The sequence below is a fragment of the Coffea arabica genome, chromosome 4c (genome assembly GCF_036785885.1).
Source record: "Coffea arabica cultivar ET-39 chromosome 4c, Coffea Arabica ET-39 HiFi, whole genome shotgun sequence".
Classification (NCBI taxonomy): domain Eukaryota; kingdom Viridiplantae; phylum Streptophyta; class Magnoliopsida; order Gentianales; family Rubiaceae; genus Coffea; species Coffea arabica.
In genome coordinates this window covers 11975200-12097095 of record NC_092316.1, presented here as the reverse complement: position 1 = coordinate 12097095, position 121896 = coordinate 11975200, and the positions used below count along the sequence as shown (strand labels likewise).

The 121896-nt window shown below is 34.5% G+C and overlaps 7 protein-coding genes and 1 long non-coding RNA gene across 14 annotated transcripts; 4 read left to right on the top strand and 4 right to left on the bottom strand.

The window, feature by feature from the left end:
• The first annotated feature begins 1499 nt into the window (after positions 1 to 1499).
• Positions 1500 to 4533, top strand: LOC113740443 (protein neprosin-like). Its single transcript, XM_027268071.2, has 7 exons — positions 1500 to 1727; positions 1832 to 1918; positions 2105 to 2314; positions 2781 to 2954; positions 3086 to 3139; positions 3232 to 3378; positions 3812 to 4533. The coding sequence occupies exons 1-7, from the start codon at positions 1500 to 1502 to the stop codon at positions 4214 to 4216; spliced, it is 1305 nt and encodes a 434-aa protein (XP_027123872.1). The 3' UTR covers positions 4217 to 4533.
• A 2080-nt stretch (positions 4534 to 6613) lies between these two features.
• LOC113740259 (arginine-specific demethylase JMJ20) lies at positions 6614 to 12438 on the bottom strand. Of its 3 annotated transcripts, XM_072046037.1 has the most exons (10): positions 12073 to 12438; positions 11823 to 11990; positions 11266 to 11428; positions 11009 to 11126; positions 10007 to 10076; positions 9817 to 9897; positions 8883 to 8939; positions 8673 to 8784; positions 8264 to 8318; positions 6932 to 7153 (listed from the first exon to the last, which is right to left on the bottom strand). In XM_072046037.1, exons 1-10 carry the CDS (start codon positions 12280 to 12282, stop codon positions 7138 to 7140), a joined length of 1050 nt encoding a protein of 349 aa, XP_071902138.1. In that variant the 5' UTR covers positions 12283 to 12438; the 3' UTR covers positions 6932 to 7137. The 3 variants fall into 3 exon arrangements, with proteins under 3 accessions (XP_027123616.1, XP_027123617.1, XP_071902138.1); XM_027267815.2 differs by lacking the exon at positions 8264 to 8318 and having other exon boundaries at positions 6614 to 7153; XM_027267816.2 differs by lacking the exon at positions 8264 to 8318 and having other exon boundaries at positions 6768 to 7091.
• Positions 12439 to 13472: 1034 nt separating this feature from the next.
• LOC140004679 (uncharacterized) lies at positions 13473 to 15884 on the top strand. Its single transcript, XM_072044818.1, has one exon. The coding sequence runs from the start codon at positions 13473 to 13475 to the stop codon at positions 15882 to 15884; it is 2412 nt and encodes an 803-aa protein (XP_071900919.1).
• Positions 15885 to 27424: 11540 nt separating this feature from the next.
• On the top strand, positions 27425 to 32298 carry LOC113739957 (cell division cycle protein 48 homolog). Its single transcript, XM_027267401.2, has 9 exons — positions 27425 to 27648; positions 28706 to 28871; positions 28957 to 29185; positions 29313 to 30076; positions 30168 to 30389; positions 30607 to 30678; positions 30864 to 31145; positions 31271 to 31630; positions 31814 to 32298. The coding sequence occupies exons 1-9, from the start codon at positions 27596 to 27598 to the stop codon at positions 32108 to 32110; spliced, it is 2445 nt and encodes an 814-aa protein (XP_027123202.1). The 5' UTR covers positions 27425 to 27595; the 3' UTR covers positions 32111 to 32298.
• A 5321-nt stretch (positions 32299 to 37619) lies between these two features.
• On the bottom strand, positions 37620 to 42712 carry LOC113739883 (uncharacterized). The gene is made up of 2 exons (XM_027267281.2): positions 39654 to 42712; positions 37620 to 38264 (listed from the first exon to the last, which is right to left on the bottom strand). The coding sequence occupies exons 1-2, from the start codon at positions 42493 to 42495 to the stop codon at positions 37732 to 37734; spliced, it is 3375 nt and encodes a 1124-aa protein (XP_027123082.1). The 5' UTR covers positions 42496 to 42712; the 3' UTR covers positions 37620 to 37731.
• Positions 42713 to 53111: 10399 nt separating this feature from the next.
• On the top strand, positions 53112 to 57223 carry LOC113738646 (kinetochore protein SPC25 homolog). The gene is made up of 8 exons (XM_027265888.2): positions 53112 to 53433; positions 53626 to 53691; positions 54515 to 54661; positions 55276 to 55389; positions 55527 to 55616; positions 55728 to 55850; positions 56117 to 56349; positions 57179 to 57223. The coding sequence occupies exons 1-8, from the start codon at positions 53259 to 53261 to the stop codon at positions 57188 to 57190; spliced, it is 960 nt and encodes a 319-aa protein (XP_027121689.1). The 5' UTR covers positions 53112 to 53258; the 3' UTR covers positions 57191 to 57223.
• Positions 57224 to 59018: 1795 nt separating this feature from the next.
• LOC113739431 (short-chain dehydrogenase TIC 32 B, chloroplastic-like) lies at positions 59019 to 63796 on the bottom strand. 4 transcript variants are annotated; one of them, XM_072046035.1, is made up of 8 exons: positions 63448 to 63796; positions 62041 to 62272; positions 61854 to 61933; positions 61316 to 61451; positions 60025 to 60103; positions 59590 to 59680; positions 59402 to 59448; positions 59019 to 59305 (listed from the first exon to the last, which is right to left on the bottom strand). In XM_072046035.1, the coding sequence occupies exons 1-8, from the start codon at positions 63680 to 63682 to the stop codon at positions 59123 to 59125; spliced, it is 1083 nt and encodes a 360-aa protein (XP_071902136.1). In that variant the 5' UTR covers positions 63683 to 63796; the 3' UTR covers positions 59019 to 59122. The 4 variants fall into 4 exon arrangements, with proteins under 4 accessions (XP_071902136.1, XP_027122441.1, XP_027122443.1 ...); XM_027266640.2 differs by having other exon boundaries at positions 61316 to 61469; positions 63448 to 63794; XM_027266642.2 differs by having other exon boundaries at positions 59590 to 59677; positions 63448 to 63791.
• Positions 63797 to 74558: 10762 nt separating this feature from the next.
• LOC113740250 (uncharacterized) lies at positions 74559 to 77540 on the bottom strand. 2 transcript variants are annotated; one of them, XR_003460417.2, is made up of 3 exons: positions 77203 to 77501; positions 75518 to 75592; positions 74559 to 74734 (listed from the first exon to the last, which is right to left on the bottom strand). It is a non-coding gene; the product is annotated as an uncharacterized lncRNA (long non-coding RNA). The 2 variants fall into 2 exon arrangements; XR_011813075.1 differs by lacking the exon at positions 75518 to 75592 and having other exon boundaries at positions 77203 to 77540.
• Between the last annotated feature and the right edge of the window lie 44356 nt (positions 77541 to 121896).

Genomic DNA, 121896 nt, shown 5'->3' with positions numbered 1-121896 from the left:
CTACTTCCCCAACCATATTTTCTAACTTTTGTACCCCTTTCACACTGTACGTAATTGGGATGAGAAAAAACTTTCAAATCTCAATCCTTCCATGATTAAGACTTGTTCCTTTCTCTCAAAAATCACAACCTCAATCCATGAAACTTGAAAATGTTGGGTTTATCAGGCGGGAAGATTTGAATATGGATTCTTTGATGGATAGCTTTCAAGCTGTGAGTTCCAATTCTTTAAATCCGGTTTATCCTGTTGGCCTGTGGGCTGTGCTAGCTGTACTTTGTTGCAAAGCTTCTGTCAAAAATTGTTTCAAATTTTTATTATCCAAGTTGATTTAGTGGAACTTGCCCGAGTCTCGCTGATTATCTATATAGCTGAGTCAAATCCATGGATTATTGATCGACTAGATCGATCCAGCTTTGTTTAGATTGACATTTTCCTCAAAAAAAAATTTATATTTTTCATAAAAACATTTTTTTATTTATCTTTTTATTTTACATATATCAAAATCAAATTGCTATAATACACTGTTTTTTCAAAAACTCCAAAAAATAATAATCCAAACGGATTTCTAGTCAAGACATGAAAATGAGTTTTTGACGTTCTATTCTATTAAATGGCTTGCATGTGCCAGTGATGGGGGAATCAGAATACGAAACGCATCTGTCACAACCTAAGTTTTTGACATTCTATTCTATGAACCTTCCGAGCAAGACAATATCACATAATTCAAGACCTATTAAAAGCTCTCGCATAAACAAAAAATGCAAAAAAAATCAAACTGAATCTCATTTAGACCATCAAGAAAGATGCTTGTCTGCACATGACAGCAAGTACTGATATATATGGATTTCTTGCTAGAGTATTGGTTATATTTCTCTTAGATTGAAACCATGGAAATGGTAATCCCATAGATCCACTTATACACGAATCAAACAAATACAAACATAGCATTAACCATCTAAGTCATTAGTGAACTTAAGTAAATGTCCAATAAGTTGGACTTTGGAGTCGAAAAAATTTGTGCGTTTGGACACTGAGCTCTTAGGTAGAAAATAAAAAGAAAAGAAAAAGATAATCCTGAAGTTTAGGTAGATGAATTAGTGACACAAATCGAGAGTTGAATAATAAAATGACACTGATCTGACTGATAAAAACTCTTATAGTGAAGAGAATACATAGTGTGTAGAATCAGAGAGGAGCCAGAGAGATGACTAAAAAAGCTGAAAATGGTGAGGTAGTGAGTTGGTTTGACTTTGTCTTTCAATGATTTCATGTGTAATATAAGTTTCTTGGTGGACAAAGGTTCTACTAACTAATCCAAGGTTGACTTCTTTAATGGATTATTTCTTGAGGGTTACGTATTTCTTGATGGGCAAACTTTATTAAGTAAACCATGTATCTATTGATGAATATGTTATGGGATTAATAGAAATGCATGATATAAATAGAAACTGGGTTAACTATGGAACAGATATACAGACTCACAGACAGACTCAACAAGCATGGCTGCTTCTACAGCTCACACATTACTTCAAATCATCTTCATATTTGGTGTATTTATTGCTTTTTCCAGTACTCCTGTCTTGTCTGAGCCCAATGTTGTCTTCGGTTCCAGTGACAACCACCTGTTATCTAATCTAACTTTCCACGCGAGCCGAAAGTTTCAACAATTGACGGGGATTAGGAGTTATCTGAGGAGGATCAACAAGCCAGCAGTCAAGACAATTGAGGCAATTCTTGGTTTATCTTTTTAGTTGTGTTTCTGGCTAAATTTTGCATCGTCTTGTTGGTTTTCCGGTCTACTGATTTAGTGTTGCTTTACTACTTAATATAGAGTCCTGATGGTGATCTAATAGATTGTGTCTCATCACATCTCCAACCAGCTTTTGATCTCCCTCAGCTGAAAGGACAGAAGCCACAGGTAGTTTGTTTAATAACAATTCAGCCATCTTAAAGATAGATTTGCACATACCTAACAGAAGGCAGAGAAAATTGACCTATCCAGCATTACCCTGATACACTAGACTGACAGGAATTTGATTTCTTGAGAGTTTCTTTGGATAGTTTTCATTTGAGAGGCTGAAAAATATCAGTTTGTAAAATGCAGGATCCACCAGAGAGGCCAAATGGCTATGACTCCGGTGATATATTGGCAGAGAGCTTTCAACTATGGACTGATTCTGGTGAATCATGCCCGGAAGGTACTGTGCCTATCAGAAGAACTACAGAGAAAGATGTCCGGAGAGCTGGTTCACTGAGCAAATTTGGAAGAAAATTTTTCAGTGCACAGCTAACCAAGGTTAGCAGTGATCATGAGGTGAGTGTATGTAAGAAAATAAGAAAGAAACTACACAAGCATGGTTCAGTAGGTTGGTTAGAAACTAATTAAGGTCAGTTTCTCAGATTTATTTTGGCAAGTGATTGGAAGTTTGGGGAAAACTGTTCCATCATCTCATACTTTCTTCTTCCTACAATTGCAGTAGAAGGTCTGTTTCTCCTGTAAAGAGATTATTTCATTTTCCCTATTTCTCCTATCTTCAAGGAACATCCACAGAAATGAGAAATCTAACAAGAAAAATAACGTTTCTACATGAAAAGTGTTATTCTTTGCAGAGTTTAATTCTACTTAGAAAACTGATTGGAATTTGGCTGACTCAAGTCTTGAATCAAATTGCTCCTAATTTATCTTGGCTTTGTCTAAGCTTCATAAGACTCCAATCACAGCATCAAAGTCCATAGGTTTGGATTTTGATCCGAATATCTTTTCTTTCTTTTCAACGCAGAATGCTTTTGCCTTCGCTGGTGGAGATCGTTACTATGGTGCAAAGGTTAATTTAAATGTCTGGAAAGCTAATGAGACAGACCTATACGACTTCAGTGTGGCGCAAGCCTGGATCCTTTCTGGCATATTTAGCTTACCTGTTGATGATACTGATATCATTGAAGCCGGCTGGGAGGTATAGTAACTGAACAACTCATCGTTTGTTTCTTATCTTCTGGGAATGGAAGTGTTCCTCAATGTGCTTGCTATTAAGTCTTCTGAGGTAGAAGAAGATATCTAAGGATCTTCCATGTTTGATTTTTTCAGATCAACCCAAAGTTATATGGAGATGAATTCCCTAGATTCTTCACGCATTGGACGGTACCTATCAAGGATATGTCCTAGATTCTTCACGAATTCATTTGTACGTGTTCAGCATGAAAGTTTGACTCCTAGCTAACTTCAATCTGCAGAATGATCTATATCTCACAAGGGGATGCTACAACTTACTGTGTTCAGGCTTTGTGCAAACTAGCAACAGAATTTCTTTAGGGGCAGCAATCTCTCCAAGATTATCTCAAGGTGGCAGACAACTTGATTTTGGAATAATGATCTGGATGGTAAGTTTTATGCTGCCTTGTGTAAACTTCAGAATTCAATTGAAAATTCCTCCTCCTCCTCCCCCCCTTCTTTCCTCAAATCAAACCAAATTCACACATTAACAGTATCCAGTTCAGCATTTCCTGCTCAATTGGTCAGACAAGGAAACTAATTGTGTTCCATGAGATAAAAATTGTGTTGATTAACCAAGTCATCATCAATTCATTCATTTTTATTTCTCCATAGTAACGATGCATTACTATATTTATGAACATAGGTTTGAAAGTACACCATATGCTGCATCCCCTAGCCCAAAAGAAAATTTTTTTAAAAAAATGGAAAAGAAATAGATAATAAATTAACAAATTCATATATAAGTAGTTTGAAATTGATCATATCTCAGCTCATTTAGTAGGAAAATGGATTTGATAGGACGCTGTTTTCGCTTTGCAGGACATTAAGCATGGAAACTGGTGGCTTGAAGTCGGACCAGGTTTAGTTGTTGGATACTGGCCATCAACTCTGTTCACTCATCTTAAAAGCCATGTAGACATGGTGCAGTTTGGGGGAATGATAGTCAGAACCAAATCAATGGGAATGAATTCATCAGCCCTCATGGGAACTGATGATCTTTCAGATGATGAAGTTAGCAAAGCATCATACTTTCGAAACTTGCAAGTTGTTGACTACTTCAATAGCTTGATTCCTTTATCTAATTTTCAACTCCTGACAATTGATGATATAAGTTGTTATGATATAAAAGCTGGAAGAAATGATGCTTGGGGAAATTACTTTCACTATGGTGGTCCTGGAGGGAACCCACAGTGCCATGGAGAGAAAAACAGCACATCTGCGTAGAGGTAGTCCGGTCTGCAACTGTTGTCAATCACCATTCCATTTCTCTATTCAGGCAAAGATCAGTTCATGTATAATTTCAAGCAGTGCATGTGCAAAGTAAAGATTTTGTCCAGATTTCCTCCTAATGTTCCAAAAGTAGAATCATATGTTCCCTCTTCCCACTTGATCAATCAAAAATGTATCTTGAAGACTTCTCATTTCCTGACCTTATCCCGTATTCTAGGCTTTACATGGTGCAGGCTCTAGTGTTTAATGGATTCAGAGCCTTTCCATAGTTGCTAGTGACAATTGCACGGTGCAATATAAACAATCAAAAATATTTCTTGAAGACTTCTCATTTCCTGATCTTATCGTATAAACTAGGCTTTACATTAGGCCTGTCAACGGGTCGGGTCTAAACCCGGATCCGGATCGGATCCATGAAATTATTGTGAGTATGGGTAGGGATTTAATTCCGTTTCCCGGATCCGGATCCGTTTTGTCAAACAAAAAAATGGGTCGGATACGGAATATAGTATTCCGACCTGTATTAGACCCGAATCCGGATATAAATGAATTAATAATTTAAAAAATATATATTTATCAATATAATTTGATTAGGGTGATGTATTTTAATAAAGTTAATTTGATTTCTTTTCTTATTTGGTTTTTTCTTTGCATTAGTTAGAAATTAGTTTACAAATATATTTTTTTCTCATTTTTATTAGAAATTATAAATTTTGGTAAATTTGTTCGGGTAAACCCGGATCCGGATCCGGAACATAGAATAAAAGACCCGTCGAGGTAAACGGGTCGGATCCAGATCCGGTATAGTAATTCGGATCCGGGTCCGGAATAATGAATTCCGACCCGGACCCGGCCCGTTGACAGCCCTACTTTACATGGTGGTATATGTCGAGTGTTTAATGGATTCAAGGCCTCTACACAGTTGTTAGCGACAATTGCACGGTACAATATAGACATTGATAAAACTAAACAAACACTAAAACAACAAATATGGGCACTCAAACAACAAGTCATAACATGCAAAAACACCAACAAAAAAAAAAAAAAAAAAATTCACTTGTTGGCTACAATCCATACTATGATTGCAGAGTTTGGATCCGTGTCAAATTTTCTATAATGGTCTTGATGTATATGCCTCTTTTTAATATTTTTCCTCTATACATGAAAAGCTTGTGTGCGTGCAGACCTGAACATTAACCTAGTTTGAGTTAGAGCAGAAATGAGATCACCAACATGTGCTCAACAATCCCTAGTGAAAATATTACCTTAAATTGAATGTGTTTTCATGACAAAGAAAACACTTTACTCAACACTTGGGGAAGAGTAAATTTCAATTTAGGAAGAAATTTGCATGTGCCAAGCTTGGGAAAGCTAAGCATGAAAGCACTCTGGCATAACCTTGATCATGCACCATCCAACTATTTTACAAAACATCACAGGCTAACTGCTTATTACACATTTAAAAAAAGCGGACATGACAAATTGCATCCCAGTTAGGCTCTTACAGAGTCAACAAGACCCAAGCATTCAACATATCGGAAAAACACAAGCTTATCTGCCAAGAACATGTTTTATCAAGAAACTGGTATAAGGTATAAATATACAAATTATTCTCTTTTGCCACTAACAAGACTTCAATTCATGCCGTAATCAAGGTGTCATTTGCCCCACAATGAAATCAAGGTCATGTTCACCAACTATTAGATGCCATATGTTAAGGTTTTAAACAGGAGAAAATTCAAAATTTGAAGACACAAGTCTTAAGCAAAGAATATATGCCTGATGCAATCAAAGTACTAAACAGTGAACAGAACTGTCAAATAGTGCAAAAAGAAAGTTCCATATCCCCTGGTTTCATTAAAGTGTCGTTCACGAGAATGAGAAAAGGATAGAAAAGCAAATAAGCATGGAAAAACAATCAAAGCATTATTTGCAAGGACAAGATCTAGGAAGGATGGAGCATAGGACTTGAATGATAGATTCTTTTATTCTACATTGACAAATCTAGTATTAAGTTTCCAGATATGACCAAACAACGTTTCATGACACACTTTATCTAATTTGACCTCGATCAAGGACAAGATAGTCTTGTAAAAGTACAAGATTGGTCATTACAAGCATGGGAATCATATCGAAAGAACTGATAGTACTTGAAAATTTAGAGATAATAACCAAATACACGCTGCAGTGGATTGTTTCCCTAATGTTATTGCAGAAAAAGGATGCATATGCATTTCAAAAAGTTAGATGCTCGTGTCAGAACTTCCTATGAAGCTGACATTTCCATGAGTTCTGTATCTGAACATATCTTAGTATCTTATCAGGTTAAAATCTATAGGCAATGACAAAACATCCAAAAAAAAAATATGAAAATCTTGAACTCCTACAAAAGAATGAGCAACATTTAAACATAATGAATAACTTTAATTCAATCCCTGCACATGAGTTGCTCCTCCGGGTTATATCTAGTTTTCTGGGAGGGTAGACTTTTACTGGCAACAAAACCAAGTTTTTCAAAAGCAAAGTCTATCAACTGAACAAGATCTTCAGAACTTCCAATACTAGGATTGGTGAAATCACAGAAGATTGCATTCATATCACTGCATAAACCCATCTTTTCTTCGTAAACAATTTCAAATGGGCCATGCATCATACCATAATTTTTTTTTAGAGTAGTGAACAGTTCCATAAAGGAATGATCTTCCAAAATTTTACTGGGCTTCAATGAGAAGGCATGATGCGTACATACTCCAACAGATTTCATCTTTAGAGCTATACTTTGTATAGATTGAAGATTGAAAACTATATGTTGAGCTATTTGAGATGACCAGAAGGGGGGATTTTTGCCAGATCTTCCAAGATGGTGAAACTGAAACAAGTTGGCAAAAGCAAAACGCATCATAAAGACCAAGAAATCACGAAAATTCATGCCTGCCACCAGGAAAAGAAAGAAAATTGCCATGTTAGATTTGTATCCTGAGAGCACCTATATAGATTATATAAATGATTAATGATCAAAAAAATATGAAATATCTAAAGAGGATTGAGCACCATTTGGGTGCTTTTGGATGCCCTGTTCTGAAGAAACGAATTTTGTCTAAAACACACATCTACAATAACCCTTGGCAAAACACTCAGAAAAACTCTAAAAACAACCAAAAAAATACACATAAACCCCCAAAAATTACCCAAAACAGCCACACATCTAATACACCTTTCGCCATCAATCACCACCCCACCTCCCATGTGAACCTTCCCCACCCCGTCACCCCCAATCAGCCCGTTCCCCTACCCTTCCCTCCTACTCTTCCTGCCATCCCCTCCATCCCTTGATCTGGTCAAGCTGGACAAGATGTGGTCATGTGAAAGCAGGGGAGGAGATAGGGGAGAAGAAGAGGGGTAGTGGGAGCCAGAGAGGGGACAGGGAGGGAGCACAGGAGAAGGGAGGGAAGAATGGGGGAGGGGGTCACACGGGTGGTGGCTGGGAGTAGAGAGGGGGAAGACAGCTAGGGGGAAGGGCAGGATGGCAGGGTTGGTGGTGGAGGTTGGTGAGGAACAATAAAGTAATTTCACTACCTTCTTAAAACATCTCAATAACATATTGAAAACATCCTTAAAACATCACATCAGATGTTTTATGAATACACACATCTACAATTCAAGATTTACAAAAAGACCCCTAAAAATTAACTTTAAAAAAAATCATGTCATTTTGATGCCAAAAAATGAATATCTAAACAAGAATTTCATTTAATTTTCCATCTTAGTTGCTGGCCATTATATATTGAATCAATGGTTCCAACCTTAGAAATAAAAGTCCAGGAACTTGATCTATCTGCTTGAATGACACAACATCTCATAAAAGATCCATTACTGAGTCGTTATCATGAAAGATGGACCCGGTGTTTTACCAAAGCTTCACAATCTAAAAACCAAAATCACACATGTATAGTCCTTGGTAGTTATTCACAGCCCACATGCAGAGGTCAGATGCAATTCTAAAGCAAAACCTAGCCTATATAGACCAGCTCAGAATCTGACCATTCCATCCCATGAAAAGATTCATATAGGCACCTTCCAACACGAGTTCCTAAACCTGTGCAAGTCAAAGTTTTAAAGTTAAGCAAGCTGCTAAACTTGTCTGCAGGAAAAGCAATCTAGCACTATGGAGCCACCCATCATTATCTCCTGAAACAACTGTTGGTCTAAGGCGAACAACCATTCACACATGATACCATCAGTCAAAGTGGACTATTGATCAACTACTACCCAATAAACTCAAGCTGGAGTCCAATAAGTGAAATGAACAATCAAAACATTGTAAAGTTCCTGAAAATTCATGGACATAATCTACTTGAAAGATCAAAGTATCTAGCCAAAGTGAAACAAACTATAAATGGATATTATTAAATGCTCCAAATGCTGCTACCGTCTGTGTGCTGAAACAAACCTGTATTAGCTGCAAGATTCCTCTGACAAAGCCCCTCAAAATCATCGCAAATTTCCTTAATGTCTTCTAGTAAATCCCTTGCTTGCTTATAGTCTGTCAAAAGTATATCCCACTGATAAAACATGAAACACATTATTCAGAAAGTTTACCTTCTCCACTTTAAAGATAAAGCACTTGTTCTAGGTACAAATAAAGTTTGCTTAAACTTACCACCCAAGAGAGGTTATAGGCATTGAACCAGTTGTGATTGATTGATATTGTATCTTCCTGAAAATTACAATGCAACCATGATGTTAATGTTATTCATACACTGAAAGCCAATAGCATATACAAATGTCAAAGTAAAAGAAAAAGAAATAGACACACTTTCTTGGCCAATTGAGCAGTAGTTTCTGACATTCCCAATAATTTTATACCTCCTGGGAAAGACAAGAGAAATTCTTTTTTTTATCTTTTTTTTTTTGGCTCAACATGCTCAGAGTCCTGTTTTCCTGCTCTCTTTTCAATGATTGATTTTTGTAGAACAACTGGAACCCCTAAAAAGTCTATAAACAATAAATCATCTACAAGCAGAATGAGTTTTAGTAAACATGCACTAACAGTCTAAGACCACTAAGATTTTTAAGGACCCAGACCGTTCAGCCTTGAATGGTATAATAAGTTCACCCAAACTGCAACATTACCACAAAAAACATGTCTTCTGTTTCATGCAAACAGATAGGTCTTGGTATCAGACCAGTATCAGCCTACTCACATGTGCTTACCTTCGTACCAAGTTTTAACTCTTAACCTCAAATAAAAAGAATAAACAGATAGTATTGATATAAAATTAAAATGTGGATATACAGAAAATTTGCACCACCGGGACTCCAACAAAATGCCTCTGTAATCTTAGATGAAAAGACAGCAATGGCAGTAATTGACCCATCCATACAACAAGACACAATGACATTGCTAGTAGATATAAGTATCCAAACTTGTAGCAGATAAACACACAATCAGTTATTCAACTCTTCACACCTATTATGATTGCTCCCCAAAAGTGGGTGCAGAACTAAACTGGTAAGAATTTCACAGTAAATAGAATATGCACAACAGCTGGAATTTTCGCTTTTGACAACACAAGTGACCCATGGAATGATACCTGGTTATGAACTTGATGGTACCATCCACTAGGGACAAAGATTATCTCATTCTGTTCCTGAGTGCACTCCCACCAGATAGCCTGCATTTGGATGTTGAACAAGATAAAGGAAAAATGAAAACTCAGAAAACTGAACCTTCATAGACAAAAGTTAAAGGAAACAACAATACATATAAAGCTCATAAATTACCTCTTTAAAACCGGGGAACTTTGTTTCACTAACATCCTCAAAGATATCATAAACAGCATTTGTCATGTACCTGAAAGAACAGAATAAACTTGTAAGTTATGCCATAAGAGCCAAACATAAAAGAATTTCATGGTGCATCCATCAGCAACAAAATTATTTATCATTTACCTCATTTTGTCAATTTAGAATTCAGAGACTTTCTTTCTTTGGTAAATAAGTGTGAACAATAGCTGATGTTCATAGAGGAATTCCTTCCATTCCCTTTTATTGGGCCCTTGACAGGGCACATGGAAGCCTACTCACCTACCCTTTACTAGTTACTTATCAAAATATACCAAAAATGCCCTTCTATTAGACAGCTCAGATTGGAAAGTCCTAGAAAATAAGCATATAATGAAATCACAAAAGAAGAGTAGTGCAGAGAAATAGCTAGCCAATGATCCTTAACTTGTGTAGCGGACAACTACCAAAGCAAATATTTTGGCGTAAAAAGATGCGATGGAAGAAATTGCAACCACATAAATAGCAAAAAGAACCAACTTCAAAATTACTATCTGTTGGCAACAAGCATTCAATCTTATTAGATCCACCTTGAACATGAACATCTTCATGGAACTCCGAGCAGGTGGTCTGGTAGTTGAAGAGATGAAGGTACCTTTTAAAATATTTTCTTCAAGTAATTACCAAGAATGATCCCTTCTTAGTGGGACTTTGATTACATGTAAGCCGGTATTCCATCTCAAATACTCTTTCTAGATGAGCTGCAGAGATTCTCTTCTAGAGAAGAGGTCAATGCAGCATCATCATTCATAAGCTTAAGGGTTCTTGTAATGCACCAGACACTGAATACAAACTATATTTCCTACTTCACCTATTCTTCTCTTTCAAGAAGAGGGTATAAACTATAAGTGTTGAAATTCTCTTACAATGTTTATGAGCAAATTTTAGTAACAAGAAAAATGTATCTAGCAGTTCATGCAAATGCAAAATGACAAAAGCTACCTGTCAAATACAAGATGATGTTGACTTGGTGAGAGAAAAAACCATTGCTTCTTGCCACAAACGTTGGCCGACCAACTATATGACCTGAAAACATCCGCATGAAGAGGGGTCCAAGTACCTGGGGTTGAGAATAACAACTTATCATACTTGAGTTTCTATATGAGCAAATGAAAACCAGAAGAAAGGCCAAGCTTTAAACCGAAAAACAGTGCAATCTTTGCCTTACAAGAAAGAGATCAAGGCATCTAGTCTCCAACCTTTTGGTCCCATGTACACAAAACGATAATCAGAGCAACTTATTTCATTTTTCTTCTGGTAACTATCAGGATCAGTATGCATATCGTATTTGTCAAGATACATGTTCAGCCAATCATCACAGAAGAAAAATGGAGTTCTATATGCACAATATTCCGGGTACTCCTGAAAACAAGGAACACTAATTCAGACAACAAATACACCACCAAAAAACACATGAATTCGATGAATGTAACAAAGTGGAGTTTCTACATTGGAACGAGTTCTGTTTAAATGACAACCATAGCTATGTGTCTGTGCCTATCCAGTCACAACTTCAGTCCACACAAATATTCATAGTAGGCTTGAATCTCCGTCCCACAATACATAAATCAAAAACAAGCATAACTACAATATTGAACAGACTTTAGCAAACGCTCTCAACAGCTCTATCCAATAAAAGTTTGCCATTCATCTACCAACACACAGGGCTCCTGGTACTGGAAAAGAAACTCCTTTACTTCTATTAATCAAACAAACAAAAGTCAAGGAAGAGAAACGAGAGAAATCAAAAGGATACCTTAACAAAATGCCAATCTTTCAAGTACAGTAAAGACTTGTCATCAGAAACCTCACTACAAATACTCTCTCTGGAAGAACTAAGCTGAACCCATTTCTCGATAAACTCTGAAACAGACATTTCCAATCTCTTTTGCTCCATACATTCTCGAGCCCCACAATCTGCAACCTGCCAAAAAAAAAATCAAAATCAAAATTTTCAGTTGAATAGTGAAGGAAACGAAATCCTGAATTTAAAATAAATAAAATACCTGGACTTTGGAATTCCCAAAATGAGTAGAGAAAAACTGGAGATTGGGTTTTCCATCTTCAAGAATCCAATCTTTACAGGCCCTCCAATCTTCCATCAATCCAGTGAGAATAACGGGTTGATTCTGAACTAGGTATTGTTCTACGAATTGGGTGTAACTCAAGTCTTTTCCATTCACTCTCTCCACTCTTCTTTCGATTTTCAGACCCATCTTTTCGTCTTCCCTTTTTCTTTGCTTTCTGAGTTGTAAAATTTCCACTCCACTTCCCTCGTTTCCTTCTTCTGGTGGGCGCAAGGTTTCAGAGTTGAGGCGAATGCCCGCAAAAGACCTCAATTTCTTTGCTAAAAGACGCTAATAATTTCCGACCATCCGTCTGGTACAACTACCAATGAGTGTTTGAATAAAGTATTATTTGAAATAATTACTGTAATAATTTTTATGATGCGGTGTATATGAGATAAAAAAATAATTAAAAATAATAAAAGTTGAATTGAAAAATATATTTATAATGCAAGTGAAATATTATATAAAATAATTCAGCATAAAGTCCTTGCTATCTGAGGATGCACAGTAATTTTATCGCCAATTATCCTAAAAGACCCAAGTATTCGGCTGAACAAGCTTGATTCAAAAGTAGGGGTTCCAAATGAATGGAACCTGAGGGTGCTCACCTCGGCCACCCCGCGTGTCCGAGGTGAAGTCACCCCGTCCCTTTTCGGAGTCCATCTGTCTTGAGCACAATCCCAGAGCTCGGCTTCGTCCCTAGTCCACCGTGTAGGTGACCTCGGCACATCCACCTCGGCTGCACGCTGATGATGCCAACCCACCTGACATCATCCAGGACCAGCACTTTATCTGAAAAGCACTGGAGGCACTTAATGGCGCCTGCACCATATCCTCCGTCATCACTCCCAGGCGACTACAGTGTCAGAGTCAGACCCCCTGACAGGAGACAGAGCCGTAATGCCAGAGAGTGGGTCCCGCTAGCATGAGCCTTCCGTCTTGACCACCTCTCTTCTATAAATACCTCACTCACACTCCCAACAAGTAAGCGGACACTGTTCATCAACTCATTCTCATTATTCTCGTTCTCATACTAACTTGATCGTCGGAGTGATACCAGGGGAGAAGCCCCGCCACTCACTTCGGACACAGGAGTTCACCTCACTTCACCTCAGAGAGGACTGATCCAGGTCGGTCTAGTTACCAACCAAAAATCACCTCTTCAATTGGCGCCGTCTGTGGGAACGAGATCACTAAAAATGAGATCCACGCGTTCCAGAAGCGGAAGAGTTCCCTCAAACGGGGCTGGGCAGACCTCCGGAGCCCAGCAAGACCGCATCTCTGAAGAACCAGGGTCCCAAAGGACCCAGTCAAACAACGATGATGCCATCGCCAAGATGGCCGAGTTCGTATCGCACAACCCTACCATTTTTGAGGAGCTAGGAAGGTACCTCAAAAGACAGGGGAAAGAAAAGGCCGAGTCTTCCAAGAGAAGGCCGATGAAGTCCCCTGAGGCACCTTCAGATGAAGACTCCGATGAGGGGCGTCTCTCTCGGAGTACCTCCAGGCGTGCCTCCTCCAAGGCGACCTCTAAAATTGCCTCCATCTCCCGAACGTTTTCTCTAGGACTCCTAGGGAAACGGGCCGAGGACCCACCTCGGCGCCCCGGGGGCCTAGCTTCGGACTACATGAGGGCCCCGCCCTTTACGGATGACATCAATGGGGAAAGGGTGCCCCCGAACTTCAAGCTTTCAAACTTGCACACCTATGACGGCCGAGGTGACCCCGAGGATCACCTCCGCGCCTTCATCTCCGCATTCCAACTCTACTGCGTCCCCGACGCCGTGATTTGTCGGGATTTCCCCATTTTCCTACATGGGACTGCCCGGAAGTGGTTCTGGAGTTTGGAACCGGGGAGCATCTCCTCCCTGGATGAACTGATAGACCGGTTCATCCACCGCTTCGTGTCGTCGCGACCAATCACGAAGACTTCAGCTTATCTCTTGAACCTTCAACAGGGTCAGGGCGAGTCTCTTCGCTCGTATGCTCAAAGGTTCAACGAGGAGAATGTGCAGATACCTGATCAGAATGAGCAGATAACTCTCGCGGCCTTTACCAACGGGTTGGTGGCCGGACTCTTCAACACCGAAATCCATCGGGATTACCCCCGTACACTTCACGAACTCTGGGAAAGAGTGGATCAGGGAATCCGAAGTGAAGATGTGAATCGCATGAAGCGAGAAGCCCAAGCCTCTCGTACGGGACAAGATACCCGGAGAAGGAAAGACATCGGCCGAGGTGAACCCGGCCCAAGTGGCATCTCAAACCCACCTCGGGACCGCCGGAGTGTCTTTGATCGAATAGTGAAAGGGAGATCGTCCACCTCGGACGCCGAGCTGACCCCGCTCAATTCTAGTCGGTCTCACGTCTTGGCGGTAATGAGACAAAATCACCTCGGTCGAACACCTCCTGAGATCCCTGGGAGGAGAGATAAGAGGAACTCCAACCTCTACTGCGCCTACCACCGAGATGTTGGGCACGAGACTGAAGATTGCAATGATCTGAAACGAGAGATCGAAAACCTGATCCGACAAGGATATCTGAAGCAGTTCGTCCGCAAAGACGGGAGCTTCAACCGAAATACCTCCCACCGGGAGAGCCGAGGTCCTCGCCGAGAGGACAGGCGGGACACCAAGCTTAATTGCCGAGGTCCTGAGGACCACAAGGGGGATCAGAGGCCTCCACGTGACGGATCACCGGGCTATGGCCCAAACATAGCCGGGGTGATCAACACCATCTCAGGTGGCCCCACGGGAGGAGACAGCCAGAACTCCCGAAAGCGGACCTACCGCCAAACCGGCATGGATGTGGCCGAGCCGAGCTCGAGGCTGTCCGAGGTGATAACCTATGGTCCCCGTGACCCTGTCCCCGCTGCCTCCAGCAATCACGAGACCCTCGTGATTGAGGTCCTCACAAACAATTATATAGTCAAAAAGGTCTACGTTGACCCCGGAAGCTCGGTAGACGTCCTGTACTACCGAACTTTCGAGAATTTGAAGTTGACTCGGGAGCAACTCACTCCGGTCAGAACTCCCCTTGTTGGCTTCGGGGGACACGTCGTCCACCCGGAAGGCATGGTGAATTTAATGGTGACTATTGGGCGTCATCCCCGTTGCCGAACTGTGCCTGTCAGTTTTGCGGTGGTCAAAGCGGACTCTCCTTACAACATGCTGATAGGCCGGCCCACGCTCAATGCCTTGAGAGCCGTATATTCTACCTACCACCTGAACTTTAAGTTTCCAACGCCAGAGGGTGTGGCCGAGGTGAGCAGCGACGTGGGCGCCGCCCGAGAATGCTATCTCGCCACCATCCAAGCCGCAGTCGGACCTCAGCCCCCGCCGAGGTCAGAAGAAAAGAGGCCGGCTGTCCTCTCCATAGACTGCATCGACCCTCATAAGGCAGGAGAGCCCAGCAGGCTTGAGCCCCCCGGGGATGAAGTGGAACAAGTGGTCTTGGATGAAGCCAAGCCTGACCAAGTGGTCCAAGTAGGGGCTGGACTCCCTTCACCCCTGAAAGAAGAAGTGATCTCCCTGATCAAGGACCACCGAGACATCTTTGCGTGGTCCGCAGATGAAGTGGTCGGAGTGCCACCCGAGCTTATGACTCACCAACTTAACGTTAACCCACAGGCCCGACCTGTGCGGCAGAAGCGAAGGCACTTCGGCCCCGAACGTAGCAAGGCCATATCAGACGAGGTCGACAAGCTCTTGCCGGCCAAGATGATCCACGAAGTCCAATATCCGACCTGACTGTCCAACCCAGTCATGGTCAAAAAGGACACCGGCGGATGGAGAATGTGTGTAGACTACACCGACCTCAACAAGGCCTGTCCCAAAGACTGCTATCCCCTCCCGAGGATAGACACCCTCGTCGACTCGGCGATGGGGTACGAGATCCTTTGCTTCCTAGATGCCTTCAAAGGGTATCATCAAATAGGAATGAGTGAAGAGGACCAAGAAAAGATGGCGTTCTACACCGACCAAGGTGCTTATTGCTACACCACCATGCCATTTGGGCTAAAGAACGCCGGGGCGACCTACCAAAGGCTGATCAACCGACTCTTCAAGAATCAGATCGGCCGTAATGTGGAGGCTTATGTGGATGACATCCTCGTCAAAAGTCTCGCCACTTCATCCTTCCTGTTAGACTTGAGGGAAGTCTTCGGGGTCCTGCGAGACTCGAGGATGAAGCTGAATCCCAAGAAGTGCGTCTTCGGCGTCACCTCGGGAAAATTCCTGGGGTATCTGGTTTCCCACCGGGGAATCGAAGCCAACCCTGACAAAGTCAAGGCCATTCAAGATATGTCCCCACCTCGGAACCTCCGGGAAGTCCAAAGACTGAATGGACGCCTGGCCGCACTGAACCGCTTTTTGTCTCAATCAGCTGAGAAGGCCTTGCCCTTCTTTAAAGTGCTGAAGAAGTCTGATCAGTTCACCTGGACGGAGGAGTGTCAGTCTGCCTTCGGCCAGCTGAAGCAGTACTTGCACCACCTGCCCACTCTCGCTTCACCTCGGCCCGAGAAAAAGCTCTACCTCTACCTCTCTGCAGCAGACGAGGCTGTCAGCGCTGTGCTCATCCGAGATGAGGGCACCCAAGTGCCGATCTACTACGTCAGCCGAGCTCTTCGCGGGCCGGAGACTCGATACACTCAGGTGGAGAAACTGGTGCTGGGACTAGTCCATGCCGCTTGGCGGTTGAAGCCCTACTTCTTAGCCCATCCTATCTCGGTCAGGACTGACCAGCCCATTCGGCAAATATTGGTGCGACCCGAAGCTTCTGGTCGCCTCACCAAGTGGGCTGTCGAGTTGGAAGAGTATGACTTAACATACGAGTCTCGCACAGCTATAAAGGCACAAGCCTTAGCCGACTTCCTCGCCGAACTGACCTTCACGGAAGGTCCGGAGTCCGCCTCCGCCGGAGCTGAAGTGTCCACTTCATCCCCATGGACATTGTATGTGGATGGATCTTCTAATGGAGATGGCAGCGGGGCCGGACTTCTTCTGGAAGGACCTCAGGGAGAGGTGTGCTCCTACGCCCTCCGCTTTGGCTTCTCGGCCACCAATAATGAAGCCGAATATGAGGCTTTAATTGCTGGACTCCAGCTGGCCCGAAGGCTCGGCGCCCAGCAAATCCACGTCCGCAGTGACTCCCAACTTGTTGTGCGCCAAGTTCTCGGTGAGTATGAGGCCAAGGATGAGACCATGCAACGATACCTCTCCAAGGTTCACCAGCTCACCGTGTACTTCGAGTCATTCGAAATTCAAAGAATCCCCCGGTCCCAGAATAAGCGAGCCGACGCCTTATCCCGGCTGGCCTCCACTTCATTCTCTGACCTCAACAAAACGGTCTTAGTGGAAGTTCTGAGTGAACCCGGATATGTGGAAGAGGTGGCCTGCCCCGTGCACTCCGAAGATACCTGGATGACCCCGTTCATCCTTTTCTTGGGTCAGGGAACACTCCCTGAAGACCGAGCCGAGGCGAGAAGAATACAACGCAAGGCGGCTCGGTACGCTCTCCGCGATGGAGAAATGTACAAACGCTCTTACCTCGGCCCATGGCTGAGGTGTGTCACTCCCGAGGCCGGACGTCACGTCCTCCACGAGATCCACGAAGGCCTGTGCGGAGCTCACGTCGGCCACAGGATGTTAGCCAAGAAGACTATGCTCCTTGGATATTTCTGGCCGTCACTTCGACAAGACTCCCAGGATCTCGTCCTCGGCTGTCCTTCCTGCCAAGTCCATGCACCCGAGCATCACCAGCCCTCAAATTTCATGGTCCCCATCACTTCACCTTGGCCATTCGAGCAATGGGGGACAGATATCATAGGCCCTTTCCCTAAAGCGGTCGGGGGCTATACCTTCCTGGTGACTGCTGTGGACTACTTCACTAAGTGGGTCGAGGCCGAGCCACTTCGGACCATCTCGGGGCTGACCATTCAAAAGTTCTTTTGGAAGTGCATTGTCTGCCGCTTCGACATACCTCAGATCATCATCTCGGACAATGGGAGACAATTTGCCGAGAATCCATTCAAGACCTGGTGCGAGAACCTCGGCATCAAGCAACACTTCACTTCGGTAGGCCACCCCCAGGCCAATGGTCAAGCAGAAAACTTCAACCGGACTCTCCTGCATGGCCTCAAAACCCGACTACACCGAGCTGGGTCATCTTGGGTGGAGGAACTCCCCAGTGTCTTGTGGTCATATCGGACCACGCCGAGGTCAGCGACGCAAGAGACCCCATTCTCCCTGACCTACGGCGCCGAGACTGTCATCCCGGCTGAAATCCTTACTCCAAGCCCTCGGCTGGCAGCCTATGCCGCCGAGGTGAACGACGAAGAGAGGCAGCTGGACCTCGACCTTGTCGAAGAACGAAGGGATCTCGCCTCAGCCCGGATAGCCTCCTACAAAAACGCACTGGCACGCTATTACAATGCCCGGGTCAAACACCGTAGATTCCAGCCTGGAGACTTGGTCCTGAGAAAAAACTCAGTCAGCCGAGCTGAACCACAAGGGAAACTATGCCCGAAATGGGAAGGCCCTTACCGACTCATGGAATCTGACCTCAAGGGGTATTGTAAACTTAGTTATCGAGATGGCTCATTAGTGCCGAGGTCTTGGCACGCAGAGAACCTTAGGTTGTATCATGCTTGAAGTTATGACTTCATTTCAGTTATTTCATTGAAGTTGACTTCATCCAGTTACTTCATTTCAGTCATTTCAGTTAGTTATTTTTCAACAATATGATGCCCAGCATTCATTATTAAAAAATAAGGGGGACAAGCAAGGGACGAAGCGAGAAACTAAAAGGACCGAGATGTGAAGAAATAGACTTTCATTCAACAGAAAAGAAGAGCGTTACAAAAAATACAAGGCCGAGATCCGAATGCTACTAAGCATTCTTCACCTCGACCACCCCCCTTAAAACCTACGAGCCTAGACCCCTGCCTCGGCTCCATCCCCGGTCTTGGCTCCCTCCTGGGCAGCCTTCTCTTCGGCCTCCTTTTCGTCGGAGTGAAGTTCATCTTCAGGCTCTTGGCCGATGTCCCCTCCGACTTCGTCCTCTCCGGCTTCGTCTCTCCCGGCATCCTCTCCAGCTTCTTCCTCCTCAACCTCCTCGAGCACCTCGTCGAGCTCGGACAGCCATTTGTTGAACTCGGCCTGGACCTCGGTCAGGTTCCTTCCAGCTTGGAGGCCCTCGGCCATCCGGTCGCACAACTCCTTGGAGTCCTCATTGTAGCTGGCATGGTTTTTCAGGGACTCCAAGGCTTCGGAGGAGAGGTGAGCTGCAGCCTCATCTATGGCCGATGTGAAGCCAAACATGAAGTTCGGCGTGAGTAGTTGGCCGAGATCCCTGGTGAAGGCCTCAGACCTCCGAAACGTTTCCACTGCCGAGGTTCTAGCACTGTCAAGGGCTTGCTCGTGGGACTTCTTCACCTCGTCCCCCCTCTTCTGCTCCTCCTCGAGGGCTGATCTCAGACTATTCATCGTAGCCTCGGCCTCCTCACCCTTAGCTTCAGCCTCTTGAAGTTGCCTCTGAAGCTCCGACTTCTCGGATTCGGACACCGCCAGTTGTTTCTCCAACTTGGAGATCTGAGTCTGCAGCTTGCCGGTGTCCTGCTCCTCGACTAGAGCACAGTATCTGTGAGCCATCTCGGCCGCAAAAGCTGAGTTGGAAGCCGTGGTCACCATCAGACTTTGAACCAGCTCGGCCGGGCTCAGTTTCTTCATGAACTCCAAATCCCTTGGCAGAGTGGAGTGCATTACTAGCTCTTGAGCGACCCGAGGATGTTGGCACCTGTCGTTGACCGAAATCTTCCAGTTCGGACACCAATGATTGTCGGAGTGCGTCTTCTCGTCTCCGGGAAACACTGGGGGGCTATGGAAACGATTCCATAGCGAGGTCCCCGATACCGGATTAACTGGAGGCTTCAGCTGCTTGCCTCGGCCAGAAGGAGGTGTGACTTTTGTAACAACTCCAAGGGGGACTCCCTCTGGTACAGACGAGGTGGACCCAGTAGCCGCAGTGGCCGAGCTGCTCTGGCCAACCTTGGTGGGAGTGCCTTTAGGCGCCGAAGTCTTAGCGGCTGGTCCTTGTGACTTCTTCTTCTTTGGCGGAGGTGCTGAAGTCTCGTCAGTGCTCTTCCTCTTCTGCCTCTTGGCCACTTCGGACGAGCCAGAGACGACGAGGTCGGACAGTTTAGTCACTGTACAAGAAATAAATATTATCATATGCCTTAGCCGAAGTGAAAAGAAAAGTCATGAAAGAAAATTACAAGGCTTCTCAAGTTCAGTGGAAAAGAAGGGAGCTTTGGTAGTATTGATCACGGCTCGACTTATCCCCCCATCCACGAGCACGGCTTCGGGGTAGTCATGGCTGAACAGCCGAAATCCCGACTTCATCAGCTTCTGGAAGGACTCCTCTTCGGCATCCCCCGCTGAGGGGTCGGCCTTCGCCTTAATTGGCCTCCACCAAAAACCCATCGGGAAGTCCACTCCGGACACGAAGAAGTAGTCGCGCTTCCAGTTCTTGATCGAGCTGGGAGCACCGATCACCAACTTCGGGATGGCATTGTTCCGGTTGCCAACATAAAATCATCCCTTATCAGTCGCGTGCGCCTTGAGGGTGTAGCATCGGCGGAAGAGATCGACGGAGGGAGTCACCTCCTGATGTCGGCACAGCATCTCAAACCCCACAATGATGCGGATCGCATTCGGGGTGAGTTGGGTGATTCTCACCTGGAAGTGACGAAGTAAGTCCCGGAGGAATCTCGACGTCGGCATCCTCAGCCCGGCCTCCAGCTGTTGAACGTAGACGGCCACCATGCCAAAGGGGGGATCCGCGGCTGTGTCATCCACCTCGGGCGGCAAAACTTCATACCACGGCCGGAAGGGGTACTTGTCTACCACCTTCTCGGCCCTATCCCTTCCCACGCGACTCCTAAACTTCGGCATCTGGCCGAAGTTGATGTTGGCTGCGTCCACTGGAGCAACTGGCTCCGGCACGCCCTCGTCATGGGGTATCTCGGTCCCGAGCTCGGTATTGTACTCGACCTCGGAACCACCCTCGCTCATCTCGGACGATTCCAATCCCGAGCCTGCCTCGCCGACTCTCACTTCGGTTGATCCTTCTTCAGAACTCGGTGTCGACCCCCCCGAACTGGATGTCGTCGCTTCTTCTTCCGGACCCGGCCTCACCTCGGTCTGGTATCTCGGTGTCACAGTCTCCTTGTGGGTTTTAGCCGTTTTGGCCATGAGTAAAAGACGAGATAAGGAAGAAAAGGGGTACTTACTATTGTCTACGGAACTGGACGAAGTGGATGACTTCGGTTGTGATCTCGGCTGGCAGGATTGATCTCGGCAACGGACGTAAACTCGGCACGTCCCAGGCAGAAGAAGGAAATGATGGGCCATGCGGTGAAAAGGACCACCTATTTATAGGGGATGGCCAGAATCTGAAGAGGCGGCAAGAATACGAAAAGACGACCACGATCGAGTTCAAAACGCCATGCCTCCCTCTCTCCTCATTAATGCCCCGTCCTTTCGACTGACACCTTCTGCACGAAACGTCCCACTACTTCACGACGCGACGGTTATCGGTGACCACGTCCTATCAACTGATTCGCCCACGTGTCACGTCCCCGCATCTTCCGGAGTAGTTTTGGGACCCCGACTCCTCACGACTTCGGCACAAAGAAGCCTCGGTACCTCCCTGGCCCGAAGCCCCCGAGGCTTGGGGGGCTTATTGAGGGTGCTCACCTCGGCCACCCCGCGTGTCCGAGGTGAAGTCACCCCGTCCCTCTTCGGAGTCCATCTGTCTTGAGCACAACCCCAGAGCTCGGCTTCGTCCCTAGTCCACCGTGTAGGTGACCTCGGCACATCCACCTCGGCTGCACGCTGATGATGCCAACCCACCTGACATCATCCAGGACCAGCACTTTATCTGAAAAGCACTGGAGGCACTTAATGGCGCCTGCACCATATCCTCCGTCATCACTCCCAGGCGACTACAGTGTCAGAGTCAGACCCCCTGACAGGAGACAGAGCCGTAATGCCAGAGAGTGGGTCCCGCTAGCATGAGCCTTCCGTCTTGACCACTTCTCTTCTATAAATACCTCACTCACACTCCCAACAAGTAAGCGGACACTGTTCATCAACTCATTCTCATTATTCTCGTTCTCATACTAACTTGATCGTCGGAGTGATACCAGGGGAGAAGCCCCGCCACTCACTTCGGACACAGGAGTTCACCTCACTTCACCTCAGAGAGGACTGATCCAGGTCGGTCTAGTTACCAACCAAAAATCACCTCTTCAGAACCGCTTGTGAATAATTCGAATCTAAGCTCAAGTAGTTGATATCGAGCTCGAGTTAAGTTTGAATTGACTAAATCGAACTCGAATTCAAATTCGAAGTCAAAGATATTTAACTCGTTAACTCACGAGCCAATTCAATTGTGTGTGTTTGTGTGTGTGTGTGTGTGTATATATATATATATATGTATATATTTATTTATTTTTTATTTTAATAGTAAAATTATATATACATTCCTAATATTTTATTATTTGATAAGAAAAATTATAATTTTATTCATTTTTTAAAATTAAATATTTATTTTTTTAAGATTGAATTCAAGTTTGAACTTTATATTGAGAGCTCGTTAAACTCGAATTCGAATTCGAGTTTTATAAAACTATGTTGAAACTTGATTCGATTAAGCAAAAACTCAATTCGTTTGCACTCCTATCCAAGAGTCAGGTACAAATATTATGAAATACATACACTAGCAATGGTTGGAATTTTGGTTGAATTATCCGATTATTGTATTTTGTATACATCGACTCAATTTGCAAATACAATCGCATCTATACATCAAATTGTGAACGAAATATAACAACCATCCCCAATTATATGTATTTTTACAAAGGTCGACTCAACTTGAAAATACAATCGCATCTATACATCAAGTTGTGAATGAAATATAACCACCATATCCAATTATATCTAATTCAACCATATATACCCAAATCTGTATAAAAAGGCACAACTCCGTTAACCCATTCAGAGTCTCGTACATTTCAAACAATTAAAGCCCGCATTGAATTCACCCACAATCTTTTTTTTTTTCTTTTGAATTCCTACACAATCAAATAGTTGGTCTCAAATACAAATTACTTTCCTAATTCCTTATAAGACTTTACTAGGGATGGCAATGGGGCGGATGCTCATGAGAGTACAAATGGAGCGGGGGATGGGATGGGGGCAAAATATTTACCCCCGCCTTAAAACGGAGGCGGAGAATGGGGCAACATACACCCATCCCATCTCCCGCCCCGTCCCCCGCATAAAATATATATATATATATATATATACACACACACAAAGTAACAAAACTCCTAACTATTCAAGGTATTTTTGGTTAGTGTTTGGGAATTCTTCCTCTCTCCTGTTAGTTCTAAAAAATGCTTGGACATACGAGGAGAGTTTTGCTTTTTGTATAGGCTTGCTTCTGATTTTTTTTTTTTTTTGCTTCATGTACTAGGCTTTTGTGTGCATAAATTTCTGAGTTGTTCAATCCTTTTAGATAACCATGGATATAACTTATTATGATGGAAGTCATCTTTAGCTAATTAGTTCAGGAGACCTATGAATGTTATTACTTAATGGAAAAAGTTCTATGTTGCTGTAAAGCTATGCTGTAGCTTTGGATATGAATCTCTGGCATCTTATGTACTAATACTCATTTTACGGCAATTAAATGGTTTAAAATTTTAGTATTATAAAAAAAAAAGATAGCCATGGATATATGTATAATGCTGAAATAACTCCAAATGATATATTTCGATCAGGAAATGGGTTGGTAATAAAAAAGTCAGATATACATAGAGGGGCAATCAAGTGCAACCTAATAAAAAATTCAGTAAATTATTGTAAATGAATATTTTATGATAAGTTGATTTCTTTTCTCGCGGAGGACCGCAGGGGAAACGAGGCGAGGGGTGAGGAATGAGGCAGGGGACGGGAGGAGTTATTTGACAACGAGGCATGAGGATGGGGGAAGGAACCCCGCCCCATTGCCATCCCTAGACTTTACCATTGAGACACTACTAATTTAATCATGGAAGGCTTATGGACTAAATTTTGACCTCTTACATGCTTAGGATTTATGAATGAAGAACTTAATTGAGACTTGGTCCATCTATCTAGCACATTTCGTGACATGCTGTCTCAATTCTCAAACCATATATGCTTGCTCCTATGAACATATAAATTTTGAATTTGGCTTTTCCCTTCACGTTCAAGAAAGAAAACAATTGTAGTTGCTTGGCTGCCTCCAAATCAGCCAGGACAGATAATTATAAATACAATAGCAATGGATTATCCAACAACACGAGTCCAAACGGGTGAACAAAAAAAAGGTCGAGGTAATTGTCCCCTAATTGTTCATGTCACAAAATTTACTTGTGAAGGACTTGCAATTTGTTTATCTGCTTCACGTAAGATAGCTGATGCTAGCACCTGTAACCAATGTTTTAAAAACCGGACCGTTAATTGAACCGGTGAAGTGAAAGGGTCGAGGTTCAATCGATCGAATCGGTTCAACCTCGGTTCAATGAATTTTTTAAAAAATAATTTATATAAATATATATATGTACAAAATAAGACATGTAATGGACTAATTTAATATTTTATATGATGAAAAGTTTACTATTTTTTAATAATTTGGATTTTTAAAAATAAATTTTTTAAATTATAAGTTAAAACAAATAAATTTCATCTCAATTTCAATTATATCTAAATCCAACCCCAAAATATCACAATATTTTGAAATTATACAAAATTCATGTATCTAAGAATTTAGATATTATGAATTTAAATTTTAATTTACGTTTTGAGATTTAGATATTGCAATTTAAAAAAGAAAATTTGGAGTTCGAAAAAAATCAAGAAATCGAAAATAGAAATGTAAACTTGATAAGAAACAAAAAATAAGATAAAAGTGAGTGGTTGTGGCATTAAATAATTTGGGTTAAAAAAAATTCTTTTTTAACTTTTTTCAATTTAATGGACAGAAAACAAAATTAAAAGATGGAAGAAAACATTAATAAATTAAAAATAAAGAGGTTTGATTAAAAAGGAAGTGACAAAAGAAAAGATGATAGAGAGAGAGAGAGAGAGAGAGTTGAAAATTAAAAAGAAAGAGCCATGACGAGATGAGATTTTGTAAGAAAAATGGAAAAAAAAAATATGAGTATTTGCTTTATATAAATAAGTTATCAAAAAAAACTAATAAGATGTGATGGTGCAATGGTTAATACATTGATTTTTTATTACAAAGGTCTTGGTTCGAATCTTGATTGTTGCATTTTGCAAAACTGAAAAAAAAAAAAAAAAGGAAAGCTGAAAACCGGAAAACCGCTGGTTCAATCCGGTTCGGCGGTTTTCACGGTTCAACCAGTCTTTGACCGGGTTTCTAGCAAAGTCAACAATGTCATTGAACCGGACCGATGCCATTGCCGGTTCGCAGTTCAACCGGTCGAACCGGCCGGTCCGGTCCGGTTTTCAAAACATTGCCTGTAACACATTGATTACAAGTTGGGATGATGCTACTGCCATTAAAGATCATTCTTCTTGTCCTCGTTTCATCCCTGATTTTTCTGCAGGTGCAACACTTGTTCCACCACTTGATGAACTGCTGCCTACTTTAAAGCCAGAGATGGAGGATTGTGTTTTAAAAAGTTCTGTGTTTGATGCTCCTAGAATTAGGGGTGTGAATCAAAATCGAAATCAGTAATTCGGAATTTTGAAATCAGAATTTTGGTATCAGAATTTTCGATCGATTTCGATTTCAAATTCATCAACTCCGAATTCGAATTCGTTTCGAATTCAATTTGGAATTCGGTAAATTCCGATTTCACCGAATTCATGAATATTAAAATTATTATTATTATAATATAAATATTATATTGTATATATAAAAAAAATATTCTATATATATGTGTGTGTGTGTGTGTGAAAATGAATTCATAAATATAAAAATTATTATTATAATATATATGTTATATTATATATATATAAATATATGAAAAACAGATTTGAAATCGAAATAGGAATTCCGAATTCCAATTTCGATTTCAATTTCGAATTGTGAATTCGAAATCGAAATTTTCGATTTGAAAAATCTCATTACCGAATTCAATACGGATTCGATCAATTCGAAATCGAAATATTCGATTTCCATTCCGAATTACCGATGTTGCACACTCCTGCCTAGAATAGCTCACCTCAAAACAATAGCCAAAAGGGCAGATGTATTGCATCCTAGTCGTGTTGAAGCTGTTTTTGCACTGACCTGGAAATGTGCAATTCGGGCATCAGGACATCAGAAAAAGGCTATCTGCTGTAAGACAACTAATTAATATCCGCAAAAGATTAGTACCTCCAATCCATTGCCTGAACATACCATTGGAAACTTCGAAATGTCCAAATGTGAAGGCAATAATGTCATGGAGTAGTTTTGATGAGAAAAGGTCCACATGAATTTGTTAACAAGTTGCAAGATCATCATGATCAGGCTGCCATGGCCATTTTGCAGTACCAAAAAAAAAAAAAAACATTAAACAAGTTGATCCAAGATGATAAAGATTATTACTCATCAATCCACTGTGCTAATGGATATGGAGGATGGGCATGGAATAGAAGCCTGGATGAGCTTGAGGGAAAAAGACGTGGCAGTGTTTGACAGGGACCAAGAATTGTTGGCCTTTGCCAAGGTTCAGGAACATGCATATAGCTGTCCAGCTTGCCATTCACCCCATCAGCTCTTGAATTCCCTTTCGCACATAGAAAAGAGTGGGTAATAGTGTTTAGTTATACTACATATTTATACTAATAAATTATGGTTGTGAATTATTTCTAAAATAATTATCTATTTATGCACTTTATTTTGGTGAATTTTTAAATCTATTATCAAAATATAAGCCAATTCTTCTGAAAATGATACAAACTTACTCAAAATTTTAATAATATTTTCTCATTAGTTGTACACACATTAGTGTATGCTCTGCACACTAGTACATATTCATACGTGTGTGTTTAAATAAAAATTTGCCTTTGTTTTAGGTTATTTTGTCACAAAGGTAAACTCGAAAGAAAGCGTTAAATATTTGATAATTCCAAATTGAAGCAAAAAAAAAAACTTTGAGGGCCATTATAAAGATTTCAAATTTTCAATTAAAGGACTCCTTTGACATACTTTTATATGGTCACTCCCCATTCAAAAGGAACTCATAAGCGAGTCGGTCAAATTTCATCACCACCCTCTCTGTATGTATATGTATGTATATGCCACACCGACTTCAAAGAAGAGCAAGAAATCTCGAAGGTTTCTTGGGAACCTTCTTGGCTTAGAACATAGTAAAAAACATAGGAAAACACTGCCTCTAAGTTAATACCTCTGAGCAATGGCTGCTGATCCAAGTTCAACTTCTTCTGCTGTTCCAGGTCATGGAGACATGTGAGTTTCCGTTAATTTATAGCTTTCTTTACTGTGTTGTCATCTGAAGCTGAATATTTTTTTTTGTGGCTTTTTTTTTACGTGTTTGCATGTAATTCTTGTGGTGCAATCCTTTTGTGTCTGTGGAAAACCACATATTATGTTTTTAGGTGAAAAGTTTTTTTTTCCCCTTTTTGATACGGGAAAGATAGATGTTCGGTTGCAGTTGTTGTTTGATGTTTTTGAATTTGATTATGATGTTTCATGGTGTACAGAGGGAACCCTTTTGGTGGTATTGTTTCAGTTGTTAGATTCTGGCATGGTTTCTTCTCCAAACTTGAACCTTTTCTTTTGGGGTTGGAAGTCTGGGTTTAACTTCTGGGATCAGGTTTTTCTTTAAGCGTTCTTTTCAGAAAAAATTTTAGAAACTTAGTAGTGTAGCAATTTTTTGGATAAGGGTGTACATGCTGATGGAAAAAAGTTGGTTGAAAAACGTGTGTTTCGAAGAATTGACTAAAATTTGTTTTGTTTTGGGTGACACCTATAAGGTTTGGTTTCTGGTTTTGAAATTAGCATGCAGAATATACAAACTTGAAATCAGAATGCAGAATATACAAACCAATTTATGTTAAAATTAGAATGCAGGATAAGTTAAACTAGCGTATAACAAGAGAAACAGGGGAATAGTGCTGGCAAGCATGTTAAACGATCACAGGATTTTTAGTCCCAAGTTAAATTTTTTATCTATTGGTGTCAATGTGCTGAGGACTGCTAAGTTCCTAATGTGATTTCTACACTTGTACTCTACAAAAACGATGTTAACAATCTCTGTCACCTCTTATATGCTCAAGCACATGTCTATGGTTGTACAAACATGCCAGATTGCTTAGTGAAAATAGTATGTTTCGCTTTTGTATGTATCCATTTTGTTTTTTGGCTTCTTTTTTTGGGTACATGTCTCATTTATTCTTTTTCCATGTCATGATGTATAAGCTTGATGATTTGTGCTTCAGCTTTGTTAAACATGATATGAGTTTGTGGTTTCTTACTCAAAAAACAATTGGTTTACAAAATTTAGGAAAAGTAATAAAAGGGATTACTCTACTGCAATTCTGGAGCGAAAGAAGTCCCCTAACAGACTTATTGTTGATGAGGCCACAAATGATGATAATTCAGTGGTTACGATGCATCCTTCCAAGATGGAAGAACTGCAACTCTTCCGAGGTGATACCATTTTGATTAAGGTAGATTCCTTCTTGGACACTTCTAAAAAAGGTTTGGAATAATTTGCTTTGATTTCAGCATTTACGAAATAATGTTTCTGAACAGGGAAAGAAGCGGAAAAACACAGTGTGCATTGTTCTTGTTGATGAACAGTGTGAAGAAGAGAAAATCCGAATGAACAAAGTTGTTCGAGCTAATCTCAGGGTCCGTTTATCTGATGTTGTTTCAGTCCACCAGTGCCCTGATATCAAGTATGGAAAGCGTGTCCACATCCTTCCATTTGATGACTCAGTTGAGGGCCTCACGGGAAACCTGTTTGATGCATATTTGAAGCGTAAGTCTATAGTTGCATTTGTGATTGGAATTTTTCCATGATACCTCTAGAGGATAACTTAAACCTGATTCTATTTTTTTAAGATAGGACTAAGTTTATAACATTATCTTTGTTTTTTATGCACCAGCATACTTTCTTGAAGCTTATAGACCTGTCAGGAAGGGTGATTGTTTCCAAGTTAGAGGCATGCGTAGTGTTGAATTTAAGGTGGTAGAGACAGATCCTGGTGAATATTGTGTTGTTGCACCTGATACAGAGATATTTTGCGAGGGAGAGCCTGTCAGGCGTGAAGATGAGGAGAAACTGGATGAAGTCGGATATGATGATGTTGGTGGGGTGAGGAAGCAAATGGCCCAGATCCGTGAGCTTGTAGAGCTTCCTCTGAGACACCCTAAGCTTTTTAAAGCGATTGGTGTTAAGCCACCAAAGGGTATTTTGCTTTATGGACCTGCGGGGTCTGGAAAAACGCTAATTGCAAGAGCTGTAGCTAATGAGACTGGTGCATTTTTCTTCTTGATCAATGGACCTGAAATAATGTCAAAATTGGCTGGTGAAAGTGAAAGTAACTTGAGAAAGGCCTTTGAGGAGGCTGAAAATAATGCGCCGTCCATCATATTCATTGATGAGATAGATTCCATTGCACCAAAAAGAGAGAAGACGCATGGTGAAGTCGAAAGGAGGATAGTTTCTCAACTTCTGGCCCTGATGGATGGCCTTAAGTCTCGATCTCATGTCATTGTCATGGGGGCAACCAACAGACCTAATAGCATTGATCCTGCACTGAGGAGGTTTGGTAGATTTGATAGAGAAATTGACATTGGTGTACCTGATGAAGTTGGAAGACTGGAAGTTTTACGAATCCATACGAAGAAAATGAAACTTGCTGAAGATGTCAGACTTTATCCAGCTATTCATTCAGTGTTCTGTATGCGACTGCTTTTTTTTGAGCAATATCAGTAACTTTATTTTGTATTATTTGCAGGTTGACCTTGAAAGAGTTGCAAAAGATACACATGGATATGTAGGTGCTGATCTTGCTGCCCTGTGCACTGAGGCTGCTCTTCAGTGCATCAGGGAGAAAATGGATGTAATTGACCTGGAAGACGAGACAATTGATGCTGAGCTATTGAATTCAATGTCCGTTACCAACGACCATTTCCAAACTGCATTGGGAGCTTCAAATCCATCAGCCTTGCGTGAAACTGTAAGTGTTTCTTTTTTCCTTGTCAACCCCCTACTACTTTCTGTCCGTCAACTTATTGCATAGCACATATAGAGATAATAAGTTTATTCCTTATGACCTGCTTAATTATTTTTAATTAACTGCATAGGATTGGTAAATTTTGGGATAGTTTTCTTGTTGTATAAACTTCTCTGTCTGTACCCAAGAATAATACAGATGCATTATGTTGATTTGGCAGGTTGTGGAGGTACCAAATGTCTCATGGGATGACATTGGTGGGTTGGACAATGTCAAGCGGGAGCTTCAGGAGGTATTTTGTTGTTCAAAAAAATTGGGATCTATTATTCACATGTCTTAATCTTTTAGGATAAAAGATTAGTGTTTGGACTTATCTAAACAAGGTTGTAAGCCATTCAAGACACAATTACCTGTAAAACATAGCAAGGGCTAAAAGTTGGCTTGGTGGTTTCTCTGTGTTATTTTTTCCTCGTACAGACTGTTCAATATCCAGTGGAACATCCGGAGAAGTTTGAAAAGTTTGGCATGTCACCTTCTAAAGGCGTTCTATTTTATGGTCCTCCTGGTTGTGGCAAGACCTTGCTTGCTAAGGGCATTGCTAATGAATGTCAAGCCAATTTCATTAGTGTCAAGGGTCCTGAGTTGCTGACCATGTGGTTTGGAGAAAGTGAGGCTAATGTACGTGAGATATTCGACAAGGCACGCCAGTCTGCTCCTTGTGTGCTATTCTTCGATGAGCTTGATTCCATTGCTACACAGGTATTGCCTCAATACTCAACTCTGATATCTATCAAACACAAGTTGGGGATTTTTTCATCTCTTATTCATATGATGTTTCATGGAACATTATCTTAATCCTTCGTCTACCTTTGACCTTTTCTCAGCGTGGCAGCCACATAGGAGATGCAGGTGGTGCTGCAGATAGAGTTCTGAACCAACTGCTGACTGAAATGGACGGCATGACAGCCAAGAAAACAGTTTTCATTATTGGTGCAACAAACAGGCCTGATATTATTGACCCTGCTTTGCTCAGACCTGGACGTTTGGATCAGTTGATCTATATCCCGCTTCCAGATGAAGCTTCACGTCTTCAGATATTTAAAGCATGTTTGAGGAAGTCTCCTGTTTCAAAGGATGCTAGTCTGTCTGCTCTTGCACGCCATACTCACGGATTCAGTGGTGCAGATATTACTGAAATTTGTCAGCGTGCTTGCAAATATGCTATCAGAGAAAATATTGAGAAGGTAAAGAGTCCCGATGACCTTTTCTTGAATTTCTGCTTATTTCTTTTGATTTTACAGACAACAAATTTATCTTCACCAACCTGTGAAAAAAAAATCAAATTTTGTTTATTGAGCTAGGACTTCTGAGCTTAATGACTAATGTTTCTTCATCTTCTGTTTTAACTTCTTTCACAAATCTATTAGGATCTTGAGAAGGAAAGAAAGAAGAGAGACAACCCTGAAGCCATGGAAGAAGACGACACAGATGAGGTCTCAGAGATTAAGCCTGCACACTTTGAGGAGTCGATGAAATTTGCCCGAAGAAGTGTCAGTGATGCAGACATCAGGAAGTACCAGAGCTTTGCACAGACATTGCAGCAGTCCCGCGGACTTGGTACTGAGTTTAAGTTTGCAGAACGACCTGCAGCAGCAGCAGCTACTGGAGCTTCGGATCCATTCTCCAATGCCAATGCTGCTGATGATGATGACTTGTATAGCTGAGGCTTCTAATTTATTACAGCAGCTGTTCTGTTCCAACAGCCTTGACTGGAATACTTGGCTTTCTTAGTTGTCTTCTGGTCTTTTAATCTGCTCTGTTGTTCTTTCCCTCTGTATAATGAGCTTTCATTGCTGGATTGTTTTCTCACATTTAGGCTGATGAATAATACCAGTAAGCTAAGTTTCTGAAATCTCAACTTATCCTTTATAAATAAACCTATTAGCAAATGTGGATTATTCCCCTCATCTGTAACTACATTTCTTCTTTGAATCAATTTGATTTCAAACCAAACGGCTAACCCTACAAAGGCCAAGTATGTAAAAGCTTACTTTAAATGGTTTAACCTTAGTGCAATCTTACTACGCTTATAAATATTGCCTAGCTTAGATTTGGCAATTAACTGAAAGCCCAGTAAATCTAAAGCTATGACCAGAAAAATTTTGGACAGAAGCAATGTATATTTAAAAATGAATAATTAGTTGAAAAATTTCCCCCCCCAAACGGCAAAAATGCATTTCATTTCACTGAACAGTGAAAAAACAAACAAGAGCAACTGCTCTTACAAGTCATTCTTAGCTGCTATACCCAGACAAGAGGGAAAGGAAAGGACTCCTTCCCTCTTTGCCAAGTTGTGTCTGACAATATTGTTAATCCTTCTAGTGAAGGAAAAACAGCACACATAAAACAATACTCTCATTTCAGCTATATCAATAAGAACAGTTCATATCACTGCATCATCAGCTGATCCTTCATTGATTTTATCAATAACGTTCTTGCAATCAGATTGGATTTCTACTTTACTCCAACCATCTTTACTTAGCCTTGAAAATGTATACAACTGTTTTATATCAATGAATTACGTTGACTCTTGTCCCTTGCACAAATGCTATAGCTGGACGACTTGATCATTTGCACAAATGAATCTTTACCCTGTTTGCCAAACAAGTTTTTTGCCATGTTTTTCTCCTACAAGTTTTTTGACAAAAACTTATTTTTACATTGGTTAGTTGCTCTTTCAAGGTTTTATTTAGGGTGAGGGAGTGGTATAATTTGCCCTCTGCCGTGAACATAGAGTTTTTTCTTTTTTTTTTTTCCGGAAACGTTAACTTTTCATTGATGATGTGTAGGAGCTATACACTTAGTGAGCAAAAGGCTCTCAAAGAGCTATCTATACAAGTGTATTGAAGCACTGAGGGTTAATCCACTCCTCATCAAAAGGTATGCTTAGAGCATAGTTGCTTAAATGACTAATTATAGCACTATTTTGGTAGACAGAACAAATGAGCATTCCACAAACATAGAGCTTAAACTACTAATGTCCTCTAGAAGAGAAAACAAGCTTAGACCCTTGGCTCTGTTGCTTCTGATCATCTTCAGCAAGTGAACAAAGAGTTCGAGATGCAAAAAATGACGCCCTCCCCCGTTAAAAAAAAGGGATACTTTCACAAAGCTCCCCTTAATATTTCAAAATTTGACATACCTCCCTTATTGCTGCAAAAGTACTCTACTACCCATATATGGGACACTTAATGACATTTTTTTTTTTTGGAAAATTTCAGAAATTCCAAGAAAAATCGAAATTGACTCTCTCTCTCTCTCTCTCTCTCTCTCTCTCTCTCACGTTTCCTCCTTTCTACCTTACTCTATTTTATTTTCTTTTTTGTTAAATTCCTACCACTCCTTCCTCTCTGTCTAATATTCTTCCTCCAATTCAAGATCAAACTTTCTCTATCATCCCTTGCCCGTATTTATCCCTCTTCTTCCCTTCTTCTTTTTTTTTTTTTTATATCTCTATTCTCATCTCTTTTTTTGCTAATATGATTAGATTCATTCTTTTTATCCTTTTAATTCTAAGTGTAATGGGTTTATTTTTTTTTTGTGTCTATTTATTTTATCCAATGTTGGTTGATTATGGGTGACAAAACTTAGTGATGTCAAAAGTCAAGAATTTGAGGGATGGATGTGCTTTAGAAATAGGTGGTTGAAAAAAAAAATAACGGAGGCTGCAAAGAGAGAAAGACGAAAGAGCTGCGCTATTGATTATTGATGAAGTGTTAGTTTTGGGTAAAATTTAAGGTTGAGATTTATCTGGTTTAGCGCTAAGTGACAGATTTAATTGACCTGTGTAGTAAATGTAGGGGTTGGGGCTACTGGAGACATAAATTAGATTGTAGTATTTTGAGTGATAGAATTATTGAAATTTATTTTGATTTAAAGTGGGGTGTTTGCTTGATTTTTGCAGCGGCCTTGCTTGGAAGAAGGCAATCATAATAGTTGAATTTTTTTCCCAAACTTTTATTTTTGGCAGAAAAAGTTTGTTGGCTTTGGTGTTGGAAGAAAGGCAATCGACGAAGATTTTTTATTTTTTCTCTTTACCTTTTTGATAAAAAGGGTAGTTTAAGATATTTGGAAGAATTGGTAGCATATTTGGTCTATTTTGAAGCATAAATAGTGAAAATACGGAAGGTGAGTACAATTTTTGAAACCTAAGAAGAGCTTCCTGAAATTGTTAGAAACATCAAGGGAAGTTTCTAAAATCATCCCAAAAAAATATTTACACCAAACCCTCTCATGGGCTGGATATCAGATTGATAGGTATTTTGCACTTTATGATCCACAATCAAGTCTTCCCATAATCATGTGCGTGCGTGTGTGTGTTTGCATTTATTTTATTTCTTGTAATTATTTTGCTTTTTGGCAGGCTCAAACAAAATTTCCCATTTTGGCTGGAGTATCTAATGAAGCTGCTTTTCACAGGACACAGTCTAACTTTCAATTGCTACACTTTTTCCCTCATTTCTTCTGCAAAAGAAGCTAGGAAATCATTGCTTTGCTAAAATTGTAGAATCTAAGGCACCATACCACGTGAACCTCTTCATTCATTCATGTGATGGGAGCCCTACAATTTCTGTGATCTTTATGGTGTACTTATGTCCCAAGTTGGGAATCTTTCCTGTGTTCTTTCTTAGCAATCAAACTAAAAATCCCTTCTTTTTGGTAATATTTTAGAACCCTAATTGCTCGATCTGAATCTAATCATGTGAGCATTACAGTGCTATATATATATATATATAGTGTATACAAATATGCATAAAGATATCATTAACTCTTTATGTTAGGGTCACCTGCCTGGCTGCAACAAGTTTATTGTCAAACAAATACTATTATAGAGCCAAATTTTTAACCTCTTCCTATTTCCTTCACATGTACGAAAACACAAGCAATTTGATACCACAATCCATCCTTGCTTTGCTTCTATACTTGGGTTCCAGAGAAACTTCATATCAATTTTTCATCAGGATTTTATGTGGACGCAAATGAGCGGAGCTGTAGTTTGCTGCATCAAATTAATTATCTATAGTTAATATGAGGTAGGGATTAAAATCAAAGGTGAACATTAAAAATCAGACTAAATTAGTGTCTTCATTTCAATGAAAATTGAAAATGGTAGATAGTGCATTTTGACACAATCATACTTTGTTCTCAAGTTGGACATGTTTGTTAATATCCCTTCAACATTTTCTTCTTTCCTTGCTCTAGATAGCACTTCTAAAAGCACATCTGTGTATTTTAATTGTTTACAAAATTTTCATATGTTTTCTCATCTCTCTTCATCCAAACTAAGCCTTAGAATGTAGGCCCCTGACATCAAGAAGCTTGTGGTTGTGCTTTATTCTTCACTTAGCCATATAATTTAAATTGGATAAAACAAATGCACCACATCACTATCTTCCTATTATAGCCAACAGCCTAGCTCTTGGGCTGTTGGTATCACCAAAACATTTATTGGTGGGGTTCAACTCTTGCCTCCCACCTTGTCATTTAATTGTAGATTCTTCCGACGGGATTCTGTTGGCTTTTTCTCTCCTTAGATTAGGCTAGAATAAGTTATATAAACGTTATCGTTGCAAAAAAAAAAAATTTATCTTTCTATTATAGGAATGCCGACTTGATGCTAATGTTTCATAAAGATAAAATCAACGTACATGTCTCAAGTCTCACTTGGTGTAACAAGAATAAGGGTCATATGTATTATTATGCCTACACAATAAACAATTATATGTAATTACCATTAACATACAAAAGCAAATATGTTTTTTGAAACCAAGATGGCAAATTTTCAAAATAAAAACCCTTCATCTTTTCCTATTGGATATATACAATTCATATACTTTTCTTTTTTTTGGGGTAGAATATGACTTCCTGCATTTTGAAGCTTGGCAAAAATTTGTCGAATTTTCAAATTTAAGTATGGGGCTAGAGAAGACCTAACGACCAAAAAATTTACATGGTAATATAAAAATCGAAACAAATAATTCACATGTTCAAAAATATATAGTATGAAAACACTTATTTTCCCTAATGATCGGATTTGTTGTTGTAACATAAGATAAGATCCTTGAAGGTTCTAATTATCATTCGACAACTATTTTTGTGGGAGCTCTCTTATCCTTCCATAACGAGAGAGAAAAATCATCCTCGAAAACCCTCTTTAACATTTTCTGTGTACAAGACAGATGCATCTGTCCATCACCACAGCCTTTCTCTGCTTTTCGTTGAAATGATAGAAAAGGACCTCAATCCAAATAAACCAAACGAGAATTGAGATCAACCTATTTTTTCTGAAATACATGAATCCTAGCTAGACATGCACACATGAATGTTTTCCACTTTTCTCAGCGGATATGATCCCTACAAGATAATGATTAGTATTGGATAACCTACATGTTCGCATGCATAATCTCAAGGATTAAGTCTTTAACTAAACAGGTAGACGGTTGGATTGGATGGCAATGCAAGAAGAATTGTAAGTAAAAAATCATGAATTCAAGACCTCCGCTTATCCAAAAAAAAAAAAAGTTTTTAACTAAATTTATATGAGGATCTTTTGCAATTCTTTTGTTAAAGTTTAATTCAAGCTCAATTGTTTGTGGAATTAATGGTGGTCCTGTATGAAACTCAACCCCAACATTAGTCAGCTATTGTCTTGTCATGTTTATTAAGATCTGAAGGACTAAGATTACATGGAAACATAGAAGATCCAATAATGAGGACAACAAAAGCAGATTCCCTAACTGAAAAGAAACATGTTAATAATTGCAATTTTGTTTCCTTCTGATGTTTGGTTTCATCTTTTAGTTTCATCAATAATAGAATTTTGTTCAATTGAATCATACAACTCAAAGAACAGGAGAAAAAGTTGAACGAAAAAGCCCTCCAATAACATCCACATTCAAGAAATATGCTGAAATTCACACGCACTTTCACAAATTTAGCCAGTTAGCTGACCCTCTAAATTATTGGAATTGCCAAAACTTTACCATGGAAAAGTTCAATAGTACCAATATAATTTGTTTGTAAAGAAAAGGACAGAAACAAGAAATTTCCACTTGTGAAACATTTGCTGTTTGATTTGACACCAAGATTGAAAGCCCCATCCACCAGGAACAATTAGAATAAATGCTAGGTGGCTATACATTCTGCTCATTTAATTGATATCTTTGATCAAACTTAACAAAAATAGAAACTCTATTTCTTTTCAACTTTACATCAAATTATTCGATGATCAAGCATAATCAATCCTATTCTACACCTAATAAATTAGAAACTAAGCAGTAAAGAATTATTGGTTTCTTGAATTATAACTAGTTGATGAAGAAGAATAACCAAAGGAACAATTAGATGAGCCTTGTAGCTGCAACAACTGAGCTGGTGTAACTGATGAAGACGTAGTCGAAGAATTACACAAAGAAACTTCTCCAGGACTTCTACCAGATTTATTGGCCGGTTTCTGGACTTCGCCGGCAGCCGCCGCCACCGACGGATCATGATCTTGTCGGATTTCCTTCAATAGTGCCACTACATCTTTCATTGTTGGTCGATCTTCAGCTCGATTGCTGGTGCAAAGCAAGGCTATTCCCAGGGCTTGCAACATTTCTTGAATTTGTGTGTCTGGATGTCCTTGAAGCTTTTGATCAATGATGTCAACAGGATCTTTTTTGGATTTTAGATGGTCACGAACCCATTGGATTAGGTGTTGGTGTTCAGCTGGGAATGATGGGTCGACTGGCTTTTTTCCGGTTATGATCTCTAGCAACACTACTCCATAGCTGAATACGTCGCTTTTCTCTGTGATTTTCAACATGCAGCCATATTCTGCAATACATGAAGAAAAATAGTTAATAAACTAGGACATATAACATATCCATAATCATTTGTTATCTCATTAGAAATAGTAGTTGATTTATACAATTTGATACTTTATGACGTTTTACTATGTGATCTTAAGGTTTATATTTGATATAATCTTGTATATTTCTACAATTCATCAGTTCTCATGCTATGATGCACAATTATTTTTAAACAAATGCTACGCATGAAATAGAAATGAATAATTTCTTCTTTTTTTTGCCTCATGGACTATAACCTGTTTATTAAGTTGTTTATGAAGTTGTTTGAAAGAGAAATGAATAAATTACTTCTAAGGTCATTGCATAGAATTCAGCACAAATCAAATAAACAAGTTAGAAAATAAATTTTTTGCCCATATATTAATTTCCTTAAAGGCAATGACAAGACACAACCTAGTACACACACTCAAACACCTAAAACCACACTACTGCAAGTGTGAGTTCTTTTTCTTATTTCTACTACCTTTTTCTTTTCTTGCAATTAATTAATCTGCTTAGAATTTAATTTTTATTACTACTTTTTTTTTTTGGGTCAGTATTTACCATATAACTAGAAGACATAAGAAAAGGCCAAATGAATTATCAATTATGGTGTTACTGCAGTGTGGCCATCCTGCCCTGCTCCTGCAGTCTAGTGTGTCCACACTCATTGGCTAATGTTATAGGCAAACATATCAATCAGTCCTCTTACTGCTTAAGTTATTGTCATGCTTTGAAGACAACAACTTAGCGGTATGGCTATCAACTCTTGCTGCCAAATATGTGAGGACAAAAACTCTTTGCCATTATGCTTTGAAGCTATCACATGACTTCACATGCTCAGCTCACAACACCCTATTTTTATCATCCAACTAACGATAGAATCAAGAATCAAGATACAAACGTGTAGTTTTCAGGTTCCCAACAAGACCGTTGATTGCTCCTCTCACGTTTCAAACATTAAAGCTGTGTCCCCAATGCTAGGATTCATTGCTCAGACTTAACCCTTTTTTTTTCAAGTCTTTCAAACTTTAAACAAGAAGGCAAAAACATCTTCTTCCTTTTTTCTTTTTTACTTTCAACAAGCCTTATAAGGAATGTTGGAATAAAAAATATTACGCCTTCCAAGTCCTAATGTTTAATACCTACTTCACGTGCAAATCTATCCAGTGCAATCCTCATTTTTAGCAAGAAATAACTCTTGTTGTATCAGTATCACATAGTAAAGTACGTTGGCGAGTAATAAAGTATACATAATTCAGAATGATAGTAAAATTACTAGTTGATTAGGTAGGAATTCAAAATGAATATAGGTAATTTGCGAAATTGATACTCCGAAAAGTAAAGTAAAAAAGAGGGAGGAAATTAAATTTACCTGGAGCAAAGTAGCCGTAGGATCCAGCAAACTGAGGATGAGTTGAAAATGACCTATTTTCATCCTCAACAAGCCTGGCAAGACCAAAATCTGCTAGACATGGTTCATATCGATCCCCTAACAAAATATTGTGTGCCTTCACGTCACGGTGGAGGATCGGGGGTCGACAGTCATGATGCAAGTAAGCTAATCCCTCAGCAACTCCTAATCCAATCTTGAAAAGAGCCTCCCACTCGATCAACAATCCTCCTGCTCCGCTTCCACGACCCTCGTGTAACAACGTGCCTAATGTTCCATTTGGCAAATAATCATAGAACAAAAGCTTGGTCTTCCTATTAGCTGCCCAACCCAACAGTCTAACAATGTTCCTGTGTCGAATTCGTGCCAAGGTTGCTATCTCCGATGAAAATGCCGATGCCGATGACTTGTCTGATGCTCGGAATCTCTTAACCGCCATTGATAACCCTGATGGAAGGATTACTTGATATACAATTCCAGAATGACCCCGACCAATAATGTTGCTGGGTACCAAGCTCTTAAGAACGTCGTTCATGGACAAGTCAAGTTTTTGGTACACCGTGACTTCCCACGGTGGGCCCATTTCAACATCGTCGCCGTCGCTGTCAACGTGGCACTCGTGGCCCAAGAGGCCCCGCTTCTTGTTCCCTAGGATAATGTAAAGTGCAGCCAAGAGCAGCACACATGCGGTGCAAAGCAGCACCACCATGGCCACCCTTGCACCTTTGCTCCGCCTTGCTGCGCCAACCTTATCGGCGGAGCATTGGTTACCGGAGAAGCAAAGTTCTTGATTACCGGCTAAGACGCTGAGTGGGAGCTTTGAGAAGAAAGGAGTGTCTGGCACGCGGCCGGAGAAGTTGTTGTAGGAGATATTAAGCACCACCAGATTCTGGAGGTCGGCCAGAAAATGAAGGTCACCGGTGAGCTGGTTATGAGAAATATCCAGCACGCCAAGTTTACCTAATGCTGCAAATTCGGATGGAATGTTGCCGGAAAGAATATTCCAGCTCAAATTTAAAGCAATCTCCAGCGCCGGAATCTTACCTAAACTAGCTGGAATCTCGCCGGAAAATCCATTGCTGCTTAAATCAAGTAACTGAAGCTTTAAACAAGAACCCAATTGACTGGGAATTTGCCCGGAAAACTTATTTTTCCCAAGAACAAGTTTTGTGAGTGAATTCAAAGAGCCTAGACTCGGGCTCAAGAACCCCTCCATAAGATTATTTGAAAAATCAACGAACTGGAGAGAAACTAGCCGAGTCAAATTCTCAGGCAAGTTCCCGCCAATTGAATTTGAATGTAAATCAAGAAATGTAAGATTCTGGCAGCCAGAGATCTCTGGGGGAATCACTCCAGTCAACCTGTTTGATCCCAGGTCAAGAAAATTCAAATTCTTCAACTTTCCAATGTCCGGAGGAATTGAACCTGTGAGTTGATTGTCACTCGCCCGAAATCGGATCAACGACCAGCATTTTCCAATCTCGGGAGGAATACTACTGGAGAGATTGTTGGATAAAAGGAGTAACTTGTTGAGATTCTGTAATTCAAAGATGCCTTTTGGAATAGTACCAGTCAATGAATTTTGTGACAAGTCAATGGCCTCAAGGTTGTGACATGAGGACAATGAAGATGGAATATCCCCATTCAAACGATTAGCCCAAAGAAATAATAAAGTTAGATTTGACAAGTTTCCAAATTCTGAGGGGATAGTACCTGTTATCTGATTGTTATCGAGCTCGATAAGGGTTAAAGCAGTACAGTTTCCGAGCTCTGATGGGATCTGGCCCGATATCTGGTTGACACTTAGCTGCAATTCTTGTAACAGGCTCAGATTCCCGAATGTCATTGGAATGCTGCCTGTTAAAGAATTCAACGAAGCATCAATGACGACCAATTGCTTGCAGTTTCCTAGCTCCGGAGGGATTGTACCGACTAAATTGTTCTGCCAGAGCAAAAGGTTCTGAAGATTCGGAAGATTTCCGAGCCTGGTCGGGATTGAGCCGGTGAGGGAGTTCTCGTAGAGGTAGATGCTTTGGAGAGCTGTGCAATCTCCGAGTTCTGGGGGAATTTGGCCAGATAAAAGGGAGGTGTAGATAGCAATGGTCTGGAGATTTTTCAAGAGGCCGAGGGAAGAAGGTAGAAATCCTGAAATGGAAGTCTCTGCCAAGCCTAGCATGACCAAATTGGTACAGTTTCCAATTTCCTCTGGGATTGAGCCTTGAAGATTCTTGTTACCACCAGCTCTGATCACTTCAAGTTTTTTTAAATTACCAATACTCCTCGGAATTGTTCCACTGAGCTGATTGTCAAAGAGAGTCAGGGAAGTCAAGCTTGTCAGATTCCCAATTTCGTCGGGAATGGATCCTTCCAGCCTGTTTGAGTTCAGATGGAGTTCTTCAAGGTTGGGAAGATGGAAAATCTCACCTGGCAGTCCACCAGTCAATGCATTCTCACTCAGGACCAAGAGCCTTAATTCTTGAAGACTACCGATTTCTTTCGGAATTGAACCACTTAGATTAGTCCCAAATAAGACGAGCTTATTCAGGGACAACAATGAACTGAAATTATTCGGAACATTTCCAAATAAGTCCATGTTCTGCAAACTCACTTCTGTCACTTCCTTGTTGAAGTTGCATGTAATTCCAAACCATCCACATGGAGTTCCATCAGTTGAATCCCAGTTACTCAATGCCTGAATAGATCCATTTAAGCTTCTTTTCCAAGAAAGAAGTGCTTCGCCCTGTTGGTTAACGGCGAAAGCCTGTTTTGCAAGGTGAAAAACGGAGATGAAGAGGAAGAAGAGGAGCCATATATTACCAGGCATTAGAACCTATATGCTCCAAACTCCAATGTCAGGCAGCAAAGAAAGAAGGTTTGGTTTGAACCTAGGGAGGAACAATGTTGAGAGAACAACAACAACCAAATCATGTCTTGTAGGCTATGTTTTCAATTTAAATAGGTGGTTATTTAATATAATTAACAACAATAGTATATAAGAAAGACCCAGAATCTCCGGATCCAAGAACAGCTAGGCCATTATATTTTATGCAGAGAAAGAGAGCTAGATGGAATTTTAGATGGGTGATTTTGGATTTGTTTTAAGGTGGTGGAGATGAGGTTGTTTGTGGGTGGGGATGGAGATTGGAGATTGCTCAGAGCTTCTTTTTTATTGGTTAAGTTGCGGAAAGATTGCTCGGCAGTGACTAGTGACTTTGCCCATGAATTCTTTATTGTCTACTTTTATCTCATCACATGCTACTGTTTGGTATTTGTATACATCCTGCGGTCATATATCTTGGATAGTTTCATCCCATCTTGGATTTATTCATAGCACGAAGCATCAGCAGTTTTGCATATATTGGACAGTCACGTCATTTTCAGCTGGTTAACACCTAGAAATCCAGTTGACTTGATCAATTTTGCCCACAGTTAGGAGGGCAGAGCATTTATAATACACACTCATAGCAAGATGTCATAAAAAACTGGGATATGCATCGCCGAAAATTTGATTGGATAAATCTTTTAACTCAACTCAACCGATATATCGAGGGAAAAAAAGAAGAAAAAGTTAGGAGCGGAAATAGTCCAATTTTCACCCGTATATGATTGTTTTACGTGCTAACTTTTCTTTGTAAAACTTCCAAATTTTGTCAGTAGTTATATCCACCAAAGGAAAGAAAACATAGGAAGGGTACTGTCAATATGTGGAGGTAAAGTTGGATCTAATCTAGATCTAATGCCGAGCAGAATCTTTTGAAAAAATAGCAGTAAGTTCCAAACTTGATCCATAGAAAACGACCAGATCTATGACACAATTCGACTGATAAACCTTTGTAAAATAGCACTACTTAGCTTGAATGGAACAGCCATTGTATTGTCAGATCAGAGTGGAAACATTGTAGGAGCTTTATTGGTTAAAGACATTTAATATAGGCCATATGCATACAGATTTTTTAATACTAGAGGCTAAAATCTGAATTGGACAGGTTTTGTAGTTGTTAAGATAGGAAATCTGTCTATTTCTGAGTGATTGGATATTGTCCAATTAATTGACTTCTTTGTGTGAAAACCACAAAATCAGAAAATCTTCATTAGTATGTCTAATACGTGGGCTAGTGTCCATGTACTAAGGTTTTTTTTCTAGTTGTACAACAAGGGCTCACATGATGTCGCGTGAGAACAGACTTTGTTGAGAATAATATCATTGGGATTTCTTCATGATAAGATTATATGTTTAGCCACATGTGTTGCTTCCCTCGTGACTGTAGCATGCATTCGTTGTAATTTTTTACTTAAATTATCTTACAAGGATGTCGATTAGGAATCTAAGCACACTAGGGGAGAAGAAGGGTTGCATGTGATGAGAGATAAAGAGAGGTGATCTTAGTTTAATAAGGTTCAATTTTAGACAGCTATTTTAGTATTAGACAATTTTGTAACCCTGTACTACATAAATTTGTATAACGGATGTCTAATGATCGCTCGTTTATTTAACGAGTGCCTAATGAACGTAAATGTGCAGTAACCAATGTCTACGATCACCCGTTAACCAAAAAAAAAAAAAAAAAACCTATGCATGCTATGATTAGGAAATTACTTTTTTTAGATGGCTTAAAGTAGATGAAATCAAAGGACAAGTACAGGCTAATGAGAAGCAGAAAAGTTCCCAACTTGAAAACCATTTTCTGAGTTCTGGGCTTTAAACTTGACGTGGACACTAAGTTGTGTTGTGTTGCTAGTGGCAATCCTAGCTTCTATCATTGTTACCACTTAATGAGTTTCAGCACCCCAACCCCATGATCCCTTTCACAATTTTGTCATTCATGTACAAATTAAAGAAGTGCATAATTGGCACTGTCATTCTTCTTTATTTATCTAAGGCATGATGGTCTATTGCAAAAAAACTAATTATGGTTGAGGGAGGTTATGGGAGAGAACCAAAGGGATGTCTGGCTAAGGTAGGTGGTACATTAAACCAAAGGAGTACTCAAGTAATAGCTAGGGTTCACTCTGGTATCCTCATCATCAAAACAAGAGGGTTGGTGATGCCAAGTAACACAACTAAGGATATTGAAGTTCTTCTCACTTGTTAATCCAAAGTTTGTGGCATATATAATTGTATGAGTATCGGATGGAAGACTTCTCATTTTAGCAAGGCAAAAGTAATTCTGCATAATTAAGTCACCGATTGCAACATAAATATTTGCTAGAAAGTTGGAAGGAAGAAGTCTTTATCTTGAAAAGTAAACTTTTGAAATGAATTACTGGTTTATAAGGGGCAAGAACAGCAATTATTAGTTGACGGGATTAGGATAACTCTAATGATTGAATAATTTTTTTCGTATGCTGATAGTGATAGTGTGTACATTAATGGGTTTGAGTGTATACGCTTCCAAAGTTTATATTTCAAATTAAATTTTATAAATGTATCATGTATCCAATGCCACTAATATATACATTAATAATATAAGAAAGATTAAACCATTATGATTTTCTATGCAAATACTCCATAGGTAAGAGCGTGATGCATTGGACTTGTGGCGTTGCGTGGTTGTAAACAAAACGATTCATATGATATCCAAATAAATTGGCTAGTGGCTATTTTCTAAAAAGGCACAATATAATTGGTCCATATATAGGTACTTGAAATATTTATTCACTGAATGATAGCAGAAAGTTCCTTAATGAATGAAGTCTTTATATCTGTGTACGTTATGAAAATTTTGCTGGATCATATCTCTAAGCATATGCCTACTGTACTTGAGGCATCAAACCAACACATTTTTGTTCTATTTCAATCTTCTTGGAGCGCAAATTGTTATCTACTTTCGGGTTTGTTTGGATTGTAAGTTATTTGGGATATTTTTACTGTAGCACTTTTTGTGACGTGATGTATGTGAGATGAAAAGGTAATTGAGAAGATAAAAAGGTGTATTGGAAATTGTAATGATGATGTAAGCAAATAAAATTGGAGAAATAATGTTCAATCCAAACAAACCCGACATTTGTTCCAATCAATATGATAACTAGTTTTAGGTTCATGATCCAGACAAGGTTTGGCAATTTGATACTGACATGATACGTCAAGTGAATGAGAAATTGGATTTAATCCATGACTAAAGCTTGGAACAAAGGGGCAGAAAAGAGATGCATGAAGGAGAGAATCTATATAGAGAAATTTGTTAGTTGTTGTGACTTTTTTTACTTTATCTTCTATACACTAATAGTGTCTACACTTTCACCATTAAATATATGATACATAATCTAAGTTTGAATTTGAAATTCAAATTTTGCATATATATTAAATATCCAACCGTGATAATATATATATTATCAATATATATAGAATAACGCTATTTTAAAACATGTTCAATTTTGTAATACCTAATCAATTTTGATGGTTAATAGATGTCTAATGTTGAATATTCGAGATTTGTTCTATGGTTCTCTCTCTCTCTCTCTCTCTCTGAAATATATGAACTGAACCTTTTCAATTACATATTAAAAATAGCATAAAAAATGATGAAACCAGAAATCGAAGAGGCCTTTCCAATTGATTATTAGATTTCTAATTCTGTTTTCCATGAAAAAGTGATAATATTGATAAATTATTCTTCTACTTTTCTTTAAAAGTTAGAAGGTTTGCTCTATATACTACTACATAGTATCTGTTTAGGGGCATTTTCAACAAATTATTGAATGTACATCACAGTCTTAGTGAATAGAATATTCAAAATTTTTTAAGAATGCCACTAATCACTACCATTATGCATGGCATCACAACGTGTACCAAATCCAAGATTGAGGCCCTTCTTTTCTAGAAATTAACAAGTCTTATGTTTTTTAAAGTATCATGACTAAAGATATAGCTACCTATATATCTAGTTTTCTTAATTGTGTTTCACAAATATTAAGTCATTGACTTCAAATGGTTATATAGACTGTCATTGAAATTAGTATTTCAAATGAAATTTTGTTCTAGAAAAATCTTACAATTTAGGCCAAGTTTTGGGACAATATATAGTTATCACGTAGAAACTCAAATTAATCATTTAATACTTACAACGGAAAGGATGAAGAATTTGTTAGTTTTTGGTCAAAAAAAGTTGCGGGTCAAAATTTTAGTGGGATGATTTAATTAAAGAATCCTGAAAATAAAAAATTGTACTTCTTTTTTATGCATGGGTGCAACGGTGACAAATACTACAAGCTTTATATGTGGCTGAGATGAAGTTTAGAGGATGTGAAAAAGCATGGCAACCCCAAGATTTTAGTAGGAAAGATGGAAAATGTGCTTTTAGACTAAACAGCTCCCATTTCTTTTGGTTTTAGGTTTTGGATGCGTGCAATTGACTTGTTCAACTACTCGGATGTTCTTATGAAGTGGAACATATCTTATTAGTTCTCTTTTCTTGATTCGTCTAATCACTTTTGGAATAGTTGGAATTGGTGATGAGGTGAAGAAATTTTATGAATATCAAATTTTTGTGTTTAGTTTTTGAGATAACGTACAAGAAGGATATCTATTCCAAAATTAATTTGTGAATTAATGACCAGTTGCATTTAGACATCACTCATCAGTCCGATTTCATAATTGAGACTGAAATTGACAATCTTTCCACTGTTTACTTAAATATTGTCAAAGAATATATGAGGGGAAAAATTTTTGTTTTTTCGTATTTCTTTGACGCATTTTTTTAGACAAAGAATCCGTTTTTATCCTTTCTTTTTCTTCGCCAAATCAAGTATCCAAGTGCTTCTCCCATTGAGAAGTTGAGAACAGCATAAATCAGTCAAAGAAAGAAATCTGTCTTTAGTTTGGAAATATATAATAGTAGAAGAATAATGGTGTTTTGTTGTGATTTGTAGCTTTAGTTCTTCTTTTCCTTGCCAAATATGTTTTAAACTGATTGAGTAAGAAACCTAAATGCAATATTGTGTTAAAGAATTCCACTTGTTACAGTGGCATCCATGATTCTTAGTGGAAGTGCTTTATTTTCATAAGGTATAATGTTGAATAATTGGCTTTTGAATGCTTTTTCCCCAGAAACTAAATCAGAGAAATTTGTTTATGAATGATGATTTTATCTTATTTTAGAACTTTGATTCTGGAAGCTGATTGTATCTTACGATAGCACTATCTGGGAAGTCAAAAGAGAAAAGAGAATGAAAGGAAGAAAAAACTTAATAGGTGATGATGGTCCATGTTATTACGTGCGAGAACCTTTGTAACCCAAAAAGAATTCTGAGCTTCTAAAGAAAATTAATTTTTAGTCTACTTACAAAAAAAAAAAAATGAAAATCCCGACATTTCTAAATGATAGATACAAATATAGAAATCCTTAAAATAAATGAAGTGAGTCATTTTTTAGTTTATTTCTGTTGCTTAAATCGTACGTTGCTTAGTATAAATTTTTCTTTAAATTTTTGTGGACTTCCTCTTAGTTCTGATCATCAGACACATAGAACTCAAATTTAGTTAAATTTTGCAGTTGCAACTCAAATTTGTAACTTCTATAGTGACTTCTTTTCAGTATATACTGACTTCATTTTATTAAATATATATGCTACATTGTAGTATGTAGTAAATCACAACATACTCAACTTGGTTCTTCGTATAAACATTTTCCACAAGTGTAAATTTACTACTGTAATTAGTTATAGTTTCTTGGCACCCTAATGTCATTCACTCTACATATATAACTGAAGTATACAACCTTCAATTCCTGCGCTGTCCACACCATTCTTTTTGGTTGCCTGCATTCATGTCATCAAACTCAACATGGTAAACCAATCAATATTCCATTAATTATTAGAAAACCAAAAAAATTTAAAAAAAAAACCAACAAAAAAGAAAGAGAATACTGCGCAAAGTGAAAGAAATTAATGGAGATCAAAATTAGAAACTGATAAAAGCTTATATGATCAAAAACTCTTTTAACTTTTCTAGTTTTTGGTCAATAATTGGAAGATCATTGCATGAATTGGCAAGGAAAGTTATTCGTTCAACATTGCTTTGGAGCAGTCCTTGACAGAACAAATAAATAAATTCAAAAAAATCCCCATACAAAAAGAGAAAAAGACCCCCTCCTTCACTGCAGACGTCAACTAATGTATAATTTGCAATTGACTAAACTTTCCAAGCTTATCCTCCTGGCACCACAACCTGATGGTTGATATGTCTTAGCAATAGAGCGATGTCAAATTTTTTTTTTTTTTTTTGGCTTTTACTTCAGAAAATATACGATATATTGTTTGAGAGCAATAAATATACAAAATTGAAAGTTTAAGGGTATGAAATTATTTACAAAAAATTTTTTACTTACATCATGAACACGTTTCTAAGATCCTATTTGATAATTCAATTTAGCACTTAAATTTAATGAATTCAGATCTTAACTATGTTCAGAGGCGTTTGATATCGAAAAATTAAACCTCTGAATTAATTCAGTGGCACTGAATTTTCTAGGCAAAACTTACTCTAAAAAATAAGTGATAAACTATTCACTTATCACTTAATATGATATATACTAAAATGTATCAGATTTAGTACTTAATAACTTAATAGCTTGATGGATTCAAAGTTCAATTTTATCAAATGCACCCTAAATCACATTTTTGTACCTCATGATTATTTTTTATTTTACATATATTACACTATAAAAAGTACTACAATATTATTTCAAATAACCTTCTATCCAAACACACTCTTTGATGTTTTGCCCTTAACTTTTCACTTGAATTAAAACCTATTTATATGTACACTATAAGCACAACATAAAAGGTATTCTTTTCTAGTGGGTTAGGTATCCTTTACATTCGTGCAAATAGTGATGTGTCTTCTCCCCGGGGTCTATGGTGGGTGTTTTAACACTTTTGCTTTCACTTACATTTTATTAAACCTAAAATTAGTAGAAGTTGCTTTCTATTGGTTACTAAGAATGTTCTTCCCTTCTTTCAAGGTAAATGTCCTACGTATTACCTTTGCTTCTTTCGGCACTAAAGACCACACTAATTACTAGTATTAAAACAGCAAAAAGATGGTTTGTTACAAAATTGTATACACGTATATTATGCTTCTCTTTTGATACAAGCTTTTCTCTTAACCAAATTGTGCATATAAGTTCATGTTTTTGGATATCAATATATCTTGCAAAATAGTACATTTTTAGCTCCCAATCATCATGTTATGACTTTTGTGAAAACTAATTCAAATTGATATATTTTTCCTTTCTGAACCAATATATTTCTTTTCTTCATCTTCTTTAAAGAAAAAAAAAGTCTTTTCTCCCTTGAAAATTTTTAATTTTTCTATTAGTTACACTACCATCTACGAAGGAAAAAGAAATTGGAGCCATTGAATTTTGAATATCTACTATATCTCTAATTACATTTGCTCAATTTTCAACTTAAATATGAACTCATCAACTAGAAGAAAACTTATATATAGAGCATATCAAGCTAAATTGCTGAATTAAATAAATGATGTCAAAGGATATAAAGGGAATGAGAGTATGGAAAAGACTGATTTTTAAGTGTAGATGTTCTATAAGATTATAATAGAGATAAAATTTTTGACGCCACGATTACATATGTTTCGGTGTTAGCATAATAGTATATTTCTTGAAAAATAAACTTTTTTTTGTTACTTTTCTATCCTTGGCTGTCAGCAGACTCGAGATTTTTTTGAATCATAAATCTGAAAACATGAAACAATCTGAGAATGCTCTTCTAACCACTACGTCAACCTCAGTAGAATTTGAAAAAAAAACTTGATCATACAAGAGTTTCTTTTGATTAATTATCCATAGTTATTGATTTTTTTTTTAAACATAGCATGGTTTCTAGATCTAGTTCCAAAACATAAACATTTCTTTTCTAATAGGAAAAGCAGAGCAAAAACAGAAGAAAATCAAGGCAGGTTCCACGATCAGGAAGTTTTCTCCAGCAACAAGAGGCCCTCATGAGAGACCTCACTCAACCTGCGAAATTTTGTGGCAGGGATAACACAAGTCTAATTCAGCAGTACATGGCCTTTAAGTGAGCCTTTTACAGGCCCAAGATCCATCTAGCATCCCGCATATGACTGAACTCTGAAGAGTGGAGACTATAAGAAAAGTTTTCAAAGTTTCACAGGGTTGAATGCGATTTTCAGAAAGTTAGGGGACAACCACAATCCACAATGCCTATTCTGTTGTGTGATTTCTTTTTGTAACTTGCAACTTGAGGTTGAAAGACTTTAATCCAATCGAGCTTAGTTTACATAATAGATTGTTTGAAGTTGATTCCTAAACTAATTGTTGGCATTAAATGGAAGTATTTGGATGAATTGGATCCAATTACTTGTCTCGAGTCAATTTAAGCAAATTCATCTCTTAAAAGAGATTTTAGCAACTATCATGTTCTCAATGAAAACTCTCAATTTTCATTGTCAAGCTTCTTGAAATTTCATTTGATAATTAATAGAATTTGCAAGCGACTTTTACACACAAAGGGAACCTTAGCAAAGGATTTACATACACCATTAAACAAGGCATAATAAAGCTCAATTAGGGAATTCACTCGATTTAGTAATAATCTTGAGTTCTCTTTTTTACTTTTGGCTCAATCTCTGTTTTGACCTTCAAATTTAGATTTAAGTGAGTGAATCACATTAATCTTTATCTCTATCTTTTGTTATTGTTATTGTTATTATTATTATTATTTTGTAGTCTAAATGTTTTGTTGACAAATTACCTAAAATTAAATTCTAATGGTTGTCCCATTATCCTTTGATGCTAAAGCTGTCCTTGGAGAAGTTGGAGTGATCTCCCTTTTTTTTTTTCTTTTTAATCTTTGACCTCTCTCCACGCACTTCCTACCTCCAAATGTCGATTTGAATTCTGAACTAAACATTGTGGAGCCTTGGAGTGATCTTATAGTTCTAGATAAGTACTATAATTTTAACTTCCTTAACTCTTTTAACTTGATTTGATAAATATAAAATTTGAAATTTACATACTAACAATTCAAGCTATTCAACCCCTATGCATTTAAGTCTATTCAAATAAAAAAAGGCAAACAAACACTCAACATAAAAATTTATTATAATCAAACAAGTTTTTTTTTTTTTGGCATTATATAATCAAGGGATAATTTCAGATACCTCCCCTGAGGTTTCTAACAGTCTCACTCTCCTCCCTTGTGGTTTCAAAAATATCACAAACCTCCCCTGTCAGAATTTAGGTTCCATTTCTTACATCATCATGGCCAAAAAGACTTAAATACCCTCACAAATCAGCTAATATTTTGTGATTATCAGAACAAATACATTCTAACTCACGTAATTATTTTTTTCTATATTATATTTAATCTCCTTTTTACATGTATACATAGTCAAATAACTAACACCTAACATGATATACATTTTTTTAACACCTAATCATTCCAAATTTACGCGTACCATTACACTACCTTTTATATATATACAGTCAAGTAACAACATCTAATATAATCTATATATTTGTAAACTGATTGTATCTCATAGATCATCCCGTGTAAGGTATTTATAGGCAAATTAGTATTAGTCATATAGATAAAATTACATACCCACTGCAGCTTGTAAGGAGATGCATAAGTGGGTCAAAGTACCAATAACCATTCCAAATGTATTCATATCATTGCACTATGCATATTGCTGCGATGACTAATTGCAATATGCATGTGAACAAATAACTGCATGTTCAACAATTTCTATGCATTGTACTTGGTCGATAACACGGTGTACATTATTTCAACCAGATTGTACATTCATTAAGTATTTATACACATGCTACTAGTTGAAGTAAACTACCTCTCTACTAAATATTTAATGCACTCTCATAAGCACTAATAGTTGATTTAATATGCAATTGGAACAAATAACCATCTAGTAAAAGCTTTTGATATAATATTATTGATGAATAACATATTGTATCTGAAATTATCCCTTTTTACTAATTTATTTTTTATTTTTATTAGTTTTCATTATTTCACTAATATAACTTGTACACTTACCTCAGGGGCATTCATGAAAACAAAATTTCCTCTCTTTCCTGAAAACACTTTTTTATGTTCACTTTTGACATCATGGGTTGATTTTGTTACTAAATCCTAAACCTCAGGAGAGGTTTGTGATATTTTTGAAACTACAAGAAAGGAGAATGAGATTGTTAGAAACCTCAAGGAAGGTTTCTGAAATTATCCCTATAATCAAACAAGTTTGAAGCGCAAAAATGTTTGGCATAATTAGGTTTGGTTACGCTCCTAACTTAGGAGCTTGGTAACTAATTTGCAATTTACCTTTACATATTGCACCCTGGGCAATAGCAATATTGAGCTGTAAGCCTCCAAAGTTTGCAAATTGTTTGTATTGGTCCCAATTTCCCAAATCAAATGATTTTCAAAAGACTAGTAATCCAAATGGCGGGCTAAAACAAAATCCCTACACTTTCTTCCTTACTTCACTCCTTTCAAATTCTAAAAAATTCCACATCCAAAATCCTATTTTACACTCCCAGAAAACCTCACAAAAAGCAAACAAAGGTCTCATAATTGAAAAACAGGGGGATGCAGAGCAGCAGAGGAGTGGAAGAAAGTGTACGGACCAGAATGGCAGAAGTGAGATTGGTTTGCGACAGAGAAATCCCAATTCAGCAACAGAGAATCGATTCATCCCATTTGTCCTTCACAAAATTTCTTCACTCTGCCAAGTCCAAAGAGCAAGAAACCCTTGAATTGCAAGGTCCGTCCTCGTTTTCTATTTTCTGTGAATTTTGAGTCTTTTTTTTTCTGGGTTATGTTGAAAACCCAGATTTATTTTCGTGAATAGAAGAAGGGTTTTCTTCAAAATGTGATCTTTTGGTGTTTGTGGTGCTTATTCTTAGTTTGTGGCTTGAAAATTTATTTATTTATTATTTTATGATTGTTGTTACAGAAAAGCTAAGGAAGCTAAAAGGTGAGTTGAGAGAGGCAGAAGATGGATTAGTGAAAGCTCTTGCAGGTAATTCACATGTGTGAACCTCTATTAATTTATTGATGTACTCGCGAGTGCTAGTGATTTTTTAATGGTAGATAGAAGTTTTCAATAAGGTCAAGTGAGAAAAAAGATCCATTCGATCATTGCTTTGAGTTGAAAGGTGGAGTTTTTTTAAGTGGAAAACTAATGCTTAATTATGTATCTGTCATTGTTTTAGGTTGGATTGGCCAGTAAGCACATATATGAGAATGGGAGAGCATTTCTTATTTTCCAATTTTTGTTTTGGGGGTGGGATGATAGCAAAAGATAATGATGCTAAACTTAGATTATGAAGGAGCTTGGTTGTTTCATTTGACTTTTGAAAACCATCTTATTGTGATTTGATCTGATCCCTAATGCATCTTGGATTATTAAAGGGATCAGAAAATTCTGATAGAAGAGTATGAGTTGGTAGTAAGATGTTGAAAGCTGCCATATTTTCTAATTTTCAACATGCCTCATGGAAGATACTAAATTAGCACAACGGACTTTTGGAAGGAGGTGAGGCTGCCTTTAGATCAAATAGGTATAAGTGGCAAGATATGTATGCCTAAAGTAATGAATGGCATATTGTTGTTTGACACTCAGAAAGATTAAGATGCTTAGAACTTTAGGCATTAGCAGAGAGCTTGTTGCAGACTCTCTGGTTGCTCTTGAATGGTTGCAAGTCCTAAACTGTCACTTACCAATCTCCATCTTTTTTGTTCAGTTTGATTAGCTAATTTCAATTGTTGACTTTTTCTGGCCTAACTGGAAATTCATGTATGTGATGGAACAGGTTAATGATGTTTTTTTTGTCCCTTTGCAGTAAAGACCCGAAAAGAGGCAAAACGGATGGCTACCATGGACTCAATATCTGCAACAAAAGCTAGACTTGAAGAACTTAAGGGTATTGTTGAAGATCAGAGAGCTAGGAAAGACGAATATGCGGCTATAATATCTCGACAAACTGATGGTAATTCTTTCATATAGATAAGTCTTGGCTTTCTTTCTCAGAATTGTAACACAATGTCATTTCTTAGTTTGTTGGCTTCTCAAATAAGTTTCACAAAGTAATGCCATTGTCAAATATCTTCCTTGTGCTGAATTGAAATAAAAGAGGAGAATTATGTGTTTTGGCTATCAAAAGTGTCTGAGGGTCAATGAAAGGTGACTATGGACCTTGATGGTGAGTTAAAGAGAGGTGCGGTTTCTAGATATTGTTTTATTGTAGTTGTTTTAGGGAAAGGTACAGTATCTGTGGCATAGTTGCTTTTCTGTTTATATTCACATTGGTTGCTTAGTTTCTTTGGTTGTGTCTGGGTATTGTAAACCTGCTTCCTTATTATGTAAACAAAAGAAAAGAAAAAGATCAAGGGAATGGAAGGGAAAGAAGGGTCTTTCTAGGACTTATGTGTTGGCGTATCTCAAAAGACAGGTTGTATTTTCCCTTTACTTGCATCTGAGGAAATTTTGCTTTGTCTTGGGATGGAATTTACCACATAAGTGGTGAAATCTTGTAAAACAATAGGCATTACTATTTCCAGCTTCACCTGTGCTTACGTTCTTTTCCCTCCTATTCTTTCATAGCTCTGACTGAGCTCGAGGAAACATGTACTAGGAACTGTGGACATATAGAAGAAATTGAAGAGGCTATCTCATGGTATAATAAGGTCCTTGGTTTTCGTATTGAGTGTGGACATGGTATGTATGTTTTCCAACCAAAAAGAGGCTTACAGTTTATTTTTTTCTAAAGAATTTTCACTTCATGTTTTTATGGTAGATTTGAATTGTCTGAGTTACAGAGTTATGCTTTTCTTCCTCTTTATTTTCCTTTCCAGGAGTGAAGTTCATATTCACAAACATTGATGTGAAGAATCCTAGCCAGCATTATTCATTCACAATGCGCCATGAAAATGATGTATACAGTTGTAAGTAACATGTACTTTTAATTTCATTGTTTCTTGGGTCAATTACTCTGTTCACCAATATCATTAAACCGAAAAAGCTTTCATATAACATTTTTATGTTTTTATCTACAGTACTTGATTGTGACCCAGAAGTTAATGACACAAAAGAGCTGATCAATGAGTTAAATCAAAGCAATGGACTATTTAAATTTGTTAGAACTATGAGAGAGAAATTTCAAGAAGCTGCAACATGTGGTATGCTCCTTAGTCTTGGACATTTGCCATTATTATCGTATCCTGATGTCTGAGAAATTACAGAAGTTTGCCTTATAGCTAATTCATGCATATGTGATGGGTTGTGGATGCTATGAAAATCCAGAGAAAATAAGTTTCTTAACATTGTATAGCATAGTTGGTGGTACTCTGCAACTATAAAATGTCAATGGTTCGCTATTACATCTGTTCATTCCATCATGGGAAGGTGACAAACGTTTCTGAGTATCTATATGATGACTTTACAGGACGTACTCCCCAAATTTCATCTTATCAGCAAGACCAGTCAACCATCTCAATGTCTGGTCCAGTTTCTTTAGTATCAACTGACAGTAGAAGTGAGTCTCCAGCCAAGAGAAAGGAGCTTCAACCTTTAGACTTTAATAGACACTCCAGGAGGGTCAATGCTAGTAAAGGTGGAAGGCAAGCAATTCTATCTCCTGGATCTGCTTCATCTCTTCGTCGATCACCACGTTTTAAGGTATTTCATATGAACATGAAATGTCCTGTTGGATTTGGTTTTTTTCCTTTAATTTTTCATTTCTGTTTTTTCAACAACTCTGAGAGCGAACTCTCTCTCTCAGGCATAAATGCATATTCATATACTCAGGAAATAACTGGGAGAGTGAAATGGTTCTAGATTTATATTGTATTTTTAGTTCTTGGATGGAGATCTCAGGTCTAGATGTGAATGTTATGTGACCGAAGAACGAAAAATCCTAAGAGGGGAAACAGATTTTATGCTGATTTGTTCATTCACCACTGGGATACATGAGTTCGGGGTAGTTACCAATCAAGGGAGGAAAATTCTAAATTACAAGCTGGGAAGGAGGAAATGAATCTTTTGTGTTGAAAGGGATTTATGTTTGCAAAATTGTTTTATTTATAATTTAGCTTAATCGTAGACATGTTGAATTATGTTTAAAACATCACTTGAGTTTTTGAAGTGGACATTCATGCTTCCAAAATATCACTTGAGTTTTTGAAGTGGACGTTCATGCTTCCAAAATATACCATAATCCCAAGGAGGCAAATGCTTGCTTGAAATTCCCAATGTATGTATTCCTTCATAGTGAAGGAAGTAGTGAATGCTGAGGGAAAACAAGAAAAGAATGAGTATTCTGATACATATACTTGCATTTTTTGGCAAGGCCAAAATCATGCATTGGATTACCACATGTTTAGACCTAAGAGAATCAGAGTGGCATCTGAATCAGTTTGCTTGGATGTTTTGATGTTTGTTTTCTGAATTTTTGTCAAATTTGGACGGGGAATAGTTTCTCATTCAAGAGATGTTGAAATTTTGGCAGGTAAAGAAATGAAAGAGAGGAGATTTAAGGGGCTATACATCGGCTTAAGATACTAACTGTGCATCTTATCTGGTCTCAAGCTTGTTTGCTGTAAAAAAGTTATCCCTCACAGTGTAAGCATGGAATGGAGTTAAAGTTTTGGTTGTCACATGTTGACAGTTTCACAGTGGGCTCTCAGTACCCACTTCATTTCGAATTGAAGGCATCTTCTTGCTGTAGACATTGACATATGATTTGTATTGTAGTAGCATGGTAGTAAGCGATGTCCAACAAATTGATGACTAAGTTGTTCATTCCCATGATTTTAGTTATTGACTTCTATAATTATAGCAACAATTCAACTGTTTTCTATGAAGTACAGAAGGTTCAAGTTCGTTTCTTCTGATGCTTCAGCGTTTGGACATGGAAACTTAAATTTACATTTGCGTTTTCAGTCAGATGTTCTATTGGCGCTTGTATAGTGATGATAAACTCAGCAGGTCCATAATGAATTACACCTTGTATAACAATTCTTATTTTGTTGTCAATGGCTACCACATGTTATCTACGCATATTTACACAATGTATTCAGAAGATACCTGTTTAGAGATAGTTTTCCATAGCTGAGCTATTATGTGTAATTCTCTATGTCAGTTTGCTATTTTTATCTTTTTCGTGTCCCCATCAGAGTAATTATGACAATGGCTTTGTCTTTTGCCTGTTACACTTAGTCGTAGTCTCTTGTTTGCTAAATGATGCCTCAAGATGTAGGGTCATCTCACAGACTATAGTCACTCGATTAGACACTGATGTCCTGATGCAGAATTGAATATTCTCAATTTTTGGAACACAGTGAGGAAATATTTACCAGATTGTCGCCCCAATTCCCAATTCCTGGGTTGAATCACCATATTGTTGACCCAGTTCCCAATTCCTGGGTTGAATTATGGAAAGTAGTTAAAGTATCGTTTCTGCTCTTTGGATCTGAGGTTATATGCTAGATGTGACATTTGCACCAGCTGCAGCAACATTGGAGCTGAAACTAAAGCTTAAGCTTTCAAAAACAGTTAAAATCAAGCACAATTCAGACATACAAACCTTCCTTATATGATCATGGAAAGTTGATGAATCTTGATATGCAACATGTCAATTGCCTAATTTGGTTGTATTCCATTGTGCTTAGTTTCAAACATCAGAGATTAAGCATAAAAGGTAATATGTACAGAACCTTCCTTATCCTGATATAAAGCCCATTTACGAGATTACAACATTAATATACCTTACTAAATACCAAAATGAACAAGAGGTTGAAAGGCAATATAGATTGATGTATATTTGTGTGAGTCTCTGGCCAACTTTCCCTGGTACATAATATACGTGAACCACTTCCCTATCTGCATTCCGCTTGACCAGGTAAGCCTCTCAAAGTGGATACCTTTTTGTTTAGGCAAATCAATATTTACTCATTTGTTGAACTCAGTGATTACCTTGATCGAGTTTGCTTCTGCTGATACTTGTCTGTAAAGTTATCGTATTTGGAGTACTTCATACGGTACTACCTGTGGAAAGTGTGTTACCGTGCTGTATGTTGACGGCTTCTTTTTCTTCTTCTCGTTTATTGTCCTTTTTTTCCCTTAAAAGGAATGTCAAAGCACAAAGCCCTCCAACCCCCCAAACCCACACCCCCCCCCCCCCCGGGGGCGGCCCTTCTGAGGCCATTTTTGTTGCTAAGATTGCTAAAGATTGAAGTATCAACCTTGCCATTATATCAAAGTGTCTGAGGTGTTAGACAGACCTTCCTGTCAAGATTAAGTTCATGATTTCCTTTGATATTGGAATTGTGATTATTTGAGGCTAGGACTAGATGCAATACTTGTGTGGGTATATATGCTAGGGATATACATTGTATATGTACATATTTACATGACTAATATGTACTTATTTTCCTCAAGAAAAGAATAGAGGTTAGGCTAATGGTTGCTGTAATCGCCTGCTAATTAAAGATCTTGTCAATTTGCACAGCTCATGTGCTTCAGCTTCATCATTTGCTAGGTTTGAGCTGTGACTTTCATTGCAGTCTGAAAAGTATTTGCCACTCATGCCTTCTGTTTTTGGGCTAAGTGCCACATAACATGTTGTAGCTGCACCCTGAAATATCCATGTGGAAGAAAGAAAATGTTTTAATGAATTTTCCATCATGGAATCATCTTCCTTAGGTAAAGGGACAGTCATGTATGGACAAACCTGTGCTATGGATTTTAGCAACTTTGATGCCACAAAATATAGAGATTCTGAAAGTTGTCAAAAACAAAAAGAAAAAAATGAGGAAGTGGCACAAGTTCTAGTTGTCTCAGTATGGGCAATGGGCTTGAGAGAAAAGGAAATGATGCAAAAAGAAAATGTGTCTGCAGTGAGGGAATGGTGATCCATGCCTGTGATAAAGCCTTTGTGATCCCTGATAATACCAGTCTTCACAATCCCTGGATGTACTGCATTGATGGTTACATTTGCTTTTCTTTCCTGCTAGATTCCAAGAAACATTACATTGAGGTGTAAAATATCATCACTAATGAGGACCCCCTACAACCAAGATAAACTTCTGAAACCATGAAGCTTTACCTTTGACTTGTCATTTTCCTCGAGTTTTTTTTTTTTTTTTAATGTTAACTTCCTCTGAGTTTTGTTGTAACTCGTATCAGTTAGTTTAGAATTACATTTGATTTCCCCTCAACTGTTTAGTTTGACTAGTTTCATAAAACTTGAAAACACATGAATAGTGAAAGTTTGGGTGTATCCTGAAGGTACCTAAAGCAATTATGACAAAACTGAGAGAGTTTGGTACAAGTTAGATGTATATATACTTTTACCTTTAGCTGTCTTGCCAATTCCCTGGCATGCAAAATATTGGCCAACTTAGATTGCGCGTATGCACGGGTACCATTATAGCTGCATAAAGCAGAAGAAAAAAAGGTTAAGAGTCATGGAGGCTGAGAGAAAGGATGGATTTATGTATGATTGTTTTTGTCCATGTACTGTGTGTACATCCGTGTAGTTGTGTGTGTATATGGGTATTTGTGATTATACTCGTGTATAAATCTTTTTTTTAAATAGATATATCCGTTTTACGATATATACATCTATATATACGTGTAGCGGAACTGTTACATTTGTACGTACGTACATGTACATAGACATACACATGTAGTGTGTGTATGGATGTGTGTATACACTTGTACAGATACATGTCACCTTTGGGTAATTAATAATTAAGGTATCGTTTTATGTTAATCGATGAGATAATCGAGCAGAAAGGCAAATGATTTGACAACATTTAGGCACTAAAGAAAATTAAATAAAACAAAAGAAGAAAAGAGAATGAATGCTTTTATTGACACCAGCCAGGTTTTCTAATTGTCATGAAGAATTAGCTCATTATTAGCAGTCATGTCATTATCTTAATCTAATAATTTCCCTACTAGTAAACTGAATCTAGTCATATTTGAACATGAACTGATAATTTAAAATAATGATTCTGGAGTACCACCTACCATTGATGTCTCAATCTTAGATCTAAATTGCCCTCACTTGGTTGGTTTTCCGACATGATTAAGACTTGATGGTCGCATCAATTACATTAGCCAGTAATTAGTGGAGCATAACAACCATAACTGCTAAGAAGCTTCATATCCTCAAATGAATTAGGCAACATTTGATTTTCTTCTCAGAAAGTCCTTCAATAGTAGTCAAATTTGACAATGCCAAAAACCAATCAGAACTTGCTAATTTTCTGCTAATTAGAAATGCCTAAGTTCATTTTTGGAGAGTTATTGATTTTGCACTTTTGGGCATTTATTTTTTTAGCTTTTCGGTATTACTCGGCTGTGCTAAAAATACCCTTTTTAGCACTCAAGAATTTGCCATCTTTCTAATTTGCATGAATAGGAAAAAACTATGCTAGATTTTCTTCTTTCAATTTCTTTTTTTTTTTTGAAAGAGCATGTGAAAATGAATCGAAAAATAGAAAATAAATTGGATATAGGGGCTTACTCAAGAAATTGCTAAAGTTTACAGGATTACTAATCAAGATTTGATCACAAACTGAAGACTCTAAGAGTGTGGAGTATATGTTTAAGAGAAGAAAGAAGAAAATGCATTTACTTGCGTGGGTTGAGCATGTGGTAGAAGGAGAAATCGTCTCTTTTCACCCAGTTGTGAATCACAGAAGAAACATTCACTATTCTTCCTTCAATGCCAGTTTCTGCAGCTGTCTCAACCATTCTCTCAAGCAGCATTTCTGTCAACAGAAAATGGCCTGCTAAACAGCAAAAGACGCCCCAAAAGGAAAAAAAAAAAAGTGATTTACACAATTTTTGGTAATATGTTAATGAAATGATGCTTTATTCTTGTTTAATTGGAACTTAGAGAGTATCCCAGTTTTTGTCAGACTATCTCCCTGCACTTGTGCATCCCGCCTCCCAAGGATATTACAAGCGGTAGAGAGATGACTCGAATACGCGATCTTGGAACCTAATGAGGCTACCCGAGACCATCGAGCCAACCACAAAGCTATCCTTTTTACATTTTTACTTTGCAAGAAGTTTTGCAATGAGTCAATGAATAGTGTTTAGTGAGAAAAAAAAGGTAAAATGTATGTATCCAGTATGTCTAATACAGGAATTTTGAGATTGTATATTACCTAAGTAATTTGTGGCAAAGGTCATCTCAATTTTATCCTCAGAGAACTCCAAATTCTGTGAAAATTTCCCAGCATTGTTTCTGCAAAATAATTTCACTTTGACAATCAGTTTGATTTCTCTTTTTACCACAAAACTAGAAATAAAGACATCATGGAAAGCAAAAGTGAAAGAAAATATGTACTTTACATTAGGATATGAAGGGGCAATCCTAGAGACAGAAACTCAGTGCAAAATCTCTTGACTGATGCAAATGAACTGAGATCTATCTCCAATATGGTTATATCAGCCTCTGGACTCTCCTTTTGTATATTTTCCTTTACCAAAGCAGCCTTCTTTAAGTTCCTTGCTGGGATGATTATCCTTACTCCTCTCTTTGCCAGCACTCTTGCTGTTTCAGCACCTATGCCTGATGTTGCCCCTTCAATTATGTAGACAAAACAAAAAGAAATAAGGGGATTTGTCCATTGTTAATTAATTTGTAAAAGGATAATCTGATTAACAAATCTATTAAGCCTAGAATGGTGGGCAATTACAATGGAATAATTAATATACCTTAATGGAACTTTTGATATTAAAGGGGCATGATTAGTTTCTACCACTGGCCAGACAGTTGTGATATCAATCTTGCTAGCATGCACAAGTGAGGAAAAACTACTCATTCAAAATCAAAAGAGACAAAACCAAATCTTGCTTCAAACAAAAAGAGCAGATAATAGAATATTGAGTACTTTTCTGACCAAAGATTCAGAGAAGAATAGTACATAGGATCATCCATAATAAAACACATGTATGTTGGCTTGAGACTAGCTACAGCATATTGACTTGTGGAAAAGGAAGCAGAAAACACCACAGCTTGAAGTTTCACTATTTGATGTTGCTGCCCAGAAAAAGTGAAAAAGTAATGACAGATCTTGTTTTCATTTGATTGAGCACTATACAAAGACTTTGTAATAAGAGCTGATGCTGAGATGGGCTATGAAAAACAACGTGAATGACGCAAGAATCCGCTGCAAAACCAAATTTAATTCATTGCTAGTTTCTTGAATTTGTTTGGAAAAAAGACGCAGAAAGAGAGTGCTCCAAACGATCCGGTTTTTTCGCAATCTTCACCTACCTAGGCATGAATCTGCAGATGGATTTACTGATATCGCAAAACAAGGATTCCGAGCAAATTCTTCCAAAGTACAAGAAAGAGATGTGAGAATGAAAAGGGAGAAGGAAGAAAAGGAGAGAAATGAATACTGAAGTACACAAGTACCAAAATGACTCCAAAAGCAAGAAGAAAGGCAACAAGAATCTTTCCCCCATGCCACCACCGAAAGAGAAGAAACAAAATCATCAGTCAAACACCAAAATATTCAACTTTCAATCCTTTGTTCCCAACATGGTAAACCACCTCAACAGATCAACAAAAACATCTGGAAAAGTTTGTTCAGAAAAGCTTCTTCTTGAAGATCAAAGGAAGTTCAACTAAAAAATATGCAATTTTTGTTGCATGTCAATGTAACAAAGAAACTTAATTCATTGCTCCTTAGCAGTTATCACCGAGGATGTATTGAATGCTGCTCATGTTAGAGACAAATCAGTACTTACCAGTGATTATTGCCGTAAGATGAGAAGAAGGAAGAAAAGTTGAAGATGAAGAACAATCTCGAGTAACTTGCTCAGCCGTAGATTTTGAGCCATAGCCACTTGGGCCAGCAAGACCTGCCAAGTACTTGATAATAGCCTTCATGAGAGCACAGCTTAGAACCTTAAACTGCAAGACTGAAGCAATGGTGGAGAACCACGTATATATAAGGGACTCAGAGACTTTGTGGTACTCCATGCACACACACAACACACACTTCTTGTTGAGTCTTTGAGGAAGTCAGTGAAGTGAAGCCAAGCCAATTAGTATAGATCCAATTGGCTCTTGTCAGAAAGTCAGACATTTCTCATCAGCAATGAGATAAAATTTTAGTGGTCCAATATTGACTGTTCAGCTGAGAATTTCAGCAACTAATGTTGTGAGAAAGTCCACTAATAATACTAGCTACCATTAATAATTGTCTTTTATCTTTTGCTAATTATTATTGTCTGCCCTCATTAGATGTCTTTTGCCTTTTTTGTGGTCTAAGAAATTAATATGCTTTTTTTTTTTCCCAATTAAAGGGTGCATTTGGGTATCTCACATTAATCTCTGGTTGCTTTGTCTAAAGTGTATTGCATGATATATTCAATGGTCACATTAGGTTTTCTTGCATCATTTTATATTACTCGTTATTACTTTTCTGTATCTTCACAGATTATCTACCTAATTATTCATTTAATTTTCCAACACATTGGGATAAGTAAACAGGACAAGAAGTAACGTATTCAACTGATCGTAAAGGTTGAGATTGCAATTGCAACTACACTTGCGGGCTACAATGTGTAATTCAGGTTTGTACTTGTGATGTTTGTGCTAGGACAATGTAGACCACAAAATCCATATCCCTAATTCAGGATTGTACATACAATCATAGGGTTACAATTCATGATCAAGATTGAGTCGACCTAATATAGCACAGTTTTTCTCTGGGTCTTTCATTTTAAAAATAATTTTTTATTTTTTTATTTTATTTCTAAAGATCTAAATTGGACGTTTCAAATTGAGCTTACTTGATGTGATCCGATTAGGACCATCAATTATATGGTGTGATTGTCAGTGTAAATACAGAAGTCTTGCATGTCGATAGATATCAAATACGGTTTGGGATATTTTACATATTAATTAATCGTTTCACTAAGTTTACATTCTCATGAGTAAGTAACAAGTTGAAGGATTTACTTCCTATTTGACAAATGACATTTAATGAATTAGTATTAATATAAACAAGAGATTTTGATATTAGTTAAGGCCATGTTTGATAACTCAATTCAGCACTTAAACTTAATAAATTTAAATCTTAACGTATTTAGACGCGTTTGATAACCAAAAATTGAACATCTGAATTAATTAAATGACACTGAATTTCTTAATCGAAACTTACTCCCAAAATAAGTGATAAGTGATAAGTTATTCACTTATCACTGAATGTGATATACAGTCAAATATATTAGATATAATACTTAACAATTCAATAACTTAATGGATTCAGATTTCAAATTTCAAATTTTAGTTTTCAAATTTTAATTTTATCAAACGCACCCTAAGTCTCCCCATCATCTAATAAAAATATGGGGTAGATTGTTGTTAGAATTGTTAGTTTTTCTTCTGAAATCTGTGGTTTCAACGAGTTATCATGGCTAGAATTCCCTCGTATTTACCTTGTCCCTTTTCCATGTACTGTGAAAATTTTATTCTCCCTTCTTACCTCATCATAACCAAGTAAAATTATTGGGAAATGTAGCAAAACGAAATGTATGAATAAGACGAATAAGGGTAGATTGGTAGGGCAATGGCGTGGAGACAAGGAATAAGAAACAAAAAAAATAAATAAAAAATTGAATGGCCTTAAAGTCCAATGAACATGTATGATCTTTACTTGTTACTGTCTTGTACCACCCCGACATGCCGTCGGCCGCCTGCAGCCGCCGTCCTGCCGCCACACTTATACTAGTGAACATAATTTCATTCTCTACAGTGAATCCAGAAACAACAATAGTAGAATGCCAAACAAGGCTAGTGTCACAAGATTAAAGTTGAGAGATGGATTAATTAGTTTGTCTTATGCCTAATTTGGTTGGAAATAAATACCAAAGTTTCTTAAGCTACCTATATTATGGACATTCTTTAACATCTTAGGAGACAAAAGATAATAAATTAGAATTATATATGTGTCTGTAATTCTTAAAATCATAACGCAATCAGTCATAACACCAAATTGTTTGAATAAGCATTTCTAACTGTAGAAAAGTCACTGTTGTTGTCACTTTTGTATTGAAGTTTATGGTTTTGAATGAGAATCGTGGCCGCAAATTCCCTCATAAGTAGTCATTTTCCCCTCCATTTGTCTTTTTTTTTATTTTTTTATTTTTTTTAGTATAAGCAGGAGAATTCGAACTCGAGACCTCTCACTTACACTCCCTCCCCCGTACCACCCAACCCAACCCTCCCCCTCCATTTGTCTTTACATGTGAGAAATGTACTATTTTCTTGCCACAAAAAGAGAGAAAAAGAAAACGAGATGAAGACAAAAGACAAAGATGATAAATGAAAAGAAATAGCTAAAAAAAACTCGATATTTCCTAAGCTTTTAATTCGAGTACTGTATTTTCCATTAGTTTTGATTATTTCATATTCCAATTTACAAACATGTATGAAAAGCACGAATTTGGTTATCAATTTGCCAAATAATTATCAGATTGAAAAAAAAAACCAAATTTTGAGGCATTAAATTTCAACAGCCAAAAGTGCAAAAGGGAAGGCAGAAATCATCCAACCAACTAAACCATAGTCTAAAGTGCAAAAAAGGGCAACAAAAACCACCCACCCAATTACTGCAGAACTGTATACTTATTTTACTGCATTAAATTGTCCATTTACCAAGGAAAAAAATAAGGAAAAAAAGCACTAATTAAAGTCCCTTTAATAAGTGAAAGTAAAGAACAGGAGTGCATAACACTCAACAGAAATGGGAATTCAAGTGTCTCTCACACGTGTTCATCTAAACAAACCATAATTAAAGGTAGCCTGTCAAAATCCCCCCTCAAGAAAAGGGAAAATTTTTTGAAGAATCAGCATATACAAATAATTGCCAGAAGAAAAATTACAAAATGGGCAAATAGTGAAATTGCTTTTTTGCGGACACAAAAGTGCTTTTGATGCATGCTTTTGTTGCGTGCAACCGTGTAATTCTAGTGTCCTTTTCTACAATCCTTGAGGTCCATTCCATCCCATTTTTTCACATTCTTTTTTGACATTGAAAAATGATGGCCTTTGTTGGAGGTTTGAAGGGCTGGAAAAGAACATTGAGGTTGACTCCTCAACAATGGAGTTGTGAACTGGCTGTGCAAATCGGACCCATTGGTTCCCTAATTGGTGTGCAACTTTCATTAACCTGCTCTAAGTTTTGTAACCACTTACTCTTATGGTTTCACATGTGATCTTCTTCTTCTTGTTTTTTTCTTGGTTGTTTTCATTCTTTTTCTCAATGCATGTCCCATAAAGTTTGGGAAAGAGGGAATCAAACGAAAGTTGTTATTGATAAGACAGCATTTCTATGATAATTATTACTTTCATACACATAATTAATCTATATCTTGTCTACTTCACAAGATTTTAGGATTGTTTATCACCAATTAATGGATTTGGTTGGTGCACATTTCAGATTAACATAGAGAAATTTCACCATCATAAAAAACCAAGAAAAAAAAAAAGATTATGATATATATTGTACTACTTGTTCATTAGGGTTTTGATAATATTATTGTGAATCTCATGCAACCAAAATTGTGCATCTCTTACAAGATCCTGCTTTTGATTTCACATGTTCGAGTATAGCATCTTTGAATACCTAATATGCAACGCAAATAGTTCAAAGTCAAGCAAAACTTGGCAAAACGTATGGGAGAAAAAGGAGCAAACAAGACTAAAATCATAAGACAAAGAAAAAGCCTAAAGTTTATGCTGCCTCACTTTTTGGAAGTTCTTAGGAAATAGACAAATTTTGTATGCCAATTTAAAAGTCAGTGGAAAACATTCACATTGAAAGTCTAGAGTGAGGAATTAGCTTATGAGTTTGAAAAAAAAAAAATCATAACTCTACAAAATTTCCAGTAGCTTTCTTCATCAACTTTGACAATAGTCGATTTGCACTAATGCTCTAATTATATTCCATGGATGCCGACATGACAGCCCACATCAAAGGATTAAACATGAAGCTAAACAAGGTCTTTAGCATGATTATCGGTTTACCTAACCAATGTACCCAATGGTTGTCTAAATCATAAGAAATTAGGGACGTCATTAAGCAAGCTGAAGACGCAATGGAATTTAAAGATTAAATCAGTATCGGTTTGCATTTTCATGTTGAACTAATTGAGCTCGAAAGAGTTAGCACTTTGAATTAACTTGAATGTTTTCTTTTTTGTATTTATTTACAATAATATAACTCGGGCTGGTTATTGAAATATTTTTAACTTGAATGACTAGATGAATGACTTCAATATTCTTATTGCAAGGACCTATTTGGCTTTATATTTTATGTCTAATACTCAATCAGTTAATGTGTAATTCGTTAGAGTACAACAGCAGTTGCTTTTTAGTCCCTTATAGCTTAAATTTTACGTGATGAATATAAATTGAAAAAAAAAATCCACAAATTGAAAAAGAAAATTTCTCCAAGGATGTCAAAAATCTCAATGAATTGGTCAAAATTGGAAAGCCTAGGACTAAATTAGTTGTTTTGTAAATTTAAGATATCAAATTGGTTGCATATGGAAGTATGATGGACTAAATTTCAATAGTTTGTTTGGATAGGAAATTTTTTGACAATATTATTTAGAATAACACCACAACATTTTTTATGATGTGATATATGTGAGATGAAAATCTGATTGAGAATATGAAAAAGTGGTTGAAAATTATGTTTGTGATGCAAATAAAATATTTTTATTAACAAAAATTGTATCTAACAAACCCTAATATTTTTTTGATAAAAATTTTTCAACTTAAATTACTTAAATCTCATTAGAGGCAATATAAGGTGCTAGCATACGATATATACGTGTCATTTGCTAACAACACACATTTGTGTATGCATGGACACAGTGTACATCAAATCAAAGTACATCCTCGTTTTGCGAATGGACGTGCTCTTTTTGCATTGTTATAAGCAATATGAGAACGTTAAAAGATTGGAAAAAGAACTGGCAAAGTGAAATTTGGTGAAAGCATTATAAGTGCAAACTGGCATTATTCCTTAACAACTTTGAATAAACTTATAGGATTTACCTCTTAAGCTCAACTTATACTGAAACTAATTAATCATAGAAATGTTTGAAAATTGCTTATTCATTGTCTGACAACATAAAGCTAATGCCAGACATCAATATTTTGGTAACTACATTTTGTTCATTGTTCATTATGAACTTCCAATTAATAATGGTAACAACAATTAAAACCTCATTATCTTTGTCATGTCAAGAAACAAGTATCATTCGATCAAACAAGAAAACCTTAATCGAGTTTAAAACTACTTGAACAATCCCCTAATCCCAAGTGGAAGGAATGAAAACCAGGTTCAAAAGTACACTATTACCAACTAACCATGAGGGGCCTAGGAAGCATGAGGGGCCTAGATTGTACAAGTGTGTCCCCCTCTATGAGTGATTTTACTACCTGAATTGATGAATCCAACAAAAATTAAAACACCATTGTCGACAAAAGTTAAAAGGTCTTTTGCATCAATCAAATGCACCTATAATTAGCAATCTATGAAGATCAAGAAATGTTTTGCTTAGTGAAAAGCCTGAATTATTGCCATTACTAGTAGCCTCACGTGCTATGTACAAATTAACCCTTAGACATTTGTCTCATGTAGGATTGTCCCCCAAGCCAATTACGGCAAAATTGTGGGATGTTGATTGTAGTTTTCATCTCACACAATTACCCCCCCCCCCCCCTACAAAGTCAATATTAAGATACTAAGTTTTCCTTTTTTTTTTTTTTCATTTCTACGTTAAATTTAAAACGGATTCTGAACCTTACAAGTACGAAGGGAAAAGGGAAAAGATTTAAGAGTCACACAAGGATTTTATGATCATTTAACTAATACGAAGTACTAAGTTGAACTGATTCCTTTATCAGCGTAAAATATAAAGCTTTGTCGAGAATGGATTGAAGCTTATCAAAACTGATACAAGAATAATAAACAGGGCAACTTGACTGGATTGCTTCTGACGTTGAATAAAGATTGATTTATGCACTACTTTAATCTTTAATCCAATTTAATATTTTGTAAATTTACCAAATAGGAAAGATCCGCGCAAACAAAACCAAAAGCTAAAATAAAGCTTGCGTGGTCCTGCATTTGTCACCAAATTTTTGAATTATGTTTATGTGGTCCTGCATGTTGTTCTTTGATAGTATTCTAATTAATGGAAGGATGCTAGTAAAGTTTTCTTGTCTTCATGTTCTTGTGCATCTTATCTAGTAGCCAAAAAGAATAGTGAATTCATAATTTAACAATAAAAATCAGTGTAAACAAATGAGCAGAAGATGCTAGTGGGATTTCATGTAGACATAGACCTGATTGAGGACATACCACCTTGTGGCCAGCACTAGTTAAAAAACACAGAAACAAAAACTATTCTAACATGTGATAAAGAAATCACATTACAACCTATTGGAGATTGAATGGTGGGAAAGGAGACACTGCTGATACTGCAATATGGGCAATTTCTTATCAAAAAATCAACATTATTATGTGTTTGCCAATTCAGTGGTGGACACAAACACACACCAAACGGGAATTTACACACAGAAGCATGATTCATGTTACTGAAGTTGGACGCTCCAAGCTTCTTATATGGAGCAAAAAGAATGGTTTAAGTCTGCAACCTGCTTGGCTCCTAAGTCCTACCTACTGCCTACTAACCTCAGGGGACAAACTTAAGATGGCCTAAACATGAATTGTTTCCTTGATTCAGAAGTAGTGGGCAGTATCTTTTTTGACTTCTGCATGAAAATCGGATTTGCTAAATTTTCCTCGAATGGTTACAACACTTTCTTCTTTCTTTTAGTCAAATCAATAGGGGAAGCAATTAAATCTGACCATGGAAAGTGGAAACAGTTTTGGGCACTAGTTTTTCTTACAAGTTGTAGCACCTAGTTGTGTAAGCTAACTTATGCCTGCTGAACATATATCAAAGGGACAATGCGATATTACTACTTAAAACTTCCAAGGCTACCCTGCTCCATTGATTAACACTCTAGAAGTTTTTTTTTTTTTTTTTTTTTATTAAATGCACTAAACTACCTTAAACTTTACTCTAAGTTGGGCTTTACGGTCCTTAACTCGTTAAATAACTACTTTGCCCCTATTTATTGAGTTGAAGGTGGTAAAGTGCGACTAAACATAAAATTCACAAGGGTTTAGTGCTTTTAACCCTTTTTTTGGGTGTAAGATAATAAAACATCTATCAAAGGGGAATATGATATTATTGCTACTTACAACTTCCTAGACTACTTTGATCCATTGATTAGCACTCCATCTGAGGCTAATTTGGTTTAGGGCATAGTTTTGATTGATTCTTTTATCTAATTATAGATTCTTATTTTGAATAATTAAATTTTGTAATGTTCTCGTTTACTTTTATATTCGAATTATAGATTTTTTTAATAATCAAAATAGCTAAAGTCTATAATCAATCAAGAGTAGCTTCTGCTAATTCTAATTTTTCTCTATAATCATTTTCATAATTAGATTTTACAAAATCTAAAGCAACAAAGAATTAATCTAGCTGTACATCTCAAATATTAACTTTAAATATAAAAAAGAAAATAAGTTTGTGCGATTTAGATTAGGCCACTTTAGTTGCAGTTGCAACCTAATCTAAGCCGCTAATTGCTTTGTAAAGTTTCAATTCCTTGACTTCCAAGATTTACCCGGTGGTTGTATATCACTTGTCCCCAGAGTCTAACTAAACTTCCCCGTCAACTAAAGTTGAAAAAAAAATATTACATATGCACCTAATTTTTTTTAAGACTCGTCAAAGCATGAAACAAATATCTAAGCATCGAAAATGAAAAACCATTACAAGAAAACATTATTTGTGATTAGGGTTATTTGAAACGAGTTATTAATTTTATATATAAATTATCCATAACAGAATTTCAAAATGCAAATTGATGATAATCGATAACGTTTAAGTGTGAAAAGAGTTTAAACAAATGCAAATTGGCTTGGGAGTCAAATTAAAGATTTCATGGTCACCTACTAATCTATATATATATATATATATATATATATATATATATATATATATATATATATATATATATATATATCAGATTTGTTTCTCACTCTTACGTGGCATGTTTAATTGAAGAGAATCAACGAATTATGAGTCACTTGAGTCTACCCATATTAAATCCTAATTGGATTATATTATATGTTCAAAAATTATCTCTAATTTTAAAGCAACTTTAAAAAAATAACTAATTTTATCTTAAAGATATTGTTTTAAAAAACAACTAATCTTATCTTAATGATTTTGCTTTCTATCAAATTATTACATATAGAACTATAGTAAAATCTTTTTCAAATCACAATTATTGAAATCTTACATATCCCAAATTACTTTTTTATTCACAATTATTGAAATCTTACATATCCCAAATTACTTTTATAATCACAATGATTGAAATCTTACATATCCCAAATTACTTTCTTTCAGCACCATATCATTGATTAGTATTCAAATTGTTCATCATTTCTTCCTTAATTTTGAATTAATTTAGTATAAAAAAGGGAATTAACTGTTACACCGATAAATTTACCAATATTGTTAGAAACTGAATATTTATTGATGAAGAAAAATGAATTGCTAGATTTTGTCTACTTAATTAAATATGAATATATAGTTCTAAATTTATGGTCATTACAAAAATTTAAATTATCTAAAAGAATATCTGTAAAAAAAGAATATCTACCAAATTCTTGATATGGGGTATATGATTTAATGTATACTATCATATTATAGTAAAAGTCTATAAACAAATATTTGAAAATTAGTAAATAATTGAATATTTAGAACACATCAATTATTTGAAGTTAATATAGATGAACATGTAGGATTGTTGTTAATTTTTGTATTTTAAATTATTTATATTTGTATAAGTTTGCAATAAATAAAAAAAATAACCGTGCTAAGGCACGGGCAAAATTCTAGTATCCCTGAAGAGCCTATCTCAAATTACAGTATTTTGCTAAAAATTTACTTTTGGGGTGATAAAAGTACTTTTGAAATGATTGGTGAGTATCATTCCATAAATTTAGGAGTAAACTTGTGATATCAAAAGCACTTTTAGCAAAATCTCTAAATTGGTACTTTTAGAATAACTTTCGTAGTTCAAAAAGTAAAACATAAACTTTGATCATTTTATCATAAATTCTAATTTGAATAAGAAGATAAATACATTCCAAAAATTCAAAATCATACATTATCTAACACAATAAGCACTTTCATGTATGCATTAAGCACTTAAGCGAGCGTTTTAATTGAAAGTTCTACAAGATAAGCTGTCACAAATGGGCACCCATAACATAAAGTTCTTCAGATACTTTTTGATAAGCTACCACAAATCTAAATAGAAACTAGGGATGCGTTTGATAAAACTAAAATCTGAAATTTGAAATTTGAATCCATTAACTTATTGAATTGTTAAGTAGTATTAAATTTGACACATTTGACTGTATATCACATTCACTATTAAGTGAATAACTTATCATTTATTTTTGGGAGTAAGTTTTGCTTAGGAAATTCAGTACCACTTAATTAATTCAGATTTTTGGTTATCAAATGCATTCGAACATGTTAAAATCTGAATCCATTAAGTTTAAATTCTGAATTGGATTATCAAACAGGGCCTAAATTGGTCCTGGGATTAGGGGTGCAAATAAATCAAGTTTAATCGAGTAGCTCGCAAGCATGCTCGGCCCAAACTCAAGTGCGAACTCGCACTCAAGTTCCGAGTTTGAACTCAAGTTCAAGCAGCTCGAGCTACTTGACGAATTGAGTTCGAGTTTAATATATGAAGCTCGAAAGCTCATCGAACTTAATCAAGCTTCACATATATATGATTTTTTTTATTTTTTGTATTTATTAGTATGAAATGTCTAATTTGTCCCTTGTTTAAAATTATATGAAATATGAATTTATATTTCTTAAACTCAATTAGGCTCGATTGGACTCAATAAAAATAAGTTCGAGTTTGAACTCGAGTAATGCAAAATAAAATCGAGATCGAGTAATACAAAAAAAAAATCGACCTCAAGGTCGAGCTTAATTTTCAATAGCTCGATGAGCTCAAACTCGAGTTCGAGTCCAAGTTTATTAACTCGAGTAAAGATTGAATATTGCACTACTCGAACTCAACTCGATTCAATTACACCCCTAGATAGTGGAGATCGAGTACTCTCAAGAATTCCTCTTAACAAATCATAATTTGCATATTTAAATCTTTTACCAAACCCTATTAGGTGCCCGTATGGGTTTTAACTCTCATTACCAAACTCTCTAGTTTCAGTTTTGGAATTACTCATTGGGTACCCTCTACCTGCTAATTTGAATAATTAAAAAAAAAAGAATTAGTTTTCCTCAAACTAAAATCAGTACACATCATGTTAAGTCAACACACTATGTTGAATTTTAAACTTGGGTAGAGCCATAGAGAAATTCAACATTTTATGAAGGGTAAATTTAACAATCTTCTAAAGAAGATTTAAATAATTATCCCACATTTTCCAACAAAGAGTTATGCAAAATGCATGATGAATAATAGTCTATAAGACAAACATATGTGCCAACTAAATACAAACTAAAGAGAATAAACATATTTTATAGAGGTATTAATTCCTCAACATATATGTGTGTCTGTGTCTATGTCGGGTATTACTGTGACGCCCCCCACTTCTCCCAAGGGCGAACCCAAGGGTATCCGCGGGACGCCTGCCCAGCTCTCGCCAGGACTCAAGACAAATCAAATCGAACTTAACGATACATACCAAATACTATGAGTCAAAATAAAGAAAAGTCGCTTCCTTAATTAAATATTTAAATCTTACATCATGTTCACAAAAGATACATCAAGTTCCAAAATGCAACCATTAAAAGTCGACTACACATTTACAGCCCCGATTCTAATCAAAAGTATAATCTAGTCGGCTTTATCAAAATCTTCCAATCCAACCTGTTAAGGAAAACAAACTAATAGGATGAGCCAATACTCAGTGAGGCCAAGAAAACACACATGCAAACACATAATCCAAGTAGTAACAACAATTACATTATAGGTAAGGCTATTAAATTCGAATAATTCACATTTCGAATAGGAAAAATAAACAGAAACAATTCAAGGATACTGTAGCTCTCAGGAGCTAAATTCCACGTAGTCGAGTCGAAATCTTGATCACATCTCACGTTGACACTCCGTCAACCACATAAGTATCAAATCCGTAGATACACCACTTTTCTTCGAATCCCGTCACCGTTACACCCCCTTACCGAGCCCGCTCATTAAAGTTTTTGATAATACTCGAGTATATCATGACAATACTGCATGAGTAATGCCGAGCAAGATCTCTCCAATAGATCATGCTCTACGAATATCTCATGGTTTGCTAAGCTTATCGACCAAGCCCATGCTGGCTCGATTCGCAAAGTTGGCCAACGAGTTTTGGGCGTCCCCCGAATATGAATACGAATACGAATATAAGTCGATGAGCAACGCTCAAATCGACGATTCCAAATAGGAATCACAAATACGGATCACATATACGAATCACAAGTACAAATCACATCCACATTACCATGTACAAGTTGGATACGAATTCACATAACAAAATTTGAATATAATTTCATTTGAAAGAGAACGAGTGCGATAAAGTACACCCTCGTCTCAAAATTTCAAATTTACATAACGGATAAGAAATAGATAACCACTTAATAACAAGTTCATGCACTTGACACTCACAGTGATTCAAGTAGCGAGTTCAAATGATGGTTTAGGCGTCTTCCGTGAGATCCTCTGGAAGGTCCTCTTGAGCGCCTGAGTATTTAATAGTGAATTATCATTCACACATCCCAATTATCAAGGAAGATTGTGCACTAGTACAATCTGGAGAAATTTCATGAAAATGAATCTCAATTACTAGTAAATCGAGGTTCAAGTGGAGTTTCTTAATGTACAAGAGTAATCGAGTTTTGTTATCTTGGAAATCAAGCATAAACGTTCAAGTATTATCGAAGGAATAAGGAATACTTGAAAAACTCCATTTCCTTGGAATTCAGAAAATTTCAGTTTTGATACGATATTTTGAAAAAAATCGTATCTCAGATTTCACATGTCGAAAATTGGAAAACTTGGTACTGTTGGAAACCTCTTCCAAAGTACTAAAAGTTCTTAGAAGACACTTTTCCATGAATCTAAGTGGAAGGTGTTCAAAAATGAGCTTAAAGTTGCTGTTCCAAATCACCCAGGATTGAGCCGGGGTTGGTTTTTCGCTAACTTTGAAAATTCAGCAGAATTCACTCGTTACAAACCAGCCCTTGAAATTTGTAACTCAATTAGAGGTGCAAGTAAGGTTTAGGGAAGAACAAGCGGATCGAGAATCGGAGTTTCGAGCACCAAGATATGGTAGCTCAAAGTTGGGAAAAATTCAAGACTGTTACAAAATTTCTAGATTTGGTTCCGACTTTGGACCTTTTGTTAAGTGTCGAAACAGACTTGGATTGACACCAAATTTTGCAGTATACTACTCCTATATGAAGGGTAACTCTCTATCAAATCTCATGGAAAAATACCCTCGGAAAGGTGGTTAATCAATCAACCAAAGTTTGGAAAATCCTTAAGGCAATCTGTCCAATGCTAAGGTTTTCAAAAACGAGGCAGTTGCCGTGTATTGATCATAACTCCCTCAATTTAACTCAGAACTGGAAATGGTTGATAGTGTTAGAAAATACATTCATAGGGCTACAACTTCACAGAAGAAATCGTTTTAAGTTTCAGCATGCAACTGGTTCAAAATCAAGCCTCAAATTGCAGTATCATCAAATCATTTCGGCAGAACGGAGAAACAGGACAGCCGACTTCAGATGAATGGTGTGGCTCACACACCTAAAACCAGAATGTGTATTATACACCGTTGGAAACATGGAAACGTCTAGTTTCAAATGCCGCTAACGGTACTTGATTTCGACGTCAGAGTACGGAGTTATGGACGAAATACAAACACTGGTCTGGATTACAGCGAAACCGTTTTCCAGATTACTAGTTTTTGAAATAAATTCGTTTGACCCACCAAAACTCAGTATTTTTCAATGAAAATTTTTACACAACTACTACAACATATAAACAGCACAATCAAGCCATTAAATCCTCAAATTTCTGCATTAAAGTGACCGAACAGAACAGGGGTAAAATGGGAACTTTTTGCTTCAAGAGTTCAACAACGTTTCTGGCCACAATACACCTTTAATCTACTTCCTTAAGCTCTAATTCAGCAATAAAACCATCATCAAACATCATCACAGCCATCAACCCAAAGTGGGAGTTCATAGAGCCCACATTTCCAACAATACAAGCTACTAAAGTGAAGATTCCAACTCAAATGCATAGATCAACTTCCATAAGACAAGTTTAAGGTGCTTGATTACTACCTACTTTGATGGCTAGTTTGGACAGATTTTTCGGCCCTTTGAAGCTTGAAGAAACCGTGGATAGCTCCTTCCTTTTGCAGCTAAGTTGTTGTCCAAGTGAAAAGCTAAATGAATGTGAAGTTTGGTGAGAATCTATGGAAGTTTTGGTAAGGATTTGGATGAGTTTTGGAAGAAAGAAATGGTGAAGCTTCGGTTGTCCCTTGCAGCTGCTAGCCGTCCGTTGCAGCAGAAGAAATGAAATGAAATGAAATGCGGTTCTGAAGCCTTTGCGTACGAAAGACGCTTGACGTCAAATCTTTTAATACGTCAAATCAATTATAACTAGTACCCTACGCGCGCGTTTTGTGTTCGATTTCTCTTACGTTTGTTGCACTAGTGTACTAAACCTCTAAGACACTTACATTTATATAAATATTTTTCATTCTTAATTGTCCCAAAATAATGGTCCCAAGTCCCCCAATTAAGCGCGCACGTGAAACCACGTACTTCTAATTTAGGCGCAATAAAAATTGAAACCTTTGAGAAATTCCTATAACGATTGTACCACTAACTACCACTTCAATATTTAAACCTAAAATTGCCTATTTTAGGACCATTGTATATGTCTTAAATTTTTGAGCTTATTGTACTCCTAATTGGCTAAAGTTTTCAGACACATTTTCACTTTTTCACTAAACAAGCTTCTAAGAAAATAATTTTTTGAAACGAGACACTTTAAAAATATAACGAAGCTATAAAACCATATATTTAGGTCTAATAAGGATAGAAAATAATATTTGGGCAAAAATCCAAATAGATAATTAATTGAGCCAAAATTAGGGGTTTAAAAATAATAATTTTACGAGTCCTCACGTGAATTGAGTATTAATTCCTCAATTATCCTTTCTTAATCTATTATTGATCGTTCTTAATTCTCCAATATTAATACACTCTCGATTCAAATATAGTCTCGAAAAACGTGCACTCGTTGTTTCGAACTAAACGAGTTTTCGAAAAGTGAATTTTTCCAACAAAATGCTTTTAAAAATATAAAAGAGGCGTCGTTCCATATAAATGGATTTTAAATGATCGAAATAAATAATTTGGAGAAAAATGAGTAAATAAATATTTAAACAAACTACTAATATTCGATAAAATAAAATAAAAATTTTCGGGTCCTCACAATTACTTTTTAGAATTCTCTCACTAAATCTATTGTATTATTGACAAGTATATATTTTATGTGTATTTAGTGTGTTTTATTATTTAGTTTTGGTGTGTTTTAGTCATGTTTTTAGCTAATTAACTAAGATTCTAGTGAAAATATGCATTTTGTGGTTTAAAATGTGAAAATTGAATTTCTATGGATTTTTATGGGAAAACTTCATGTTTTTATAGGTTTAAAAATTCAATCATCAAATGGATTGTATTGAGAAGATAATTGGATTATTGATGATGATTTGAAGTGGTTTAAAGAGAATATGAAGTGCAAAAGAGGAAATGCAATCAAGAACAAAAGGAAGCAAGTTTCACAGCTTTGGCACCTTGTGATATTTTGGCAATATCTTGAGCTACAATGACTAGATTGAGGTGATTCTTAAACCAGTTTGAAACTAAGAGATAGATGTACATTTGGTATGAAGATAATCGAAGTCCAGTTCAGTTGTTTTCCTTGTCAAAAAGTCGAAATACAGAAGCGCAAACTCTATTGTTGAAAGCTGAAATAGAGCTCTGATTAGTCTTTGGTATTTTGGTAATATATCAGTTCACAGAGTTCCAAATTAGATAATTCTTGAGGCATTGGAAAGCTATCTCAAAGAGTTATAACTTTCATGTTTTGCACAAGAGCTAGTTCGGCCTCTATCATTGAGAAAATAGTAGTTGAATTGGTACCAAGTGCATAAGAGGGAAAACACGACTACATGAATACGTGGCTTGAAGTCGCGTATTCCTCAATTTCACCTGCAACTTGCTCAGCAACTTGTGTTTTATTCACACAATCTTTTTGACCCATTTTCCTACAAGAATATCAGTGGAAACAGCTCAAGACAGCTACAAAAGAAGCTTTGCAACTCATTTCTAGCTTGTTTATGGGTTCAAAACATGATTTAACACTTTGTCTCTTGCAAGAAGTTCCTCTATATATAGAGGTCTTTTGATGGTATTTTTACAACTTTAGAAAGCTAGAGAAACTCACCAAAAATATAACTTTCACTAGAGTTTCCTTAGTTCATTAGTTAGAGTAGTATAGTATAGGTAGTGTAGTTTATCCTTCTTGTATTGGTAGCTAGATTTGGTTGAAAATTGAGGAGCAAAGATGGAGAGGTTGATCTCATGTGACAATGGTGATATCTCTTCTACTACTTTTTCTCTTGTATTAGATTTCATGTTTAGCTATTATACGAGTTTGGAATTGTGTTTTTATATTTGTTTCTAAAGTTTATGCCTAGAGTATGGATGAACTTGTTATATCTTGTTAGTGATGTTTATTTGGTTATGTGATGATATTATTTTGAGCAAGTTATTTATCACTTTTGATTTTCTAATTATGATTAACCGGCCATTAATTGTGATTATCTAAATGTGTCAAGTTTGCAATGAGAATTGGAATTTAACACTACTTCAAAAAAGTGATAAACCTAAGGAGTACATTCACGAGAGTAGAAGTGCATTTATGTGGTTTTAGTGACTTGTTTCATGTAATTTCATAGAAGAAATGAACTTGTAGTTAATTCATAACCACGAGAGTAGATATGCTTTATCTACAAGTATAGTTGATTCACTACGAGAGTAGATTTCACATATATTAGGAAATTACGCCATAACTAGCCAAGATAATAGCATTCATTTAACCAGTAACTTCACATATAAAAGTAGCAAGGAATTTCATATCTTTAGGAGTTTTCTAATATTATTTTCATTAATTTTGTTGAGTGTGTCTTTGTATCCCATATCGGAATTCTTATAAAGAAATATCTCCTCTTAGTAGTTATACATATTGTAAATTTATGTGAGTTTAAGTGTGCTAAGAACACTAACCCAAGTGCCATGTGCACCAGTCCAAGAGAGTTTTGTGGGGCCCGCACCCTAGTCTGAGAGGAGTTTTGTTTGGCATCAAACCAAAAGAGCAAGTCATAGGCCTTTGGGTCATTAAACATTTAGTGCTATTTAGACTCTTTTGTGTTTTCAGTTTTAGATGTCTTTTGGACCGGGAAATTATTTCTTGGGTTTTGTACTCTCTCTTTTGTCTTCTCTTTCTGTCATAGTAAATCTGCTACCCCTTCGCCCGTGGACGTAGGTCAATTGGACTGAGCCACGTAAATTTCGTGTTTCTCTGTTTGATTTATTTGTTTTGTTATTGTCATTATTGAATTGGTAAGAACCTATTATTCTCGTTTGTTAATTTCCTCGGATCAGACCTAACAAATTTTATGTTTATGGTAGTCTAGATAATAAATGAGTTCGAAAATCATTGGTATTTGCAATCTTTCTTGTAGTATCGATATTTAATACCCCTATGCTCAATAAACAATTCGTATACTTGCGAAAAATCGCGTGTGGGGTAATTAGGATTTATAAATGCAAAACTTGATTGTGGATATGCTAAATTGATATGTATACCCCGCGCACGTCAAGTTTTTGGCGCCGTTGTCGGGAAAGATTTGTCAATATCGGTGTTAAGAACAACTTTATTAATTTAGACAATTTTTCTTATTTTTGATATTTTTGTTGGGTCAAGTGTCTTGTTTGTTAAGTTTAGTGTCTTTTCGAGTCTTTGTTTATATTTTGTTTGTATGTTTAGAGTCATCTATTTTCTTTGACTAAACTTGTTTTTAAGTTACTTTGAAAGCATGTTTAAAGATTGAAGGAGAGTAGAAAATATGAGGAGACCATGCATGAGAGAAGGAAGATCGGCAATGAATGGTTATCATGCGCAAAACTCCTTGGATAGAGGTAACCAAGAAATTACCGAAGGTATGTCATTTGAAAATGGTTTAAGGTGTTTAAAGGCTAAACTTAATGTTATAAAGTTAAAAATTCAAATGAACACAATTATGAATATGCTTGAGCAAAAGAGGAGTGTTAATGTTTTTAATTCTAATCATATGATTTGTGACTTGTGTGGAGTTTATCATGCTACTAATACATATAAACAAGTACAAAATCTGAATTATTATGATGAATTAGGGCATTGCAAACCTTGTTTTGATCTATGATTTTAATCGGGAGACTTCTTATGCTTATAGTTAGGATGATCAATGTAATTATAGCGATTTTTCATATTTTGATGATTACCAATCCGAATGTGTCCAATTTGAATGTAAACCATCTTGAGAATTGGCAATAGAAAGGTTAGTTAATGCACATTCACCTTTGGAATTAGAAAATGAACTATTAGCTAACGACTCTAAGTCATCTTGGGAGTTTGCTATAGAAAAGCTAGCAAATGCAACCTCTAACCGTTTTGATAGGGTTGAAGAAAGATTAGATGAATTAACTTCTCATTTTAGTAGAATACAAGAACAATTACATGTTTTGTGTGAAGTTATTTCCTCTAATGATATGCAAGTTGACCCTAGCATGAATAGTGGGAATGTTGCAAGTGAAAATGAATTATATTTTGATCAAAATGATGAATCTAATTTGAATTTCAATGAAAAGATATCCATTTCATATGATAATACCTTTAGAGCTAACCTTGAACCTCAAGAGGTGAGCCTTAATGACTCATTTTTCATTCCTCTTGAGGAATGCATTGAGAGTATAGGTTTTAAAGGTATTATTCCTTAAGAATGTCATGTGGACGTTCCTTTGGTGAGTTCTCAAGTGATACACATTCAAAGTAATATCTATGAATCACTTGAGATAGGTAAGTCACTTCCATCTCTCTTATCATTAGAATATATGACTTTTGCTATAAAGTCACCTTTTAATGATCCACCACGACCTAAAATGGTGGATTATTCATTAACAAAGTCTCCTTGAAAAAATGAGGAAAAATAGTTGAGCCAATGACTATAAACAAAAGCGCTTGTTGGGAAGCAATCCAATATTTTAGTACTTTATGTTAATTTTTTGTGATTTTATGTTTAAATTATCTGTTTGAGTTATTTTGTTGTTTTTCATTTGTAAGTATTGGAAATAGAAGCAAAATTGACCAAATGAGATGAAAAAAATGAAATTTGATCAAGGAACTCAACCCCTCGATTTGAGTAATTGTTATTTTTGATTCGTTAGAAAGGGTTAAAATGCATGTTTCAATCATTTTACATGTGCGTGCATTGAATATTTTGATAAAAAAAAATTGATCTAGAATGCATTTTGAGCATTTGGGGTAAAATTCAAATTTTTGTACAAAATTTTTGCTGAAAAACTTGCATTTTTTGAGCTTGCATTCCATTCTGCAACAACAAAGAAGAAAACGCGAGCTTCAAAACACGATTTCAAATCACGTTTTCAACAGTCGCGTATTTGATTCCGTAACTTTTAAACTGAAAATGCGAATTAAAAAAACGTGACTTCAAACTCGTATTTTCTGCAATCACGTTTTAGGGTTCCTTTTTAAAGAATTACAATGCAGGTTCCTTATTCATTCTTCTTCTTTTCCTCATGTATCTCCTTGTACCTTGAGTTGCTTATTGTGTATTTTATATAGGTACATCACCAAGACAAAGGCATAGGAGTTACGGATCGCCATTATATGTTTATTAGTGTCTTTGTTATGACTTTTGTTTCTCATTTCTTATTTTTAGGTTAATATTACTAATGGTTATCAAATGGAAGTCATGAAGCGTTGGAGATAAGTGGACAACGAATCGTGACACTTTATGATGCATCAATCACAACAATAGTAGAGTATTACTTTCTTTATTTTGATTTTCTTTTTTACACATTAAGAACAATGTGCATGTTAAGTGTGGGGGGGGAGTATATGTGATTATATATATTGTATGTGATTGACTTATTGGTTACACATATTGGACTTGTGTTAAATTTTAAAATTTTTTTAAAATTTTGTCCAAATTTGTAAAATTGCCCCAAAAAGTTTCCAATTTTTTCAAATTTATCCAAAGGATAATAAGTTCCATACCATTAGTAATTCAAATTTCTTCTACTTTTGAATTAAATATATATGGCTTGAAACCTTCTTTTCTCAATTAATTTCGAAATGACTATTATGTGTTTATAATTTGTGCATTTATAAGAAAGTATATCTTTTAAAGTAGAGATAATTATGCCTATAGTTTGTATCTTTGATGAAATTTCTTCTCTTTACTTGATTTTACATAGTTAAGTGATAAATATGGTCAATAAGTGTAACACTCTTCTCATGATTATTCTTTTGTGGGAATGTTTATTAAAAAAAAGTAGAAAAATAAAAAAATAAAAAGAAGAAAAAAAAAGAGAGCAAAAAGAAAAAAATGTCGATAAAAGTTATTCTACTCCAATGGTTCCTATACTTAGTAACCGGGAGTCTTTATCTACAAATGTTGACTTTCGCATAAACGGTACTTGAATTAAGAGTATGCAATGCAACTTGAATATGTGAAGTGTTGAGTAATTGGCAATTTTCATCTAAAAATGTCGATTTTCATGTCAAAAGGCACTTTCACAACTTAAGTAATAGTTAATTATATGATGTAAATAAATCCCTTTTTAAGTTAAATAAGAAGATGGTCATGGGTTAGGAAGCATTTCATTGACCATATGAGTTACTTGCTTGTGAAATTGGGTAAGGATGAGAAATTGACTTGGACTTATACAATTATGGTATAATTGGCTCTTTTTTACTTGATATTATGAGTACTTGAGTTTAGTTGAGTGATTGCATAATAGTCGTTTACCTTGTTTTTGAGAAAATGAAGTTGAATGGTGCACATATGTTTATTTTCAAAATTTTGAATCATTGCTGGTTTGTATTTCTAATTGCTTGAGAACAAGCAATGGTTCAAGTGTGGGAGTATTTGACAAGTATATATTTTAGATGTTTCTAGTATGTTTTATTATTTAGTTTTGGTGTGTTTTAGTCATGTTTTTAGCTTTTTAACTAAGATTCTAATAAAAATATGCATTTTGTGGTTTAAAGTGTGAAAATTGCATTTCTATGGATTTTTATGGGAAAATTTCATGTTTTTATAGGTTTAAGGATTCAATCATCAAATGGAGTGTATTGAGAAGATAATTAGATGATTGATGATGATTTGAAGTGGTTTAAAAAGAATATGAAGTGCAAAAGAGGAAATGCAATCAAGAACAAAAGGAAGCAAGTTTCGCAGCTTTGGCATCTTGTGGTATTTTGGCAATATCTTGAGTTACAATGACTAGATTGAGGTGATTATTAAACCATTTTGAAACTAAGAGATAGATCTACATTTGGTATGAAGACATCGAAATCCAGTTCAGTTGTTTTCCTTGTCAAAAAGTCGAAATACAGAAGCACAAACTTTGTTGTTGAAAGCTGAAACAGAGCTCTAACTAGTTTTTCGTATTTTGGTTATATATCGGTCCACAGAGCTTCAAATTGAATGATTCTTAAGACATTGGAAAGCTAACTCAAAGAACTACAACTTTTATACTTTTCAGAAGAGCTAGTTCGGCCTCCATCATTGAGAAAATAGCAATTGAAGTAGTGCCAAGTGCGTAGAAGTGAAAACGCGACTACATGAATATGTGGTTTGAAGTCGCGTATTCCCTAGTCGCGTACTCCTCAATTTCGGATGCAACTTGCTCAGCAACTTGTGTTTTGTTCACACAAACTTTTTGACCCATTTTCCTGCAATAATATCGATGGAAACAGCCTAAGACAGCTGCAAAAGAAGTTTTATACTCATTTCTAACTTGTTTATGAGTTCAAGACATGATTTAACACTTTTTGCAAGAAGTTCCTCTATATATAGAAGCCTTTAGAGGGTATCTTTACAACTTTGGAAGGCTAGAGAAACTCATAAAAAATGTAGCTTTCACTAGAGTTTTCTTAGTTCATTAGTTAGTGTAGTATAGTATAGATAGTGTAGTTTATCCTTCTTGTATTGGTAGCTAGAGTTGGATGAAAATTGAGGAGCAAAGATGGAGAGGTTGATCTCATGTGACAATGGTGATATCTCTTCTACTACTTTTTCTCTTGTATTAGATTTCATGTTTAGCTATAATACAAGTTTGGAATTGTGTTTTTATATGTGTTTCTAAAGTTTATGCCTAGAGTATAGATGAACTTGCTATATCTTGTTAGTGATGTTTATTTGGTTATGTGATGATATTATTTTGAGCAAATTATTTATCACTTTTGATTTTCTAATTATGATTAACCGGCCATTAATTGTGATTATCTAAATGTGTCAAGTTTGCAATGAGAATTGGAATTTAGCACTATTTCAAAAAAGTGATAAACCTTAGGGGTACATTCACGAGAGTAGAGGTGCATCTATGTGGCTTTAGTGACTTGTTTCATGTAATTTCATAGAATAAATGAACTTGTAGTTAATTCATAACCACGAGAGTAGATATGGTTTATCTACAAGTATAGTTGATTCACTATGAAAGTAGGTTTCACATATATTAGAAAATTACGCCATAACTAGCCAAGATAATAGCATTCACTTAACCAGTAACTTCACATGCAAGAGTAGTAAGGAATTCCATATCTCTAGGAGCTTTCTAGTGTTATTTTCATTAATTTTATGTTTATGGTAGTCTAGATAATAAAAGAGTTTGAAAACCACCGATAGTTACAATCTTGCCGGTGGGATCGATACCTAACACCCCTATACTCAATAAACGATTCGTATACTTGCGAAAATCGCGTGTGGGGTATTTAGGGGTTATAAATGTAAAATTTTATTAGGGATGAGCTAAATTGATATATATACCCAGCGCACGTCAATTATTTGTTAGCAATTTCTCATCAATATCAAATCCTAACATATTACCTATCAATCGTCTAATCGTATTAATTATCGGATCAAGTATTCATGGGTATTGGTTTTAACCTGCTCGCTGTTGTTCCCGCTTGATACTTCTCTAATTAGATTTCAGAGGATTAGAGTTGTAGATTTAGATTATACTAGTCAAAAGAATATAGTTATGGTCAGTGATAGCAATTTGGTAATGATAGGAGGAAGGCGGCAAAAAAATAATTAGGGTCCCAATTGAAATGACAAGAACCAAAAATGATTATAAGAACTAGAAAACCAATCATTCCAAAACATGAAGTAATAGAATTCTATTCCATGCATCATTTGTTCTTTCTAAGAGACATGCAATCAAGGTAACATTTAATAAGAGCTAGAGATAAGAGCTAGTCTGCCAAAACAAAATATCTCTAGTCTGCCGAAACAAAATATCTCTAGTCTATGGTAAGAATCCTAATTAACTCCTCCGGTGGCTCTACATTTGGGCTGGGGGGCTTGGAAGCTCGGACCTGGACTTTGGCTTGGGCTTCTCCATTGGGCTGCTGCTTGGACCCTTTAACGTATCATCCTCTTTATGTCCATAATAAGAGGGCTCGAACGGAACACCTCCAAACTCAATCTGATGGTTACAAGCGTGAGAGTCGAGTCTTGATTTCTCAAACAGATTCCCACATTGAGCGCTGATCATCCCTGGAAACAATCAAGTACCAAAATAATATGCTTTATCAAATGGGCAACGAATCGGATAACGTTCTAAAAATCAACAAGAGCATGTATGCTTCGGTACTAACAGAACCATAAAGAGCAACTTACGATCCCAAAAAAGTCCCTCCCCTCTAATGTTTCCCACTGCAATTAAGAGTCCTCCAATTTAAGAATTCTGCTGCAATTAAAACTCCTCCAAAATATAGCATCCTCATTCAACTTTCTTGCATGCTCATTCCTTATCTTTTGGTTAACGAAAACAAGAATTTATTATCTCTTTAAAATATTTTATTGTATCGATCTTAGCCCTTAACTTAATTTTACTATGGAACATGCCCGTCTACAAACATTTCGACGACAGCTAAATTTCAAACACGCAAGATTGCACAGGAGGAAACATTTGCTTAGAAAATGAAACGTACACCTCAACGATTCCATACATCAGTTCGAAAAGTTTCAGCAACTATGCATTGACGAAAGGGAACTCCCACATTAAATTCGAAGGACAAAATTTCAACTACACCGATTAAAATGTCGTTCGCATCAAATTAGAAATTATGGTACTGTTTTTCTTTAAATATTGGTATTTTCACTGTAATTTCAAAAATTATTCCCAATAGTATAATATTTTCGATTGATTATTGTTGTTTCTGTCTTTCGTCTTTCAATAGAAGGGAAATATTACGTAATAGGTCATAGTTCTAGACTCGTTTTCTCATGATTCAACAACAACTCATTACAAATTATAGCAGTTGGCATAAAAATTTATTTTATGATCAGAACAATAGATGTTCATCACTATTTTTATGCCATCCTTTTTTTTGTGGCACAAGTATTGGGTTTTGTGCCTTCCCACTTAAACATACGCTAATTTATTTTTATGCTCATTCAACTTATTTTATGTGTTTGAGTTATTTTGTTGTTTTTCATTTGTAAGTATTGGAAATAGAAGCAAAATTGACCAAATGAGATGAAAAAATGAAATTTGATCAAGGAACTCAACCCCTCAATTTGAGTAATTGTTATTTTTGATTCGTTAGAAAGGGTTAAAATGCATGTTTCAATCATTTTACATGTGCGTGCATTGAATATTTTGATAAAAAAAAAATTGATCTAGAATGCATTTTGAGCATTTGGGATAAAATTCAAATTTCTGGACAAAATTTTTGCAGAAAAACTAACATTTTTTGAGTTTGCATTCCATTCTGCAACAACAAAGAAGAAAACGCGAGCTTCAAAACACGATTTCAAATCACGTTTTCAACAGTCGCGTATTTGATTCCGTAACTTTTAAACTGAAAATGCGAATTAAAAAAACGTGACTTCAAACTCGTATTTTCTGCAATCACGTTTTAGGGTTCCTTTTTAAAGAATTACAATGCAGGTTCCTTATTCATTCTTCTTCTTTTCCTCATGTATCTCCTTGTACCTTGAGTTGTTTATTGTGTATTTTATATAAGTACATCACCAAGACAAAGGCATAGGAGTTACGGATCGCCATTATATGTTTATTAGTGTCTTTGTTATGACTTTTGTTTCTCATTTCTTATTTTTAGGTTAATATTACTAATGGTTATCAAATGGAAGTCATGAAGCGTTGGAGATAAGTGGACAACGAATCGTGACACTTTATGATGCATCAATCACAACAATAGTAGAGTATTACTTTCTTTATTTTGATTTCCTTTTTTACACATTAAGAACAATGTGCATGTTAAGTGTGGGGGGGGGGAGTATAAGTGATTATATATATTGTATGTGATTGACTTATTGGTTACACATATTGGACTTGTGTTAAATTTTAAAATTTTTTTAAAATCTTGTCCAAATTTGTAAAATTGCCCAAAAAAATCAATTTTTTCAAATTTATCCAAAGGATAATAAGTTCCATACCATTAGTAATTCAAATTTCTTCTACTTTCGAATTAAATATATATGGCTTGAAACCTTCTTTTCTCAATTAATTTCGAAATGACTATTATGTGTTTATAATTTGTGCATTTATAAGAAAATATATCTTTTAAAGTAGAGATAATTATGCCTATAGTTTGTATCTTTGATGAAATTTCTTCTCTTTACTTGATTTTACATAGTTAAGTGATAAATATGGTCAATAAGTGTAACACTCTTCTCATGATTATTCTTTTGTGGGAATGTTTATTAAAAAAAAGTAGAAAAATAAAAAAAAAATAAAAAGAAGAAAAAAAAAGAGAGCAAAAAGAAAAAAAAAAGTCGAAAAAAGTTATTCTACTCCAATGGTTCCTATACTTAGAAACCGGGAGTCTTCATCTACAAATGTTGACTTTCGCATAAAACGGTACTTAAATTAAGAGTACGCAACGCAACTTGAGTATGTGAAGTGTTGAGTAATTGGCAATTTTCATCTAAAAATGTCGATTTTCATGTCAAAAGGCACTTTCACAACTTAAGTAATAGTTAATTATATGATATAAATAAATTCCTTTTTAAGTTAAATAAGAAGATGGTCATGGGCTAGGAAGCATTTCATTGACCATATGAGTTACTTGCTTGTGAAATTGGGTAAGGATGAGAAATTGACTTGGACTTGTACAATTATTGTATAATTGGCTCTTTTTTACTTGATATTATGAGTACTTGAGTTTAGTTGAGTGATTGCATAATAGTCGTTTACCTTGTTTTTGAGAAAATGAAGTTGAATGTTGCACATATGTTTATTTTCAAATTTTGAATCATTGCTGGTTTGCATTTCTAATTGCTTGAGAACAAGCAATAGTTCAAGTGTGGGAGTATTTGACAAGTATATATTTTAGATGTTTTTAGTATGTTTTATTATTTAGTTTTGGTGTGTTTTAGTCATGTTTTTAGCTAATTAACTAAGATTCTAATAAAAATATGCATTTTGTGGTTTAAAGTGTGAAAATTGCATTTCTATGGATTTTTATGGGAAAATTTCATGTTTTTATAGGTTTAAGGATTCAATCATCAAATGGAGTGTATTGAGAAGATAATTAGATGATTGATGATGATTTGAAGTGGTTTAAAAAGAATATGAAGTGCAAAAGAGGAAATGCAATCAAGAACAAAAGGAAGCAAGTTTCACAGCTTTGGCATCTTTTGGTATTTTGGCAATATCTTGTGTTGCAATGACTGGATTGAGGTGATTATTGAACCATTTTGAAACTAAGAGATAGATCTACATTTGATATGAAGACATCGAAATCCAATTCAGTTATTTTCCTTGTCAAAAAGTCGAAATACAGAAGTACAAACTTTGTTGTTGAAAGCTGAAACAGAGCTCTAACCAGTTTTTCGTATTTTGGTTATATATCGGTCCACAGAGCTCCAAATTGAATGATTCTTAAGACATTGGAAAGCTAACTCAAAGAACTACAACTTTAATGCTTTTCACAAGAGCTAGTTCGGCCTCTATCATTGAGAAAATAGCAATTGATGTAGTGTCAAGTGCGTAGAAGTGAAAACGCGACTACATGAATATGTGGTTTGAAGTCGCGTATTCCCTAGTCGCGTACTCCTCAAATTCGGCTGCAACTTGGTCAGCAACTTGTGTTTTGTTCACACAAACTTTTTGACCCATTTTCCTGCAATAATATCGATGGAAACAGCCTAAGACAGCTGCAAAAGAAGTTTTATACTCATTTCTAACTTGTGTATGAGTTCAAGACATGATTTAACACTTTTTGCAAGAAGTTCCTCTATATATAGAAGCTTTTAGAGGGTATCTTTACAACATTGGAAGGCTAGAGAAACTCACCAAAAATGTAGCTTTCACTAGAATTTCCTTAGTTCATTAGTTAGAGTAGTATAGTATAGCTAGTGTAGTTTATCCTTCTTGTATTGGTAGGTAGAGTTGGATGAAAATTGAGGAGCAAAGAAGGAGAGGTTGATCTCATGTGACAATGGTGATATCTCTTCTACTATTTTTTCTCTTGTACAAGTTTGGAATTGTGTTTTTATATGTGTTTCTAAAGTTTATGCCTAGAGTATGGATGAACTTGCTATATCTTGTTAGTGATATTTATTTGGTTATGTGATGATATTATTTTGAGCAAGTTATTTATCACTTTTGATTTTCTAATTATGATTAACCGGCCATTAATTGTGATTATCTAAATGTGTCAAGTTTGCAATGAGAATTGGAATTTAGCACTATTTCAAAAAAGTGATAAACCTTAGGGGTACATTCACGAGAGTAGAGGTGCATCTATGTGGCTTTAGTGACTTGTTTCATGTAATTTCATAGAATAAATGAACTTGTAGTTAATTCATAACCACGAGAGTAGATATGGTTTATCTACAAGTATAGTTGATTCACTATGAAAGTAGGTTTCACATATATTAGAAAATTACGCCATAACTAGCCAAGATAATAGCATTCACTTAACCAGTAACTTCACATGCAAGAGTAGTAAGGAATTCCATATCTCTAGGAGCTTTCTAGTGTTATTTTCATTAATTTTATGTTTATGGTAGTCTAGATAATAAAAGAGTTTGAAAACCACCGATAGTTACAATCTTGCCGGTGGGATCGATACCTAACACCCCTATACTCAATAAACGATTCGTATACTTGCGAAAATCGCGTGTGGGGTATTTAGGGGTTATAAATGTAAAATTTTATTAGGGATGAGCTAAATTGATATATATACCCAGCGCACGTCAATTATTTGTTAGCAATTTCTCATCAATATCAAATCCTAACATATTACCTATCAATCGTCTAATCGTATTAATTATCGGATCAAGTATTCATGGGTATTGGTTTTAACCTGCTCGCTGTTGTTCCCGCTTGATACTTCTCTAATTAGATTTCAGAGGATTAGAGTTGTAGATTTAGATTATACTAGTCAAAAGAATATAGTTATGGTCAGTGATAGCAATTTGGTAATGATAGGAGGAAGGCGGCAAAAAAATAATTAGGGTCCCAATTGAAATGACAAGAACCAAAAATGATTATAAGAACTAGAAAACCAATCATTCCAAAACATGAAGTAATAGAATTCTATTCCATGCATCATTTGTTCTTTCTAAGAGACATGCAATCAAGGTAACATTTAATAAGAGCTAGAGATAAGAGCTAGTCTGCCAAAACAAAATATCTCTAGTCTGCCGAAACAAAATATCTCTAGTCTATGGTAAGAATCCTAATTAACTCCTCCGGTGGCTCTACATTTGGGCTGGGGGGCTTGGAAGCTCGGACCTGGACTTTGGCTTGGGCTTCTCCATTGGGCTGCTGCTTGGACCCTTTAACGTATCATCCTCTTTATGTCCATAATAAGAGGGCTCGAACGGAACACCTCCAAACTCAATCTGATGGTTACAAGCGTGAGAGTCGAGTCTTGATTTCTCAAACAGATTCCCACATTGAGCGCTGATCATCCCTGGAAACAATCAAGTACCAAAATAATATGCTTTATCAAATGGGCAACGAATCGGATAACGTTCTAAAAATCAACAAGAGCATGTATGCTTCGGTACTAACAGAACCATAAAGAGCAACTTACGATCCCAAAAAAGTCCCTCCCCTCTAATGTTTCCCACTGCAATTAAGAGTCCTCCAATTTAAGAATTCTGCTGCAATTAAAACTCCTCCAAAATATAGCATCCTCATTCAACTTTCTTGCATGCTCATTCCTTATCTTTTGGTTAACGAAAACAAGAATTTATTATCTCTTTAAAATATTTTATTGTATCGATCTTAGCCCTTAACTTAATTTTACTATGGAACATGCCCGTCTACAAACATTTCGACGACAGCTAAATTTCAAACACGCAAGATTGCACAGGAGGAAACATTTGCTTAGAAAATGAAACGTACACCTCAACGATTCCATACATCAGTTCGAAAAGTTTCAGCAACTATGCATTGACGAAAGGGAACTCCCACATTAAATTCGAAGGACAAAATTTCAACTACACCGATTAAAATGTCGTTCGCATCAAATTAGAAATTATGGTACTGTTTTTCTTTAAATATTGGTATTTTCACTGTAATTTCAAAAATTATTCCCAATAGTATAATATTTTCGATTGATTATTGTTGTTTCTGTCTTTCGTCTTTCAATAGAAGGGAAATATTACGTAATAGGTCATAGTTCTAGACTCGTTTTCTCATGATTCAACAACAACTCATTACAAATTATAGCAGTTGGCATAAAAATTTATTTTATGATCAGAACAATAGATGTTCATCACTATTTTTATGCCATCCTTTTTTTTGTGGCACAAGTATTGGGTTTTGTGCCTCCCACTTAAACATACGCTAATTTATTTTTATGCTCATTCAACTTATTTTATGTGTTTGAGTTATTTTGTTGTTTTTCATTTGTAAGTATTGGAAATAGAAGCAAAATTGACCAAATGAGATGAAAAAAATGAAATTTGATCAAGGAACTTAACCCCTTAATTTGAGTAATTGTTATTTTTGATTCGTTAGAAAGGGTTAAAATGCATGTTTCAATCATTTTACATGTGCGTGCATTGAATATTTTGATTAAAAAAATTGATCTAGAATGCATTTTGAGCATTTGGGGTAAAATTCAAATTTTTGGACAAAATTTTTGCAGAAAAACTTGCATTTTTTGAGCTTGCATTCCATTCTGCAACAACAAAGAAGAAAACGCGAGCTTCAAAACACGATTTCAAATCACGTTTTCAACAGTCGCGTATTTGATTCCGTAACTTTTAAACTGAAAATGCGAATTAAAAAAACGTGACTTCAAACTCGTATTTTCTGCAATCACGTTTTAGGGTTCCTTTTTAAAGAATTACAATGCAGGTTCCTTATTCATTCTTCTTCTTTTCCTCATGTATCTCCTTGTACCTTGAGTTGCTTATTGTGTATTTTATATAGGTACATCACCAAGACAAAGGCATAGGAGTTACGGATCGCCATTATATGTTTATTAGTGTCTTTGTTATGACTTTTGTTTCTCATTTCTTATTTTTAGGTTAATATTACTAATGGTTATCAAATGAAAGTCATGAAGCGTTGGAGATAAGTGGACAACGAATCGTGACACTTTATAATGCATCAATCACAACAATAGTAGAGTATTACTTTCTTTATTTTGATTTTCTTTTTTACACATTAAGAACAATGTGCATGTTAAGTGTGGGGGGGAGTATATGTGATTATATATATTGTATGTGATTGACTTATTGGTTACACATATTGGACTTGTGTTAAATTTTAAAAATTTTTAAAATCTTGTCCAAATTTGTAAAATTGCCCCAAAAAGTTTCCAATTTTTTCAAATTTATCCAAAGGATAATAAGTTCCAAACCATTAATAATTCAAATTTCTTCTACTTTTGAATTAAATATATATGGCTTGAAACCGTCTTTTCTCAATTAATTTCGAAATGACTATTATGTGTTTATAATTTGTGTATTTATAAGAAAGTATATCTTTTAAAGTAGAGATAATTATGCCTATAGTTTGTATCTTTGATGAAATTTCTTCTCTTTACTTGATTTTACATAGTTAAGTGATAAATATGGTCAATAAGTGTAACACTCTTCTCATGATTATTCTTTTGTGGGAATGTTTATTAAAAAAAAGTAGAAAAATAAAAAAATAAAAAGAAGAAAAAAAAAGAGAGCAAAAAGAAAAAAAATGTCGATAAAATTTATTCTACTCCAATGGTTCCTATACTTAGTAACCGGGAGTCTTCATCTACAAATGTTGACTTTCGCATAAAACGGTACTTGAATTAAGAGTATGCAATGCAACTTGAGTATGTGAAGTGTTGAGTAATTGGCAATTTTCATCTAAAAATGTCGATTTTCATGTCAAAAGGCACTTTCACAACTTAAGTAATAGTTAATTATATGATATAAATAAATCCCTTTTTAAGTTAAATAAGAAGATGGTCATGGGTTAGGAAGCATTTCATTGACCATATGAGTTACTTGCTTGTGAAATTGGGTAAGGATGAGAAATTGACTTGGACTTGTACAATTATGGTATAATTGGCTCTTTTTTACTTGATATTATGAGTACTTGAGTTTAGTTGAGTGATTGCATAATAGTCGTTTACCTTGTTTTTGAGAAAATGAAGTTGAATGGTGCACATATGTTTATTTTCAAAATTTTGAATCATTGCTGGTTTGTATTTCTAATTGCTTGAGAACAAGCAATGGTTCAAGTGTGGGAGTATTTGACAAGTATATATTTTAGATGTTTTTAGTATGTTTTATTATTTAGTTTTGGTGTGTTTTAGTCATGTTTTTATCTAATTAACTAAGATTCTAATAAAAATATGCATTTTGTGGTTTAAAGTGTGAAAATTGCATTTCTATGGATTTTTATGGGAAAATTTCATGTTTTTATAGGTTTAAGGATTCAATCATCAAATGGAGTGTATTGAGAAGATAATTAGATGATTGATGATGATTTGAAGTGGTTTAAAAAGAATATGAAGTGCAAAAGAGGAAATGCAATCAAGAACAAAAGGAAGCAAGTTTCGCAGCTTTGGCATCTTGTGGTATTTTGGCAATATCTTGAGTTACAATGACTAGATTGAGGTGATTATTAAACCATTTTGAAACTAAGAGATAGATCTACATTTGGTATGAAGACATCGAAATCCAGTTCAGTTGTTTTCCTTGTCAAAAAGTCGAAATACAGAAGCACAAACTTTGTTGTTGAAAGCTGAAACAGAGCTCTAACCAGTTTTTCGTATTTTGGTTATATATCGGTCCACAGAGCTCCAAATTGAATGATTCTTAAGACATTGGAAAGCTAACTCAAAGAACTACAACTTTTATGCTTTTCACAAGAGCTAGTTCGGCCTCTATCATTGAGAAAATAGCAATTGATGTAGTGCCAAGTGCGTAGAAGTGAAAACGCGACTACATGAATATGTGGTTTGAAGTCGCGTATTCCCTAGTCGCGTACTCCTCAATTTCGGCTGCAACTTGTTCAACAACTTGTGTTTTGTTCACACAAACTTTTTGACCCATTTTCCTGCAATAATATCGATGGAAACAGCCTAAGACAGCTGCAAAAGAAGTTTTATACTCATTTCTAACTTGTGTATGAGTTCAAGACATGATTTAACACTTTTTGCAAGAAGTTCCTCTATATATAGAAGCTTTTAGAGGGTATCTTTACAACATTGGAAGGCTAGAGAAACTCACCAAAAATGTAGCTTTCACTAGAGTTTCCTTAGTTCATTAGTTAGAGTAGTATAGTATAGGTAGTGTAGTTTATCCTTCTTGTATTGGTAGTTAGAGTTGGATGAAAATTGAGGAGCAAAGAAGGAGAGGTTGATCTCATGTGACAATGGTGATATCTCTTCTACTATTTTTTCTCTTGTATTAGATTTCATGTTTAGTTATAATACAAGTTTGGAATTGTGTTTTTATATGTGTTTCTAAAGTTTATGCCTAGAGTATGGATGAACTTGCTATATCTTGTTAGTGATATTTATTTGGTTATGTGATGATATTATTTTGAACAAGTTATTTATCACTTTTTATTTTCTAATTATGATTAACCGGCCATTAATTGTGATTATCTAAATGTGTCAAGTTTGCAATGAGAATTGGAATTTAACACTATTTCAAAAAAGTGATAAACCTAAGGGGTACATTCACGAGAGTAGAGGTGCATCTATGTGGCTTTAGTGACTTGTTTCATGTAATTTCATAGAATAAATGAACTTGTAGTTAATTCATAACCACGAGAGTAGATATGGTTTATCTACAAGTATAGTTGATTCACTATGAGAGTAGGTTTCACATATATTAGAAAATTACGCCATAACTAGCCAAGATAATAGCATTCACTTAACCAATAATTTCACATGCAAGAGTAGTAAGGAATTCCATATCTCTAGGAGCTTTCTAGTGTTATTTTCATTAATTTTATGTTTATGGTAGTCTAGATAATAAAAGAGTTTGAAAACCACCGATAGTTACAATCTTCCCGGTGGGATCGATACCTAATACCCCTATACTCAATAAACGATTCGTATACTTGCAAAAATCGCGTGTGGGGTATTTGGGAGTTATAAATGTAAAATTTGATTATGGATGAGCTAAATTGATATATATACCCAGCGCACGTCAATTATTTGTTAGTAATTCCTCATCAATATCAAATCCTAACATATTACCTATCAATCGTCTAATCGTATTAATTATCGGATCAAGTATTCATGGTATTGGTTTTAACCTGCTCGCTGTTGTTCCCACTTGATACTTCTCTAATTAGATTTTAGAGGATTAGAGTTGTAGATTTAGATTATACTAGTCAAAAGAATATAGTTATGGTCAGTGATAGCAATTTGGTAATGATAGGAGGAAGGCGGCAAAAAAATAATTAGGGTCCCAATTGAAATGACAAGAACAAAAAATGATTATAAGAACTAGAAAACCAATAAAAGAATTAGAACAAGAGATCATAATATCAATCAAAGACAAAAAATGAATTTAAACAAAAGAAAAGAGGTTTGTATAGCACCTCCACCTAGTAGAATTTATGTGATTTAGACACATTTTCATATAATCAAATACTTGAAATAAATTTAGAAAGCTACTATAAATTTAGACATATACTAGGCAAGAACTTAACTATAAGGCAAGGTGACACATTTGATATTTCAAAGGTATTGTTACAACTTTTCCTTTCGTATATTAGCAAATTATGATTCCCTACTTAAATTCATAGATATAGTGAATACGTTGTTAGGTGAAATACCAAGACAATTCATTATATGAATTATTATACATGGTATACATTTGATTCCAAGCACAATTAATCTTTGTTTTCTATCATTTCTCAAAATAAATCTTAAAAGATACTTTTAATATACCAACATGGGCAAGATATTTTCCTAGGAAACCATAAAAAAAGCCAATATTGGAAGACATATATATTATGATTGGTGCAGAACTACATGAGACTCTTGAAATAGATAACAAAAAATGACTTGGCTATCATAATTAGGCATATCATTGGGTAGGGTTTGGATTGGTTTTCTTTAATCCAAATCCAAACCAATTAAATTTTGTTAAATCCAAACCCAGAACCTTATGAGTCTAAAAAAGTAAATCCAAATCCGAACCTCATAGGTTTGGATATCCATTAGATATCCGTGGGTATTTTTCTATACATATAGTGAAGAACTAAAGTAAAAATATTTTTAAAATATATAGAGCTCAAAAATAATATAAATACCATTCAATTTTTGTTTTCAAATGATAAAATTAACAATCAAGAAATTGAATGCAATATTAGGCTGGATTAGGTTGTGTTTTCTTAAATTAAGAGTGTATCCATTAACCTAACAGCCATGAAGTTTTACTATATTCAATCTAAAGGTCATTCTAGATAGGTTCTAATTTGGATATGGGTTTAAGCATGGATCATAGAAAATCAAACCTTATCCAAACACATGACTCTAATATAGGATTTGGGTTTGGGTTTGATAAATTAAACTTAAATTCTACCTAAGTACGTTGAGCTGGGGTTGGATTTGGATAAGACCCGACCTCTTGTAAATCTTTAAATTCCAACAAATTGTGAAAATTGTGTTTGCATTCAAGTCAAGATTAAAGCTTCCACAATTGATAAAGCGTCCAAATTTCCAATTTCAAGTAAGCATATCATATTTCTTTTTATGTTATTTCATCTATTAAATTCTTTTAATTAGTTTTATATCCTAGATCATGGTTCTGGTATCAGAGCCATACCTATAATTATTATTTGTTTTGAATTAGTTCCTATCTATTAATGTTTATAATATGCATATATGTTATTATTTATAAGGCATCATATGTAATTATCTAGTCTAGTGTTGGTAAGATCTTGAATCTTATAAGTCGGTTGGTAAACCCATGAGATATTAGAGTGTTCCATGCATAGGTTCGATTGTTCCCATTAGAATAGAATAAGATTATATGAGTCTTAGACAATAAGGTGGCATTTGGTTCGTATGTTGGAATCGGATTCGGAATCGGGATCATTAATCCTGGATTTGGACTGGAATCAATCATTACAATACATTTGTTTGTTTCAATGCCAGGAATGTATATCATTACTATAGTTGATGTTTGGTTTGTTGGTTCTTTGTAAATGGGATATAAGAAATTTTCACTAATTAAATATATTAGTATAAATATTATATATATAATTAAATATAAATATACAAATGTTATAATATAAATATATAATTATAATTATATAATATATACAAATATTAATTATACTAACATTTTATATAAATATAATAAATATTACATATTAAATATAGTTATTATTATATATTATTATATTTAAAATAATAAATATAAATATAATTATATAATTTATTAATATTATATACATATATATTATAATTATATGCACATATAATATACATTTATAAATATACATATATATTATAAATATATTATTATATAATATTAATAAATTTATAATATATATTATGTAAATATAATTATATAATTATAATTATATTTAACTAAATAATTATAATATATAATTATATAATATAATAATATCATTATTATAATTTTGTAACTAATTAAAATAAATATTATATATATAATTAATTATAATTATACAAATGTTATAATATAAATATATAAATATAATTATATAATATATAATATATAAATATTAATTATACTAATATTTTATATAAATATAATGTATATTACATATTAAATATAGTTATTATTATATATTATTATATTTAAAATAATAAATATAAATATAATTATGTAATTTATTAATATTATATACATGTATATATTATAATTATATGCACATATAATATACATTTACAAATATACATATATATTATAAATATATTATTATTTTATAATAATAATATTATAATATATTATTATATAATAATAATAATATATTATTATATAATAATATATTTATAATATATATTATATAAATATAATTATATTTAACTAAATAATTATAATATATATTTATATAATATACTAATATTATAATAAAATATATCATATATATGTATATATTATAATACAAATATAAATACGTAATATATATAAATATTAATTATACTAAATATTATGTAATTATAAGATTTGGAAATCACACTTGGGTTTTGAACAAAACCCACCAACTTACTAATGAATGGTGGAATGCTAAATTTTTAGACTTAATTTCAAATTTTCAATTTCGATAGTAGTGAACCAAACATGAATTATGGGGTTTATTCCAATTTTCCATTTGGACCCTTTTACCAAACGCCACCTAAAAGATGGCTGCATTTTTTTAGACATTTAAGGATAGGTTCTAACTCAAAACATTCAAATATAGTACAAAATAATGAATATCACATGCTGATAAACAATTCAGACTGGACAATTCCAGAAGCAAAAATAGAAAATATATATAGAATAGGAAATTTGGATTTTAAAACGGCATTATCAGTCAAAACTCATGAAGAAACAATATCATTTCAAGAAGAATTTCAAACAATACCGTTAATAAATCCCGCTACAATTCAAAAATATTTGACTAAAGGATATAGACATCTTAATTTTGGATTAATTCAAATAGCGGCAAAACCATTAGTTCATCTAGAAGTTGATGCTCCAATCTATTTGGCATTAAGAGATAAAAGACTAAAAAAATATAAGACTTCATTATTAGCAATGATTCAAACAAATGTATGTAATGGACCAATATATTTTAATTGTGCTCCTAGATTTTCAATAGATATGACTCACCTACATATTTTGAATTCTATGGTATTAATATTTAGAAGGAGATGAATTTGAAAAACATAGTAAAAATTTTGCTATAATTTACAGAATGTATTGTAGATCATTATTATCACAATTAAACTCAAAATTTATAATGACTCCCACATTAAAAGATGAAACTGTAATACTTCAAGTAGAAGCAGATAGACCAACAATATATACACCTAAAAGATTAAAATGGAACTAAATTACAGTACCAACTAAATTTCAAATACAAAATCCTCAAGTCCCAAGGAATTTAGAAAGAACAGAAGCAAATCAAATAATAGAAGAACCAGATGGGAGAGTGTTTATAAAATTCAATTCATTCAGAGAAAGACCTTCGACCTCCTCAAATTATTCATGGATACCAACTAGGCAATCCTGTTCTGATTTTTCTGAATTAGTAACTCCTATTGAAAATAGTTCAACATTTAGGTTTAAAATGCCAGTGCCAGAGGTAATACATCAAAATCAGTTTGAGTATTCACCAACACATTCACAAATGAAAGGAGAAATAAATGTCATAAATGCTAAATTTAAAATTAATTATAAATACTTACAAGAAGATTTTGATGACGAAAAAAATGAAAACAAAAGAATTCGGATTGCACAATTATCACCTTTATGTAGAAAAAAATTAAAAAGGAATGGAAGAATGAATTAAAACAAAGACAGTTTGATTTTCCTTTTTGCACTTGGTTGTCATTTTATACTTCAAAAATAGGATTAAATGAGATGTATGATACACCTCAAATAAATGTACGAACTAATTTATATAGAAAATGGAATTTAAAAGATAATCAAACAGTTACAACCATTCATGCCCCATTACAGGAAATAAAAATAAATATTACTAAAGGAGATATAATAGCTTCACCTTTAAAAAAAAAAAAAAAAGAGAAGTAGAATCAAGTAGTAATAGAAATGTAAGTCTAGAAGACATTAAAAAACTATATCAACAAAACAATTATACAAACCAAACACTTGATACTATAGCTCAACACATAGAAGTATTAAGTACTAAGGTAGATAGCATTCCAAAACCTTCAACTAGATTTCCAAATGATATATCAACACCCCATTTTCAACCTAGAAGTCTTCCAAGAAATAGTGAACAAGAGTTAGTACAAAATGTAAGTTCAACCAGCAATGTACTTAATAGAATATCTTAATCATTACAATCTTTAACTAAAACACCAAGAATTAATACAATAGATAGTAGAATTACTAATGAACAATTAACATCAGAAGAATATGAATCCTCAGAAGAATATTCGAAAGAAGAAATAGAAGTAATAACTCCAATAGAGCAACAATTTAAGGAAGAAAAAGATAATCAAATAAATAGAATAAGAAGAAGAAAGAATTATAGAAAAGATTGGAAAATAATAGATACACGAAATTATTACCCTAGACCAACTCCTCCAGATATTTAATATGAAGAATGATCAAAATTTCGTACTACAAAATATGATGTAGATTCAATATATGAATGAAATATAGATGGAAAAACAGAATATGAAATATTAAACACATTCCAAGAATTGGGAATGGCTAGATTAGCTTATAAATTAAAAAATATTCAAGAAAGAAATGTAGGAACTTTATTAGTATCAGGATTCATAGGACAATTAAAGAATTTGTGGGATAATGCCCTAGGTTTTCAAGACAAATTTGCAATCTTTGATCATACAATAGAAGTAGAAGACACTAAAGGAAATATTCAAGCCCAATCAGATGCAGCAAAATTTTTAATAGTAACATTAGCCATGTATTTTTTAGGAAATCCAAAAGAAGAATTAAATGCTAATAAAGGATTCTTAAAAATTTAAGGTGTCCAACTCTATCAGATTTTAGATGGTATAAAAATATGTTTCTAACTAATGTGTTAAGAAGACCAGATTATAATGCTTCATTTTGGAAAGAAAGATTTATAACAGGATTACCAAATTTATTTTCCCAACAAATTATGAATAATTTACAAAAAGAAATGCGAACTGATGTAATTTCATTTGAAAATATTTCTTTTGGACAATTATTTCCTTTTGTCAAAAAAGAAGGATTAGATTTGTGTTCTGAATTAAAACTTCAAATAAAATATGGATCAGAGAGAAAATAAATAGCATCATTTTGTGAAACCTATGGTATTAAAAGAATAAAATCCCTATCATCAAGCAATAAAAAGAAAGACAAAAGAAGTAAAAAATTAATAATGAACACTATTATGATAAAAGAAATATATCAGAAAATTTAGAAAAAATAAAATAGTATGTTGGAAATGAAGAAAAATAGGCCATAAAGCAGATAAATCTAAACTGAAAGAAAAAATAAATGAAATATGTACAGAAGAAGATAAAATAAAAAATAAGTTAATAGCATTATTAATAAATGAAAAAGAACAAAATACAGAAGATGACTATTATAATGATTTATCTAGTTCAAAAGAACAACAAGGTTGCAATTGCTCAAATTTCTCAAAATATATAAATGTCATTACAAAAAAGGAAGATAAAGAATTTTTACTAGATATTATAGAAAAAATAGATGACCCTAAAACTAAAAAAGAATATTTAGAAAGACTAAAAGATCTAATTTTACAGGAAGACAAAATGTCAAAAATAATTGAACCTTTTAGTATTTCAAAATTAATAGATAAATATCCAAATATGAACAATATAAGAAAAAAAAACTACTAAAGATCTTCAAATAGAAATCAATAATCTAAAAACACAAGTAAAACAATTACAAAATGAAATATTAGAATTAAAAACAACGATTTAGAAATTGAAGCAAGAATAATATCATTAATAAAGCATGAACCTATAGATAACCCTCCACATCAAAAACAAATGAAATAATTATTTCTAAAAATCCATTAGATGAAAAACAATATTTACTAGAGGAGCATATCAGAGTTGTATAAAAGAAAGATTAATCCCGACAAAGTATTGTGAAAAAAGAAATGAAGAATTAAGAACTGCAAATGGAGAAAAATTAAAAGTAAAATATAAATTTACTAGAGGATCAATATGTAATAATAATTATTGTATAAGACATAATTTTATTATAGTAAAAAATATTCACATAGATATAATTTTAGGAACACCCTTTTTTATCCAAATATGTCCTTTTGCTGTAAATAGTAAAGGAGTTCACACAAATATTATGGAAAAACTGTAACTTTTAAATTTCTAACACCAATAACACAAAAATAATTACTAGTATTACAATCCTCTTATATTTATAAAACAATAAATACTGTTCAACATGTTAAACAACAAATAAATTATATTAAAGAAGAACAATGATATTTAAAAATAGAAGAACAATTAAAAGAAACAACTGTGCAAAAAAGAATTTTAGAATTAGAAGAAATAATAAAAAAGAGAAGTATGTGTAGAAATACCAAATGCATTCTGGGAAGAAAAAAACATATAATCGGCTTACCCAGTGAAAAAGATTTTAATATCCCAACAAAAGCCAGACCAACACAGATGAATTCCGAATTATTAGAATTATGTAAAAAAGAGATAAAAACATTCTTAAACAAAGGATTAATAACCCCATCAAAATCACCATGGATTTGTGCTGCATTCTGTGTTATGAATCAAGTAGAAAAAGAAAGAGAAGTACCACGATTAGTAATAAATTACAAACCATTAAATAAAATTTTACAATGGATTGGATATCCAATTCCAAATAAAAAGGATTTATTAAATAGGTTATTTAATGCTAAAATATTTTCAAAGTTTGATTTAAAATCTAGATACTGGCAAATAATGATAGCAGCAGAAGATAGATATAAAACAGCATTCACTAAAAAGTGGGTACAAAATTGACGATTTTGAGAAGATGAAGCCTAAGTTGATTCAGGTTGTGAACGATATGTTGAGTTATGACATTCTAGAGCTCCTGAGAAACTTTAGGAATCCTTACGAGTAAAGTTGTGGGCAATTAAATTTTACTTCAAGAAGCCTTGAAGTGTAAAACTTGCCGCTGCTTAGCGTCATAGCACATATCTGCAAAATCGAACCAGTCATGTTATACTATTTCTATCTTAGATTCTAGCGTCATATTATAAGTGCATATTTGGTAAGAAGTTGTAATTGAAATGCCAGTTTGAAATACTAATAAACAAGTACTAGCTTTGTTAAAAAAAAAAAAAAAAAACAACATTCACTACACCATTTGAACATTATGAATGGAAGGTAATGCCTTTTGCTTTAAAAAATGCCCCTTAAAATTTTCAAAATATAATGAATGATATATTTAACCTATATAGCTCATTTAGCATAGTTTATATAGACGATGTATTACTATTTTCAGATTCATTAGAAAAACATTTTAAGCATTTAAATATTTTCTTAAAAATTATAAAGAAAAATGGATCGGTAGTTTCAACACCAAAATTAAAGTTATTTTAGACACAAATAAGATTTTAGGACACGAAATTAATAAAGGAACAATAAAATCTATAAATAGAGCATTAGAATTTGCAAATAAATTTCCAGATGAAATTAAAGATAAAAATCAATTACAAAGATTTCTAAAATGTTTGAATTATATTGCTGATTTTTCCCAAAACTTAGGCAAGAATGTTCAATATTATTGGATAAACATAAGATAAATCCTCAAACTTGGTCAGAAGCTCATACTCAAAAGGTTAGATATCTTAAAGAAAAAATCCATTCATTATCATGTTTATGCCTTTCGCATCCTAAAACATTCATGATAGTTGAAACTGATGCATCAGAATTAGGATATGGAGAAATATTAAAACAAAGGATAGAAAATTCAAAGAAGAATTAGTTAGATATCACTCTGGAACTTGGTCAGGACCATAAAAGAATTATTCCACAATTAAAAAAGAAATTTTATCCGTAGTACTCTGCATATCAAATTTTCAAGACGATTTATATAACAAAAGATTTTTACTTAGAATAGATTGCAAATCAGCAAAAGAGATTTTGCAAAAAGATGTAAAAAATATAGTTTCAAAATAGATTTTTTCTAGATGGCAAGCTATTTTGTCTGTTTTTTATTTTGAAATAGAATTTATAAAAGGAGAAAATAGTTCTCTTCCTGATTTTTTAACAAGAGAATTTTTATAGGGCAATGAATCAAAAGGATAGACTCACTCATGACCAGTTTATAAAAATGATTCGAAAACATCATTATTGAAAACAACTGGCTCAAAAAGAAACCTTATTAACTTCCAAATGATTCATAATTTCATATACTGAACAACACAAGGAAGAATTCAACCCTATCATTTCCATAGACATCCAATAGTATATTTAAAGTCTTCAAAAGCTATTCTTTCTCTCAAAGAACAATATTTTTTAATGAGAAGAAAGATTAATGGCCTTATTATGATGAAGTACTGGCTTACTCAAAGCGGTCAAGATAGCTCTCATTACAAAGGATGGATTAAAAAGGAGAAAGAAAAAATGAGGAGTGTTATCTGTTAACATTGCAGGAAACATGGATTCCAAAGCAGGAGGTTCAAAACCAAGAATTCCAAAGGATTATGAAATGTCCATCACCCAAATTCCTACAACTCCTAATAGATTCCAATCACTTCAAGATTTTCCAGTTTTAAGTTATATTCAAGCAACCAAAAATCCAACCACTTCAAAAACAAATCCAAGTTCCTCGAAACCTTTCTCATCAAAAAAATCCAATGAAAATTCTAGTTATTTTGTCAAACCTTTCATTCAACATATCACCCAGACTAGATTTCAAGAAGTACCACCATGCAATGTACTTACAACTCTTACTCAAGGATTTTTTTCCTTCAAAATGTTTTTGGCAGCCAGATGATTCAGCAAAAAATTTAGACTATTATGAATTAATCCTTACAAACACCTAGTCTGTAGAAATTTATCCGATTTCGGATAAAGAAAAATCTAAAATAATCAGTCATTCTAAATGTATAATCAAAAAGGTTTGTTCACCCAATGAATGGACTTCTTTATACTCAAAAAAGTTATTTTCATTCATTTTCATTCCAGATGGATTCACATACCAAGATTATAATATGGCTTGGTACCGTGCATTCTCATTTAGACCATTCAATCATTCCTGGTTCTTTGCTTTCAAAGAAAGTTGCAGCAGAGAATTTCCAATTTGGTTCCATCATTGGTGGAATTGGTTTGGACCGTAAAAAGAGATTTTACCTCCAAGAGCATTAATGGGATTCCAGACATATTTCAAAAAGGCCACAGGAGAAATTTATTCAAGGCCTATAATGTTCCGTATTGAATTCAAAGTCCCATGGATTTTTTGTTGGAGTTTTAAAATTCATCAAGAACTAGAAAAGCCACTTCCAATGTTATTAGTACGAGAATTCAAAATTAAATGGTGGGCTGGATTCAATTTAGACCTCTGTGACCAAGAAAATGTTATTAAATTTTTAGAAACAAGAGAAAAATTAAAATGTTTAGTTCAGTTCATCAAGTTTCAAAAGAAAGCAGTCCATGCACGCCTCAAAAGAAGGACCAGACATCAAAATCAGAAGTGACAGCAAATGAATTTTTACTCAAAAAGATGATGCAGAATCCCAAGATATTACAAGAATACACGAGCTTTTTACAAAATCAACAAAAGAAGGCGAATGAGTCAGCAGGATCCTCATCGGATTCCACTTTTGATCGTTTGGTAGGTCATGTGCAGAAGATCCAAATGACATTTAAAAGCTGTCCGTCAATTATAAAAGGAGATAAGAAGAAATCTCTAAAGAGCTAATCAAATGAAGATAAGAGTGTTGGCATGAAGATTCAAGTGCTTTCGAAATGCAAGAGTTGGTGAAATGAAATTCAAATGTAATATTATGATAGTTATAAATAGATCCTCAAAATAAGTTAGAGGGCATCGAGCTTTATTAGATAGTTTCTATCATACTTGCCCTGAAACTAGAACCATGACCCAAGGTATAAAACTAATTAAAAGAATTTAATAGATGAAATAACATAAAAAGAAATATGATATTCTTGCGTGAAATTGGAAATTTGGAAGCTTTATCAATTGTGGATGCTTTAATCTTGACTTGAATGCAAACACAATTTTCACAATTTGTTGGAATTTAGATTTACAAGAGAGGAAATTTTTAGAGAAGGGCAGGTTTCAGAGCAAGTATGATAGAAACTATCTGATAAAGCTCGATACCCTCTAACTTATTTTGAGGATCTATTTATAACTATCATAATATTACATTTGAATTTCATTTTAGCAACTCTTGCATTTCGAATGCATTTGAATCTTCATGTTAAATTATGATGTTTTATTAATAAAATTTCTAGAAAAGTATTCAGTTGGGGATTGAATAGTAATTTTGGAGCGTGAAGTGGTATGATCAATATTCTACTAACCATATTTTAAATTTTACAAAGGATAATAAGATTTTATGACAAGTAAGTGTTTCAACCCAATTAGAATAACAAATGGAAAGAGAATAACTGAATTTCTCTGACTGAAAAGGAAAATTGAAGACATGGTCAAAACCAAATCAGTAAACAAGCAGTACAATAAAACTGAGAGACTATAGGTGACGGGGTTTTTGATATACGTACAAGTTAAAAAATCCGAAAGACACCCGTTTCACTGCAAGTATACAGGTTAACTAGTAGTTTAGGGTATTTATCGGGTCGATCCTGCGAAGAAAATTGAACAATTATCGGTACTACTAAAGCTTCTCTATTATTTTAGACTATCAATGAATTATAAGAAATGAAACCTACTGAACTTATGCAAAATAACAAATGAAAGCTCCTTAGGTTATGGTATCCCTAATTACTTATGCAAATGCTATATTTGGATCATTGAATACTACTGTCTAGGCTAGTTATGGTGTAATTTCCTTATGCATATGAATCCTACTTTCGTAGTGAATCAATTGTACTCATAACTAATACATACCTATTCTCACGGTTATAAAATTAGTTACAAGTTCATTTCTTCAATGAAATTACATGAAATTAATCACCAAAACCACATAGGTGCACCTCTACTTATTCTTGGCTACCTCCTAGGCATTCTAATTATGAATCAACTGAAATTAATTTTCCTTTAGAAAGTACTTCAACTTTTAAATATAAAACTCCTGTTCCAGAAGTCATAAATCAAAATCAATCAGAATATTCCCCAACTCATTCACAAATGAAAGGAGAAATAAATGTTATATATAAACCATATAAAATAAATCATAAATATTTACAAGAAGATTTTGATGATGAAGAAAATACTGAAAAGAGAATTTGGTTTTTCCAATTAGAATCAGAATATAAAGAAAAATTAATATTAGAATGGAAAGATGAATTAGAAAAGAGAAAATTTGATTTTCCTTTCTTTACTTGGTTGTCATTCTATATTTCAAAAATAGGAATAAATGATGTTTATAATACACCACAAATAAATGTTCAAACTAATTTATATAAAAAATGGAAATTAAAAGATGATCAATTATTAACTTCAATACATCCCCCATTACAAGAAGTAAAAATTAATATAGGACAAGGAGAGATAATAGCGTCACCTTTTAAAAAGGGTAGAGAAGCTGAATCAAGTACAAATAACACTATAAACTTAGAAGATATTAAAAAAATCTATCAACAAAATAATTATACAAATCAAATTCTTCATACAATTTCCCAACATATAGAAATATTAAATACAAAAATTGATACATTAAAGAAACCAGAATCTAAATTCCCTAATGACATTTCAGCACCTCATTTTCAACCTAAAAGTTTAACAAAAGAAAAAGAATAAGAGTTAGTCCAAAACATTAATAATCAAAAAACAAATAATACAGATAATATATTAAATAAAATATCTCAATCATTACAAAATTTAACTAATCCCCAAACTCTAAAAATAAATACATTAGAGAAAATAATAGAAGAAGAAAATTCATCTGAAAAATCATCTGAAGAATCAATAAATTCCGAAAATGAAGAAGATATGATTCTACCATTAGAAGATCAATTTGAAGAAAAAGATAATCAAATAAATAGAATAAGAAGAAAAAGAATTTATAATAAAAATAACACCAAAGACTGGAACATAATTAGTACTAAAAATTATTATCCAAGACCTAACCCTCCAGATATTCAATATGAAGAAAGATCAAAATTTCGCACTACTAAATATGATGGAGATTCAATTTATGAATGGAATATAGATGGTAAAGCAGAATATGAAGTATTAAATAATTTGCAAGAAATGGGAATGGCTAGATTAGCTTATAAAATTAAAAATATTCAAGAAAGAAATATTGCAACATTATTAGTCTCAGGATTTACTGGACAATTAAAAAATTGGTGGGATAATGCTTTAACACTTCAAGACAAATTATCAATATTAGATCATACACAGGAAATTGAAGATGATCAAGAAAATATTCAAATACAATCAGATGCTGCAGAATTTTTAATAGTAACCATAGTAATGTATTTTATAGGAAATCCAAAAGAAGAATTAAATTCTAATAAAACATTCTTAACAAATTTAAGATGCCCAAACCAAATCCCAATCTATCTATCCAAAAAACTATTTGTGAACTGTACGGATTTCACAAATCCAAATCACCACCAAACCCTAATCCATCATTCGGGATCCAATGGAAGATTGGGAAATTAATAATCATAGTTGTAGATTTACCCAACTAAATGCGGAAGGTAGAGACCTGAGTGAAGGATATAGCAATGCTGTGTTACAAAGGCTAGGTTTGACAGATAAAAATTGTTTATTTGTACTAGTTAAAGGTATTGAGTTGCATCTCATATCTTTGAATTTGGAGTGACTGGTCGGGAGCGACGCTGTTTTGTCGATTTATGGCCTTTTGTAACATAGAAGACAAAACAAACATCTTCTTGTGACTGATAGAATTGATTCTTCTTTGCACCAGTGGTTCAAAAATGAAGGCGACCCGTACGATAAAAATGGGTTTTTGAAGCCGTCTTTGACCGATAAAGTAAGGTAATGTTCACCATTTAAAACTCTGCTCCGTTCTTTTCTTTGAAGACCTGCTCTTCTCTTTACTGTTAATCTTGTAAATTGACCCTCCATCATTATAAGTCTCCACATTTTAGTTCGACATTTTAGTTGCTCTAATTTTGGCATTGTAATTTGTATAGGAGGCTGTTGGGATGTTTTGCTGTTTTATGCAATAACAACATTAAACATAGCGGCGGCTGCAACATCCAAGCAACTCAAATCTTTGTTGTCAAGGGAAAATGAAGTTTTGTATGTTACCATTCATAGCTCGCATAAGAATCGAAAATAGATCACCATCTACAGCAGTCAACAACTCAACATATTGTTCTCACATTTGCTTAATCCACAAGATAAAATTCTTGTGAAAAGGAATATATTCATTTCTGTCAAATAGATGATTATTTAAAGTTGAGTTTTAAGTTTTTAGAAGAAAAATCATAAGAGGTGGAATAGGAACTAAATATAAGTTATACTATTATGGTTATCATGGAAAAAAATATTCTTGGTATATATTTATAACTGTATTGTGTTTCTATTTTTAATTTACAATTATTGATATTATTTCCATAGAGAGAATTTGATTGATTTTGAACTCTGTGCTAATGGAATATATTGGATATTGATATTAGTAGTGATGGTTTAGATTATTTTGTATTTAAAAGGTAGCAGTCATGGAATCGAAATTTAGGAATATTGATGAATATTTTAGTATATTAAGTAAAATCTAATATTGTTATGAAATTGTAGGTAAGTTTTTGAATATATGATGTAGCGTTTATAATTGATACGATGGTCTGCATCGAAAATTTTTAGGTAAAAGAGAAACATTAGAACAAAGATTAGTGCTTATGTAATGATAATTTGGATGTTGATAAGTAGGTAATAGTGGTAAGAAATAAAGATAAATGAAATAGAGATTGTAAACCATTTTTTTCCTTTACATTCTTGTTGCTAATTATAACTCAAGGATATTATAGAAATTTTGGGAAAAAGTATAGTATTTTAGAAATAATAAAAAGGAGAAGTATGTGTAGAAATACCAAATGCATTCTGGGAAGAAAAAAACATATAATCGGCTTACCCAGTGAAAAAGATTTTAATATCCCAACAAAAGCCAGACCAACACAGATGAATTCCGAATTATTAGAATTATGTAAAAAAGAGATAAAAACATTCTTAAACAAAGGATTAATAACCCCATCAAAATCACCATGGATTTGTGCTGCATTCTGTGTTATGAATCAAGTAGAAAAAGAAAGAGAAGTACCACGATTAGTAATAAATTACAAACCATTAAATAAAATTTTACAATGGATTGGATATCCAATTCCAAATAAAAAGGATTTATTAAATAGGTTATTTAATGCTAAAATATTTTCAAAGTTTGATTTAAAATCTAGATACTGGCAAATAATGATAGCAGCAGAAAATAGATATAAAACAGCATTCACTAAAAAGTGGGTACAAAATTGACGATTTTGAGAAGATGAAGCCTAAGTTGATTCAGGTTGTGAACGATATGTTGAGTTATGACATTCTAGAGCTCCTGAGAACTTTAGGAATCCTTACGTGTAAAGTTGTGGGCAATTAAATTTTACTTCAAGAAGCCTTGAAGTGTAAAACTTGCCGCTGCTTAGCGTCATAGCACATATCTGCAAAATCGAACCAGTCATGTTATACTATTTCTATCTTAGATTCTAGCGTCATATTATAAGTGCATATTTGGTAAGAAGTTGTAATTGAAATGCCAGTTTGAAATACTAATAAACAAGTACTAGCTTTGTTAAAAAAAAAAAAAAAAACAAACATTCACTACACCATTTGAACATTATGAATGGAAGGTAATGCCTTTTGCTTTAAAAAATGCCCCTTAAAATTTTCAAAATATAATGAATGATATATTTAACCTATATAGCTCATTTAGCATAGTTTATATAGACGATGTATTACTATTTTCAGATTCATTAGAAAAACATTTTAAGCATTTAAATATTTTCTTAAAAATTATAAAGAAAAATGGATCGGTAGTTTCAACACCAAAATTAAAGTTATTTTAGACACAAATAAGATTTTAGGACACGAAATTAATAAAGGAACAATAAAATCTATAAATAGAGCATTAGAATTTGCAAATAAATTTCCAGATGAAATTAAAGATAAAAATCAATTACAAAGATTTCTAAAATGTTTGAATTATATTGCTGATTTTTCCCAAAACTTAGGCAAGAATGTTCAATATTATTGGATAAACATAAGATAAATCCTCAAACTTGGTCAGAAGCTCATACTCAAAAGGTTAGATATCTTAAAGAAAAAATCCATTCATTATCATGTTTATGCCTTTCGCATCCTAAAACATTCATGATAGTTGAAACTGATGCATCAGAATTAGGATATGGAGAAATATTAAAACAAAGGATAGAAAATTCAAAGAAGAATTAGTTAGATATCACTCTGGAACTTGGTCAGGACCATAAAAGAATTATTCCACAATTAAAAAAGAAATTTTATCCGTAGTACTCTGCATATCAAATTTTCAAGACGATTTATATAACAAAAGATTTTTACTTAGAATAGATTGCAAATCAGCAAAAGAGATTTTGCAAAAAGATGTAAAAAATATAGTTTCAAAATAGATTTTTTCTAGATGGCAAGCTATTTTGTCTGTTTTTTATTTTGAAATAGAATTTATAAAAGGAGAAAATAGTTCTCTTCCTGATTTTTTAACAAGAGAATTTTTATAGGGCAATGAATCAAAAGGATAGACTCACTCATGACCAGTTTATAAAAATGATTCGAAAACATCATTATTGAAAACAACTGGCTCAAAAAGAAACCTTATTAACTTCCAAATGATTCATAATTTCATATACTGAACAACACAAGGAAGAATTCAACCCTATCATTTCCATAGACATCCAATAGTATATTTAAAGTCTTCAAAAGCTATTCTTTCTCTCAAAGAACAATATTTTTTAATGAGAAGAAAGATTAATGGCCTTATTATGATGAAGTACTGGCTTACTCAAAGCGGTCAAGATAGCTCTCATTACAAAGGATGGATTAAAAAGGAGAAAGAAAAAATGAGGAGTGTTATCTGTTAACATTGCAGGAAACATGGATTCCAAAGCAGGAGGTTCAAAACCAAGAATTCCAAAGGATTATGAAATGTCCATCACCCAAATTCCTACAACTCCTAATAGATTCCAATCACTTCAAGATTTTCCAGTTTTAAGTTATATTCAAGCAACCAAAAATCCAACCACTTCAAAAACAAATCCAAGTTCCTCGAAACCTTTCTCATCAAAAAAATCCAATGAAAATTCTAGTTATTTTGTCAAACCTTTCATTCAACATATCACCCAGACTAGATTTCAAGAAGTACCACCATGCAATGTACTTACAACTCTTACTCAAGGATTTTTTTCCTTCAAAATGTTTTTGGCAGCCAGATGATTCAGCAAAAAATTTAGACTATTATGAATTAATCCTTACAAACACCTAGTCTGTAGAAATTTATCCGATTTCGGATAAAGAAAAATCTAAAATAATCAGTCATTCTAAATGTATAATCAAAAAGGTTTGTTCACCCAATGAATGGACTTCTTTATACTCAAAAAAGTTATTTTCATTCATTTTCATTCCAGATGGATTCACATACCAAGATTATAATATGGCTTGGTACCGTGCATTCTCATTTAGACCATTCAATCATTCCTGGTTCTTTGCTTTCAAAGAAAGTTGCAGCAGAGAATTTCCAATTTGGTTCCATCATTGGTGGAATTGGTTTGGACCGTAAAAAGAGATTTTACCTCCAAGAGCATTAATGGGATTCCAGACATATTTCAAAAAGGCCACAGGAGAAATTTATTCAAGGCCTATAATGTTCCGTATTGAATTCAAAGTCCCATGGATTTTTTGTTGGAGTTTTAAAATTCATCAAGAACTAGAAAAGCCACTTCCAATGTTATTAGTACGAGAATTCAAAATTAAATGGTGGGCTGGATTCAATTTAGACCTCTGTGACCAAGAAAATGTTATTAAATTTTTAGAAACAAGAGAAAAATTAAAATGTTTAGTTCAGTTCATCAAGTTTCAAAAGAAAGCAGTCCATGCACGCCTCAAAAGAAGGACCAGACATCAAAATCAGAAGTGACAGCAAATGAATTTTTACTCAAAAAGATGATGCAGAATCCCAAGATATTACAAGAATACACGAGCTTTTTACAAAATCAACAAAAGAAGGCGAATGAGTCAGCAGGATCCTCATCGGATTCCACTTTTGATCGTTTGGTAGGTCATGTGCAGAAGATCCAAATGACATTTAAAAGCTGTCCGTCAATTATAAAAGGAGATAAGAAGAAATCTCTAAAGAGCTAATCAAATGAAGATAAGAGTGTTGGCATGAAGATTCAAGTGCTTTCGAAATGCAAGAGTTGGTGAAATGAAATTCAAATGTAATATTATGATAGTTATAAATAGATCCTCAAAATAAGTTAGAGGGCATCGAGCTTTATTAGATAGTTTCTATCATACTTGCCCTGAAACTAGAACCATGACCCAAGGTATAAAACTAATTAAAAGAATTTAATAGATGAAATAACATAAAAAGAAATATGATATTCTTGCGTGAAATTGGAAATTTGGAAGCTTTATCAATTGTGGATGCTTTAATCTTGACTTGAATGCAAACACAATTTTCACAATTTGTTGGAATTTAGATTTACAAGAGAGGAAATTTTTAGAGAAGGGCAGGTTTCAGAGCAAGTATGATAGAAACTATCTGATAAAGCTCGATACCCTCTAACTTATTTTGAGGATCTATTTATAACTATCATAATATTACATTTGAATTTCATTTTAGCAACTCTTGCATTTCGAATGCATTTGAATCTTCATGTTAAATTATGATGTTTTATTAATAAAATTTCTAGAAAAGTATTCAGTTGGGGATTGAATAGTAATTTTGGAGCGTGAAGTGGTATGATCAATATTCTACTAACCATATTTTAAATTTTACAAAGGATAATAAGATTTTATGACAAGTAAGTGTTTCAACCCAATTAGAATAACAAATGGAAAGAGAATAACTGAATTTCTCTGACTGAAAAGGAAAATTGAAGACATGGTCAAAACCAAATCAGTAAACAAGCAGTACAATAAAACTGAGAGACTATAGGTGACGGGGTTTTTGATATACGTACAAGTTAAAAAATCCGAAAGACACCCGTTTCACTGCAAGTATACAGGTTAACTAGTAGTTTAGGGTATTTATCGGGTCGATCCTGCGAAGAAAATTGAACAATTATCGGTACTACTAAAGCTTCTCTATTATTTTAGACTATCAATGAATTATAAGAAATGAAACCTACTGAACTTATGCAAAATAACAAATGAAAGCTCCTTAGGTTATGGTATCCCTAATTACTTATGCAAATGCTATATTTGGATCATTGAATACTACTGTCTAGGCTAGTTATGGTGTAATTTCCTTATGCATATGAATCCTACTTTCGTAGTGAATCAATTGTACTCATAACTAATACATACCTATTCTCACGGTTATAAAATTAGTTACAAGTTCATTTCTTCAATGAAATTACATGAAATTAATCACCAAAACCACATAGGTGCACCTCTACTTATTCTTGGCTACCTCCTAGGCATTCTAATTATGAATCAACTGAAATTAATTTTCCTTTAGAAAGTACTTCAACTTTTAAATATAAAACTCCTGTTCCAGAAGTCATAAATCAAAATCAATCAGAATATTCCCCAACTCATTCACAAATGAAAGGAGAAATAAATGTTATATATAAACCATATAAAATAAATCATAAATATTTACAAGAAGATTTTGATGATGAAGAAAATACTGAAAAGAGAATTTGGTTTTTCCAATTAGAATCAGAATATAAAGAAAAATTAATATTAGAATGGAAAGATGAATTAGAAAAGAGAAAATTTGATTTTCCTTTCTTTACTTGGTTGTCATTCTATATTTCAAAAATAGGAATAAATGATGTTTATAATACACCACAAATAAATGTTCAAACTAATTTATATAAAAAATGGAAATTAAAAGATGATCAATTATTAACTTCAATACATCCCCCATTACAAGAAGTAAAAATTAATATAGGACAAGGAGAGATAATAGCGTCACCTTTTAAAAAGGGTAGAGAAGCTGAATCAAGTACAAATAACACTATAAACTTAGAAGATATTAAAAAAATCTATCAACAAAATAATTATACAAATCAAATTCTTCATACAATTTCCCAACATATAGAAATATTAAATACAAAAATTGATACATTAAAGAAACCAGAATCTAAATTCCCTAATGACATTTCAGCACCTCATTTTCAACCTAAAAGTTTAACAAAAGAAAAAGAATAAGAGTTAGTCCAAAACATTAATAATCAAAAAACAAATAATACAGATAATATATTAAATAAAATATCTCAATCATTACAAAATTTAACTAATCCCCAAACTCTAAAAATAAATACATTAGAGAAAATAATAGAAGAAGAAAATTCATCTGAAAAATCATCTGAAGAATCAATAAATTCCGAAAATGAAGAAGATATGATTCTACCATTAGAAGATCAATTTGAAGAAAAAGATAATCAAATAAATAGAATAAGAAGAAAAAGAATTTATAATAAAAATAACACCAAAGACTGGAACATAATTAGTACTAAAAATTATTATCCAAGACCTAACCCTCCAGATATTCAATATGAAGAAAGATCAAAATTTCGCACTACTAAATATGATGGAGATTCAATTTATGAATGGAATATAGATGGTAAAGCAGAATATGAAGTATTAAATAATTTGCAAGAAATGGGAATGGCTAGATTAGCTTATAAAATTAAAAATATTCAAGAAAGAAATATTGCAACATTATTAGTCTCAGGATTTACTGGACAATTAAAAAATTGGTGGGATAATGCTTTAACACTTCAAGACAAATTATCAATATTAGATCATACACAGGAAATTGAAGATGATCAAGAAAATATTCAAATACAATCAGATGCTGCAGAATTTTTAATAGTAACCATAGTAATGTATTTTATAGGAAATCCAAAAGAAGAATTAAATTCTAATAAAACATTCTTAACAAATTTAAGATGCCCAAACCAAATCCCAATCTATCTATCCAAAAAACTATTTGTGAACTGTACGGATTTCACAAATCCAAATCACCACCAAACCCTAATCCATCATTCGGGATCCAATGGAAGATTGGGAAATTAATAATCATAGTTGTAGATTTACCCAACTAAATGCGGAAGGTAGAGACCTGAGTGAAGGATATAGCAATGCTGTGTTACAAAGGCTAGGTTTGACAGATAAAAATTGTTTATTTGTACTAGTTAAAGGTATTGAGTTGCATCTCATATCTTTGAATTTGGAGTGACTGGTCGGGAGCGACGCTGTTTTGTCGATTTATGGCCTTTTGTAACATAGAAGACAAAACAAACATCTTCTTGTGACTGATAGAATTGATTCTTCTTTGCACCAGTGGTTCAAAAATGAAGGCGACCCGTACGATAAAAATGGGTTTTTGAAGCCGTCTTTGACCGATAAAGTAAGGTAATGTTCACCATTTAAAACTCTGCTCCGTTCTTTTCTTTGAAGACCTGCTCTTCTCTTTACTGTTAATCTTGTAAATTGACCCTCCATCATTATAAGTCTCCACATTTTAGTTCGACATTTTAGTTGCTCTAATTTTGGCATTGTAATTTGTATAGGAGGCTGTTGGGATGTTTTGCTGTTTTATGCAATAACAACATTAAACATAGCGGCGGCTGCAACATCCAAGCAACTCAAATCTTTGTTGTCAAGGGAAAATGAAGTTTTGTATGTTACCATTCATAGCTCGCATAAGAATCGAAAATAGATCACCATCTACAGCAGTCAACAACTCAACATATTGTTCTCACATTTGCTTAATCCACAAGATAAAATTCTTGTGAAAAGGAATATATTCATTTCTGTCAAATAGATGATTATTTAAAGTTGAGTTTTAAGTTTTTAGAAGAAAAATCATAAGAGGTGGAATAGGAACTAAATATAAGTTATACTATTATGGTTATCATGGAAAAAAATATTCTTGGTATATATTTATAACTGTATTGTGTTTCTATTTTTGATTTACAATTATTGATATTATTTCCATAGAGAGAATTTGATTGATTTTGAACTCTGTGCTAATGGAATATATTGGATATTGATATTAGTAGTGATGGTTTAGATTATTTTGTATTTAAAAGATGGCAGTCATGGAATCGAAATTTAGGAATATTGATGAATATTTTAGTATATTAAGTAAAATCTAATATTGTTATGAAATTGTAGGTAAGTTTTTGAATATATGATGTAGCGTTTATAATTGATACGATGGTCTGCATCGAAAATTTTTAGGTAAAAGAGAAACATTAGAACAAAGATTAGTGCTTATGTAATGATAATTTGGATGTTGATAAGTAGGTAATAGTGGTAGGAAATAAAGATAAATGAAATAGAGATTGTAAACCATTTTTTTCCTTTACATTCTTGTTGCTAATTATAACTCAAGGATATTATAGAAATTTTGGGAAAAAGTATAGTATTTTAGAAATAATAAAAAGGAGAAGTATGTGTAGAAATACCAAATGCATTCTGGGAAGAAAAAAACATATAATCGGCTTACCCAGTGAAAAAGATTTTAATATCCCAACAAAAGCCAGACCAACACAGATGAATTCCGAATTATTAGAATTATGTAAAAAAGAGATAAAAACATTCTTAAACAAAGGATTAATAACCCCATCAAAATCACCATGGATTTGTGCTGCATTCTGTGTTATGAATCAAGTAGAAAAAGAAAGAGAAGTACCACGATTAGTAATAAATTACAAACCATTAAATAAAATTTTACAATGGATTGGATATCCAATTCCAAATAAAAAGGATTTATTAAATAGGTTATTTAATGCTAAAATATTTTCAAAGTTTGATTTAAAATCTAGATACTGGCAAATAATGATAGCAGCAGAAGATAGATATAAAACAGCATTCACTAAAAAGTGGGTACAAAATTGACGATTTTGAGAAGATGAAGCCTAAGTTGATTCAGGTTGTGAACGATATGTTGAGTTATGACATTCTAGAGCTCCTGAGAAACTTTAGGAATCCTTACGAGTAAAGTTGTGGGCAATTAAATTTTACTTCAAGAAGCCTTGAAGTGTAAAACTTGCCGCTGCTTAGCGTCATAGCACATATCTGCAAAATCGAACCAGTCATGTTATACTATTTCTATCTTAGATTCTAGCGTCATATTATAAGTGCATATTTGGTAAGAAGTTGTAATTGAAATGCCAGTTTGAAATACTAATAAACAAGTACTAGCTTTGTTAAAAAAAAAAAAAAAAAAACAACATTCACTACACCATTTGAACATTATGAATGGAAGGTAATGCCTTTTGCTTTAAAAAATGCCCCTTAAAATTTTCAAAATATAATGAATGATATATTTAACCTATATAGCTCATTTAGCATAGTTTATATAGACGATGTATTACTATTTTCAGATTCATTAGAAAAACATTTTAAGCATTTAAATATTTTCTTAAAAATTATAAAGAAAAATGGATCGGTAGTTTCAACACCAAAATTAAAGTTATTTTAGACACAAATAAGATTTTAGGACACGAAATTAATAAAGGAACAATAAAATCTATAAATAGAGCATTAGAATTTGCAAATAAATTTCCAGATGAAATTAAAGATAAAAATCAATTACAAAGATTTCTAAAATGTTTGAATTATATTGCTGATTTTTCCCAAAACTTAGGCAAGAATGTTCAATATTATTGGATAAACATAAGATAAATCCTCAAACTTGGTCAGAAGCTCATACTCAAAAGGTTAGATATCTTAAAGAAAAAATCCATTCATTATCATGTTTATGCCTTTCGCATCCTAAAACATTCATGATAGTTGAAACTGATGCATCAGAATTAGGATATGGAGAAATATTAAAACAAAGGATAGAAAATTCAAAGAAGAATTAGTTAGATATCACTCTGGAACTTGGTCAGGACCATAAAAGAATTATTCCACAATTAAAAAAGAAATTTTATCCGTAGTACTCTGCATATCAAATTTTCAAGACGATTTATATAACAAAAGATTTTTACTTAGAATAGATTGCAAATCAGCAAAAGAGATTTTGCAAAAAGATGTAAAAAATATAGTTTCAAAATAGATTTTTTCTAGATGGCAAGCTATTTTGTCTGTTTTTTATTTTGAAATAGAATTTATAAAAGGAGAAAATAGTTCTCTTCCTGATTTTTTAACAAGAGAATTTTTATAGGGCAATGAATCAAAAGGATAGACTCACTCATGACCAGTTTATAAAAATGATTCGAAAACATCATTATTGAAAACAACTGGCTCAAAAAGAAACCTTATTAACTTCCAAATGATTCATAATTTCATATACTGAACAACACAAGGAAGAATTCAACCCTATCATTTCCATAGACATCCAATAGTATATTTAAAGTCTTCAAAAGCTATTCTTTCTCTCAAAGAACAATATTTTTTAATGAGAAGAAAGATTAATGGCCTTATTATGATGAAGTACTGGCTTACTCAAAGCGGTCAAGATAGCTCTCATTACAAAGGATGGATTAAAAAGGAGAAAGAAAAAATGAGGAGTGTTATCTGTTAACATTGCAGGAAACATGGATTCCAAAGCAGGAGGTTCAAAACCAAGAATTCCAAAGGATTATGAAATGTCCATCACCCAAATTCCTACAACTCCTAATAGATTCCAATCACTTCAAGATTTTCCAGTTTTAAGTTATATTCAAGCAACCAAAAATCCAACCACTTCAAAAACAAATCCAAGTTCCTCGAAACCTTTCTCATCAAAAAAATCCAATGAAAATTCTAGTTATTTTGTCAAACCTTTCATTCAACATATCACCCAGACTAGATTTCAAGAAGTACCACCATGCAATGTACTTACAACTCTTACTCAAGGATTTTTTTCCTTCAAAATGTTTTTGGCAGCCAGATGATTCAGCAAAAAATTTAGACTATTATGAATTAATCCTTACAAACACCTAGTCTGTAGAAATTTATCCGATTTCGGATAAAGAAAAATCTAAAATAATCAGTCATTCTAAATGTATAATCAAAAAGGTTTGTTCACCCAATGAATGGACTTCTTTATACTCAAAAAAGTTATTTTCATTCATTTTCATTCCAGATGGATTCACATACCAAGATTATAATATGGCTTGGTACCGTGCATTCTCATTTAGACCATTCAATCATTCCTGGTTCTTTGCTT

What these genes read in the sequence shown, in the direction of transcription:
- LOC113738646 (XM_027265888.2), top strand. Translation starts at nt 53,259, where the DNA reads ATGCAGAGCAGCAGAGGAGTGGAAGAAAGTGTACGGACCAGAATGGCA. An exon ending in AGAAACCCTTGAATTGCAAG is followed by an intron (nt 53,434 to 53,625) that starts GTCCGTCCTCGT and finishes TTGTTGTTACAG; the next exon opens with AAAAGCTAAGGAAGCTAAAA. An exon ending in TGAAAATGATGTATACAGTT is followed by an intron (nt 55,617 to 55,727) that starts GTAAGTAACATG and finishes TTTTATCTACAG; the next exon opens with TACTTGATTGTGACCCAGAA.
- LOC113740443 (XM_027268071.2), top strand. Translation starts at nt 1,500, where the DNA reads ATGGCTGCTTCTACAGCTCACACATTACTTCAAATCATCTTCATATTT. An exon ending in TCATTGAAGCCGGCTGGGAG is followed by an intron (nt 2,955 to 3,085) that starts GTATAGTAACTG and finishes TGATTTTTTCAG; the next exon opens with ATCAACCCAAAGTTATATGG. An exon ending in GATTCTTCACGCATTGGACG is followed by an intron (nt 3,140 to 3,231) that starts GTACCTATCAAG and finishes TTCAATCTGCAG; the next exon opens with AATGATCTATATCTCACAAG.
- LOC113739957 (XM_027267401.2), top strand. Translation starts at nt 27,596, where the DNA reads ATGGCTGCTGATCCAAGTTCAACTTCTTCTGCTGTTCCAGGTCATGGA. An exon ending in GTTCCAGGTCATGGAGACAT is followed by an intron (nt 27,649 to 28,705) that starts GTGAGTTTCCGT and finishes TACAAAATTTAG; the next exon opens with GAAAAGTAATAAAAGGGATT. An exon ending in TCAGAGAAAATATTGAGAAG is followed by an intron (nt 31,631 to 31,813) that starts GTAAAGAGTCCC and finishes CAAATCTATTAG; the next exon opens with GATCTTGAGAAGGAAAGAAA.
- LOC113739883 (XM_027267281.2), bottom strand. Translation starts at nt 42,495, where the DNA reads ATGCCTGGTAATATATGGCTCCTCTTCTTCCTCTTCATCTCCGTTTTT. An exon ending in CTACGGCTACTTTGCTCCAG is followed by an intron (nt 38,265 to 39,653) that starts GTAAATTTAATT and finishes CATGTATTGCAG; the next exon opens with AATATGGCTGCATGTTGAAA.
- LOC113740259 (XM_027267815.2), bottom strand. Translation starts at nt 12,282, where the DNA reads ATGGGTCTGAAAATCGAAAGAAGAGTGGAGAGAGTGAATGGAAAAGAC. An exon ending in CATCATCTTGTATTTGACAG is followed by an intron (nt 10,077 to 11,008) that starts GTAGCTTTTGTC and finishes CTGTTCTTTCAG; the next exon opens with GTACATGACAAATGCTGTTT. An exon ending in GAATCTTGCAGCTAATACAG is followed by an intron (nt 7,154 to 8,672) that starts GTTTGTTTCAGC and finishes TCCTGGTGGCAG; the next exon opens with GCATGAATTTTCGTGATTTC.
- LOC140004679 (XM_072044818.1), top strand. Translation starts at nt 13,473, where the DNA reads ATGGCCGAGTTCGTATCGCACAACCCTACCATTTTTGAGGAGCTAGGA.
- LOC113739431 (XM_027266640.2), bottom strand. Translation starts at nt 63,682, where the DNA reads ATGGAGTACCACAAAGTCTCTGAGTCCCTTATATATACGTGGTTCTCC. An exon ending in TCTTACGGCAATAATCACTG is followed by an intron (nt 62,273 to 63,447) that starts GTAAGTACTGAT and finishes ACATAATTGAAG; the next exon opens with GGGCAACATCAGGCATAGGT. An exon ending in TGCTAAAATCCATAGCACAG is followed by an intron (nt 59,306 to 59,401) that starts GTTTGTCCATAC and finishes TGGATATTTCAG; the next exon opens with GGTGCAGCTACAACATGTTA.